General features: G+C 46.5%; 3 protein-coding genes and 2 long non-coding RNA genes across 13 annotated transcripts; 2 read left to right on the top strand and 3 right to left on the bottom strand.

The window, feature by feature from the left end:
• Positions 1-8,949: 8,949 nt before the first annotated feature.
• NEU3 (neuraminidase 3) lies at positions 8,950-21,829 on the bottom strand. 4 transcript variants are annotated; one of them, XM_084774008.1, is made up of 4 exons: positions 21,180-21,313; positions 14,842-15,053; positions 9,957-11,008; positions 8,950-9,824 (listed from the first exon to the last, which is right to left on the bottom strand). In XM_084774008.1, the coding sequence occupies exons 2-4, from the start codon at positions 15,046-15,048 to the stop codon at positions 9,704-9,706; spliced, it is 1,380 nt and encodes a 459-aa protein (XP_084630134.1). In that variant the 5' UTR covers positions 15,049-15,053; positions 21,180-21,313; the 3' UTR covers positions 8,950-9,703. The 4 variants fall into 4 exon arrangements, with proteins under 4 accessions (XP_084630134.1, XP_084630135.1, XP_084630133.1 ...); XM_084774009.1 differs by having other exon boundaries at positions 21,090-21,210; XM_084774007.1 differs by lacking the exon at positions 21,180-21,313 and adding an exon at positions 18,935-18,957.
• LOC311593019 lies at positions 19,025-31,091 on the top strand. The gene is made up of 2 exons (XR_014777564.1): positions 19,025-20,265; positions 27,902-31,091. It is a non-coding gene; the product is annotated as an uncharacterized lncRNA (long non-coding RNA).
• On the bottom strand, positions 30,637-47,106 carry SPCS2 (signal peptidase complex subunit 2). Its single transcript, XM_084774031.1, has 5 exons — positions 46,948-47,106; positions 36,899-36,982; positions 36,230-36,390; positions 33,129-33,263; positions 30,637-31,508 (listed from the first exon to the last, which is right to left on the bottom strand). Exons 1-5 carry the CDS (start codon positions 47,059-47,061, stop codon positions 31,322-31,324), a joined length of 681 nt encoding a protein of 226 aa, XP_084630157.1. The 5' UTR covers positions 47,062-47,106; the 3' UTR covers positions 30,637-31,321.
• Positions 47,107-47,234: 128 nt separating this feature from the next.
• Positions 47,235-114,582, top strand: XRRA1 (X-ray radiation resistance associated 1). 3 transcript variants are annotated; one of them, XM_084773985.1, is made up of 19 exons: positions 47,235-47,414; positions 50,135-50,202; positions 55,907-56,004; positions 61,286-61,461; positions 65,881-65,952; positions 66,979-67,051; positions 70,177-70,274; positions 74,171-74,304; positions 90,081-90,233; positions 90,922-91,127; positions 96,076-96,116; positions 99,815-99,940; positions 107,643-107,736; positions 108,520-108,635; positions 111,037-111,375; positions 112,792-112,990; positions 113,510-113,625; positions 113,782-113,887; positions 114,121-114,582. In XM_084773985.1, the coding sequence occupies exons 3-19, from the start codon at positions 55,911-55,913 to the stop codon at positions 114,381-114,383; spliced, it is 2,406 nt and encodes an 801-aa protein (XP_084630111.1). In that variant the 5' UTR covers positions 47,235-47,414; positions 50,135-50,202; positions 55,907-55,910; the 3' UTR covers positions 114,384-114,582. The 3 variants fall into 3 exon arrangements, with proteins under 3 accessions (XP_084630111.1, XP_084630112.1, XP_084630113.1); XM_084773986.1 differs by having other exon boundaries at positions 47,235-47,410; XM_084773987.1 differs by having other exon boundaries at positions 90,105-90,233; positions 114,121-114,581.
• On the bottom strand, positions 69,430-99,824 carry LOC311593020. Of its 4 annotated transcripts, XR_014777565.1 has the most exons (5): positions 99,463-99,824; positions 98,629-98,734; positions 79,686-79,786; positions 69,656-69,708; positions 69,430-69,573 (listed from the first exon to the last, which is right to left on the bottom strand). It is a non-coding gene; the product is annotated as an uncharacterized lncRNA (long non-coding RNA). The 4 variants fall into 4 exon arrangements; XR_014777566.1 differs by lacking the exons at positions 69,430-69,573; positions 69,656-69,708 and adding an exon at positions 79,259-79,384; XR_014777568.1 differs by lacking the exons at positions 69,430-69,573; positions 69,656-69,708; positions 79,686-79,786 and adding exons at positions 94,564-95,786; positions 96,050-96,180.
• Positions 114,583-117,628: the final 3,046 nt, after the last annotated feature.

The following is a 117,628-nucleotide window of genomic DNA, read 5'->3' on the forward strand; positions in this document are numbered from 1 at the left end:
TACATCAGGTAAACAGACAGCTCCATGGTTGGGCACCGACCCCAGAACTGGGTGTGAAGGGTATAGATTTGCGGGGAGGGAGGAGAGAAAAGCAAGGCAGATACAGACAAAGTTGCTTGACAAACACAGCCAGAGGGAGAGGCCACCTAAATTTTCTTGGAGACCTGAAAGTATGCCTGGGACATGGGGCAGATAGAAAGTAAGGCAGGGGTTAGGCAGATCATGTCCCCACCACATTCGAATTTTAGAACAGTCTCTCTGACAATCTGGAAAGCTCATTTGACAGCAGAGGGAAGGCGGAAACTCCAATGACCGTGGATCAACAGATATTATTACTGGGGCTGAAGAGATGGCTTAGATGTTAGGAGTGTGAACTGTCCCTGCAGAGAGTGGAGTTCTGTTCCCAGCACCCAAGTCCCAAACTGCCTGCAACTCTACCTGCAATGGAACTGACATCCACTTCTGGCCTCTGTGGGCATCTGCATTCATGTGCAAATAAACACACACACACACACACACACACACACACACACACACACACACACACACACTTGAGAGTAATAAAAAAAAAGTCTTTTTAAAAAGAAATACTATTGTTATCATCAGCCCAATGGATGCTGTCACCAAATTTCACTGGAATGGGGATAATGCTAGACGTTAAGATCAGTTTCTAACCTGACAGTTCTTCAAGTAGATAATTCACCCCATTTTTTAAAAGAAGGGCAGGCCCGAGCGAGCAGGTTTCCCTGGTGTAGGTTCTGGATCTAAACAGAATCAGAGCATCTCCTTGGAACCTCAGTACTTCCTAGTGAGGTCAACACCATGATCTTCAGGATATATCTGGGGAAGCTGAGGCTTAAAGCAATGAAATCATCTGCCCAGGGTCTCAAAGGCATAATGTTCCACTTGGGGGACTACCCTCTGGCCACAGGCCCCCACCTCTGGACACGTCCTGCTCCTGGAGGGTCCCATCACCTCCACTCTGAAGATGACCTCCCTTTCTGTCCCGCTGTGCAGCGGCCATCACACTGAGTCTGTCAGCCCCTTCCTGGGATCTTTGTTGAGAGGAGGAAGGTCCCCTATGTTTCTGAGGCCTGCCCACCTGCTCTTTCCAGGGTGGCAGTCTCTCCACAGCTGGGTGAATTCCAGGCCACTCCCCCACCCACCCGTCTCCCTGATAATGAATCGTGAGCCTGCAGGCCCAGCTGCAATGCTTTCATCATCCAATTACCGGAGCCGCTGGCACGATAAATCTTGCTCTCAGAAACGCAGGCAGATCTGCAGCTATTTTCATGGCCATTACTGTGCATAGGACATTGGGACTTGGGTCATTTGCCTTTCTCATATGGAGTCCCTGTCCCCACACCCCCTCCATCGTCCCTGCCTTCTTGCATTTCTCATAAGCAGCTCCCACCCCCCAACCCCCTTCCTGTCATTAGTGTCCCTCCTCCCTCAAGCACCCGCGACACATCTCTGCCCTAGGCTGTGGCCCAAGATCAGAAGACTCTGTGTGACCTTGACCAAGTCACTTCACCTTTCTGGCCTTCAATTTCGTATAAAATATAAGTGGTGTCAGTGACTTTACAAGGGCCTGTGAAGATTAACTCACCCAGGCATGGCACGCTCCTCACTGGCAGCAACAAGGGTACTTGTCAGTGTTCTTTATCTTTTAAAAAACAGTTTATGTATTTGTCATAATGCATTTAGGAAAAAAATATCAAGCTGTATCACTGCTAAGAGACTGTGAAATCAGATGTCTACGCCGAGTATGATAAAGGAAAATATTAAAAATAAGCCACAGATTCAGCTAAGATGGAAGGAGTGTGTGAGGGAGAGAAGGGTGAGAAACCTGAAATGACAGCCACACAACGGTTGTGTTCATAAACATCTGTTCTCTTCTCCGCCATGGCCCAGTTCCTGTGGAGGGCAGCCCAGGCCTAGCCTGCTGACAGCACAGGCTGACCCACCACAGGGGATGGGGGCAGCCTTTGTTCACATGAGAAATGGTTCCTGGGCCTTTACCAGGCAGACCCCTGTTTGGTAGTGGAGTCAAGGGGCTCCAATGGCAGTGTCTCCCTCAGGGAGCCCCCACTACACTTTTCTTTGAAGTAAACCCTGTTAGGCAGAGACAGCTGTCATGACATTTACCCAGTAGGACTTCCCTTGAGGTCTTAGATTTGTGGATTTGCTGTGAGGGCCCAAAACCAAGGACAGGAGGTCCTAAGACCATATCTGCAAGGAGAGGTACAAAGGGGCAACTTTGAAAGTTCAGGCACTTTGAAAGAACAAGCACTGCTGTTCTGCCACCAAGGATAGACAGCATGCTTTAAATTTGGGGTTGCTTGAGGCCTGCAGGGAGTTAGAGAAAGAGTGCCACCTTGTGGCTAATATTGGAAGTGCCTTGGACGAAGCTACAAATGCTCCCGCTTTCAGATTTTTGATTTGCTGGTCCAAAATAGTCTTACCAATAACGTGTTCTAATTATTGGAAACAGATTAATATCTAGTATATTTTTGAAAGAGACCAATATCATAAGTTTTCTGCTCCAATCCCAGTCCAGATGACTATCAGCGTTTTGGGGATAGAACTGCCTACCACTTACCTGCAACTGCCCACCATTTTCACACATATGCAAATGCATCTAACAAGCCCCATGGGACTCATACTTAGCGTCAGGACATGACCCAGTCTCTGGCCTCTGCCGCTTTGGAGTTCATCCCAGAAAAAAACGCAGACACCGCTGTGTAGGACACCTCACACCATGGTCATGCTCTGTGACTGAGGTCCTGGGGGCAAGAAAGGATGCCTGTCCTGATCCAGGAGCAGAATAGGTACTCCAGTAGATCAGACATCTACTAAACTAGACTGTGGGAGGAAAGGACCTTAGCAGAGAAGTGGGGAAAGGGGCAGTTCAGACAAAAAGCATCTGCCTACATGTACAGAACAATTGAAAACAGTGGGTAGAAATTGGTCCATGGCCACCAAAATAAAGGCTTTATCCTGGGTCTGTGGGGCCTTGTGGGGTAAAGGTGCTTGCCACCCAGTGATGCAAGCCTGATGGCCTGAGTTTGACCCCTGGGAAGTTTGTAAGAATGGGAAGAGAGAACCAACTCCACATGGCTCTCCTCTGACTCTGTACATGTGCTGCGGTATGCACACCCCACACACACATATCACATGAACAATAATTAATGAATAAAAATGGAGGTGGGGAGGGAGAGGTGTCCCATTGGTGGAGAAGCCAGCTAGTGTATAGAATGGGCTGGGGAGGTAACTGGGCACTGCAGGGGCAGGAGAGTGTGAAGACTGATGGGTAGTCCTCACAGGACGCATGAAACCAACAGTCTTCACTTCTCCCTTCTTCCTTGGCCCAAAGTTAGGTCTCCTGAGCTGGTTACTATAGTTCCCTCACACACAAAAGAGAGAGCTCTCATGGCCTCATGCTTATGGACAGACCCAAGGGCCCTATCCCTACCAGAGGTGAGAGCCAGACACAGACAGGGACTTCAGAATAAGTTCGCCATGTCTCCACCCTGAATGCCTTACACAGAACATCTGAGGTCCTGTCACCAGCCACGAGGTTAATGCCATCATGCCCACTTCCCAAAGGAGAGGCAGAGCTAGGCTTCAACACATCTGAGGTCCTGTCACCAGCCACGAGGTTAATGCCATCATGCCCACTTCCCAAAGGAGAGGCAGAGCTAGGCTTCAACACACGGGCTGAGTTCTGAAAATCAAAGGAGCATGGAGACTGGGGAAGAGAGAAAAGGAAACACTTAAGAATCTTTCCTTCTTGAGATGAAGAGATGGCTTAGTTGGTAAAGTACTTGCCCTACAATCCAAAGAGCTGAAGACCAAGGTTCGAGTCCCCAGAATGCTACACACACACACACACACACACACACACACACACACACACACACAAACAAAAAAGCCTGGGCCGAACAGTGTGCACCTGTGATCCCCAGCCCAGCACTGGGGAGAGAGACATGGGAAGATCCCTGGGGCCCAGAGCCAAACTAGTTAATTATCAAACTCCAGGTTCAGTAAGAGATTCTTTCACTGAAAACAGCCAATAGCAGTGTCTGGCGCGCGCACACACACACACACACACACACACACACACACACACACACACACACCCCTATACTCTCCTCCCAGCTTCCTCTTGATTCCCAGCACCTAGAACTATTTGTCTATTCAGTAAGGCTCTGTACAGTTGTCAACCTTCTCCTAAGTGTCATTTAAGTGTTTCTCTCCCTCCCTTGAAGCCTGGTCATAGAAAATACATTTTAATGATCCATACCCTCAGACCACAGAGCTCACAGTCAAGTCCAGAGGCCTCTTTTGCATGTGTAGGCTTTGAGCCTTTTCTAACCTACTATATTTGGGGTTCTTTAATACTCATACCTCCCTTCCAACATACCCTAGATAGGAGAGAAAAGAAGCTAATGGGAACAGAAGTAGATCTTTTTAGACTCAGTCTCTTGGAGCTCTTCCACTCCTTGTGATCAGGATTTCAGCAGACCCATTAAGCAGCAAACCAGCAATTCAGCAAAGGTGACTGCAACTGCAGTAGCAGAAATCTGGAATAGACCTGTGCCCCCTCACTACAAGGTCCTAGGGTGCTGGGATGGGATGCTCCTTAGCCTCAGAAATATTGATGGATACACACCCACAATGCCCTTCTCTAGAGATATAGGGAAACTGCATCCATCCTCCAGAAGAGCATCTTCACAGGACGGGTAGAAGGATGCTCTCCATAAGGCACCGGGCTCTGGCATTCAGATCTTCTCCAGTTCCTATTGCCACCACCATAGTGGCCTTCGGAAGCCTCACTGTCCAATCACAAGCTCCAGGTTAAATGTGCTCACCCCTAATGTTCCTTAATACTAACAACATAGCAGATGCAAGACTCGAGTGCTAGCCAGACTTCTGGAAGCCCTTCTGTCTTAGCTAACTTTCTATTTCTACGATGAGACACCATGAACAAGGCAACTTTAGAAGAAAGTTTATTTGGGGCTTACCGTTTTGGAGGGTAAGTCCATCACCATCACGGCCAGTAACATGGCAGCAGGCAGGCAGGCATGGCACTGGAACAGTAGCTGAGAGCTTACATCTTGATCCATAATCATGAGGCAGACAGAGCTAATTGAGACTAGCATGGACTTTTGAAACCAGCCAGGAAAATGCCCCCAGTGTCACACCTTCTCCCACAAAGCCACGCCTCCTAATCCTTCCCAAACAGTCCCATCAACTGGGGACCAAGTGTTCAAACATAGGAATCTAAAGGGTCATTATCCTTCAAACCACCACAGCTTCAAGTAACGACAGAGCAGGGCATGAACCTGGAGTGATGACAGCTTGGGGTCCTGCCTGTGGCACCTCTCTGAACCCGGGGTTCACTTTACTTCGTGTTACCTTGGGGTTGCTTCAAAGTCAGGGAAAGTCAAGAAGAGCAGGGATGTTTCATCTTGCCTAAGACCCACCTCTGGATTCACAATTCTGTGGGTGCTATACTTCCCAAGTGATCAAAACCGCAGTGTCCATTCACTCACTCAACAAATATTTTATCACTTCCACACTATACAAGACGAACAAAAGGAAAACTAAAGAGATTTGATGCTCTTCCCTCAAAGTCCGTACTTGCCTATAAACCCAACTCCACAAGCCTTCATTTTCAACACAGAAGCTGTCAGACCAGGCACAGAGTGTAGCCAGAAGAGCAATTTCCCAAGGATTTGACCCCAAAGAATTTAAGCTTAAGGACCCCAAGAGAAGAGATTTACCCAAGACTTTCTAAATTCCACCCTCCAGAGGGAAGTGATAGGGGCTGAGAAATTGGAAACTGATTTTGAACAACTCTCCGAGTGATTCAAGATTGGAAAGCGCCCCTCAGACTCCATCTAGGGTAGATCTGTGACCTTATTACAGCAGCGTGGATTGAAAGTTCATACACAACAGCAATTTGTGGGTCACAGGTCTTGAGACTTGGAAGTTCTAGATCAAGGGACCAATACTTTGGGTGTCTGGTGAGGGCTTCATGAGGGTCTGGTGAGGCTTCTGTGTTTTCTGTGTTCTCACATGGCTGGATTCCCAATGCTATTTCCTCATCTGTAGGTTAGGACAATAATGCAGTGTGTGTGTGTGTGTGTGTGTGTGTGTGTGTGTGTGTGTGTGTTCAGAATAATGTGAGGAGACCCATCCAAATTGCATATGGAAAGCCTTTCCAAACATGAGTTTCATAGAGCGCACAACTTGCTGAGACGTTGTAAGGAGTCACGCTCAGTTAGCTGGCTAAGCCCGGCAGCGGCTAAAGCATCCCAAAGATGCACACACTGTGACATCAGCAGTGAACTTAAAGACATCGCCTCTTCACCAAAACACCTGGGAGTCCAGCCAGTTTGACAATAACTTCAGTCTTTTGAGAACATAGGAAGATACACAGTGGCCAGACTGGAGCTGAGGTCAGTGGTCACTGCACAGACCGGCTTCTCACTTCCAGCATCCTGGGTAGTGCGATCTCTCGCTCTCAAACCAGCCACAGTAATCCTAGCTCACTTCCTTCCCGCTGGTTAAACAACAATGTATGGAAATACAAGAGTATCAAAGTTTCTGAAAAGTTCTCTGAAAAGAATAAATCACCTCAAATTTATTTTTTGAAAAAAAAAATGTTGAGCTACTAATAGATATTGAGAATGATCATGTCAGTTTCCCTAGCAATAAAGATCACGAGGCACCGGAATGAAGACCTTTAAGCATCTTTATTATCTCTAAATGAGCAGTTTTCAACCTTCCTGATGCTGTGACCCTTTAATACAGTTCGTGTTGTGGTGACCCCCGGCCATAACATTATTTTCATTGCGACTTCATAACTAATTCTGCTACTGTTAGGACCTGTAATGTACATCTCTGTGTTTTCTGATGGTCTTAGGTGATCTCTGAGAAAGGGGTCATGGCCCACGGGTTGAGGACTGCTGTTCTAAGTGGTGACAGTGCTTATCGTACAGTGACTTGTCTGGTGCTGGCATCACAGGGCCAGGCAAGCCACACTCAGAACATGATTAGCTCAGCATCTTCCTGGGAGTCCTGGTGGAGTGGCAGTGATGGGAAATCCAATGGGGGACAAAAGGGAATTACCAGAGAAATGAAAAGCCTGCACATCTCAGCTTCGCTTTAGGCTTGGGACATCTCACAAACCAAGCCCAGCCCCGGGAATCAGGGCAGCAGACACAGCTCTCCTTTTGAGGACTGTCCGGTAGTGTTTGGATGTGGGAGGACCTGCAGAGGGCTGGATGCAGCCGAAGCAGGCCAAGAACCTCTGACTGATTCAGCCAGCCTATCTTTCCTGCTGCCTACCATCTCAGACCCTTTGTTGGGGACAGAGGACAAAGTTAGGGATCTGACGGCTCTTACTTTCAGGAGATTTGGGATGTGATATTTATAGATAAGTTACTGTGATTCTGGGTGAAAGGGACAAAAGGTTCCTCCACCCTGGCTAGCAGAGGTCTAGAGGATATACCAATATCACCTGGCTGCCTATGAGAGGTCCAATGGGAGGCTCAGAATGTGACTTCAGCTGCAGAGGGATGACATGGGCTCTGGAGGAGAGTGATGAGCCCTCCAGTTTTAGGGTTAGATGGGATCATCAATCCTTCAGTCTCAGGCTGAGCTCCGTGGGCTCTTAAGTTCACTCAGAAGCTTCATGACATCCTCTCGCCCTCAGGGGGTGGGGGTAGGGGTGGGCAGGGACTCATGAGCAAGAGACACAGGCCCAAATATAGCACCAGACAGCATGAACTCGAGGCAACTGTTACGGAACATGAGCAAAGCCAGCAGATTGAGTGGATAGGTGGCCCTTTCTCTGGAACTCCAGTGGTCCAGAGAAGTTGGACTACTTCCAAAGAAGCCACTGTGCCAGCCTGCTCCATCCTAAAGGGCTATGGGGTGGATTGGGATGCTCTGAGGGCAAAAGATCAAAGCCTATATGGGCTTCTCTTGACAACCAGGTTCCAGGCCTTCTTTCTGCTTTTTTTTTTTTCCTTTGCAGGTGTCGCTAACCTGCCCGTCTTTTCTGCTTTTCTCCTAACCTGAAGACAACGGCAGTGACTTCAGCAATTGTTACCAGACCATGGGATAGGTCCCAGGGCCCTGAAAGCTTTGGGTGACTGGCAGAGCTGCTGTGCCCTCAATTGTCTTTGTTGCTTAGTTGAAACATGAACACACTAAGAATGTGAAGTGGTTCGGCTTGCGTTGGGCCTCCTCCACCGGCTGAGCCACAGGCCAGTGGAGGTCCCCTCCCTCCTTCCAGTTTCAGGACAACCACAGCTCCCTGATTTCTTCCTCACAGTACTCCTGTCTAGACCATCCCTCAAGCCAGGACCTAACAACGGCCTCTCTTCCTTAGGTGCAGAGCTTGGCATCTGCTGCCCTTGCCCCTCGTAGTTGCCATCAGCTACCCCCCCCCCCCCGTAGCCTCGGACTTCCTGTGCCCCTTTTCTTGCCTTTTCTGAAATAAGCACAATGGGCCTTTTCCCAGTTAAGGAGTTTTACCACTAGTCACTAAGTAGATACAAACACAGCAGAAGTGGGGAGGAATAAGGGAGGGTAGTTAAGAGATGAGAGATGTGGGCATCCATGTTGGCCCGTACCTGCTTCCCTTCTTGGACACTGCCACATACACCCCAGTACTGTTTTTTTTTTTCATCCTTTATCCCTGGCCACAGAATTTAGCCACTGTGCCTCCCCTAATCTAGTATAGTATGAGAAAAGCTGTGCTCTGTCAGGAGTCCCTGCCTCTCAGGAGGGTGCCACCCTTTCCTCTCTCTCCCTCTCCCCAACTGCCCCTGCATTACCCACCCTGCTCCCCCCCCCCCAGGCCCTCGCTGCTCTTTATGCTCCACTTGGAGAGAGGTCTCCCCTGACCGTGGGCTTCACATTAAGAGTAAATACAAGTATTTACGCATTTATTATTTAATTCAACTGGAAGGTCGGCATGCCAGGGTGACTTGTAACTATCCTTGTAATCTCTGTTGTAAACAACAGAGAGCCAAAAAGAAATTTGCAGCAAGGGACAACATGGGAACTGTGTGTGGGCGTACTGCCTTGGTGTGTGTCTATGCACCACAGGGATGCAGTGGCTGCAGAGGCCAGGGGACGGCACTGGATCCTTCGGAACTGGAGTTATAGACGGTGTGGGCCGGCATTCAGGTGCTGGGACTGGAACCCAAGTCCTCTGGAATAGGACTTTAACCACTGAGCATCTCTCAGCTCCCTCAGGGTCATCTGTAATGGAGGTAATGGCATCAAGAGCAATAAGCACCATTATCGAGGGCAGCTGGCACGAGCTTCTCATTTTTTTCTGGATGAGGAAGGGAGTTGAACACAGTGGCAATGCTGGAGAAAGCAGCTGGCCTCACTCTAATTCTTCTAGGAGGGAGACCTTGCAGAGCTGCAGGCATCATTAGAAGGGTAAGTCGTTTATTTAAATTAAAAAACACAACAATGCAGATCTTTCTTTTGGCCAAAACACGTAGATGCCACCTCATCCAGTGAGCAGCAAGTCATTTGAAAAGATAAGTCTCTGGCTTTCGCGCAAGTTCAGAACCCAGGGTTTGTGGGACAGGAAGTGAGCACGTGGCCTCTGCTTTTAGTGGGAGGACTAGAGATCCCACAGCAATCTGAGACCTGATGCCCAAAGAGTTCAGGTGATACATCCAAAGTCCGGAGGCAAGCCAACAGCAGACCCGAAGCCACAGCACGGGCTCCAAACTGCCAGGCCAACAGCTTGTTGCATAAGACGTGGCCAACTTTCCGTAGGTTCACTGAAAGGAAAAGTGAATTTAAAAAAATGCAAGGAGCAGAATATTAGTCTCTAGATTTTTCTGAGGCTACCGGAGAACTCTGTTATCCTGGCGGTAGTTGCCATTCCCTTCTGCGGAAAGTTGGCTCCTCACCCGTCAGCCGTGATTTGGCTTTCGTTCCCACTAGGCCTGGTACCGTCTTCCCAGCTCAGGATTTCTTTGTCTGAAAACAGACAGAAGGCAATCTCTTCATATGCCTGCTCCTTCCCACACTCAAACAAACATGCCACCAACCTCTGCTCTTCCACAGCAGCCAGATCAGAGTAGCCACAGGGCCCAGAGAACAGGATCCAGGGGCGGGACCAGCAGGCCCCCTCCAAGGGGTTCCTGTTATAGTAGATGCCTAGGTTAATCCTATGCTTCCTGTTAGTTGGATGTGAGTATAAGAGCCATGCTCCTGGTGGTGTTCCACCTCCTTCTCCCAGCAGAGGCCATGTCTGAGTAGGGGGGGTATCTTTCCCACTTGGGTCTTGACATATGGATGGCATGTTCAAGGGCTGGAAGCTCACTACACTGCCTTGGCAGCCATGGGGAGGCTCACAGAGTTGTGTGTTCAGGGTTGGTTTCTGAAAGCAGTTACCATAATCATAGCTAAAAGCCTCTGCTCGGAATCTGCTTGGTGTCCGGGCACTGCAGTAGAGCACAAGGTTACCATCCCTCCCAGTTACCTCTGCCACTTGGCACTCCCCTGTATTATGGGGCCCAATGAGCTCGCCATGGTGCCATGTGCCTCCTAAGTCATCACTGTAGATCATCAAGGAATGGGACTTGACTAAACATGGAAAACAGAAAAACCGGTGTGAGAAATAGTAGGCGTAGGCGGGGATGATCAGCCTCCCTGACTTCAGCTGGATGCCATGACCTGGGCTCACAGAAAACGTGGCCCAGTGCTTCACCTCTGAGCCAATGACCTCTTCAGTCAAGTCTTTCACTTCACTCCATGAGCACCCGGCATCCTGACTGCAAACGAAGCAGAGACGAGCGGCATTCTTGCCCCATATAATCTGATAACGCTCAGTAACATGGTCCCACACACAGCTGAAAAACAGGTACACACGGCCAGTATTTTGCTCCCACACAGGACAGGGGTTCATGGTCCGATGCCCAGGTAATACAGCTTCCATCAGCGGCTGTAGGGGGCCCCACTAGTCAAGGGAAAAAGAAGGAGATATTGTGAATAAGTTACTAATAGGAAGACAAGAGGTTCATTAAAAGCACCAGTTCTTTTTGCAAACAATATATATATGACATTGAAATGGACAGAATCTTGAATGCCCAGATAATCACCAAATTTGCAGCTCTTTTTCTTCTTTTTCTTTTTTTCTTTTTTTGTTGTTGTTTTGTTTTGCTTTGCTTTTAGATACAGGGTTTCTCTGTGTAGCGCTAGATGTCCTGGACTTGCTGTGTAGACCAGGTTGGCCTCAAACTCACAGCGATTCGCCTGTCTCTGCCTCCTGAGTGCTAGGATCATAAGCGTGAGCCATGATGCCTGGCAAATTTGCAGCTCTTATAAGGTGGATTTAAATTGGAAAAAAGTGATAGTGCTAGATACTGTAAAAGCTATGCTCTCTTAAGAACATTCTTTGCTTCATCTGGACTTGCAGGTCACCTTCCAATACTCAACTCCAACACCACCTTCTCTGGGAAGCCTTCCTTAAAACTCACTCTTCCCTGAAACTTATAGCAGCTATGTGACACTATGTGTATTTTCGTTAACTGTCTGCACTTTTAGACTATGAGCTTTGTGGACAATACCCAAATTACAAATGTTTGTATCTTCAATACCTGGCACATGATAGCAGCCAATAGAAGTTTATAAAAGCAAACAAACAAACAAAAAGATGGGGGCCAGTGAGACAGCTCAGAGTGAAGACGCTTGCTGCCAAACCTGATGACCTGAGTCTCATCTCTGGGACCCAATGGTAGAAAGAGAGAGCCAATGACTTTCAAGTTATCCTTTGATCACCATTCACGCATTGTGGCACATGTACACAGAGAGACAGACAGATACAGAGGCAGGAAAGAGAGAGAGAGAAAGAAGAGAGAGACAGAGAGAGACACAGAGACAGAGACACAGACACAGAGACACAGAGAATAAATGCAAATGTAATACAAAAGATGATGATGATGAAAAGAAAACAATGGAGCAGGATGTGGTGGCGCACACCTTTAATCCCAGCACTTGGGAGGCAGAGGCAAGTGGATCTCTGTGAGTTCAAGGCCTGCCTGGTCTACAAAGCAAGCCCAGGACAGCCAGGGGCACACAGAGAAACCCTAACTCAAAAAACAAACAAGTAAACAACAAACAAAACAATGGATCAAACAGGGACGTTTCCAGCAAAGATAAAGTTCAAGACTGAAAAGCTTTTCTCTTCTTGTGCTATGGTGAGAAAGCAATATCTAACAGCACATTAAAGACTCAAGCAGAGTCAGAGAGGCCTGCCCACGCCTGCCTTTATCACTACTGTGAGATACTGGGCAAGCTTGACTCGTATTTCCTTATCGCTAAATGGAGAGTACCAGAGGAGCTATGAGAAGATTAATGAGACAGTGCCTAGCTACACACACTTCAAGGAAGGCTTGAGCTCCCTGAGCAGCACTCGGTAAACTTCTAGAACTCCAGTAGAAAGGGGCAAAGAGCAAAATCAGACATGTTACAGGAAGAGGAAAAAAGATAGTTCAACCTCACACATAAAAGCAAAACATAAACTGGGATTAAACAGATAGCATTTTCAGTTAATTTTTTACATTATAAAGCTTGATAAGTGTTGGTTTAAAAAAAAAAACATGGAGAAACAGGCTCTTTTATGTATGGGCTGGAGTATAATAGTTGAGTGCTTTCCCTGGATGCCTAATTCTGAAAAATCATCCCAGGACATACGTGCTCATTAAATAAAAGGCTGGAGGCATAGGTTTGGCTAGAGCACTTGCCTAGCATATGTAAATCCCTGGGTTGGATCCCTAGCATCACACACAGAAAGAAAAAGTATAAGGCATTTCACTGGCAAGCTAAGTAAACCTCTTTTCTTTGTGAAACAAAATTTTAAAAATGATATTTCATGGTAGCTTTGCTTATAAGAGTAAGCATCCCAGCACGGGGAATTCTGTTTAATGGGGGACATGACCCTTTGTTCATATATAATGATATAGGAAGGGTTCTATGTTAACCCTCATCACCCAGTGGTCTCGCCCCAAGGACCAGGCCTTAGGTGGCAGCCTCCTGTACTAGGCTTGTCTGTGCCACACAGGAGCCAAGCCCAGGCCAGACAAGCCATTTAGAGCCCTTAGGCCCATTCTAACTATCCATTCTAAGTGTCCTTAGAAGGACACTGACAGCTCAGACAGGATCCTCAGGTTGCAGTTTCCAAGGAACCAGATGCTACATCAAGGCTGCCACTAAAATAAGTAAAAGCTTTTTAGTCTAGAGAAAAGAAGCCTTAGGAGGCATGAGCCACTTCTAGGTACTTCAAGAGGTGGTTCTCTGCAAAGGGGGCTTTATGTTATGCAGGGACCCACTGATGAAGGAGGCGAGACAAGACCAATGCATAGTTAGAGAAGTAGAGACTATCTCATTTAAAAGATGCAACTTACTGTCAATGATTAAGGTCTTCATATGAAGTATTATTATGAAGACAGACCACTGTGGAAGATGACTAGTGTCGCGTTCTTCCTATGCAGTGTACGTTATCAATTATATCCTGTAAGTGCTAAAGCAAAGAAGTCAGGTACCCAAGTTCGCAAACCCAACATGGTGTATGTACCGACTGACTGTGCTGGCTACTTTTATGTCAACTTGACACAAGCTAGAGTTATCTGAAAGGAGGGGAGCTCAGTGGAGAAGACGCTGCCGTAAGGTTCAGGTGTAAGGCATTTTCTTAATTAATGATTGACAGGCGAGAGCCCAGCCTATTGTGGGCGGTGCCATGCTTGGGCTGATAGTGCCGGGTTCTAGGAGAAAGCAAGCTGAACAAGCCAGTCAGCAGCACTCCTCCATGGCCTCTGCATCAGCTCCTGCCTCCAGGTTTCTGCTCTGTTTGAGTTCCTGTCCTGACTTGGAAGAGTAAGCTAAAATGAACCCTGTCCTCCCCTAACTTGCTTTGGTCATGGTATTTCATCACAGCACTACTCAATAACCCTAACTAGGACTAAAGCTATGTTCCTAACCCCTAAGCTAGAAGCTGGTAATAGAATCTAGATTTCTATATTAAGACACGGTTTTTCTAATTTCAAAACTCTGTAATTAAGTAAATTAAAGAATGAAAGTAAATATAGCAATGAGAAAATAAAGTGGAAAATGTGTGACTACTGGACAAGGAGCTTACACAACAAGTTATGTACAAACAAACAAACAGGAAAACAAAATAAGCAAATAACACTCATGCTTAGTAGCTCACTGGCTGCACCAGAAAGAAGACCAAAATAAGCACAGATGATGCCTGTCCAAATGAAATAGCTAGTACCTGGGCTCCGTCAGGCCACAGGGCTGGATCTCTGTGCAGTCTGATCTGGCAAGCTACAGAGAAGCCCTATTAAGATACAGTAAAGAGCAGGGGCTTGAAAATCCTTAGCCGGAAACAGGAACTAGTGTCATCAAAGCAAAGACAGGGGCTCAGCAGAGTCACATTGTCAATGTGACATAGCAAAGCATCTGTTTTGGGTATGAAACTCAGATGGTGAGAGGTAGGAAAGCATGCAGATTAGGGGAAAGAATTGCTCAGCAAAGCTAAACTAGCAGTGCTTCCTTCTCTGGGTGGTTTTCCCAGGGCAAAAGGAACAAAAAAGCAGACAGACCACACAGGATGTGAATGGACCACATCCATGCCTAGGATACAATAGAGCCGTGACCAGTCAGTAAAAGCCTTCCCCTCCCTAGTTCCCCCACACAGAGTTTTGCTGGCAAAGGTGGGGGTGGGAGCGACCCAGATGTGTATTCGGCTGAGAGAAGAAGAGGCCCAGGCCTGTATCTGGGATGAGTCACCTGTACAGAGCGCCCCTTCATCACCCCTCGCCTGACCACCAGGTAGAGGGCATCCTCATCAAAGCGCGTGGACCGCTTCTCTGCAAAGGCCAGGAAGGTTCGGGCGGGAGGGATGTAGAGCAGGGCTGGGATCCGGTAGGTGATCCCTTTCACGTCTTCCTGCCGGAACAGAGTGGTGCTGAGGGGGCATGATGACACTTCTTCCATGACTTCTGCAAGGACAGCAAACAATTTATTGCGGGCCTTGTTAGTTCACTGCAGAGGGCACACATGAGATGTGGCTGGTACTTGAACGTCTACTTTTTCATAGAGAGAGAGAATCCTGGCCTCAACAGCACAAAGCAAATAATATGTACCCTCATTCAAAAACTCTGCTCTACAGACACATCAGTTCCTTGGCTTGGAGTGCCTAGGTTATTCGGATGCCTCTAAACTCACAGCCATTTGAGTAACATCCGTGACTAACAGTTCTCTAGGGAAGCTTTCTCCCTATCCCGAAGCCTGGGATGAAGGACAATCTGGGCAATTTCTTTCCTTTTCTTTTTTAAAAATTATCTTTATTAAATTGGCGTTCTGCTTGCACATATACATGTCTGTGTGAGGGTGCCAGAGTCCCTGGAACCGGAGTTACAGACAGTTGTGAGCTGCCATGTGGGTGCTGAGACTTGAACCCAGGTCCTTTGGAAGAGCAGCCAGTGTTCTTAACTGCTGAGCCATCTCTCCAGCCCCCAAAAGGCACACTTTCACATGAGGCCTCCTGTGTGCAGCTCAAAGGATAATCACACTTGCTTGGGGGTCTGCCTTAACTCCCAGCTCCCTGGAGATTACTTTCTTCCGAACTCAGGTACATGGATCTTTGTGATATTCTAGCTGCCATTTGATAGGCTACCCGGTCTTGTAATGACGCTGGCAGTGGAAGCCTCCAGAAATACCCTAGAAGCCCCACTTCTCAGAGGCCACAGAAGGGACTCAGGCCAAACAGACAAAATAAACTTTAAGATTTTATTTTCTTTCAATTTGTCATTCAAGATCCATATGATAAATAATTTATTTAATAACTAAATGAAACAGCAGCCTCTAAGAGCTAGGCCAATGAGTCCCTCTGTTTATTCAATAAACAATCTCTGAGTGCCTACAGGTGTGCTGAGGAGACACCTGCTCTCAAGGTTCAACCAAGAGAGTAAGTACACAGATTCTAAGTATGAAGCAAAGAGCACTGTCTTAGAGCTATGCATCAGAGCAAGTAGGAACATAGAAAAGGTGCAAGTGGGCCAATCAGGGTCCCAGAATAGGATTTTCAAGAGGGCAACAGCTGCGCCACGCTAGCCACCTCCTTTGCCTGGGATGCTCTTTTTCAGATAACCACACAACTCCCTAACCTCACCTCCTTCAGCTCTGCTCAAACATCATCCACCTCCCAGGGCCTCAGCTGTGGACAATTACCTGATGACGCCCTTGCCACTTCAGTTCCCTGTGGCCTACTCACTCCTAAAGATCTCATATATTATACATATTCAATGCATGCTACAAAATAAAAGCTACACAGCGTCAGGTCCTAATACGCCATGATGGCCAGCCGTCTGTGCTCAGCTCAGGCTGGACTCTGACCTGGTGAACACTCAGCATTCCTCAGAAACCTCATTAAGTGGGGTTTCTATTGGCCAGTAAAAGCCATTACTTCCTTATCTTTTCCGATGCCCCCTCTCCCCCCACCCCCCCCCCCCGCCCCCGGCTCTGGAGAGGTTGCCATCTGGGTAGTTTCTACACTATAGCCCTCACTTGTGCGTAGGGCTGTATCTTTTCACCTAGAACCAGACACAGTTTGTGACAGGTGCTGGACAAGCATGGGCTGACAGAACGGATGCCTGACCAAATGACCTGGAACATAAAGAGCAAAGCCTGGGCTAGCCAAGTGTGGGAAGGACTGTAAGCTTTGTCACAGGTGATGAAAGCAGTCATGGCGGGCTTTGTCCTTGGACACACCACGGATGCTCCCTGAGATTAACCTTGAGATAGACTGGATAGAGCCATCCTAGGCCTGGAATTCAGAAAGCGGACTGGGGGACTCCACCTGGATTATTGTGGGGTTTTTTGGGGGGGGTTGGTTTTTTGAGACAGGGTCTCTCTGTGTAGCCTTGGCTGTCCTGGACTCACTTTGTAGACCAGGCTGGCCTCGACCTCACAGTGATCCGCCTGCCTCTGCCTCCTGAGTGCTGGGATTAAAAGGGTGCACCACCACCGCCCGGCTGATTATTTTGTTTCTGACCCCCGATGGGAGGAAAAGACTGGCCCTTGCACATGAGAGGCAGACAGGCAGAAAGGACAAGAAGAGACAGCAGGTTCAAACCAAGGTCGAGCACATGTGGATCCTCTAGCGCATGTGGATCGAGAAAAGGATCACCAAACAGGCCGGACCAGCGCGCAGGCCAGAGGCACCTAAGGACCCATCCCGAGGAACAGATACTGGAAGGGTCACTCTTGTTTCCCTTTAACCTTTTTTCCCTCTTGTGTACGATAGCTGGGTTGTATAATAAAGTTTAATTGTTAAGAAACAGAGCCAACAGCCAAGTGATGGGATAAGAAGCAGAGTGGGTGGTGGTTATGTCTAGAGGTAACAGAAGACAGTGAGCTGTGAGGACTTTCAGTAGGATAGTGTGGCTACGGTGAGGTGGAAAGCATAACATATGGGCAAACACAGGGACTAAAAGGCCCAGCAGAGCTAGATCCTGACAGGTTTAGTCACCTTGTGGTACTGATCCTATACACAGGGAGCCCCTGCAGCGTTTCTGATATGAATGGAACATCAGGTTAGACCAGTCTCTCGGACCAGTCTTTCAGGGGAATTAGATATTTGGTAATGAATGTTACACTGAGTCTGTTTACAGACTCTGAGTCAAGCAAGAGAAACATGAACACATATGAACGATCCAATCAGGCATCAAATGAGGAAATGGTTGGTCACCGATGTAAAAAGAGTGGGATGTGGGGATCAGGAAGCAGGGAAGCAAGAGGAGTGGTGGGGAATCCACACAGAATCCTGGGAAGCAGACGCCAGAGACCAGACCCAAGGTCCCCGAAGACAATGGCCCTACAATTCTGAAGCTTTTCTCTGTTCTTAGTTTTCCTTGTTTTTTGTTGTTGTTGTTGTTTTGTTTTGTTTTGTTTTGTTTTTGGTTCATGGATTTTATTGTCTGTTGATAAAAATGTAAGAATGGAATATTAAAACATTTCAGTTTTGTTCTGTAATGTCAAGAATTTAAGAATTTAAAAAAGTGGATTGGTTAGCAAAGAACGAGGAGGAGGAGGAAGAGGAGAAAAGAGGAAGAAGAAGAAGAAGAAGAAGAAGAAGAAGAAGAAGAAGAAGAAGAAGAAGGAGAAGGAGAAGGAGAAGGAGAAGGAGAAGGAGAAGAATAAGAATGGCCCTAACTATAGGGAAAGAGTCCTGTGGAAGCCATCCTCTTTTTCTGTGCAAGAACTGCAACCCCCTTCCAAGTCTGCTCATCCCAGATCTCCCCAACCAGCAGCCAAGGATAAAGTTTAAGAAACTTGTCATAGAAATAATTGAGGTTTTGTTTTTTTTTTTTAATCTGAGAAAGAAAGCCACCTAACTCACTAGAATACCTTTCAGGATTTTTAACTAATTTTCTTTACACTGAGAATTTGATTTACCTATCTTGAATAGGGAGGTCCACTCACCCACAGCGACTAGGGGGTCCCTGGTGTTCCTGTTTGGATACCAGCTGTGGGGATCAGGAACCCAGGGAAGGGGGGTGAGTGGCGATGGAGCCCACGCAAGATCCCGGGAATCAGACCCTGGAGACCTGACTCAAGGTGCAGATCTAACTTTGTTATGCAGTGTATGAGCCTTTATAAGACTGGAGGGCCCATCAGACCACCCCGTGCTAGCCTCAAGCACCAACAGCAATCCATCAGATTGGTGTACTATGAGGAAATGGGGGTGGGGTGGAGCAAGGTCACCTCAGGAGACTTCTGTAAAGAAGGGCAAGCAGTCACCACCCTAGTAGATCGGCACTGTGTGCAGTAGGGTCAGGATCTTTCGAGGAGCCATCAGAGCTGCTGGCACCTCACTCACCATTCGACATGGACCTCCATAAGGCTCATCTCGACCGACACTCCTCACAGTGGGAGAAGGGGCCTCAGAGTCAGAAGAAAAGTTTCCTTCCCTTCACACCAGCCTTATCAAATGCTGAGTGGAACTGTCTTCTCAGCATGTTGTGAGAACACACCTGTGATCCACATCCAGACTTTCTTCCTTCCATGCACCTGCTGGCAATGCTTAAGAAAGGATTTGGCTTAGAATACTATAGGGTCTTGGGCATGCGTTTCACTTCTCTATTGACTTGGGGTCCTCATCTATAAAGTGAATTAAATTCCACATAAAATTAATGATAAGAGGGCTGGAGAGATGGCTCAGAGGATAAGAGCACTGGCTACTCTTCCAAAGGTCCTGAGTTCAATTCCCAGCAACCACATGGTGGCTCACAACCATCTGTAGTCCAGATCTGGTGCTTTCTTCTGGTGTGTAAGTGTTTATGCAGGTGGAATACTGTATACATAATAAATAAATCTTTTTAAAAAAATAATGATGATAGAACCAGAGAGACCAGAAGAATTAAAAATCATGTTTTGGGGTCACTGGGCAAAATTTAAGAAATAGACCTGCAGGCCTGGGGAGGGATGGCCTTGCTACATTCCTCTCAGTCCACCGGAGTTTGGTTGCTAAGAAACCGGAGCTAGGCCCCCAGCTCATTACTATCATTTAAAAACACAAGACTTCCTTCTGTATCTTAACCAATAAATGTTTGCCAAGCCGGGACTCCCCCTACTTTGGGGGTGGGAGGCGCTGGGAGGGAAAAGCAACCTATAAATTACCCTCGACCCAGAGCTCAAGGCTCTCCTCCTGAAACCACTGTGTTGGTGACAGTTGGGGGCCCCAGCTTGAGCTGAGAATAAAGATCCTCTTGCAATTGCATCCGTTTCGTCTCCTGGTGGTCTTTTGGTGGGGCGTCCCAAGGACCAGGCATTACAAACCTTAAGTAGCTTGGGCCTTAATGGCCTTGTTGGAGGTTGGCCTGGTGCTATGTATTCTGATGCTAACTACTGGCCCTCAAGATCCAGTTGTTGCCCAGATGTGCACATCCTGATGTACGCCTGTCCTTGTTGTGTAAACCTTGCTCTACCTGTTTAAAGTTGATTGGTTAATTAAAAAGGCCTACACCTGGGCAGGGCAGAAATGAGGTAGGGATAGCTAAGGCTTGAGGGCTTTGGGGACCGAAGGATCGTGGGAAGGAGGAACCAGGTACCAGAGGAGAAATACGGAGCAGAATCACCACGGCACAGGAGGGAACCACGTGGGCCAGGAAGAGGAACTCTGAAGTTTTGCATGGAAAAGAAGTGGCCCAGGTGAACAGTTTAAACAATTATTTTGGGGTTATGGATGGGAAATAGCCCAGATAGAAATGATTCAAGCAGATGGCCTGGGATGGGGGCTAAGAGATAGTGGAAGGTAGTTTAGTATCTGCCCAGTTCCAAGGAAAATGAGGCTATTCTAAAATACAACAGGTGTCTGTGTCCTTGTGATAGTGGGTTAGATAATACTGCTGTAATAATTATAGATATTTAATAATAAAAATTATTAGATATATTTACTACAACAGGCCTATTGCACAATATGAACACAATACATGGCGATCACCAAATCACTATTTTTCAATTATTAATCACTGCAGGTTTTGTTTTGTTTTGTTTTTTAACATTGTCTCACTTTGTAGCCCAGAATGGCCTTGAACTTGCTATCTTCAAACCTCAGCCTCTTCACGTTAGGATTCCAGGTATATGCCACCATGCCAAACAGGGCATATTACTCCTGAATACTGAAATTAGTATATAACAGTAGTCATGCACTATAGGAACTGTAATAATAGACTACATATGTGTGGCGGTCCCACAAGATTATAATAGTGCTGAAAGTTTCCAGTTGCCTAGAGACAGACACATTTTACTCACGTTAGGCTTCTGAAATCAGCCAGCCTTGTTTGAAGGGAAATTTAGGAAAGGACACACAAACCTACTCTCAAAAATTCCACCATGGGACCTTTTTGGCCGCCCACAACTCCTCTGTGGTAAGAAGGCTTTTCCTAGTTCCCTCTACGTTTCTACAGTTGGTTCTAAACTACAGCTTAAATTTGGCTTCCGAAGGACGAAGTCAAAATAGAAAGGCTCAGAACCTAGCTGATTCAGGCTGACTCAGATTTCCTTCCTGATGCAGTTCCCCCACGTCCCGGGCCATTTTCGGGGTGACGCCCATGCCTGCTCACCGGCTCCAGTGGCTCCCTGAGCTCTCCCGAGGAGTCTTCGTGAAAGGCCCGCAGCAAGGCTGGGGCGACCGAAACAGGGTGGCGGCGGCGGTGGCGGCGGCAGGGGGTGGGGCTGGGACGGAAACCGCGGGCACGAAGACAAACCCACACAAATCGGAGCAGGGGCTGGCAGGCAAGAGAAAAGAGGCCACGCAGGGGGAAGCTGGTGCCCCACGACTGAGGCGGGGCAGCAGCTGGGTGCCAATCTCCCTGGCCAAGCCACATCCCCAACCTCACCGTTCTGCTTCCCCCTGCTTTAACCTGTCGGTCTGGGGAAGGTGTCACCGCCTAAAACATCCCGCCCTGGGCAGGCTAAACTGTCGAGCAAAGGTTCCCGGCCTCAGAAGGGACTACACCAAATAGAGGTGGATCGGAGTGTGTTCACAAAAAGCAATGGAAGCTCCCCTTGCAAAAAGATTATCAGAGCCCAGTGGCGCAGGGCTGTGAACTCAGCCAGTCTGGTAGAGACTAAAGCTGGAGGGCTGCTACATTTCAGCTGTCTAGACTGTGAAGTAAGTTTAAGGCCACCCTGAGCAATTTATCAAGAAGCCCCTACCGCAGGATAAAAAATTATCAACAGAGCGGAGAAACAACTTCAGTGGTAGAACACTTGCCTAGCATGTACAACATCCCAGGCTCTCTCTCCAGTACTCTAGATAATGTATCGTCTACAGTTACATACATGGACCTGTCACGAGTACCGAGTCCATTCTCTTGTTTCACTGTCATGTGCAGGGACCACCCCATTCTTCCCTACTTCCCAAATCAAAAGACGGGCCCCTCTAGAGACAGCGCAGCAAATAAGAGTGTCAGCCAGTGCTGGGGACGCTAAAAAAAAAAAAAAAAAAAAAAAAAAAAAAGAATGCTTAAAAAAAAACCAAACAAACAAACAAATAAAACCCTCCAGTCAACAAGGCTACCAGAGAAGACTCAAGAAAAAAAAATAAGAAAAGAAAAGAAAGAAAAAGAAAAAACAACAACAACAAAACAAGCATGCAAAACGAAGGTGTGGGGTGCACTAGCACCAAAAAATCCACACAGTGGTTACTTATGAGCATATGAACCAGGACCCTTAGCATGGTGGCATTGCTGAGGGGAGAGACTTGAGTTGGGCTTACACTATTAAGACGTACTATAGCAACCTTTGCCTTATAATGTGAGTCTACCCACAGTAAGACAGAAAGCAACACAACAGGGCAGACTCAGCCGGACCTGAACTCCATCTCTGCCTGGGATGCTGCCAAGAGGCCGGGCCCTCCCACCAAGGAGCATAAAGTCTCTTCCTTATATTTCATTTCAGTCATTTTAGGATTTTTTTCCCTCCCTAATACCTGCCTCATCTTGCTCCACAAAAGAATTCAAGGATCTAGTTTCTTTGATGTGAACTTAATTCTTCTGGTTGTTTCTCATTGAAACAATCTAAAGTCATGTTGTTGTTTTTGTTGTTACCAAATAAAACATAAAGGAATTTGGCAAAAAGAAATAAAGAGAAAGATAGAATACTAAGTTGGAAGATGGAATTTTTTTTTAAGCTTAGATAGCATTTGAATCCATGAGCCTGAGAAAAGGCTATGAGCAGGGAACTGGGAGAGGTGCCGTCAATGGAAAGTTCTGCAGGACGGGCTTCTGTAAGAACACAAAGTTATAACATAATGAGGCTTCTCTTCTTCCCTTTTTAAATATGATGAGAGAGTAATGTAACGACACAGAGGTAAAATAAAACTGTTCTCTCCTAAAAGGAACCAGGAACCCATAGAAAAAATGGCTGATTTCAGAGCTAGGGGAAAAAGAGGTACAGCATAGGCCTAAAGTATCTGGTCTTACCTGAAAACAAAGCAGCCAGAGGAAAAGAATGGAGGGGGTGGGGGAGAAGAAGTGATTTAATAAGGATCCTACTACCAAACGTGGGGGAAATAACAGTCCGAGGTGGTGGTGCACACCTGCCCCAGCATTGTGGCAACAGAGGCAAAAAGACCAACACATGTTCTAAATCAGCTGGTTTAAATATTGATTTCCAGAGTAGGTTGGGATAAATATTGAGATCCTGTGTAAAAGAGGGAGGGGAAAACAGCTTACCAAGAACTAGATTAAATGTTTAAAATCATGAGAACACGGCGCCAGAGAGAGACACCCCAGTGGCCGAGGGGACCCAGGTTCAAGTCCCAGCACCCACATAGTGACTCATAAGCAACCTTAACTCCAGTTCCACAGGACCCAACAACCCTCTTCTAATTTCTGCGAGTACTAGGCATGCACATGGTGCACACACATACACGTTGGCAAAGTAGGTATGCACATAAAATAATAGAAAAAATCCTTAAAATGTTATGACGTCATATTGACACATGGAGAGGAAGTCTTTTGGCCATTTTAAGAGGTTGCTATAGAAAGAATAAAGTTAGAATGAAAATAGAAGGTAGAGGAAAGCCTTTGCTATACAAATCATATTCCAAGGTGACTGAACGTTCTCAATAATAACAATAATAATAATAATAATAATAATAATAATAATAATAATAATAATGGATTGATGTAATTTTCTTATTTTACAATAGTTTGGTGACTGCTAGAACCATAAGATGGTCAGTGTAAAACTTTTGTGTTAGAGCAGTGGCTCTCAACATATGGGTCACAACCTCTACGAAGGTCACATATCGGATATTTGCATTATGATTTGTGACAGTAACACCATTACAGTTATGAAGTAGCAATGCAATAATTTTATGGCTGGGAGTTACCACAGCATGGGTACTTATATTAAAGGACTGCAGCATTAGGAAGGTTGAGAACCATTATGCTAAATGGATCAAGTCAAAAACATTTGAGCCCAGTGTGTATAACATGACAAATAGAGGCGAGCAGGCTATTGTGTGTGCTTTCATCTAATGCTCTGCTGCTAAGCAGCTAATCTGTGAGTTGACGGTGTAGTCTGGTGTAGGGTGCTTGCCTAGCCCTGGCTCAGGAGGGGTAGAGAATGTGTTAAATGATACCGTGATATCATTAAGAGGCAACTGGCCAAATTGGCAAACAGCAAAGTGCAGGGGGAAGGAGCAGATAAAACATCAAGATGTTTTTCATTAACTAAAAGCAAAACAAAACAAAACCCCAAAAATGGTGAATCTCTGAACCTTCTTTGGATCCTAGATTGAATAAATCATTTCTAAAAAGACATCGAGGTGATTTTACCAGTGACCAGGCATTAAGTAACATCTGGATTTGTTTTTAGAGATAATAACAATGCTGTAGTTGTTTTCAATCTTCCCAGATGCAGCTTGGAAAATACAAGGTGAGTGGGGGAGTGGCTTGTGGTCTATAAAATACAAAAAGGTCACAAAGTGACTGGGACTTCTTTCACAGGAGTTCCTTACTGGCCAAAGCCGGAAGCCCTGTGGGCTAATTGGCAGTGTAAGACTAGAATTCATAGAATAAAATAAAACCAAGTCCACACTGATATGAACAGTAATCCAAACTAGGGAAAAGAGCTCTTCCTGAGGGTAGAATTCCAGTTAATAAACATTGGAGGAAGAAATAAAAAAATACCCTTTAAATGTTAGCAAAGGGGCTTCATTTATCATAATGAGATGCTCTAGAAAATAGAATTTTATTTCTAAAATATTAAAATTATTCTGAGCCATTTCCAATGTTTTTCTTTATCAGTTGAGAACCCTGCAAAAGGATGCATCAACTGTTTTTTTCTTGTGATAGATGCTGGGACACACTTGGTAGGTCTTCCTTCATGGAAGACCCATGACCATAGCTGCAGGAACTGTTGTCAGTCTTCAGGTACCACATTGGATGATTCAGGATTTTCCTCAGCTGAAGAAGGCTCTCTCGAAGTCAAGCTCTATTCCCAGGTTGACTCACATGAAACATTAAATAAGTGACTGATATGAGGGTATAAAGATCTGGCCATTCTGAGTCACCTCATAACCAGAGTAAGTCCCCATATAGGTGAGGTCACCTTCGCAGGCTTGCTTCATATGTAAAGCCAAGGGGGTTGGGTAAGCACTTTGCCAAACTCCATCCACATCTTGCTCCATGGCCAGTGCCTAGCCTGAGATAATAGACAGGCTGATTGAATTATCCATGAGCTGATTCCATCTTTTTCTATGTATTACCTAAACACTTCTTTATTGTGTAGACATGCAATTGTGTTACATAAGGGCATTTTTATGCACGCAAACACCAACCAAGAACATACTCCCTTCCACCCTCCTGAATTCTTTCTCACCACTCCCATCAATCCTTTGTTCCTCCACACGGTTTCACTTCTACCTTCGTGTCACAAATACACACAAGATTTTATTCACAAATGAGAGAAAACATTCTCTATCATGTGTCTAAGACTGCCTTAATGTGATTATACACAGTTGCATCACCTTTCTACAAATGACATAGTTTTATTCATCTGTTTAGCTGAAAAAAAAAATATGTCCATTGGGTGTATACACCACATTCTCTGATCCATCACTCTGTTGTTGGACATTTGGGTTGGTTCTGTAACTAAGCTATTATTAATACTCTATGACTGTAGTGTGTTCATTAGGACTCCCTTGGGTAAATATCTAGAGGTCCTATAGATCTTTTAGTTTGAGGAATCGCCACAATGAGCTCCATAAAGGCTGGACTAGTTTCTCATTAGCAGTATATAATGGTTACTTTTGTCACAATTCTCAACATCTTTTAAAATATTTTTTGTTCTTCTTCTAAAGAATTAATGTATATGTGTGTATCTGTATGCCATGTGTGACCATGCCTACAGTCACCAGAAGAAGGCATCAGATCTGCTGGAGCTAGAGTTACAGGCAGTGGTAGGTTGCTCCATATGGCTGCTGAAAAACAAACTTGGGTCCTCCAGAGTGGTCTTAACCACTGAGCCTCTCTTTCTTTTCTTTTTTTTATTTTTATTTTTATTTTTTGAGACAGAGTTTTTCTGTGTAGCTTTGGCTGTCCTGTGCTCACTTTGTAGACCAGGCTGGCCTCAAACGCACATTGATCCACCTGCTTCTGCCTCTCCGCCATCTGTTTTTGTTGTTGTTTTGTTTTTTTCTATTGTTGTTGTTTTTTTGTTTCTATGTCTATTGGCTATTTTGTATTTCATCTTCTGTCAACTATTCACAATTCCTTCGATTGATTGCTTGACTTCTTGTACTAGTTAGCTTTGTCAATATTACACAGCCTAGAGTCATCTAAAGAAAGCCTCCCTTGAAGAACTGCCTAGGTCAAGTTAGCGTGTGGGCTTGTCTGCAGAAGACTGTTGGGACTGTTAGCTGATGTAAGATGGCCCCTGGCCACTGTGAGCAGGACTGCTCTCACACTAGACAGGTGATCCTGAGCTATAAAAGAAAGCTAGCAGCTGTGAGCCAGCCAGCAGCATTCCTCCATGAGTTCTGCCTCAAGTCCCTACCCAGACTGTCCTGTGATGCACCTATGTAACTTATAAAACAACTTTTCTCCCTTACGTCACCACCTTTGGTCAGGGTGGTTTTTTCAAAGTAAGGAAACTAGAACATTCTCTCTCCCGCCTCTAGACATTAATCCTGTTAGAAATACACCTAGCAAAGATTCTGTTCCACCCTTTGCGCTGTCTCTTCACCTAACACTTTTCCTTATTGTACTGCTTTTAAAGTTTGACGACTTCTCTTTCGTCAGTAATTGCCACTACTTCCCAACTGGGTTCTATTCAGATGCTGTATCTTGACTGGTTTTTCTACTTTCCCCTCTAAGTTTCAGAGTTTTAGATCTTACATCAAGGTCTTTGGTCCATCTGGAGTTGGTTTTGTACAGGGCTAGAGATACTCGTTTCAACCTTTTACATGTGGACATCCACTATTCTCAGCACCATTTGTTGAACATGCACTTTCCTCCAACATGTATTTTTGGCATTTTATTATTAAATAAGGTGGTTGCACGAGTTAACATGTATGCTTTTGTTCCAGTAATGTGCTGTGGCTCTATAGTCTAACTTGAAATTAGCTTTTTTCCCCTTTTCTTTTTTTCTCAGCACCGTTTTCACTATCCAAAGTGTTCTATGATTCTGCATGGATTTTAGGATGTTTTTTCCTGTGAAAGTGGCATTAAATTTTGATTGGGGTTGCACTGAATCTTTAGATTTCTTGTTAATAAAACCATTTAACAATTTTGTTATGATCTGCAAACGTAGCTCTTCAACTTCTTTATTTAGTGTTTTGAAGTTTTCATTGTAAAAGTTTTTCACTTCTTTGGTTAGGTTTATTCCAAGGGTTTTCAGGGTATGTGTGGGCAGGGTCAGGAAGACAGTTGTGAATGGGATTGTTTTCCTGTTTTCTTTTGCGGCATGTTTATGGTAGACAATGCTTTTAAAATTTTTATATGGCAATTTTGTATGCTACCACTTTGCGGAAAGTGTGTATTAGAGCTGTTTCCTGTTAGTCTTTTGGTTCTTCTAGATATGAAATCTTTTCTTCTTTTCCTATTTGTATCTTTTGTTTCTTTATTGTGTTGCTCTACTAAGATTTCAAGCAGTAGACTTTCTAAGTGTAGAAAAAGAAAGAGACCATATTTGCTCTTGCTGATTTTTAGCAGAAATGCAGTGTTTCCCATTTAGTATTACTAGTGAGTATGTTTGTCATATATAACCATTATTATGCTCAGATATGTTCCTTTCTATTATTATGCTCAGATATGTTCCTTTCTACCCTCAGTCTCTTTGGGGTTTTTATCATGAAAGAATGCTGGATTTTGTCAAAAGCTTCTTGTTCACCTACTAAGATGCTGCTGTGATTTCTGTTCTTGGGTCCTGACACTAGTCTGCATGTTAAAACATTCCTACATATCTGGATTGAAGCCAACCTGAAATGGTAAGTGAACGTCTTGTCTTCTTGAATTTGGTTTGCAAGTATTTTAATAAATTTTGCACATATGTCCATACTGAGGGGAGGGGAGGGATTTTGGTGCATGGGGTGTAAATCATAGACATTCAATAAAAAAGTTTTCACATCTTCCATTCCCTGATGTTCTAAGTCTTTGAAATATATAGCAAAGTATTACAAACATTAAATATATACTAGCAACATAAATTTGCAATTAATTTTCCTTCCTTAGTGCTTCTTTCTGCTTGAGAAGACTTAATTCCACTGAGGCAGGTGTGAAGAGCTCAAAAATAGCTGTGTTGGGCCTCAAGAGTTTCCACAAAGAAAGGGTGCTGCAGTTCTACAGAGGGTGCTACAGCCCAGCAGCATCCAAAATGGGCTGCAGCAAGCAAGCATTCCAAGCGTCAGCAGCCAGCTCTCAGGAGGTGCCCTGCAGCCTCACAAAGTGCCAGTGTGGGTGCCGAAGCCTGAGCCTGCAGGGCGCTTCTGGTCTGTGTGGCCATCTACGACAAACGCCAGGTGCTGGCAGTGCGTGAACTGACTGGACTGCTTAACTGTTTCTTCAACACATGGCTACAGTTCAAGGTTTTAAGTGGGTTTACTGGAACCCACTTTTTATAAAGGTTATGGTAAACACTCTCTTTGTAATTAGGGATGTTTCATACCTATGATTATGTTGACCATAATCTCAAGGGTACACTTTCTAAGCCTACGTAACCTAGGGAAGGAATGGGGTTTGCTTAAGCTCACACATTAAAATGAAGCTATGAGCAACTGAGTCACTTGACTCTAATAACTGGAGGACCTATTTTTTCTCTTCTTCTTAAGTGCATTCCTATTGAAAACTAGAGAGAAAAACACCTATCAATCTACTGTCTGTTTGATAAGGAAAGTTAAATTAAAACCACTAAAGGATATTGTAGTTATTAAAAATTAGTTTGTCTTATATATGCTTAACAAGGGGAGTAACTATAAATTTTTATGCTGAAAAAACAAAATTCAAAGCCACAATGACATGTGCATACAGTACCAGCTGCTGCAATGCTGAGGCAGAAGAAATCACCCTGTCTTGAAACAAAGAAAAAGAAAGAATATATATATGAACATCATTTAAATATTTATTTAAGAAAAAAATGGGAACATATATAAATCTGTGTTTGGAGGGCTGAGGATGTAGCTCAGTGCTAGAATACTTGCCCACCACGTACAATGCTGAGTTTGAACTTCAGCATAAAAAAACACCAAGGAGATAAATAGCTGCTACTCTTCCAGCATTGGAAACCCCCTAACAGTAGTAACTGTGCCTGTGCGAGTGTCATTATCCGATTAAACACTTTCAAAAGCTTTAAGTGGCTCACTGAATCTGAATGTTGACCTTGTGTGTGTGCCTATGTGCCCAGAGGTCAGAAGATGACCTAGAGTGTCACTCTATCTACCCGAGGAAGCCAAGGGTGGACAGCACAAGCTTCCCTCTGTCTCTGTCCACCCTGACCTTTGAGACTGGGGCTCTTACTGCACTTGCAGCTTGCTATTTCAACCACACTGGCTGGCCTGCAAGGCCCTCGCCTCTGCCTTGTCTCTGTTCCTCCAACATGAAGGTCATATGGGCTTCACCACTCCTGGCTTTTATATGGGTGCTGGGGACCCAAGCTCGTATGCTTCTGCTGACACAGCAAGCATTACCCCCCCCTCAGTCCCCTCCCCAGGCCTGGTGTTTAAGCTGACCAGCCAGCGTGCCACACAGATCCTCCTGTATCCACTTTGCCAGCGCTGGGATTATAACTGGACCACTTGGCTTCTTTTTCATGACTTCTGGAGGCCAAGCTCAGGATCCTATGCTTGCACAGGAGGCACGCTGTTAAATGAGCCACCTTGTCAGCCGTTTTTGTTACTTTTAGAAGAAGTGGTGGGGGCAGCTCAATGAACTCTGACTTACCGCAGGCTTACAGGAAAGAGTAGTATAGAATCCAAAGCTTCAATCTCTGGCCAGTGTGATCTCACACTCTCCACTGGGCAATGCTAGACAGGGCAACATTCCTAATGCAGCCTGGATGCGTTCTTATAAAGTGAATGGTTTGGGGTACTAGGCTTAGAATTACACTCCTGAAAGTCACAGGACTTAGTCAAGTGTCCAGCTCTCTGACCAGCTTGGGAAAATGCTGAAAAAATAGTGTTGGTTTTTTCCCCACTGGAGCCAGATCCCGTTCTAGAACCATCTGTGTGGTGCACACCTTTGCGTCTTAGCTTCCTTGTGTGTAAAGTAAGGACATCAGTGCTTGCCTCTTAGGACTGCTGTGAGCATCGTGAGCCTGTGCACGTGAAATGCCCAGAGCACAAGCGCTCTGTGTGGCTGCTATCACTAGAGTTAAGACTCTCCGGCTCCAGGTTCTCCAGGGCCTCTGGACAGTGAGTAAAGCACTTGCTACATGTTTCCTTCTTTCAAGACTAGTACTCCACGTTTTTACATCTTCTCTCATTTATTGGAAAAAAAAAACTTTAGAAAATGGCAGTTAGTAAAGGACACAAACAAATCAACAGAAACATACTAGTGGAAAACATAGAGAATATAAAACTAAAAATGCCACTGGCTTCTTTAATTGGATAAGAGCACAAAATCTAACAGGCAGATCTACTTTAAACAAATTAAAAGCTATTTTTCTTAAAAAATAATTCTCCCCAAGTCAAATATATATATACACACCCACAAAAATGGTGTGTAAGGAAAGCCATCACACAGAAAGAGCTGTATCCTGGGTTTAAGGAAACAGTTGCCGAAGCAGGGATTACCACAAAGTCAGCAACAAGTTACTAACACCCACTGCCCAGCCGGGCCTGGCTCTACAGCCCAAGATGGCCTCAAACTCAAGCCCCTTCCTCAGCCTTCCAAGTGCTGGATTACAGGTGAACACTGCCATATCCAGGAGGTTAGTAGTTCTTACGAACTGAGCATTCAAACGTTGCATGGCACAAAGCTATACTGTATAAAGTACTATTAAGTATAAAGGAAAATGAATGCTTAGCTTTTACAAAAAATGCTTCTTAAGGAAACAACACAAACCACTCAGCAGAGCAAGGAGGCTACAGCAAGCTGCCAGATACAACTGCATATCTGTGCTAGGAAATTCTACTTATCAGAGTGGACGAAACGGGCATTCTTAACATGTCATACTTGACCAAATTTAAGCTTTCTGTTTCTTCCCCTACCCACCAGTAACTTGCATGACCCAGCAGAAAGAGAGCGTTTAGAATTGGTTATTTTATTTTTCTTTCTGTGGCGAGACTGTCATGGAGCCTGGATATTTCAGGTTCATATGCATCCATGACCAGTGTCCCGCTGTGGTCAAAGAACTTAGCAATAGACTTGGTGAACTCGGCTTCTCGCTGCTGCTTTGTCCTCCCACTGATGAAGGTCAACTTCAGGGTGTATTTGTCATCAAACCTACGCATCAGGACAAAAAGAACAAATCAAAACCCAACCGGACTGGAAAACTGCAGGGCTCTCAGGGTGGGGGACGACAGTAATGGAATACGCAATAGTAGAAGAGGGTACTGGGGGGAAGGACCAGTGAGAGCATACAGACGAACACACCCAATGAACGCACCACTTGTATGCTAACTTTAAAAACCAATTAAAAACCAAACAGGGACTCAAGCAGTAACAAGCCCTCAGCTTGTTCAGTTTTTGAAAAGTGAGGAGGATAAGCTTGGCATTGTTGATACACGGGACTATGCCCAACGCTCATCCAGACAGACCGACAGGCAGGCCTTCCCACGTCTTGAAGATACTAATTCTGATGTCTCCTTAGATATGCTGATATACCTTCCTTGGCTTAATTACTGAACCCTAATGAAGATGAGAACAAGCTATCCAAGAGTATTCCATGTGGAGGGACCAGAAAGTACAGAGGCCCTGAGGCAAAAACATGCCTAGGGTATCTGAAGAAAAGCAGGAGATGCGTGAGTGTTTGCACATGCATGTGGAGCACACACAATACATACGGACTGCTAATGTCCTGGGAACTTAGCCTTTTTCCCAAACAAGAGATTTTAACAGAAGACTAAGTGGGTGTGACTTATGTTTGCAGGTTACTTGTTTTTCTTGCTCTCCTGGCAGTGACTACAAGCAGGGAGAGAAGCTTCGGGGTCCACCAGAAGTGAGGAGTTGGTAACAATGGAGCTGGCAAGTAGGCAGGCTAGACACATCTGGGCAGAACTCTGGAGTCCAAATGATCTGGACTTGTTAGGAAAGAAACTGCTACTTACCCAGAGATGAAAACTAAGGGACGAGCAGGCAGGATAATGGGAAAGGAGTTGAGTTTTGGACATGTTAACTCTGAGGTGCCCTTTAGGATCCAGTATCAGATAGAGAGCAGGATATAGCTACAGTTCAGAGAAAAGGTCTAGGATAAAAATGTAGATTTAGAGACCTGTATATATGCAACATTTAAGATCTTGAAAAGAGACAAAGATTTCTTAAGTGTAAAGTGGGTCTAGGAGCATGGACCAGTTTTGGATACCTTGAACACTTGAGTGTACTCTTGAAGGTCAGAGAGACTGTGGTTTGAGTTGTACAAAGCACCACTCCAGAGATGCTTGACCACATTCACAAGGAAGTCTGAAGACACAGATCCTAAAAGATAACTAACCTCACAGCTTTGATCTTTTTTTAAAAAAGACCTATTTAACGTGTATGTGTTCGTCTGCATGAGTTTTTATGTACAATGTGCACGCAGAAGACAAAACAACCCCCCACCCCACCCCCACAAAAAACAAAAAACAAAAACAAACAAACAAAAAACCCCAAACCACCAGAAGAGGATGTTGGATTTCCTTGTCCTGGCCACAAGAAAAAGACAGTCTTTCCTCAGTCTTCCAGCAAAGCATTCCTTCTGTGATAAAGACACCTGACAACTGCAGCAGGAGGAAAAGCTTACAGCTCAGGCGTCCTACTAGCATGCTGCTCTGCACAGGGCAGCAGAGAATGTGAGTCATGACAGCGCCCCAGAGCAGACCCAACGCCAGGCGTGAAGGATCCCCAATAACTCAGGATGGGCATTACCTTTTGAGGCTGGAGGACAGTTGCCAAATGTCATCAGGATCCATTCCTGTAGGATCTTTTCTGTGCGCCACAAGAAAGATGCTCTTCTCTTTATATGAGGTATAAATGGTGAGAATCCCCATCATTACAAAATAGGTTCAAATAATGTTAAGGGGAAAACATACAAATATGCAAACACAACAAAAGTGCAGTAACAACAAATGAGACACAAGAGCCACAAACATTTTCCTGACACTCCTAAATAAGTTTTATCTTACCGCCAAAGCACTGAGCATTTAGTTACCTGCTCTTTGCCCCTGTACTTATGCACCTATAGGAAGCAAGACTCTCTCTGGTTAGTTCTCTATAACTCAAAAAGGAGTCAAAAGATACAGAACACACAGGCTTTCTCATCTTCTACATTAAAGGACACAGACCTAACAGGGTTCAGTTACTCAAGACTTTTGTTATAACTTGTGCTTATCTCTCTATTTAAAGAGAGAGAGAGAGAGAGAGAGAGAGATAGATAGATAGATCAGAGTCTGGAGAGATGGCTTAGCAATTCAGAGCACTGGCAGTTCTTGCAGGGAACCTAGATTTGAGTCCCACCACTCATAGGGCAGCCAACTACATTCTACAGCACAGTTCTAGGAGATCTGACACTCTTTTCTGGTTTTATTGGGTACCAGGCTTGCATGTAGTACACAGACATACATGCAGATAAAACACATACATGTAAAATTAAAATTAATTAATTAATTAAAATCTATCACAGTGGATTTGACTATATTCAACGAATGTCAAAGCGACTTCAGATCAGTCTACTGTGAGAGCAATTATGTCTGATATACATGCAGACACATTATTATACTGGTTTGACAGTGTTAACTCTACATTCAACCACTAACGTGATGAGGCGTGTCATTTAAATGTTATGAACTAGAGAAGCAGGACGTATAGGGCAAAGGGTTATGGACTCCAGAGTTAGCATATTCCTGGATTTGTACTTCAGCATTTAATAAATTAATTTATTCCCCGAGTACCCTCATTCCTACAAAAATAATACTGAACTTTAGAATTGTCATGAAGCTAGGCACAATGGCACACACCTATATTTTCACCACTTGGCAAGCTGAGTCAGGACTACTGTAAGTTTAAGGCTAGTATACTGAGACCCTGTCTCAAACAAACAAGAACGGAATTGTCAGGGGGTTTCTATAAATAACCATGTGGCACACAGGGTTATTTACAGCAGTAGTCACTAACACTATATATAAAACATGAGCTTAGGTTCGTGCTTTGCTTTAAACAAATATAACTGAAACACCATCAAAGTAGTTCTTTTGGAAATTATGTGTAATAAGGTTGCTGCCACTGCCTTGAGAATGATCTCTAGAGCTTACGGCATATTCTCTTAGGCTGCTTTAGCAGTGAAACTTTCAAGCCAGGGCACTTAATACGATTACTGAAGAGTGAGAGATTACCTGTTGCCAAGGCCAGGAACCATCTACTTGTATGCTACTATTTTTATCAGGTGCTTTATTACAATGGCTTGCTAACCACCTCTGAAAGTGGATTTACTTTATTTTTAAAATTATGCATGTTATGTGTGTGTCCATGTACAGCATGTGCACATAAAGTCAGAAGAGTGTGCCAGGCCCCTGGAGCTGAAATCACAGATGATTGTGACATGGGTTCTAGGACGGGAGGCAGAAGCAGGCGGATCGCTGTGAGTTCAAGGCCAGCCTAGTCTACAAGGTGAGTCCAGGACAGCCAGGACTACACAGAGAAACTTTGTCTCAAAAAACCAAATAAATAAATAAATGAAACAAAATTTAACTTACAATAGTTGTAACTATGAATTAAAAATGCATGCACTCCACCATACTTTCAAACACTGCAGATTAGCCTAGCCTACCTTGAATATGCTCAGAACATTTACATCAGCCAGTAACTAGGCAAACTCATCTCATACAAAGTCTACTGTATAACAGCATGATGAATACCTGGTGTAACTTATTGAATACTATGTTGAAAATAAATACAATGGTTGTACAGATATTTTTTCATGCCATTATAAAGTAGAGAAATCGTAAGTTGAATTCTTTAAATGTAGGGACTGTCTATATTATATACCAAATATACTATAAAATCTCCCATCTAGTTTTTTCTTTTTCATTTGTGTATGGTATAGGCATGTGCATTTGTGTGTGTGCACGCCAGAGGTTGGTACTAGGTGTCTTTCTATATCACTCTCTACCTAATTTTTTGAGACAAGGCCTCTCACTAAACTGGAGCTCACTGCTTCAGAACGACCAATCCGTCTCCATGCTCTCAGCACTGGGATCATAAGCCTGTGCTGCTAGGTCGATTTTTATGTGGGTGCTGGGGATCCAGTCTTTGTGCTTATGCAGCAAATATTTTAACAACCGAGCCACCTCCCCAGTCCTCTTTCTGTTATTTTATTTTATTTTAAATGTTTAGGTAACACAGGCTCTGCCAGGTAGCCCTAGCTGCCCTGAAACTCATGATCACCCTGACTTAGGCTTCCGGGAACTGGGATCACATGTGTGTGCTACACACCCCGTGTCTCAGTTATTTTTACAATTCTCAACAGGTATTACTTCCATCTTTTCCTCTAGCCCAAGATCACAGACACCCTGGATTTCAAACCCATGTTGTATAGCTCCAGAAGGGATCCCCAATTCCAATGAAACACGGGGCTCAGGATCTCCCCAGCGAGCTCTTCAGCTTTAAGAAAAATATGAAACAAAATTGGAATTCTAAAATCCAAAGCTTTTCTACTAAAAGTAAGGAATAAATGGATTAAAGCAACCCAATCTAATAGAAAAAAATCCAATAGGTTAAAAAAGCTGGGCCTCACTATCACCGTTTATTTGTTTAGTGTTCCTACTAGCTAATAACTAAATACACTGCAGACAAAGGAACCTTATTAAATACAGAGTATCAATGATGTGACAGGAATTTACAGGCACAACTTTCACGTTAGTTCTAACATTAGCAAGCCCTAAAATCAAAGCTTTTATGGAAAGCAAGGTGACTTAACAGAAGATACTTTGAATTCTTACTAAAAAGCAAACCATAGCATAAAAAAAGGATATGATATGACGCACAAAGCCAAAACCGGCTTGGACTCTGGAAAGGGGTGCATGTAATCCCAGATCAAAGCCACTATGGCAAAGAAGCAGGAGATGGTACAGATGGTGAGGCGACCGTCAATTAGACCAAAGTTCTCCACATACTTGTACTTTTCCAGGAGCACCTAGTGAGGAGCAGGACAGAAGGTGACAGTGACTCTTCCTTCCGATGGCTTGCCTCTACTGACTCCACTAAAGTCATGCTATGAACTGTGGGAATGAACAGTCCTTTTCACCTAGCATACTACTTACCACGCAAACCCTCTTTAAAGAATCCCAAAGGAAAAACTTAACAAATCTTTAGTTTTGAAATTCTCAACTTCTCATAGGACGCAGCTAACATTTTCTTTTCTCTTTGCAAATGAACTAATCACAGATGAATGCTCTCCCTTTCCAAGTTTCTGTGCTCTAAGCTAATTAATCTCAAAACGATGTTACCAACTTTCTCATTAGCTCAATGCTCATGCTCTAACATACTTCCCCCTACTTATTCTGTGTTAATAGTAGAAGCCTATTTTGGCTCATTTTTTAACTTGAAAGCTATGGCCATTCCAAGTAAGAGAAGAGACCCATGAGGAGACTTTACAGGCTGAAAAACACACTCGCGTAAGTCCTCGCAAGAAGTATGTATACCTTTTTGGCGGAATCATCCAAAGAGTTTTTCACAGCTGATCCATCCCACTTATCAATTTTTACAGGCTTATCATCAATCTTCCACTACAAAACAAACAGAAAAGCTGTGCATCAAAAAACATGGCAACTTACAAAATAGAATGAGCTACTTTCTTCAGATCCCTAAGTACACAAAGACTCTGTCTTCTGATATTACAGAGACTGCGCACTGCAATCAGTGGATTTTCCCATGGGTGGTGCAAGTCTTCAAGCAGAAAATGCAAATCCTGTAAGCCCAGAACCAGAATATGCGCATGCACTATGTGAACTCATGTATCCCACACCGTTACCCACAGATGAATGTAGAAAAAAACTCGCCTTTGTTTATCCTAACATTCTGTAAGCATAAAAATCAGAAAATACAGATACAGGAATTCATAGACACTAACAAAGAGGAAAGGTCTTCCTTAGAACACCACTGTCTGTGAACAACTTGAATACTTTATTAGCATACTGTATCTCTAAGATAGCAAAATAAGTATCATCTGTTGAAAATATCAAATGTTAAATTATAAACCAAGCGTTCTCGTTTGTTTTCTGTTGCTATGATAAAATACCATGACCAACAGCAACCTGGGAGGAAACCAGGGATGAGATGCAGCTCAGAGGCAGTGCTTGCCTGGCCCACATGAAGCCCTGCGTTGGATCACTAGCAGCCAATTAAATTCAAATTCATTTGGCTTGAGAATGGATTCTTTTACTGAAAGACAAAAAAATATTTCTCTATTATCAGCCTTTTTTTAAAAAGCTGTGATTCTATACACATTAATATACAAATAAAACCTGAAGTCTGTAAAGAGGAAAAATATAGCAGAATGTTATGTATGTATAAAAATTGTATGTATTATGTGTGCGCGTGTGTGCGTGCGTGCGTGCGTGCGTTTTACAGGTAGCTGGGAGTCACTTGGTATGGTGCTGGAACAGAACATGGATCCTCTGCAAGAACAGCAAACACTCTTAACCACTGAGCTATCTATCGCTCGAGCCCCCAAATTAGTTATATTCAAAGCCATTATGAATTAAATGTTCTCCCAACCTGCCAGCCTATTAATCAAACATGACATCTAATTTTAAAACTTACATATTAAACTAAGAAATTAAGTTTTGTCTAAACAGCTAGCTCATATGCATTCAGCCAAGTATATTCCATTTTTAAAATCCCAAAGATTGGTAAAGCTAAGCCTACAATGAGATTTGGACTATCAGTGAAATAATGAAGTCATTTTGAAAATTTTGTCATTCCAAAAGGGGGCGGGGAAACAAATCTTCATAGATATCCCCTTCAGAGAAATATCGTTCAGTGTAGCACAATCAGAAATGAAACTTGGCTCTCTAACCTCCTCTTAATTTTCAGGGATAAAATGCAGAATCATATTTAATCAACTGCAGCTCTTCTAACTCTACTGTCCGGTACCCAGAATCCTCAGCTGAGAAAACAGGAACTTTTCCAGTGAATTGGGTGGGGGGGGGGGGAAGTCCTGAGAATGGTTATAATCTGGTTTCTGAAGAGAGGGTGCATAATTCCACTTTGCATGCATGAAAAACCTTAGCCCTCTGTACTATGGCAAAGAAATGTCTGGACAAGTGGGGACTGACACTAGGTGTCTATTTTGGGGGCTATAGTTGCCATCATTCTCAAAAGCTGCTCATCTAAAGTGTATGCAAATCACATCCCCTCTGCAGATATGCTGGTACCTTTCGTCCCTCCTCTGGTCTTCTGGTCTTCTGGTCTCCCTAGGCACAGGTGCTGTGGTTAGTCTGGAGTGCTATGTATTCAGATGCTGAATTCTGCCCCCCCCCATCTGATCATGTTCATTGTTCAATGTTGTGTAAACTTTGCTCCCCAACTATCTCTGATTGGTTAATAAAGAAGCTGAGAGCCAATGACTGGGCAGAGAGGAAAGGGGGGCGGGGCTTCCATTCCCAAGTGTGAGGGTCTTGGTAGGGATCACGAGGGAGAGGAGAGTGACTGACCTGACAGAGCATAAGCAGCCCAGGCACGAGCAATACGGCAAATAATTCGCGATGTGTGGCTGGGAAGATGCCAGACTAGCACAGAGGAGTAAAAAGATCATAGCTGCCTAGTTATAGAGCTTAAAGCTTGTTCAATAATAAACCTAATAGGTCTCATTTATTTGACAGTTAGAATGAGTGACTAGAAAAGACCTCCAAACATCTTTTCAACAAGGGGCAATATAGGAAGAAAAATATAATAAAGCAGGGGCTGAGGAGATTAGTGAGCTCTGAAATCAGTAAGAGATCCTGTCTCAGGTATAAGGTGGAGCCAGGCATACTAGTGCACGCCTTTAATCACAGTGCTCAGGAGGCAGAGGTAGATGGCTCTCTAGGAGTTTAAGGAAGGCAGTCTGGTTTGTATAGTTCCAGGCCAGGCAAGGCTACACAAAAGACTTTGTCTCAAAAACAAACAAACAAACAAACAAAAAGGTGGAAATCAACTGAGGAGGATATCCAACATCAGTTTCTGGCCTCCATGCATACAAGTGCGCGCGCGCACACACACACACACACAGTGGGGTGGGGAGGGCAGCGTGGGTAAAGACAAGTTTGTTTCACATGGTATATAATGGGCAGCACGTGGAAAGCAAGTCCTAAGGACTGCCACCCTTAGGAAGGCATATTTTCCAGGTTGGTCTTTGCCTGCTATCTGGCAATCTAACTGTTACACAGTTGACTGATCACATTAATATAAAACATCTCCTACATGTAGCATTATATACTGAGTCTCATGGTTTATCTAACACATCAGTTTCCTACACTGATATACAGAAAGTCTTGGGAATTCTCCTGACACATACACATCTACTTTTCCTGCTGTTCCGCCAGCTTTTCAAAACAGTCATGGTAGTGACTTGGTGTTATCTAACAGCCTAACTGGACTGGATCATGACTGTGAGTTTGTATTACAACCATACAAGCTACTCATATTTACTAGTCACTGTAGTTACTAGAAGTCACTTTTCTATCAACAGAAGAGCAGGACATGTTTGTCCCTGGCCACATTTTGGAGGTCAGAAACGACTGACCTCCAGTTCACAGAAAGAGGGTCCTTCATGACCTTCATGGAACACTGGAGACTCATTTCCTTCTGAGTCTCCACTGCAGAACATTCTAAAAGACATCTCACTGCAGTCGTGCGATCTCTCTTCCAAAGTGCTTAGGACGTTTTTAAACATGTCTCCATTTTAAAGAGTAAGTAAAGAATACAGGCAGTCATTTCAGAACTAACTGCTTTGGGGATTACAGCCTCTGTTCCCCGTGCATCTTCCAGGACTAAGGGCTGGGGATGGGTCAACAAAGGAAAACATTTTTGGTCATCAGGGTATGCTAAGCAAACCGACAGCCTTGAGTATAACATGGTAGCAGAACACTTTCTACACTTTCGTTACAGTGGAACAGACGCTGTGCAGTGGCATGAAGGCTGCAGTGGACTCTTCAGAGCGTTCCTTAGCCTAACTCAAAGGATCCCTCAATTCACCCTGGGGAGACGGACACTAGGAGTGAGAGGGGTGTATTAATAGAAGGACCCCACTCTGATTTAGGAAAAAAAAAACAATAAGAGCTTTCTCTCTTCTTTTGTCTATTCCAGTTCAGGAAGCAGAGATAAGCTGCAAGGCAGGACAGTGAGCAGTAGGAACAAGGCTGAGGAACCCTAACCCAGAAGGACTGCTTACAGGCTAAACTTGACTCTGAGCAGGACATAGATAAGATTTAACTAGGTGAATATCAACCAACTTTATGTGCTTTAAGAGTTTGTTAGTTTTGTTTTGAAAATCGTCTCACAGACAAATCTGCAGATGATCTCAAAGGGAACACTAGAGACATGTGTAACTATACGATACTACAAATAATATATAAATTAGATGGGGCCATTCTAAAGTACAGAACCTGAATGTTCAACAAACATCAGCAAGGAGATGAAAAGTGAACATTTATGATGTGGAACTGGATGGACTTAGTAACAAACTAGTTAAAAGTAACATGAGAGATGCCTGCCCATCACAATTAGGGCTTAGATGACTTGTCTGAACCACCACGTCATTTCCCAAGAGAAGGAACACAGAGGAAAAAGATAAATCCTCTTTGCATATACTGGGTTTGAGATGTTTAAGCTCTACAGTTGTATTTTACCTCTGACCTCAGAATTTTCTAGCCTATAAGGAGTTAAGAGTCACCTTCCACACACACACACACACGCACACGCGCACACACACACATACACATACATCCATGTAGCAAGAGCAGGAATAACAAGTGCAAAAACAAAGGGGAAAATGTTAATTTGGGAATAAAATGATGTGTACCTTCAAAATGTGGTTGCTTACTTAAGATGCAATTTGAAAACCCCTGGTATCACCCAGACAAGATTACAGTTCTTAGCAGCACATGGAACCTTCTATTTCAATCTGTTCTTTAAGAGCCAAGGAATACTGTAACGGAAATCACTGGTATACATGTGCTTATTAGTGGCCGCATGTATGAGTTAGTTGGGGGTTAGAAACTACCACGTATCAATTAAATTATGAACATGCACACTAGTGGCAATTCCAGAGAAACCGATGAAAAAAATTGCCCCTCAATGTCTTCTCTGGTCCCAAACTAAACAAGCAGCCTGACCCCATGACTCAGGAAGCCTACACTACTGCAGTGCTGTGGGGACAGCTTCAGCTCATGGAATCTATGGCTTACCTAGCCCACAAATGATGCCAATACATCTGAGATCTAAGGCTGAAAGAAAATGGCTCGCAGTGAAACTCCCATGAGTAAAGGGATGAGGAGGCGAGGCTGTAGCTCAGCTGGTAGAGGGCTTGCCTAGCATGCCCTAGGTTTAATCCCTAGCACCTCATGTACTGTGCAGGCCTGTAATCTCAGCCCTTGGGAGGTGCAGGCTAGATATTAGAAGTTCAAGGTCCTCCTCAGTTACAAAATGAGCTAGAGGCCAACCTAGAGCACATAAGGCCCTGCCTAAAAACAATGCAGTCAGGTACTCGTCTTTAGGAAGGCACAGGCACACAAGTCACCTTGAGTTCAAGGCCACACTGGTCACACAGTGAGTTCTAGAATTCCAGGCCAACCAGCACTACACAGTGAGACGGTCTCAAAACAAACAAACAAGCCCTTATTCTATGGACATGGCAGATTCCACATTTAAAAACTACATGCGACCAGTCTGGAAATCGCACTACATTGTAAGTTCCTCTCTAGATTCTTTGCGGGAATGCAAGTGGCTTCCCCAATGTGCAAAACAGCTGAACAAAGCACCAAGGTGTCAGAACACAGTCAACTGTGAGATTTCTGAGAGCTTACAAGAAAACAAACCTACGTCTTGTGACCTGAGCTCCTTTAGAACACGGACTTGCTCTTGGATGTGTTTTGTGCTCCTCTCAGGTGTAGTGGGTAGGGCGGAATTTACCTCAGCTCTTGTTATTCATCCGCCTCTACAGAAAACCACGCTTATTCCACGCATGGCTTGTCCCTGTGATTACACTCTTCACTCAGATGACTCTTCTTAAACCTCACAGTATCATAACTGTCTGATGCTCTGAATAAAGCTGGCTAGTGCATGAGACCTAGGTCCGCCTCGTTTTTAGGTCCCCTCACCCAGGCTCACACTGCCAACTCTAGCGAGCGGTAAACCCAACAAAGCCTGTAATCCCAGCACTCTGAAGACTGAGGCCAGACAAGCACCAGTTCCAGGACAGCCTGGGCAACAGAGACCACATTAACACACACACACACACACGCACACGCACACGCACACACACACACACACACACACACACACACACACGCGTCAATTAAAATACCATACCACATGACCTAGCAATTCTACTCCCAGGTATATGGGACTGAAAATGTCCACCCTGTGGACAACCGTGTTGATAGCAGGTATCACACAGCTAAAAGGTGCATGATTCAAACAGTAACAGATAGATGGAAAAGTAAAATGTCATGTTTTGCTATCTGTCGGAGGAAGGGGTTTAGTGGGTGAAGCACTGGGCGCACAGTGTGAAGACCTGAGTTTGGAGTCCCAGAAGCCACATGGTACCGGGACACTGGACTTAGTTGTGAATATCTGTAACGTCCATACTCCTGTGGTGAGGAGGGAGGCGGAAACAGGATGATCTCTAAGGGAGCAGAGGGTGAGGACTGACACCTCAGTCTGCCCCCTATGTCCACACACATGCCATGGGGCACACATCCACCCCCACACATACAGAACATTTAAAATGGTTTATCAGTGCTGATGAATAAATTTAGGTCACATAAAATGAAGTTTGATACAGGCTATAAACATGTGAACTAGTGAGGCAGTGGTGCCACAAGCCTTTAATCCCATACTTGGGAGGCAGAGGCGGGAGGATCTCTGGGTTTGAGGCCAGCCTGGTCTATAGAGCGAGTTCCAGGACAGCCAAGGCTACACAGAGACACCCTGGCTCAGAGAGAAAAACAAAGCCAAACAAAAATCACGCGTGCGGTTTGAAATATGTTAATCATGATAGGTCACGTATGTATAATTTCACTTACATAAAATATTCACAACAGCCAAATCCAGAAACAGACTAGACTACACTAGGGATGCAGCTTAGTGGTACAGTCTTACTGGTTTGCATGTACCAGAGTCTCAGTTTTAGCCTCCTCACTGACAAAAAGCTTTCTGGGGTATTCTGGAGCTAGGAAGAAGGACTAGGAGAGGTGTGCCAATGGCTATGGGGCTTTGCGAAGACTTATAAACACTTGCTGAAATTGTGTACCAATGACCTTCTGATTAAACTAAAGACCATTGGACTGTAAAATTTTTGTATTAGGGAGGCAGAGGTAGGTGGATCAGTGTGAGTTCGAGGCTAGCCTGGTCTACAAAGCGAGTGAAAACAAAACAAAACAAAATTATGTATTAAACCTCCATTTTAAAAAAATTAACTATTAAAATGTACAGGTAAGAAAGAGTGTATAAGAGTATGAATAGCCAGGCCTCAATACTATAAAATCTTATTCTGATCTGGGTGGTATAGATACTTGTTGTTTTTAACTAAAACCCAAGGGAATCTGATATGTACAGTTTTTACATCATATACTAATTTCTAAGGTAGTCAAAACCCAGAGAGGAGGAAAGATGGGCGGTGCACGCACACAGTGACTTGCTCCACATTCCAGGTGCAGAAACTGAATTACATAGAGCTTTGATAACTGGTCCAAGAATACATAGCTGGCAAAAGGAGAGCCAGAAATCAAAGCAAGGTTGGCACCAGAGCTATATTCTCAACCAAGACACAAAAGCTGTGTTCTAAGGTCAGGCTGAGACTCCAACCATGAGACAGAATCCAGGTTATGAGGTTTAAATGATTTGGATAACAATTAAAAAATAAAACATACCAACTTCTAATAGTCTAAACAAATTAAGACCCAGCTATTCTTCATAGCTGTCACACAGAACAAAAGATTTGGGGCAAAAACGACTTAGTGCAGTGAACTAAGTCACTTCAAGATGGAAGATTAGATGTGCGAACTTTTTTGCAAAAGTCAGGAAGTGGGTGCTGCTTGGTTCTTAACGTCAGTTTCAGAAAACTGACTGCATTTCTTCACAGCAAGTGAAATACAGGTGCAGAAATCAAAGCCCTCCTTGAGATCCCAAAAGGAGGAAAGAAAAGGAAGAGAAATTAAATTTAAGAGAGTCTATGAAAGGCAGCATCCTCATCTGAGCACACCTTATGTGCTCCCTCAGGACAAGCCCTCTCTGCTCACTGAGCCCAGCTCCACTCAGCAAGCTCTCTCTGTTCACTGAGCCCAGCTTCTCTCAGGACAAGCCCCCATGCTCTCCACCTCAGCAGTTAGGGTTTTTTCCAGACACTGCAAAACAGCATCCACTACAGCTTGTCCTAAGACTAACTTGGCTAACTTCAGAGATGCAAGCACTCACTCTGCAATGACTAGTGGAGAGAAACCCTCACAAGAAACTGGAAAAGTACAAAACATATGGCAACTCCCAGGGGCACTAGGTGTGAGAGGAATCCAGAGAGTGAACAATTCAATGAAACCAGAAATGATGTTTTCCAGGAAAAAGAACTTAAAATGCTCTTGACTATTTTCGCTCTTCTGTTTCTCATTTCTTGGTCAAATCTTCCAAGTAGGGGTGGGGGAGGTACGGTGGACTGAGACTGTAATCTCATTAGGCAGGTTGAGGTACAAAGACTTGTTTTCAAGACCAACCTGGGTTACACAGCAGGGCCCTGCTTCAACAAAACAAGATGAACAGCCTTCCCAATGTTCCTGTGAGAACATTGCACATCTTTCCGAAATCCCAGTTGGGGATATCACCACCGTGCCATTCTGTTTTTATATAGGCCTTTAAAACATTGACAGTATTTTATAATTTAATCCTTATAATAAGCCTATAATGAGAACGAGTAAACACCTACAGTGTTTACTGTGGTAACAAAATTTAAGTTCAGTAATGAATAATCACCCAAGGCTTTTCATAAGCTACACTAGGACTCAAAACTTATCCTTCTTTCTAAGAAATCCAAATTACTAGTATTCGACCTTATTGTGTCAAATGAGCTAGGTGAATAATTTCCTCAAGTCACTTTATACTGTCTCAAAAGCCTTTACCTCCCACTCTTACACAAGTAACCCTCCTCCGGTCTAACTCCACCTTTCACTAAGTTTACTCAGGGACCCTTCAGGTAAGCCTACCTCAAGCACCATCATATTCTGTATCTTTCCTCAAGGAAGACTTACTTGAGGACTAAAGAGATGGCTCAGCTGATGAAGATACTTACTGGCAAGCCTCACAAGCCGCGTTTGATCCCTGGGTTCCACACAAAGCCAGTTCCAGGCAGGCTTAGCTACACAGCAAGACCCTGTCTCAAATTTGAATCTAATGATCCTTCTTAAAAAGACAAGGAGAACTGGGGATATGGCTCAGTGCTGCAGTGCTTGCTCGCCACGGAGGAAGCTACGCAAATCCTGGATTTGAACCCTTCAGCATGGTCAGGTATTCGTTTCTTAAGCCCTAGACATCTGTTTGGCACAGAAGAGTCAGTAAGTTTTTTGATTAAAATCTTTCAAGAAAAATGGTTTACTATATTAAAGCACCATGCTTCACAATCATCAATGGCATCGGCCAGGAATGACGACACTGGAAGAAGGCAGTAAGACATACCAGGCATTGATGAGCGGACCTGGAGAGATCCGGTATATTTAGGTCACATTGCTAGAAGCAGAATACTAAGCCTGTTTTTCACGCAGCTGTTTCTTCCAAGATGCTGTTCAACGGGCAAGAAGGCCAATCCAGAAGCAGTTTCCTCCCCAGCTCCCATCCTTTAAGCCCTTATGGCCAAGGATGTGGTTTTTGTTTTTTTAAATAATTGAGGAGGCAGGGTGGAAAGCAGCTAGCAGGTACATACAGCAAGGGACAAGCAGGGAGGAAGAGAGAGAAAGGCAAAGAAATGCAAGAGGGAAAAAGAATCTTAAGGCTTCCTGTCATCCCAGCAAGGGAAGTTAACAAACGAATAGTTCGTTTATTTGACGTGTCATGGGGCGGGGGAGGTGAAAACCCCCTAAACTCTTTGGACTCTGTGGTAACACGCGAGGGTGACGGTGGAAGAGTTGGAGGGAATATAGACTTTTGAATAGAGTCCTTTCATTTCTTTGGGAGTTCAGTTTTCCGCGTTGGTGAAATAGACATGTTCAAGACTGGCTTCCTAGCACAATAGAAACGCGATCATTACGGTGAAACAATGCCGTAATTACGAAAAGCTGCTGTGGCGGCCAGCATTAGGACCAGTAACAGTGAGAAAAGAGGTGACCTAAAGAGAAGGGTTGGGTTTCAATGTGTTGAGAAGGCAGATTACAAACGTGCGTTAGTGGGCTGCACAGGAGCGCTCCTCAAGAAGCCGCAGGAAATAAGGGGGGCGGGGATGGGAAGGTGGTCTCACCAGCTCCTGGGCATCCCCAGGGCTCTAGACTGTCCCCAGGACTGAGATCCTCACCTTATCCAACAAACCACTGCGGCTGCTGCCTGTCCCAGAGCTGGGGCCGCCGCTAGCCCCAGAACTGCATCCGCCACCACCGCCTCTCCCGCCTTGCGACGCCGCCGCCGCCATCTTGTCTCCCTGCTTCTCTCCCTCCCACTACTACTTGTCCGAAGCCGATTGGCTGAAGCTGGTCACATGATGCTCTTTGTAGAACTCACCAGGATCCGTAGTTCGGTGTGCCTACGTAGCTGAAAGTGACCGCGGGGCTTGACGGGACTTGTAGTTAGAATCTGCGGTCGCCGGTTGCTGCCTACGTTGCTAGCTGCAGCGTCGCGGTTACTAAGGAGTGGGTAGGGAAGGCTGTGGCAAGCGCCATCGTGGAGCGACTCCGAGATTTCCGTGAGGCTCGCAGGCGTGCATCCCGCCTGACAGGGTCAACGCCTCCGCGGACTGTTCGGAGGCGGAAACGACGCCGCAGGCAGGTGTGGCTGGAAACTTAAGTTTGCTTGAGTTAAGAGTCTTTCCAGCCCCAGGTGTAGCCTCCTAAGAAGCGGGAAGAGCCAGCTCTCCTTCACCCCCTTTCTATGCCTGCTGTTAGAACATTTAGCTCCATTACTCTATCATCTTAGCTGTTAGTAAGGTTTGGTGTGGAACTGTCATTCATTGAGTGCCTGCTGTCTGCTAGGCAGTGCCCTACATGGACTTACATCCATCCATCCTATGTCAGTCTCAGAAAAATGCTGTTTAGACAAGGAAAGGAACTTACCAGAGAACGTGGGGGTCAGAACACACTTGAAGCCAAGTTTTTAGTTTTTTTGGGTTTTTGTTTTGTTTTGTTTTTTTTGTTTTTTAAACTTAAAAGTATGTCTCCAGTTTGGCACTCTGATTTTGTACAAATACTGATTGAGAAAAAAACATTGAGCACCAATAACACTTGACACTACTAAGGCATATAAGGCAAATAAATCTGGTTGCTAATCTAGAGGCCAGAAATTATCACATAGTAATAGCACTTTATGCCATTTTACATTGCAGTATTTAGGGGTTTTTGGTTTTGTTTGTTTGTTTGGTGGTTTCTCTGTGTAGCCTTGGCTGTCCTGAAACTTGCTCTGTGACCAGGGTGGCCTCAAACTCAGAGATCTGCCGGCCTCTGTCTCCCAAGTGCTGGGATTAAAGGCGTGGGCGACTGTGCCTGGTGCATTATTTAGTTTTTATACCTACATATTTTCCTTAAGTAGACAGATGATTGGCCAAATACTGAATTGGTTAGACATTATTTAGTTTTGTTTTGCTTTGTTTTTCTGAGACAAGGTCTCACTGTAAGGTCTGGCTGTCCCAAAACTTACTATGTAGACAGATTGGCTTCAAACCCACAGAGATCTGCCTGCCTCTACCTTCGGAATGCTGGAACTGTAGGCATGCACTCCCATGCCCAGCCTCCATATTGCCTAGCATGTAGTCAGTCAGCCCTGTTTTAGCCGCTCAGAATATACCTCTGATTAAAACAGACAAACGTGTCATAGCAGAACTAATGTTCCTATGAAAATAATGATCACTAAAGAATACCACATCCGGTTTTGTCCTCTGTTGAGCAGTTCCTGGCCACTCCCGCTGAATGCCTTATAACTTACGGATGTTGCCCTTCCTCCTCCTTGTCATTTCTATTTCTCATTTCTCAGCACACAGCTCTGCCGTTACCCACTCTGTGGAACCACCCGTCCATCCTTGCTTTTTTCCTTCCTTGCAGACAAAACAAAGTAACTTCGGCAGCACTTTCTTTATGTCTGTTTAGTTGAAGTGGCATTTATTAGGAGTCTTCCTTCTGTAGGCCAGGCCCCATTTGAGAAGCTGGAGATGAAGAGGTTACGAGAACCTAGGCTTGCCTTTGGAGAGCCTCAACCTGAGGTTGGTGTGGTGGAGAACAGTCAGGAAAGCAGGCCATTCTAATGCACTGTAATAGAGTGCCCCCATTACGAAACAGGCCCAAGCTGGGTGGTGGTGGCAGGAGGCAGAGGCAGGCGGATCGCTGTGAGTTCGAGGCCAGCTTGGTCTACAAAGCCAGTCCAGGACAGCCAAGGCTACACAGAAAGAGACTGTCTCAAACAAACAAACAAACAAACAAAAAACAAAACAAACAAACAAACAAACAAACAAAGGCTCGAGGGCTAGAGAGATGGCTCAGCAGTTAAGAGTACTTGGTATTTTTGCAGAGGATTCCAGTTCAGTTCCCAGCACCCACATGAAGGCTCACAACCATCTATAGTTTCAGGAAGTTCCAAGGGATCCAGTGCCCTGTTTTGTCTCCTGTGGGCCTTGGGTACATATGCATACAAGTAGGCAAAACACTTCTGTGCATAAAATAAAGAATAAATAATTTCTGAAGGAAATGAAGTGGGCCTGAGATAGTAGCCCAGAGGGTCAACCTGGGAATAGGAGGCCCAGGAAAATTAACTGCATCAGTCAAGATAAAGACAAGGGAGGGGAATATGCAAATGTATGCAAATAAGGAGCCACAGGGCCTATGTGGAAGTGGGGTGTGGGAGTGATGCAGGCATACTGGTGTAGGAAAGAGACAGGCAAAAGATACACGTTTGTTGGAGCTCGGAGGTACTAAAGTCAGCGTGACATTAGCTTTCAAGTTTGAGATTGAGTCCAGAGACAGCTGAAGTTAACCCTCAAAACTGGACCTTGGACTTTTTTCTATCCTAAAGATAAGTTCATGCTTCTATTTAGGGTTACATTCTAGAAAAATGTAACCTAGGAGCTATGTCCCCTTCAGGGCCCTTTAGTAGTAAGTCCGTGTCTACCCACCTGTCATACCAACAGTCCCTTCCTTCCCATCTGTGCTTGTGGCCTACTGAAACAATACAGCTGCGCTCTCCTGCGCACGATGTGGCTCTTATAAATCTAATGTCCATGTTTTGTTTCTTGTCTTTTGTGTGTGCGCATCTGTGATGCTCAGGATGAAAGCCAGGGCCCTGAGTATCTTACCTACACTCCTAGCCCCCTTTGTCTTCATAGTTAGCCTCGTCTTTTACTTGGAATTGTTTTCATTCTGCTGTCCCCACCCCCAGCCCTGATCCTTCATGCAAGACACGGTTTGCAGCATAAGGCTCTGTATAGCCAAAATGTAGCATAAAAGTACTAGGGTTCAAGACTTCTTAATGACAGGCTAAGAAGAATCACAACATCTCTTTTACAGGTAAAGAGACAGGTAAAGAAACAAAAGCAAAAGGAAGGCAAAGCGTCATTCCCGAGGTCAAAGATCAGGTGAGTACTACATAGACATGAAACGGGGCCCCAGTGTCCTGGTGCAATGAAGTCCCAGCATTTTCCAGACAGTGATTTACTCATGTGATCCCTGTGGTCTGGCTGGCTGTCACCAGGCTGTCACCTGGCTAGCTGACAGACTGGTTGATCACCAGAGAGCGGTCCTGGAAAACAACTGGTCACCTGTTCTTTTTTTAGGGAACTCTAGGCTCTGTCCTGGGTGTCAGGGTGTTCTAGTTTGGCTCTCGATTGCTCTGATAGAACACTGACAAAAAAGCAACTTAGGGAGAAAGGGGTTTATTTGTCTTACATGCTCTGATGACACTTTACCAAGGAGGGAAACCAGGGTAGGACTGAAGCAGAGACCATGGAAGAAGCTGCTTACTAGCTTGCTTCCTCATACAACCCAGGATACCGTCCCACTGCAACCTGGGTCATCTGACCTCCATCATTAATCAATAAAATATGCCACAGGCCTGGCCATACATAGGCCAGTCTGCTATCGGCATTTTCTCAGTTTCTAGTCATACTTCCTAGATGACACTAACCCTAGTTTGTGTCTGTTGACGAAAACAAACGAAACTAACCAGGAAGTGGGCTTATATCATGATGTATAAGCCCATATAAGTCCATACCTATATATCATGGGCAAGGCGCCCTGTAACAGTGGGAAGTTGGTGAGGAGAGCAAAAATAATAATAAAGTAAGAAGTGTGGTTCTAGAGGTACGGGGTATCAGAGGACCACAGGAGGAAAGCCTCCAGCCCTTTACAGGGAGCTCAGGGATCGGAATGCACGTAGTCCCCACACTAGGCTAGCTTTCAAGTCTGCACTCAACAGATGCTTATGAGGCCTGTCATGTGGTAGAGGTTGTGTTAGGATAAAGTAGCAATTAACTACATAGCACCATCCTTTCCCATGAGGGGAATTAGAGAGCTCAGATTTATACACACACCCTTGGGTCCCAGGAGTGCCACTGTAGCCTTCTTTGGCTCATCCATGTCTAGGTCCCATGGGTGGAAGAGAGGCAATAATTGGGCATGTTTCAACCCTGAAGGCTCATGGTGGTCCCGTGGGGGTAAGGGGGGCGCTTTGCATAGTTCGTAGTAATTTTATGAGGTTGAAAGCGCTCAAGTCATGAAGGAGAAAATTAAGAAGTGGCTTAATAAAGTCCAGCAAGAGCACACGTGTTTCTCACTGGGAAGTTCGGCAAAGGCCTTGTGAGCAGGGCGGCGTAGGAAGATGGCTTCCGTCTGCACACGTCATCCATTGCTTCATTTTCATCACAGTTCTCTCCGAGGCACAGAATTTCTAGATTCATTTTCTGTGTGGGAAAACAGACTCAAAGAGGTAAAATGGCTCGCCCAAGGCCATCCGTCCAGCTTTGTAGTAGAAACTAGATCCTAACTTAAGCTCCCCAGCCCATAATTTCCCCCACCCTTCTGCCCCGCCTCTCATACATGTGACTCCGGGGACCCCTTTTCACAGGACACCTCGATCCCAGCTCTCCTCACTGCCCCTGTCTTTTATGTATTCTCCCCACACTCCCAATACCTCAGTCTCACAGGCTTCGTGTACCTCCCTTCCCTCAGCCAGGGGGCTTGGAAGACTCTCACATTACCTGAAGCTGCCCCCAAGTAGAGTTTTTGATGACCGAAGTCTATTAAAAGAAAAACCTCCAGGAGGTCACAGCTTAAGAAACTCCGATCTTTGAGAGGCGGTCGAGGAGCTGGATTTTAATGGATGAGATCAGCCAGGTGACAGGGTCAGAAAGGCTATCTTATGCTGGAGCAGCACCAAGGAAGAGGCACAATGCCAGAACCTCTGATGCCCATACAGGCTTGTACGGCTGAGAGGACAGGACTGGCTAGGCTGGAAAGGGGAGGGCACAGATGCCAAGGACCTCAGAGAGCAGCTTTCAAAGAGCAGGCCGATGGGCCTTGGGCTCAGTGGCAGAGCACCTGCGTGCCATCTCCACCACAGCAAAAGCAAAATGCAGACAAACAAGAGCAATTAGGGCTTGTGGCTTTCCCGTGAGAACCCAGTCAGAGGGAGTGGTGGGAGTTGAGGTTCCACACAGCGCAGGGTTGAGGGAAAGCAGTGGAGAAGGGTAGACTGCTAGACCAATGAGTTGGACTTTTGCCACAACAAATGACCAATAGAAGCATGGGAGAAGAAGAAGGGCCCGGGATCCAGGACAGGATCCAGGCTACACTGGATAGCTCCCTGCTGTGCATTTCTAGAACAACAACACATGTTCGTTGTTGGATTTGCAAAGCTAAGTAACAGTAGTTTTCTGGTTCTATGGTGGGTTTTTGTTTGTTTGTTTTTGTTGTTGTTGTTTTGGTTTGGTTTGGTTTTTCGAGACAGGGTTTCTCTGTGTAGCCTTGGTTGTCCTGGTCTCTTTTTGTATAACATGCTGGCCTTGAACTCATGGAGATCTGCCTGTCCCTACCTCCCAAGTGCTGAGATTAAAGGTGTGCCAAGCCACCATGCTTGGCTTTGTGTTGGGTTGTGTTCATTTGTTATTTATTTTTTAAAAATATTTATTTATTTATTATGTATACAAATCTCCTTATAGATGGTTGTGAGCCAACATGTGGTTGCTGGGAATTGAACTCATGACCTTTGGAAGAGCAGTCAGTGCTCTTAACCTCTGAGCCATCTCTCCAGCCCTCAGTTGTTTTTTTAATAGAATCTCTTACCTTATTACCACCTGTGAAAGTCAAGGAATTTTCATCACAGAAAACCAACAGTAGCCTCTGAGTTGACTGTCTTCCCAGATATGTTTGGTTTGGCCGGCACATTGTTACAAAAATGACCGATGAGTTGCTCATGCTTAATAATCAGACTTCTCTTGAAGAGGGGCGGTGGGATCTGCACCATTGACTCAGATTTCTGCTGGGCAGCAATCGGGGAGAGCCGACTAGGAGCTGCTGCTGCAGTCACATGCACACTCACATACACATCCCCCCCTTCCCTCCTGTCTCTCCGGCATCCAGCTTTACTCCCTCCCACAGCCTGCCCAGCTCCTGTAGAGACCTGTATTTGCCATGCTTAGCTACTTATGTAGGTCTCTGCAAGGTCTGGCACCACACTCTGATAAAGACGAATAGATACAGATGAGAAATACAAGTGTGTGTGTGTGTGTGTGTGTGTGTGTGTGTGTGTGGTGCTGGGGTTGAGCTTAAGCTCTTGCACATGCCAGGCAAGTGCGCTACTGCGTCAAGCTCTTCTTCATCTTTCCTGAACTCTGCAGCCCTTTTAACTTCCTGTTTTCTGAGTGACAGGTGATAAATTTAACTCTGATTAGGGGTGGCAACTCCTCTGGGGAATTATTCTAAAGACAGTAGCAAGTTGGTAGTAATAAATTTAAAATGCCCAAGTCAGACCCTGAAGGAAGAACCATACTCACTTCCCAATTTCTGCCTGTATACATGCGTGCATACATTTCTGTATGCATATATACATGTACATACATTTCTGTCTATATTCATACGTGTGCACCCGTTTCTGTCTGTATACATGCATGTGCACCTGTTTCTGTCTGTATACATGCATGTGCATACATGTACAACTGACAGAAAGTGAAAGATTATTTTCTTTATGTTCTTTTTCTTCCTTACGTGGTAGACAAATGGGCCAGTCACGATATGTAAAATGTCTTCCTAATTGCAGCTGTCCCTGAGGGAACCTTCCTTCCCTGTCTCCACACCCCTCCCCTCAGTGGAGGAATCCCTCCCCTGGGCTCAGTGTACCCTTGCTCCCAGATAAGGTAAGGCTGCCCCTCTTTCTAGTTCTCCCCTCTTCCAACCTGCTCATCCCTCTTGGTGACAGGTGTCGCTGAGCCTTTCTCATCCTGTCAGTAGTGCTCATCATACAAAACGATCACTGCGTGCTTGCCAAGTGCTGCTTACTTTCCTAAACCCATCCATAGGCATTTTCTCATTAGATCATCAAACCAGGTCCATGGAAGAGGTCCCCATTTCACAGAGGGAGACCCAGAGGCAGGATGGTGAAATGCTATATAATTTAGGTATCCAAGGCCACACAAGTAAGCATTCTCACCAGCCTCTGAACCACGCGGACTCCATGCTCTGTAGTGGCCGCCTTCCCTCCGAGGCTGGGGCTAGATAGAGTAAGGGCATCTCCGGACACTCACTCCCTGTACCCCACAGCCCAGGTCCCCACCTCTTCTCTCCACTCTGCCTTACTGCTTGCCTCTCCTGTCATCTCGCAGCCGAAGCCTTTGGAAGCCTTGTGTTTGCCTTTTGCACCCTCTCCCTCTCTCTACTCTTCCGTCCATCAGTATTTAGTTCTCCGCTTCCCTGGAAGCTGACTGCTAGCTCCTCGAGGCCTGCGTTAGGTCTTCACCTTACCTGATTTCCCAGTTCTTCCTCTCGGATACTTCCCTGAGCTCTATGGTGCCTTGCTTTACTTGACAGCTCTCCAGGTCAGGCATCCTCCACAGCCCTGTTTACTTCTCTACAATTACTTCCTAGTCTTGTTTCAGTTTCTGGGTTTTGTTTTTTGGGGTTTTGTTTGTTTGTTTGGCTTCTCTTCTCCTCCCCTGTGTCCCCCCCACCCACCCACCCCCCACTTCCTTTTCCCCTCTGACTGGGATCTCACAGGAAAGCCACAGGCCCTAATTGCTCTTGTTTGTTTGCATTTTGCTTTTGCTGTGGTGGAGATGAAACACAGGTGCTCTGCCACTGAGCCCAAGGCCGGCAGGCCTGCTCTTGAAAGCTGCTCTCTGAGGTCCTTGGCATCTGTGCCCTCCCCTTTCCAGCCTAGTCAGCCCTGTCCACTCAGCCCTACAAGCTTGTAGGGTAATGAGTGGTTCTGGTGTTTACTCCCTCTGTGTTAAAGGGGCCCTCCTAACTTGCACTGGTTTGGTAGGTACCCCCTACTTGCAGTCCCCAGTGCCAGTCTCATGCACTGGGACCAATTCCTCAGCCCTCCCTTTCTCAAGCACAGCTCTGGTCACCGCTTGTGTGAAGGTCAGAAGCTGACTTTGTCTCCCCAGTCACCTACAGTTTGAGACCACAGCTCCCCCACCCCCACCCCTACCCCTCATTGCAAATACCCTTCAGGGGCAGGCACTGTCTTTCCTGTTGAGCCTTACGATCAAGAGTTCTTCCTGAGATGGACCGTTTCTTCTCGGGTGCCGCAATGCCCTCGGTCCTGTAGCGCTTTCTGTTTGGACCGTTTGCTCTTCTCTCTTGTCAGTAAATTCAGTTTAGCCCTCAAACCAGATTCATCCAGTCCACACTTTTCCTAAAATGTGAGCCCTACCCCCCTTACTCTGAACTCTGTTAAAACGACAACTGCCCTTCTCATTTGACCAACGCACTCCTCTGTGAAGGTATGGTCATTGCCCCCACTTTCCAGATGAGGACTCTGGGACCCAGGGAGTAGAGGAGCTTGCTTATTAAACAACATAGCAGGACAGAACCAGGACTCAAACCAGGTGGTCTGAGTCTAATCTAGGATTCTGCTGAATCAGGACTGGTTTGAACTGGAAAGCCCAGTTTCTGCCTCCCTGTTCTGTTCACAGCAGTTTCTGAAGCAGAGCCTCGTGGTCCTCCGACGTAGGATGCACAGGACACAGGGGTCTTGGTGGGCTCACGTACGACACTGGGGGGGGAGGGCTCCCCTGAACCTTTTCACTCTTCTGACTCTCCCCCTGCCCCTTTGTCCCTCAGGGAGATGGTGTCTTCAGGAATGTACAAAATGGACACTGGCAATCCTTGCCTCAGCAACTGCTTTCCAGCCAAAAGTCTCCTTCGGATGCCGGAAGAAGGTGAGCTGACTTCTCCAGCTGCTGCCCTGTCTCCACCCTTGGCTCTCCCTGCCTTGCAGAGTTTTCCTCATTTCCTCCTATGCTGCTCAGTCCCGTCCCCCACCCCCTTTTTGCAGGAGCCTCATTGGGCCTTCTGCAGTGTGCTTCTATCCACTGTGACTTCTGTCAATGGCCTCCCACTGCTGACACCTACAGAGATGCTCCATGTCCTTCACAGTCTAACCGGCCCTGAATCTGTGCCACGGCCCCTTTCCTTTATTTATGTGTCTTTCCCGGGATGCTCTTTTCCAAAGCTTTCAATTTGTTCTGAGTGTGCCAGCCTTCACTCCAGCTAACCACAGTCTCCCAACTCATGAAGCCCTACCCTCCTCCCACTTTTTACAACAGACCATCTTATGACCCCTTAGTCTGTGATGCATCTTTCTTCTCATTTCTCTTATTGGGTGACTAATCAAACTCCGTTCAGCTCCTAAATGAAAATGCTAATACTTCTCTGGTAGTTTTTCAAATAGCCATCTAGTTACAGACTCCCCTGGAACAGGGACTTCTGGAAGGAGCACAGCCTTATAAATGGAACACTGTCGAGAAGTTAGGTAGCTCTGATGCTTGAGATGGGTAGGTCAAGAGAGACGTACACCTTCTTTAACCCCTGGTTTTGTGACTTGTTGCCTGCTGTGCTGTAGATATTCCTTTTTCATCAGTGGGGGCACTGACTAGTCAATGCTTAAAGCATGAGTAAGGGAAACCATATATGTGTTTATACAAACATATATAGTATATTTTCCCATAAATATAGACCTGATAAGGTTTAATTTATAAACCAGGAATAGTATGAGGTTAACATACAGAGTTAAAACTGTTCTAGTCAGTTAATAGTAAATAGAATAATTATATCGATGTGCTGTAATGAATAAGTTATTTAAAATTATTCTTTATTGCTGGAATTCCACTTAATATTTTTAGGCCATAGTTGAGTTCCAGCAACCTAAAACACAAAAAACCTTAAATAAAGGGGGCCACAGAGCCAGATATGGTGGCACGCACCTTTAATCCCAGCACTCAAAGAAGCACAGGCAGGTGAATCTCTGTGAGTTCAAGGCCAACCTGCTCTACAAAGTGAGTCCAGGACAGTGAAGGCTACACAGAGAAACCCTGTCTTGGAAAACCAGCAGAAGTGGCAAGACTCAGCCAGAGTGCCATGAGAAGTTCTCTGAAGTGATTCTCTTTGCAAAGTGAAGTGTCGAAAAACAAAGACCAACAAAGTGATGTGAACCGTTGCAAAGCATAGCGATGCAAAAGCATTGTCTCACTGCCTGTGGCTTCTATTTACACCTTCTCAGAGTCCACACAAGGAGGTTTTTCAGCTGGCAAACAAAACAAAACAAAACAAAAAACCATGCCCCTCATACAAGACAGCTTCCAGCAAAACATTGCATGCTTTCTTACGCAATGCTTTCAGCTAACAAAGATCACAAGTCTGTTTTCAGTCATGGAAAAAACATTCCCACATCCCACACTTGGGACCAAAACAAAAAAACACATTCACATGACACAACTGAGTCTTCAAAGAAACCAGAAACTTCCACTTCAACTATCAATATGGATTTATGCTTTCTCTCCCTCCCTCCCTCCTGCCTTCCCTCATTATCTCCTCCCACCCAACAGACAGAGTTAGAGACAGACAGACAGACAGACAGACAGACAGACAGACAGAGGAAGGAGGAAGAGGGGCATTGTCTGCATGTGTTGGTTGGCATACTCACCGAGAGCAAGGAGTGTCGGAGTAGTGAAGAATATGCTTGTTTCCTGGGTCTTGGTTTCTAAATACTATTCTGCAATGAGAGGAGTAAGAGCTTCCCAGAAAAATAGGTGTTCACGGGTCTGAGGCAAGGAAAGGAGAATTCAGCTTGGGGCCTTAAACGTCTGTGGTACAAGAACATAAAGAAGGGCTCGGAAAAACCCTGATGTCAGGTTGAAAGGACACAGAAGCCAGATGACAGAGCCAAATCTGGGACAGTCTAAACAGGGAAATAAGTAATGGTAGGATTGGGTTGTAAACCATGCAAGAAATATTCATGAGCCCATAATGATATAAATAACCATTTAAGTAGGAGAGAAGAAACATCTTTTCCTTGTGGTAAAAATTTCATTAACGAATAGAGAAGACATGAGGGAAATACAAAATCACTATTAAAGCATCACCGTGATGTTTTTTTTGCAGATAAAACCCACATTTGTATAATATGTCAGTCAGGGTTCGTTAAAGAAGTAAGGCTAGTAGAAGGTAGGTAGGTGGATGGATGGATGGATGGATGGACGGACAGACAGACAGGCAAACAGACAAATTGAGCAGGTGAAAAGATAGACTAGGAATTGGCTTATGTGGCTATAGAGGCTTTAGGTAACTGCTGAGGAAAAGCTGATTCTGGAGTGTGTGTGTGTGTGTTTGCTTGTTTCCTGATGGTGAGGATGAAGCCCAGTGCTTTGCACAAACTGCGGAAGTGTGTTCTATCACTGAGCTACATCCTAGCCCATTGCCCTCCCCCCCCCCTTTTGAAACTGAATCTCTCTAGGCATTCCTGGCCATCCTAGAACTCACTATGTAGACGAGTTAGCCTTAAACTCACAAAGATCTGCCTGCCTCTGACCTGGAATGCTAGAATTAAAGGTACCACTGCCACCATTGTAGTCTTGAAGGAGGACTTCTTTTTCCTCTGGGAAATCTCAGGGCTTGTTCCTTAAGTTTTTCAGCTCAGAGTCAGGTAAGGCCACCTGTGTTATCCTGTGCCTCTCTTACTAACATCACCTCATCACAAAATACTGTCACAGAGGCACACAGTGTTTAAACAATTATGGATTATAGCACAGGGAAGCTGACACACAGCTATTTGGGATCAAACAGGAAGCAGGTAGAATCAAGAGAAATGAGACATTTGAACAACGTTCTAGGTATAGTTATTAATAACAAAGATAAAAATAGGAACTTCTCAGTAGTGAAATCAAGTAGACCCTGTTCTGAATGAGTAACCAAAATCAGCACCGTAAGGCTGGGGAGCTGGGGTCCTGGGGGGCTGGGGTCCTGGGGGGCTGGGGTCCTGGGAGCTGGGGTCCTGGGAGCTGGGGGCCTGCGGAGGTGGTTCAGTAGGGAGGGGCACTTGCAGCAAGTGTGAGGACCCATTCCCAGCAGCCATGTAAAAGCTGGGCATGGGCATATATGCCTGTCACCCCAGAATTAGGGGCAAAGACAGGAAGATTTCTGGGGTTTGCTGGCTGGCCAGCATAGCTGAAATTGTGAGCTTTCAATTCACAAGACACACTGTGTCAAGGGGACATGGTGGAGGGTAACAGAGACACATGTCTCTCTGGCTTCTACATGCACAGCCGAACACACATGTGAACATGCTCTCACATACCATGTAGCATATCACACACACACACACACACATAGAATAAACACTGTAGCATCAGTGTGTTGTATGCCAGTACCCTCCTACAACCCTAGCACTCAGGAGGCTGGGGCAGAAGGATTGTGGGTTTGAGGCCAGCCAGGGATGCATGCGAGAACCTGTCTCAAAACAAGTGACCACCACCAGAAATAACACATAGTGAGTTCCTGGAAATGGAGCATAGAGCAAGGCACTGTTTCTGTTGCCAAGTTCAAAGCCTCATTCTGATCATCGGAAATCATCAGATAAGTCCACACTCGGAGATATCTTATCTTGAATATCTTAACATTTGGTATTTACCCGACATGGACGCTTCACAAGCGTCAAGCCCGCTGAAGGGTAAAGAGGAACAGAGGACTATCCCTCCAGCTGGATCCATGCCAGTGGCATGTGATGTGAGATCCTGGCCTGGATCCTGGGATGGGGGCTTGGGAGGGGGAAGATATTAATCAGGAATCTGGCAGATCTCAAAGAAGCCTGACAGTAGCTGATGTTGCATCAATGCTAATGGCTCAGTTACAGTAATTGTGTGGCTGTTACATAAGACCAGAACAGAAAGGAAGCCGGGTGAAGCCCATGTGGCTATTTGTACCAGTTTTTCAACTTTTCTTTAAGTATAAAATTATCTTAAAATGAAAAATCATAAAGAAAAAACAAACAAGCAAACCCTCCCTCGATCGTTCCTCCTTTCTGCTAAAAGCCTATATCGTTACCAGGCTGTTTGGCTTCAGCACTTTTTATGGTCTGCCTCTCCTGACCCCTTCATCTCACACTGACCTCCTGGCACATCTGGGCCTTTCCTCTTGACCACTTAGATTTTTCACACCAGCTCATACTGTTGTCTTCAGGAGTCAGGGGTATGAAGAGTGAGTCAAGGAGTCTATGTCACGGGTAAGGCAGCCTCTGGTGGTGAGGTACCAGACTGCCTGGTCCACATCAGAAGTAGAAAAGTGCCTCACATGAGACTGGAACAGGCTGGACTGGCAGCAGTGGTCCAGTGTGGGGCCAAGCCCTGGCAGCAGGGCTAGGAGCTGCTGCAGGCCAGAGCCCGTGGCCCCAGCCTGGACCCTACAGCTGCGCTGTGCTGTGTCACCCAGGTCTTTCACACTTGTGGGGTTTGTATGTTTGTTGTTGTTGCTGCTGCTGCTGTTGCTGCTCTCCCCTCTCCTAGACTTTCACAGTGTCAATCCTTATCTAGTGAATTCCTTCAGCTGTAACTAGATCTACTTCATGCTGGTCGCTTCCCTGGCTTCCACAGCACCTCAGATACCACTGAACTCTGGGGGTCAGGGCTCCTGTTGTATTCATTCCCATAACCCCAGCCCTTGGTACAAAACAGATGTCCACAGACGTCTAGACAGATGATTATGTGGCTTCACGAGGCCATTCGTTTAGCAGCTGTCGTGGTGGTGAGCTCTGTGCAAGCCGTCAGGACATGAAGATGAGTTAGTCAGACAAGGCCCCTGCTGCTGGACAGTTGCTATTCCAGAGGGGAAAGTGAGCAACACATGAGTAAATAAATAATAAAGCTACAGATTGCAATTAATGCCATGAGTAGATTAATTGCGAATGTGAAAAAGAGCAGATTATAGGATGTCTTCGTGATTTAAAATGACTTACTATGAACTTCATAGTCTTTTTTTTTTTTTTTTCTAGACAGGGTTCCTCTATGTAGCCCTGGCTATCCTGGACTCACTTTGTTCAAGCTGGCCATGAGTTGACAGAGCTCTGCCTGCCTCTGCCTCTGAATGAATGAGTGCTGGGATAAAGATGTGCACCATCATGCCTGGTTAATCTTTTTCCTCCCTCTCTCACTGTTCCATTCTTCCCCACAGGCCAAGGACACTGGTTAGTGACTCGGAAAGGCAGCATGAAGAAGGGTGTGGCTAAGGGATCCAAAGAAGGTCAGGAAAACCTGAAGAAGGTTTCCTTTGATACTGGGCTGAAGAAAGTATCTCGGCGGGATAGCCATGCAGACATCCTTGGACACGTCTTGGACCGGGCTTTTCTGGTGAGAGTAAACGCATTCCCGAGTGGCTGGCAGCATTATCTAAGGCGGGGAGGGGAGGAATGAGGAACCCCCTCCCCCATTTTTTTGCTCTAGTCTCACTCGGGGCAAGGACTTGTCTTGCCCAGGACCCACTAGTCCTATCTCACTCCAAACAATGAGAGTGATGATGGCAAACTGAGCGTGGCTGGTGATGAAAGAACCCTGGAAACTTCCTTTAACATGTGAAGCCTTTACACACACCTTGTGAGCTAGACCCAGTGTTTCCATTGTTATTATATTGTTGCTACTAGTCGATTAGGGGTAAAAGAGGCCCCATATACAGCTAGTAAAACACCAGACCATAATTAGATCCCCATCTACTGACTCTAAAACCTATACCTTTATATATTGTGTACAATGGCCAGACATGGTGGCACACACCTTTAATCTCTGTACTTGGGAGGCAGAGGCAGGTGGGTCTCTGTGAGTTCTCATATGGAGACCCTGGCTCCAAAAGAAAAAGATACTTTATGAAGTGAATGATTTTATGTGAGTCAGAAAGCCTAGTGTTTCAGGAATCAAGGGTAAATAGGGGGTCCCGTGCCAGTGCCAAGGTGGAGTGAGAGATTCCTGTGTGCCATGCTGTGCTCTACCCTGGAGCGACTTCTCCAGGATCCAGTGGGTCCAGGGAGGTCCCACTCTCTTGAAGCCGTAAGCCTTCATGCTTTGGTTTTAGTATCTGCCTGGAAGCAGGAGGCCTCCCGGCCTGAGGCAGCCTCTCTGAGGAGAGCGGGGTGCTGGCCTGGAGAGCAGCCAGGTAGTTTCACATCTGCTCCGTGCAATGCTTCAGTAGCTTTGCAAAGCAAGATGGATTTGCAGATTAATATTAATAGGCAGGGTGGGTTCGCACTGCTCCCAGAGTAGAATGCTGGCAGCCCCACTTGTTCCCACATTCTGCTCGTGAGCCCCAAGAGATGCATATCAGAGGCTGCAAGAGAACAAGCTTGGCTCCACCTCACCTCACTGAGCAGCACAAGCTTTCCTCAGAGCCTGTGGGCTTGGTTTCACTGTGATGACCACTCTTCCCTGAGAGGACAGAGGACTGAAAGCGCAGCACTGAGGTGGGGCGGACTGTCTCACTGCAGTGTTCTTTCCCCCTCCTCATTTCTAAATGCAATTGGCCCTGTATATCCACCATTCCTTGTCCACAGATTCAAACAGCTACAAACCGAAACGTCTGGAAAAAAAAAAAAAGCAAAAGCTAGGTGTGGTTGAATGTATCTTTAATCCCATCACTCAGGGAGGAAGAGGCAGGCAGATCACTGTGAGTTCGAGGCCAGCCTGGTCTACAAAGTGAGTCCAGGACAGCCAAGGCTACATACAAAGAAACCCTGTCTCAAAAAAAAAAAAAAAAAAGCAACCCTTTTCTCTGTACTACACATGTGCATACTTTTATATTACCATTCCTTAAACTATATGGTATAACAACTATTTACATATTATTTGTACATTTTATTAGGTATTATCAATAACGCAGAAATGGTTTGAAGCATATAGGAGGATATACATAGGTTTAAATGAATACTACACCATTTTAAATGATGGATTTGAGGGCTGATGGCTCAGTGGTTGAGAACATTAGCTGCTCTTCCATAATACCCAGGTTTAGTTCTCAGCCTTCACAGGGAAGTTTAAGGTTTCTGCAACTCCAGTTCCTAGGGATCTGAAGCTCTCTTCTAACTTCCACAGGTGTCAGACACACAAGTGGTGATCAGACATAAAGGAAAACACGCGGGCATATGAAGCACAGTTAATTTTTTGGATTACAAATGAGGCACTTGAATGTCCCTGTTTTCGCATCCTAGTGTTTCCAGAAGTTGTAGGGGACGGCTGTCCGTGTGAGCTTCCACATTTAATTGTCATGGTTTGCTGCCTGCATTGCTGCTTTGGATAGGAGAGACAATGAGACCGCTTTTCAGAGTAGGGCATCTCTATGCTGCCTGTCAGTTCGCCGGCACCTCAGACTGTACCACTGAACACAACCCATGGACCGCACATCTCCAAACACATCATTTGGGGTTATATTACCTCTGTGTTAGCACAAGCTAACTAGTCACCAAGACCGTAACCTGGGGCTGTATGTTATACCTGCCTCTTGCCCTCTGTCCACACTCCTGCCTTGACCAAGTCCTGGTAGTTCTGTTCAACAATCATCAAGTCTACCTTCCTCTTCCTTCCATCTCCCGCTACAATTTTTTGTTTTGTTTTGTTTTTCAAGATAGTGTTTCTCTGTGTATCCCTGGCTGTTCCGGAACTTACTCTGTAGACCAGGCTGGCCTCAAAACTCACAGAGATCCACCTGCCTCTGTCTCCCAAGGGCTGGGATTAAAGTAAAGGCGTGTGTCACCACCTGGCTCCTGCCACAAGTCTTTACTGGGCCACCATCGTCTCTTATTGAACTAACTATGTAACTCTCAAACTAGCTCAAACCAATTAGAACGTGTTTCTTTTGGGTCACGGAGATGGCTGAGTGGGTAAAAGCTTTTGTTGTACAAAGCCAGACAACCTGAGTTCCTGCTCCAGGAAGGGGGGTAGAAGGAAAGAACCAACTCCCAAAAGTTGTCCTCTAACTTTCATATGTATGATATGGTACATGCACACATGTACACATTCCCACATGCTCCTGATAATAATAATAATAATAATAATAATAATAATAATAATAATAATAATAGTAACAAAAACAACAATCTGGAATGCTTCTATTTCACACATATGCCCAAGACATTGCTTAGGATCCATTACATAACGGTCAGCCTCCTCCTGTCTTTCTGTGCTGTCATTCTCAGCATGCTGACTTTTCCTCTTGGGCTGACCCCCTTCATCATTCAAAAATGGCTTCAGAAATTCTGATCATCACACTCACACACAGAGGACAACATCCAGAGGTAGAGAAAGAGTTGCCACTGTACCATGCCTGTCTTTAGAAGAAAGGGCATCCAAACTGGGTGTGGTGGCGCACGCCTTTAATCCCAGCATTTGGAGAGGCAGAGGCAGGAAGATCTCTGTGAGTTTGAGGCCAGCCTGATCTACAAAGAGTCCAGGACAGCCAGGGATACACAGAGAAAGCCTGTCTTGGGAAAAGAAAGAAAGAAAGAAAGAAAGAAAGAAAGAAAGAAAGAAAGAAAGAAAGAACGAAAGAAAGAAATAGAAGGCATTCTTAAACTGGTCACCGACTTCTACTCTCAGCAGCCAGCATCTCCTTGGCCTGACCTGCACATCCAGTTGTTGGTTGGAGGAATGAGGCCTTGACAGTTGGCTGGGACAGGTTAAGACTTGTTCTTGGGGCTGCAATGAGGACATGTCCACTTTAAGGAAGGTAAATGACCTTAGTGTTCTCTCACAGGGGCGATGTAGATGAGTGTTTATTGGAAAGGTTGTCAACAACATCTGGCTCGTTGGTCTTTTCTGTGTTCTTATCCTTTCTAAGTAGGTCAGACATACTGATGTTTATGAGACTGCTGTCAGCCCCTACTTAACCCGAGCTCTTGCTCAGAGCCAGTGTGGATCCGCATGGTCTCACAACTCCCTCTCTAAAATCACCTTGCCTTCTGCCCAGGAGGCCTTCACGCTCCCTGCCCACTTTATAGCATCATCTGCTCAGCCCTTAGCTATCGGTTGGAAAAGCCACTTCAAGCAAATGTTTCCTCTCTTTAAGGCTAGGGTCGGGGTCCCCCTGTTTCCATATCCCAGGGGTTCCTGAACTTCTCCCATAAAATAATCATTACAATTCTAAGTACTTGCCATTTGGCTTCTCACTAAGTGGGCGCTCTGTGAAGGAGTCGGGGGGGGGGGCACCTGCTGCTTCCCCACTGTCTCCTGAGTCTGATTAGAATCTCTTCCTAATGGGCACCATATAGGATGGACCGTAATGGGTAGGACTGCACAGCATTAAGCGAGGAGCTATTCTGAAGCTGATATCTGATCCTAACCCTTTTCACTCTGTACAGTGGCATAAGGCAGACAAAAGTACATAGTTTGATGATTACAAAGTGAATCCATATCATAGACCCATCACGTTCTAGCCATAGGGCCTCAGGCAAGGCGGCCTCAGGCAAGGTGCCTTCTGTCTTTTAACCTCATTAAAAGGGGGAAGTAAACCCTTCACCTAAGTAATACTGGAAAAGAGAGCTTTAACACACCTAATAAGTAATAAGAGCTACTACTTACACCAAAGTGGGGGTTCAGCTAGGGTTAAACAGAAGTTTGTTAATATAGTTGGTATGGTTCACAGCCCAAAGTTGTACTCAGTTAACACTTGGTGAGTGGATGAATGAATGCACAAGAAAACACATGGCAAGTTCAGGAGAGTGCCCAGTGAGAAAGCACTCCGCAGAACAGCCGGACTCACTATGTTTTGTTGGGGCCTTGGGGTTCCAGCTGAAGCACCACTGTGTGGCGAAGCCAGCCGACCTCTGCACTATCAACGTGAGCGGCATGAAGTTCTCCAAGGTGAGGCCAGCAGCCAAGCCGTGACGGGGCACCCGGATGCTCTGGTTTGTGTAAAGCACTCCCATAGTCCCTGGGAACTAGAAATTGGTTATGTAGAAAAAGGGGAGGAGTGAAGGGCAGACAAGGACTCACCAGGCAGAAACAATATCCATACACAAATTTGCTATAAATTTGGTATTCGTATGAATTAGAAAACTTACCTTAGGAATCTGATCTTGAGACTAGGGCACAGAACATGGTGTGAACGGGTCAGGGAGTTTGGCCATGGTAAAGTGTAATTCCTTGTGTGGAGTTCCCGTCACAGCATTTACCATATGGCAGGGGTAGAGAAGCTCTTACGAGGAGGAGGAGGAGGAGGAGGAAGAGGAGGAGGAGGAAGAGGAGTGTCCAAGAATGTGCGCAACACCATTGTTTGTAATGATGGAAATCGTGAAACAGACTGTGTACCCACTAGAAAGAAATAACATGTCATACACTCAAGCAAGGAATTCAAGTGGATAGATAAGTTGGACCTGTGTGTGTATCAACACAGATTAACCTCCAAAGAGCTGCATGCAGCTCATGTAAGTCTCAAAGACATACTCTTGAGTAAAAAAGGCACACTTTACCGTAATATAAATGTACAGTTTTTAAAAACGTGCAAATAACCCCATATAATTGATGGATATAAACGTATGTGTATATGTAATATACATAAAAATCAAGAGCAAGGTGTGGGATCCCCAAGAGGTATGGGATCGAGGGGACCCATGGAGGGCCTGGTGACGGAGGTCATAAGTCTTCTGATGGTTTCTTTGAAGGGTAGACAGTTTAGAATTGGATCATGCTTGGCCGTTTCTTCGAAGTATCACTCATGGTGCTTTTCGATAAGTTTGAAGTATTTCAGGTAGAAGAAAGTAAACAGGAAAGTCCTCATAGCCCTTGCACGAAGAATGCCTCAGCATCCTCTTGGCAGCTGCTCTGGTGTTTCGTGGGGCTCCTGGCTGGGGAACTAACCCGGTGTTTCTCTGGAATGTTTTCCAACAGGCCAAGGAAAAGGACTTCAAACATTTTACATCTGTGATTTATATCAATGCCTCTGAAAACCTGCTACCTTTAGGTGAGCTTTCTCTTCTTAGAAGCTGTCCTCCTGGCCCACAGATCACTCGTGTTAGGATCTGTCTGTCCGTCCACCTGTGGTGGGCCTCTCATCTCTTGTAGAGTGGCTGGAGGGAACGCAGATCTCCACTCTGGCCCTGTGCTGTCACTCACTGTGTTTCTCTGTGAGCTGGCACGCCTTTCCATAAACACTGAGAATCCTCTCCCCCAACCATGTAGACTAGCTTGCAAACTCCAGGGAGAGAAAAGGCCTCTTAGTAATTCAGCAAATCTGCAGCGACCCCTGCTGGTGCCTGGGCGGTATGGCCTTTAGAAAGAAGCATGCCCATATGATTTGGCAGGAAAGATGGGCTTAGAGTCAAAAGCAGGGTACATGTAAGCAATGGCACAGGGAAATCAGGGCATACTAGTTAAGCATTCATGGGGAGTATTAACCCAGGCCATAAAGTCAGGAAAACCTAAGAAAAAGCACCTAAGATAGGACCAAAAAATAAATAAGCCAGTCCCACACAATGGCCCAATGGGTTAAAGCACCTGCTGCCAAACTTGGTGACCTAATAGAAGAAGGGAACCATCTCCTAAAAAATTTGTCCTCTGACACTTGTGAGTGTACAAACACACACACACACACACACACACACACACACACACACACACACACACACAGGAAAAAATTGACAGGAAAAAATGAGTAAAGGTATTTTGGCTTGAGGGGCTGCTGTGGGAAGGTACTGCCTGGTCAGGACGATTTCTCCCAAGGGATGCGTGAGGAGGAGGACGGGGGCTAGATGCTCAGTCAGGAAGGGTGGATCCTAAAAGAGAAAAATGGAGATCAAGAGACCTCGGTTTTCCATGCTCAGTTCAGTTCTCCCTGGGAGGGGGGATGAGCCTGAGACAGGCGGAGCGAGGAGGATTGAGAAAGTGATTTGGGAAAGTGGCGGGAACCACAGGGCTTGGCAGCCTGCGGGGAGATAAGGAAAGGGATGAATCAAGGGACTACTCAGAGACAGTTCTGGAAGTGGCTTGTCTCAGTGAGTTTGAGGGGAGCTACGAGAGAAGCATCTACTGAGATCCCGGCCTTAGAAGGAAGTATAGTCCGATAGGAGGTGCCATGGCATAAACAGGTCAAAGGGCATGTGGCAAGATGTTCAGACCCATTGATAACGAAAACAATACCAGGATACTATTTTATGTCCATCAAATATCAGAAGCATGGAAAAGCCTAATAATAGCCTGCACTGGGGTGGAAGTGGATACTCCTGGTGGAAGTAAATCATAAGAAATTGCTGTGACACCTTGGAGGTAATTTGGTAGTATCTCTTAAAATTTAAAACACGGCTGGAGAAAAAAGAACATGGCTGGAGAGCTAGCTTAGCTGTTAAGAGCATTTGCTGCTCTTGCAAAAGACCCAGGTTCTGTTTCTAGCACCTATGGGGACAGCACCAACCACTTGTAACTCCATTTCAAAGGGTCTGATGCCCTCTTCCAGCCTCCATTGGCTTCTGCACACACTCAGTGCACATGAAGTCATGCAGGCACACGTACGTTAGATAGGTAGATAAAAATAAGTAAATCTATCTTTTAAAAAATTGAAATAGCTACAGCCTTTAGTAGTTCATTTCTAAGAATATAGTTTACAGTTACACAAGGGGACTCCCACTAGACAGTCTCTTACTAAACTTTACTGAACGTTGACTCACAGGCTTTTGAAGGCTGCACAGCACACAAACTGGCTTAGAAGGTTCTAAATGATTCTAAACTATGCACCAGTTGCACAGCTTCAGGCGTCCCTGTGGCTGCCCACTAGCCAAGTGTCACTGGGTACAGGCCAGAAACTATCATTGAGTGAATGCAGGAATTGCCCTTGCTTAGAAATCTCATCGACCACGGTGACATCCCATAGGTGTGTAGGTTGCAGCATCCCCAGAAGGACACGTCCGATTACAGAGTCACCCCTTAGCAAGAAGCACCCCCTCTGGGTGTTTATGACTTATCCTTTCTCCTGGTCCAGACAGAATTTACCCATCTGCAATCATTTTTACCACAAGCAACAGTTACCATAGCATGTTTCAGGTTACCAGGGAAACAGGACTAGAGAGTGGAGCCCTCTGTCCAGTTATCACCCGAGAGAAAGTCTTTGATTACCTCTTACCCACATAGACTAAATGCTACCGATAGAAAAGGGTTCAACTAGGCCATGTCTATACTGGAAGGTAACTAAGATATTGGACAATTCTGTTTTAACATGGAATAATCTTCAAGTCATACTGTTAAAAGAGAAAAGCCACAATGTAGATGTATTCCATGCTTGGGAAAAACTGTATTTCCAAACATAAAATATGAGGTATATACATGGAACTTTAGCAGTTGACACTAAGTGTTGGGATTGAAGGACACTTTTTCCTGTGATGTTTGACCATTTTGGGATGGGCATGTTGGCCTCTCTATTGAGAAATGACAGATTGTCTAGGAGTGTCAGTGGTACAGAGTCGGCCTGGCAGGCACAGGCCCTGGGGCTGATCCCTGGATTGGGAAGAAAAAAAAAAAAACATAGATCATTTTTGAATGGGCTTTGCATGTGAGCAGACTTAGTTTCCCCACTTACCAGCAATCTTACTTCTAACGAGTCGTTTAGCTGCCTGTGCCTCATTTCCTCAGCTGCAGAACGAAAAATCACAATTCCTGTTAGTGTGTGTGGTTAAGAGATTTAGAATTTTCTAAAAGATTATTTTATTTGTAATTGTGTTGTATGTGCATATGTGGTGTGTGTGTGTGTGTGTGTGAGAGAGAGAGAGAGAGAGAGAGAGAGAGAGAGAGAGAGTACATGATGCAAGTACCCATAGAAGCCAGGAGAAGTAATTGGTGAACTCCCAGAGCTGGAGTAACAGGCAATTGGAAACTACCCAGTGTGGATGCTGGGAACTAAACTCTGGTCCTCTGTAAGAGCTGTAAACTCTCTTAACCCCCAAGCCATCTCTCCAGCCCTAAGGTTGGAGATTTGAGGTCTGAGGTATAAAGCATCTTCCACAGCACCTGGCCTTCCCCTGCGCAAGCTCAGTGAGTGGTCAGCGTCTTTCTCTTTAAATCTTTACAAGCTCAAGACTCTCTCTTTCTGTTCCCATGTAGATATCTTTCACTCATTTCCAGCCCTAAAGGAACTGGAGCTTGCATTCAATGGCATCAAGACGGTCTATGTGAAATATGGAGATTTCAGGACATTGGAAGTAAGTTGGAGGTAGGGAGTCTTTGATCCTACCTGTTCCCCTGTAAGGCATGAGTGTAGGGGTCTTTACAGATTGTGACTCTGGGGAAAGGTTCTCTGGGCTTTCACTGCTAGGCTCTTGCTTCATGGCTGGCCTCTGGAGAGGGTGGTGATACTGATAATGGTAGTGATGATGATGATGATGATGATGATGATGATGCTGTTGGTGATGATGGTGATGATGACGGTGCTGGTGGTGATGATGGTGATGATGATGGTAGTGATAACAGTGGTGGTGGCAGTAGTGTTAGTGCTACTGGTGGCAGACAGGTAACCATGACCAAGCTATCTGATCCTGGAATGTAAGTGTCAAGGGCCATTTCATCTTTAGGGGAATCTATAGAAAAGCAAGTTTCAGTGGCGGATCCTCGGAGGAGGAGTTTTACAGGAAATGTATCTCCTTAGATATTTGGAGGGCTGTGGAAGTTAAGGGCCAAGTGCAATGAACTAGAGACATTCTGGAACAGATACCAAAGACACACGCTGACCTCAGTAAGCTAGGTTAGTCCCAGTGGGCTGAGGTAGTGCAGGCTGTAATTAGTCCATAGAGGCAGAGGTGAGGATGGACAAAATAGGGCCCCTGTGAGCTCAACAGGCGTTCTAGGTGCATGTACATCCCAATTTGTCCTCAGAGCCTTGGGATAGAAAATATGGAGACTTTGGTTTGCGTATCCTCATACTTTATTATCTCTCTCGAGTTTGATAAAGACTCGAGGGAGTGAAGTTTCTGTCCCCACCTAAGAGTCATAGTGCCACCGGGCCAGCCTCACTCTCTGCCTGAGTGGTGCACCCTTCCCTGGGTGCTGGCCTTAGCACAAAGCATTTCCCTTGACAACCTTAGCAGCGTGCCTATGTGTCGTTAGCTTTCGGTGGCTTAAATCTGCAAACATCAAAGGCCTTGCTTCACGTGTGCCTCACTTGTCTTAGAGAGAGAGAGTGACCTTTTCAAAGAGTTGACAGCCTTTGTCTGGCAGAGTTTGGAAACACTTTAACATATTGAGATGGGTGTCTTCCCAAGATGGTGGGTATGTCCTCACATTCCAAAAGCATCCCGTGCAGAATGCAAGGCTGACTACCCTCCGTGGTTTCGAGACACATCGAAGATGACAGCAGTTTGCTCTGACTTGGGACAAGAGTTGGTCCTCTGACTTATTCAGTAGGCAAACTCTCACAGCCCAATAAAATCCAAAGGAAATGACTGGTGCAGCTTGGCGCTAGGTTAAAGCATCGCTCTGTGTTATATTTTGGTGCCAGCAGTGGGAGGTCGAACCTAGACACTGGAGATGCAAGGAGCCATTTCCCTGGCCTCGCGGCCCAGGTGCCTCCTCTGGACTCCCGTTTTCTTTGACTTTTTCAGAGAACAGTCACTGAGCTCCCCAGAGTTGCATAATTCTGCCACGAGCCTTGTCCCACCTCCTTTCAAATTCCTCCTGTCCCAAACATGCCACAAGTACCAGCGGCCCTCCAGAGGGATGTGATCACGTGCTTTGGCTCTCCGAGTGACTAGCTTGGGAGCTAACACCCCACCCCCCCACCCCGACTGACCTTGTGCATCTCCCCACTCTGTAACTTGACTGCATCTGATGAAGATTGTTTATCCTACAGACCCAGCCTTATCCAAAGGAATTTGTCAACAACAACAACAACAAACAAAAAACAAACAAACAAACAAAAACCCACGAGATTCATTTTAGGATGCAGATTATAAATGAGAAAAGGAAAGCTCTGTTCTCTTCTCTGTGTGATTTGCAAGGCCTCCCTAGGAAAAAAGACAAACGTGTCAGATCCCCTGACTTCGCATCTCATAATAACGAGTACCTGGATGTGTAATAAAACTCAGTGTGACTCAGCGGATGCAGCAGCCAGGCTAGGCATCTTCTGCCCTTGTTTGTCAGAGAGCCTGACCCAAGGAGAGCAGCCCCAGAGTGGAGTTCCTCCATAGCTGGTTTGGGAAAACTTAACTTTGCTGTGTTTTGATTCTCTGTTTACGAATCTGAAAACTGGGATTCTACAACTGTTTATTTTTTTGAGCTACCCTTCATGGAAGGCAAACTTGGATCCAATATTAAATAGCCAAAGCAGCTGGAATTGTGGTTCACAGATTTTTTTTTTCCTGTAGGAGACAAGAAATTGAGTATGTTAAATTTTGGGTCCATATGCTCATAATGAATTGTGACTGTCCAAGGCTCTGTGGGAGGAAAAAACTGTAGATAGTATGGAGGCAAAAAGCATGATGTTGAAATGTGAATTTCCCATAATTGCCAAATGGAGCACACGATTATTTATTCTTTTTTTTTTTTTTAATTTAATGAGACAGGGTTTCTCTGTGTGGCCCTGGCTGTCCTGGGACTTGCTTTGTACACCAGACTGGCCTTGACTCATGGGGAGTCACCTGCCTCTGCCTTCCAAGTGCTAGGACTAAGGACACACACCACCTATCCTGGCCTTGCATTTTAATTTTTTAAGTGTAAGGGTCATTCTTATCTCATGAGCCACAAATGAGCATCAGGCTGGACCAGGCTTGCTGGCTCCTGAACGTGAATACCGGTGACACCGTGTTCCAGCAGCTGCTGTGTGAGGAATGGGTTGGAGGGGACATGAGACCTGAGGCAGGTAAAACCCATAGGTCATGGCAGTCCACACACAAGTATGAGGGACAAGGACTTCCTTTTTTCCAGGCTCTGCTCCTCTTCTTGGTCCAGCCAAGTGAAGTGGCCCTGTTCTGTGCACCTCAAGCCCTGTCTTTCCAGCTGGTGTTTGGGACCTTTCCCATCCTCGCCAGTCTCATCAATAGCATCCTGTGCCACAGACTTCACTGATACCCAAGCCCTTTGCAGATCTCGGAACAAGGAGGTGGCTCCCTCCTGCTTCCTGTCTCCTGCTTCTCTCACACCAGTTCTCGTTGCCTTTAACTGTATGGTCTGAGGATGCTCAGACGCTGCCTGTGTGACGCCTGTCCTGCAGTTCGGCAGCCCTGACTGTTGCTGCCTTTGTGGCTTCTGGCCTGTATCTAGACATCTGATCTGGCAGAATCACTTCCCTTTTCTCTTTAAATGTACTCTCCCCTTCGACAGTTTCATGTGTGTACAGAATGAACTTTAATCCTTTCCACCCTGAGTGCCCTGTCTCACCCCCCTTCCTCTCCTGCTGAACCCTTCTTGCCAAGTCCCCCTTTACCTATGTGGTGTGTGTGTGTGTATATATGTGTGTGTGTATGTGTGTGTATGTATGTGTGTATGTGTGTGTGTATGTGTGTATGTATGTGTGTATGTGTGTGTATGTGTGTGTGTATGTGTGTGTATGTATGTGTGTATGTGTGTGTGTATGTGTGTATGTGTGTATGTATGTGTGTATGTGTATGTGTGTGTGTGTGTGTGTGTGTGTGTGTGTGTTACCCTTGGGGTTGCCTACATGAACACAGATGGGAGGTCATTTACCAGAACTGGACAACCTATCACCACTGAAGGAAGTTGACACCCTCCCTGGCCACTATTAGCTCCCAGTAGTCCTTCAGAGGTGGGTGGGGTCCCATGAGCCTTTTCTTCTTCTGTGTTGATGGGCCCAGTCTTATGCAGGTAGCCACAACTGCAGTGAGGTCATGAGTGCACCATCTATGTCATACCCAGAGGACAGTTTTACGGCATTCCTTTCCAACCTTTGTTTCTTAAAATCTTTCCACCTCTCTTCTGAGATATTCCCTGCGCCTTGAAGGAGACAGGGATAGGGGTGTCCCATTTAGGCCCAGCATTCCATGGCCACTTATTCTCTGCACTTGGATCAGCTGTGCATCTCTATATTAACCATTGTCACATGTTGCTTCTGTTACCCCATCTTTTTTTTTTCTCTTTTGCATGGTAGTTCTTGGACCTTTCCTTCAACAGCCTGACTGAGGAGGCCATCTGTGATCTGGGGATTCTGCCGCATCTCCGTGTGCTGCTCCTCACAGGCAATGGGCTCACCTCTCTGCCGCCTCACATGGCTGTCATAGAACAGTAAGTGTATACAAGTTAAGTTATGGTGTGAATATTTAATATCCCCCCCCAGATGGCTCATATCTTAAAGGATAGGTCCCCAGCTGGTGGCTACACGAAGCCATTTCCTGGGAAAGGTCCTTAGGGTATCTTGCACTTCTCCCATTCTTGTCTCTCTCTGATTCCTGCCTTCCCTGAAGTTGGTAACATCAACCACAGGTGCCCATCAGCAGGCCCAGGACTTCGAGGTTCAAGGACTACAAACTGACACCCGGAGCCAAAATAAATGACTCTTCCCTCTAAGTTGCTTTTCATGGGTAGTCATCACAGCTGTGGACAAACTGACTAACGCAGGGGAATGAGTAGTAAAATGAGTCCCCATGTTCCTGCCACCCAGCAGTGGTGAGGTCATGACCAATCCATTACAGCTACCCCCCTGTCATAACTCACTATCGGTTATTCTTGAGAAAAATGTACCCAGCTATAAATGAACCTACTCACAAATGAACCAGAAGATTCACATACCATCTATAAATACTCAATACGTGCCTCTAGAGATAAGGGCTTTATTTAAAACCTGTAACCAACAAACCTTTATTCCATTTCCAGCATCACCAATGATAAGTAGAAAGAATTGGTTACATAAATCTCAAAACACTGCTGGAGCAAATGGAGAAGGGAGGTGTGGGAGAGCAAAAGGAGGGAGGGCTGGTACTCAGCTATTGGAGCCTAACCCGGGTGGACTGCAGCAGGAGTCCGCATCTGCCACCGAACTTTTAGAGAACCATTGCACTAATTCTAACCCAACTGCCTAGGCCTTTGTCAGCACAGTTGCCAGTGTCATTGCCCCACACTGCTGCTGTTAGAAGCCAGGAGGGAGACCTGCCTCCCACCCTGCTGTGCTCGCAGGGTCTTTCCAGTCCCTCCCATTAGTAACACCTTGTTGGAAGCCAGTTTAAAAAGTTGGTTTAGCAAGTATAGTTAAGTGGCTGTCTCCAATCCTTTGCCATATAGAGTGGAACCCAGAGGAAAAGAGTGAAGGCTGACAGCCCTAACGTCTCTCCTCCCCATATTTGATTTCCACACTAAGTAACAACCACCCAGGCTTTGTGTGACTTACACTGAAGACACACCCTCCTCCCGAATGAGCTGAGATGTAGTTCTGTTAGCTACTGTGCCTGTCTCTGAGTGACTTCATCTCCAAAGAAATTTAAGAGCCAGGCACAGTGGCAACTGCCTGGAATCCCATCACTTGGAAGACAGAGGCAGGGAAGGGTTAAGAGTTTAATGCTAGTGAGAGAGAGAAGAGAGAGAGAGAGAGAAAGGAAGGAAGGAAGGAAAAGGAAAGAAGACATGGATGGGTTTTGTTTTTGTTTTTTAGGATTTGGTAGTGGTGGTGGTATTTTTGGTTGTTTGGTGATTTGTTTTGTTTTTGCAAGACAAGGTCTCTCTGTGTAGCCTTGGCTGTCCTGGACTCTCTTTGTAGACCAGGTTGGCCTTGAACTCACAGAGATCCATCTGCCTCTGCCTCCCAAGTGCTGGAATTAAAGGCATGCGCCACCACCTGGAGACATGAATGTTTTATAACCTGAAAACTCAGTTACAAAGTCAGTGATCTCCTAGCAATTTATATGTGTAGTATATGTGCACACACTCATATGTGCATATAAAACAAGAGAGAAAATGTAATGAAAATATTCCTAATTGTTAAAGTCATCTTTTCTTACTTGGTCAGGAGGCCATAGGGGATATTTATAAAATTTCCCATCACTCATTTAAAAGTACTGTTACTGTCAGCCAGCAACCCCAGCTAGTTGGGGTTCTTCAATCCTCATTCCTGAATAGTGTGCCCACTAAATATCTTGCTTTTATGGGGTACTATGATTTTTTTCTAGTAACATTTGCTAAATGTCATAGACACTCCAAGAGGATTACATGAATTCCAAAGATATTCTTTTGGGTCTTCGAGGAATAACAACAATACATTTACTTTTGATAATTAACTCCTACCATCAAAAGTGAGCTCCATCTTTGCTTGCCTCTTGGCTCAAAAAACGGAGAGAATCAAGTGGTCACAATATCAGCTTCTAGTTCAGTGAGCCTATTCTTGTGACCCCCAGGGAGCACCTCTCTTGAGAAGACAGACCCCCAGAGTGGGGCCAGCAAAGATGGCTCAGTGTTTAAAGAACTTGCCTCACAAGCCTGAGGGGCTGAGTTCAACCCCTGGGTGCCATGTAAAGGTGGAGGGAGAGAACCAGCTTCACAAAGTGGTCCCCTTACCCCCCCCACACACACACTGCAGAAACGAGAAGCAGAAATACTACTGTTATCCCACTATCAGATGTCTCTGTGAGAGCATCCTTCCACTCCGTCCACGAAGCTAGGTCTGTAGTGAGAACGCTAATGGGAAAGCCAGCATTGTATTGATTGCTGACTTATGTGATGTCCCCACTACAAATCAGGGTCCCAATTTCCCCAGCTCTACACGCCTGGTATAGTAATTGAGTCATAAAGGCTATTTCCCCAGGGGACTCTGGGCATAAGGCAAGACAGGAAGCACCCCCAAGTCTGTCTCCTCACTCAGTGTAACAAGTGCGTTGGCAAAATCTGTCCCAGGAGACCAGTGGGGGCACTCTGGACCTTGCTAGAGTCATATCTTCCAGAGGAAGAAGGCTTAGTCATCTAACTGCTGATAATTTCTCTTTATCAGCTCTTTTCCTGGTAGCTGGACCCATCCTGCCATCCCTGGTCTCAGGGTAATAGTCACATGTTTGGAGTATAACTATGAAAGCTTGCAGTCCCCAGAGGGGCCTACTCTCCAAGTATTGGGAATCTGTCCTGTGAGCACTGATATACAGAGAGGTGGTCAGTCATCCACTGTCATCCAGATACCTCCCTGGCCACACACTGTTTGAAGCCCCTCTGTCTTTAGCTGGACAAACTTCAGGCCTGATAGTGTTTCTTCTTCCTCCTCATTTGTCTTTTTACCTTCTGGGGAGCCAAAGCCTAGGACATTTAAAAGCAATTGTGTATGTGGGAGAAATTAGCAGCTCCCCATAACTATCCAGAGAAAGGCACAAGGTCTGAAAGGACCTGAGAAGACCTTACATTTACACCTCAGAATGATCCTTGTCATGAAGACAGCATGTAAAATTATAAAAATAAGATTATAAAAATAAACCCCATCAAACCCCTGCGAGAAAGGAGTGTAACCTCCAAAGCTATCACTAGCAGGTCTCAATGTTCAGTTTTCCATTAATACCCCCACACTGTGGAACATGTGGGCTCTTACAAAGGAAAACTAAACATACAGAAATCTCTCTCAGAAAAATCTGAAGGAAGATCCTCTAGAGGGGAAAAAAAAACCCAAGTGGTAAAGATGCCAAAAGAACTAACAGAAGACAAGGGGAAAGGCAAGAAAATGTTATACGAGCCAAATATAAATAGGGACAAGAGAACCTGAAAAGAAAGCAAAAAGTCTGTAACTGAAAGTTGTTGAAGTGAGAATTTCCAAGGCAGAAATAAAAAAGAAAAAGAGTTGGTGGCCTTAGAGGTAGACAATTAAAGTTTCCCAAGTCGAGAAATAAAAGGACTGACTCCTATAGAGCCAGGGAGACCTGAAGACACCGCCAAACCCGTCAGTCTGTGTACTGTGGAGGCTCTGAGAGGAAGAGGGGCAAGCTGGGGATGGGGAAGGAGAGGAAGAGACAGGGAAGAAGAGGAGGGGCAGGAAGGAAGGAGGCCGGGAAGGAGGGAGGGAGAGATTATTTGAAGAAATAGTGACCCTAAACATCTCAAGTTTATTTGACTATAAACATCCACGAAGCTCGGTGGACATCACACACACATGCAAACACACCACAACCATTGTCAAAGATAAAGAGGAATTTGAAACTGGTACAAGGGAAACGACTCCTCACGTGTGAGGGAGTCCCAGTAAGATTATCAGCAGCTTCTCATCAACTTAGCGGCCAGAAGGCAGATGTCTGACATATTCAGAATGCTAAAGAAAAAAAAAACCTGCCAACCAAGCATCCTGTGTCCAGCACACTTGTCCTTAGGGGCTGGGGACACAGCTGAGTGCACACTATTCCGGAGGACCCCATTTCCAGTCCTAGCATGCACGCCCAGAAGCTTACAACAGCCTGTGACTCCAGCTCCAGTGAATTCAATACTTTCTAGCCCCTGAGGGTACCTGCATTCACACACACACACACACACACACACACACACACACACACACACACACACACTAAACAAATAAATAATAAAAACAAACTGTGTTTCTGTGGTAAGGAAGAAAATAAGACATTTCAAAAAAGCTAACTGACCTCATTACCTCTAGCCCTGCCCTATAGAAAGTGATAATGCAGGGCAAGGCTTGTAAGCAGAAACTGTATTTAGGTCGATACACAGTCAGCACAGTATTATTGTAATAATATTGCAGCTCCCGCTATAGAGCACTGAGGGCACAGAAGGCGAATCCGCATCTCAAGCTGCGTAGAATCACTTTCACAGAAACAAACACTTCTTTTTGAAGGAAGCGGGTATACTGCAGTGTCTGTCACGCCCAGAAAAAGTGCCCTTTGGGGGCACAGCAGTGACTTTTGTTGTTGGCAGATGACGCACAGCTGTGCTTTGATGAGGGGACATGCATAGTCTTCCTCCCTCTGTGAGGCCAGTTGGCTGCTTGATACTCACGGAATTAGGTCACCTTGTCCATCTGGCCGCTGAGATCTCTGCCATGTCTACATCCACAGAGGACAGGAATAGCCTTTATACCCTCCACCTATCTGAAAGTTCATTAGGAGATCACCTCAAACTGCTAGCAGTTTTCCATTCTTTTTTTTTTTTTTTTTTTTTAACAAGATTTTGTTATTCATCCACTGGCCATGAGAGATCTGACTGGCCAAGCAAGCAAATGTGTAGTCAGGTGCATTGCTGTAAGCTTTATTGCTGTGTAGAGCCATACCATGCCGGCCCATTTTCCATTGGTGTTGGCACATCACACAAAATAATTTGCAAGTACGGTGGAGGCGTTTCCCCAGGCTGGCTGGTCCTGAGGCTTTAGTTGTGGGCTGATGGAGAGACAGTGACACTGCTAGAATAAACACCAAGGGAATCTAAGCCGTCTGTTCCACGGTTTCTGGAAACTGACCTTAAATAATGCTTCCCCAGACACAGAAAGACAAACACTGCAAGTTCTCGCTCATACACGGAATCTGGAACAGTTGGTGCTAGCTGGGAATTTAGCTGAACCCCCAGCACTGCATAAACTAGGTGTGGTGGCACATACCTGCAATCCTAGCATAGGATAAACGAGGACACATGAGATCCTACCTCAGAAAGGAGGACAGGAAATGGCTCCCTGGGTAAAAGTCAGGGTGTGTTTGTGTACCCACCTGTAACTCCCACAGTAGGGCAGGGATAGAGTCAGACGGATTCCAGGGGCTCACGGGCCAGCCTGCCCCCAAACAGTGACCTCCAGATCCAGTGAGAGACCCTGTGTCAAAATAAAAAAGTGGGGAGTGATAGAGGAAAACCCTGACATTGACCTCTGGTGATCGTGCACAACACACACACACACACACAGGGATGCACGCATTTGCACAGACATGTGTGTTATACGCATACACCATAACCCCCCATACACACAGAGAATTGTTGAAGGTTTATCTCATAGAAGCTGAGAGTAGAATAAAATAAAGGCTGGGGAAAGTTAGGGGAGAAGAACAAGGAGGCAGATCAGCAAGCATTAAGCTATGGGAATATAGGAGAACTGAGCTTTTATAGTCGACTGCCCACTAGGATAAGTTACATTACACAGATAACAAGTGTGTACTCTGCATTTAAGAGAAGAAAAATATTTAGAAACAATATTTGGAATATCTTATCATGAAGTGGTATGTGTTTGAGAAATTTGATGTGCTTGTGCTAGTTCGAACACAGCTACATTTTTATTTTTGCCAAACTACAACTTTATTTTTTATTTGTGACAAAAAATAGAGTTTTTAAAATTGGTTCACTTTTACATCCTGATTGTAGCCCAATCACTCATCACCTCCTGGTTCTACCCTCCTTCTCTCATCGCCTCTCCGGTTCTCCCCTAGTCCTCAGAAAGAGGGAGCCCTCCTCCCCTAACATCTGACCTAAGCCTATCAGGTCTCATCTGGACCGCCTGTGTCCCCTTCCTCTGTGGCCTGGCAAGGGCACTCTGCCAAGGGAAAGTGATCAACATGCGGGGTCAGAGTCCATGTCAGAGGAAGACCGGGCTGCCTATCTACTACATCTGAGCAGAGGGTCTAGGCCCTCACAATGTGCGGTCCTTGGTTGGTGTGTCAGTCTCTGCAGCACTCCCCTGCTCCACCCAGATTTGTTGGCTCCATTGGTCTCCTTGTGGATCTTCTGTCCCCTTCAGGTCCTTCTATCCCCCAACTCTTCCATAAGATTCCTTGTGCGCCACCCCAAAGTTTGGCTGTGGGTCTCAGCAACTGCTTCGGTCCCCTGCTGGGTGGAGCCTTTCAGAGGACCTCTATGGTAGGCTCCGGTCCTGTTCCTTCTCTTCAGCTGCTTCCGGTGTCTGTGCTATTTGTCCTTATGAATAAGAATTAACCATTCTCCCTAGGGTCCTCCTTGTTATTTAGCTTCTTTAGGTCTGTTTATTGTAGTGTGGTTATCCTGTATTATACAGCTAATATCCACTTATAAGTGAGTATATACTATGCCTGCCTTTCTGGGTGTGGGTGGCCTCACTCAGGATGAAAACACGATATAATTTATACATTATCAAAACATCGCACAGCACTCCATGATACATACATTTTAAATGTATGGTGACTCATGCCTGTAATCCCAGCACTCTGGAAGTCAGAGGCAAGCAGGTCTCTGTAAGTTCAAGGCCAGCCTGGTCTACAGTTCCAGGACAACCAAGGCTGTTACAGAGAGAACGTCTGTCTCAGATGAGATCGAGCATGTTCAGGATGGTGTGACCATAGACGAGAAAGTCTCTCTCAAAAAACAAAGCAAAACAAAAAACCAAAACCAAAACCAAAAGAAAGAAAAGGAGTCCATCATTTTAAAACCCACATTTCTGTCACTCGATGAAGCCGTTCTGTGGAACAACTGGCTCATGATAAGTGACTTGTGTCACATGGCCATTCTGTGCCCCACGTGTGTGTCTGTGCCAACACACAGTAGTGAGCTTAAACTGAGTCTTGAAAGGGAAACAGCAATCAAGAGCGTGATTCTGTTCTTAATGACTTCCACTGTTTCTACTAACAGCTGACTCTATCTGTAGCATAACCTCGTCACTTATCATCCACGCCAGAAGAAAAGAGCAATTAGTATTTGAGAAAAGGGGAGGTATGGGCTCCCCCTGAAAAGCAGGACCACAGCAGCCCTGTCGGTGTGGCACATAAGCAGCTCGCTCTACAGTCTCACTGGCTGCAGAACCTCGTCCTGAAAACCGGTGGTCTCGGGAAGTAATTATTAGTCAATGGTTTGAATGGCACAAATGCTTTACTTGTAATTTCTGAAACCCAAAGAGACCAATGTAGCTTTGTTCTTTTATTTATTTATTTATTTATTTATTTATTTATTTATTTATTTATATTTTTTTAGCAACAGGTGGTACAGCTCAACATGTTCCAGGTATCCGAATGTCAAGACAGTTAAGTAAGGTGGCAGTCTCCAGAAAGCTTGTGTGGTTTACTCCTCGCCTGTGACATATTTGTACCTTTCTAAGCTGTGGCTGTGTGTGTGTGTGTAGTGTATGTGTGTGTGCATGGTGTATGTGTGGTGTGTATGTGTGTGTGCGTGTGTGTGGGGTGTGTGTGTGTGTGTGTATGTGTGTGTGTGTGTGTGAGAGAGAGAGAGAGAGAGAGAGAGAGAGAGAGAAGGGGGGGGGGAGAGACTTTTCACCAAGTCCAGTTAGTTTTCTGTGGGACAGAATGAAAAACCTTATGGATCAGTTATGATAGGGCTTGAAGTTAATGTGGCCCTAATGAGGACACAGGTATATGCTGTCCCTATCAGATTAAGACAAATCTGGAAGTCCTTGTTAACTGATAAAGAGAAGGAACCCTTTTCAGGTCCTCAGATAGACTCCAAGTGTCACAACTTCTGTTGATTGGCCACAGAAAGAGTTCATATCCCCAACAGCAGCTGGAATTGGGGTCACCAGAGTGTTACGATTGAATGATCCACAGTCATTCTCCCAGACCTGACATTGCAGGAGACATTTGCACAAGAACAAGGGACGCTTTGTAGGAATGTCATGTGCTTCAGTGGCCTCCGCGTGCCTACCCTTCCACGCTGGCAGTGCTCCCTGCAGTGACAAGGGTATTTTCAGTCTACTGTTAATGAAAAGTCCCTGGAGCGTCAGCGTGGTATTTTCCACAGGAACAGCCCACCAGCCTGTTCTTGAGTAAAGAGTGTGGGTGTTCTGTCCAGCGGTTAGTGTGTCTAATTCCGACTGTGGGGGGGAAACTGCAAGCCTAGTCTTCCTCAGACCTCCCTGGTCCCCACACCCGAATGGCAGCACCCTGTGCCTTTCATACCCTCACTCACAGCAGCCTGCAGGTGTTGTCTGATGGTTTGTGTAAGTCTCCTTTAACAGCGTGTGGTGCTGTTTGCTGCGGTGTGGGGAACGTACCGTGTGGGTGTTGTTCAGCATGGTAGCTACAGTCACAGCGAGTGGCCAAAATTAGCTAGTATGAGGCAAGAACTTGCTTTTCTATTTAATTTAAGCCCAATTGTGTCTAATCTAAATGCAAATACAGAACCGAATGGGATGTTCCAGCTCTCCCTTTAAACACCTTAAGTCACTTTTTTTTCCTTGTCAGATTGAGAGTCTCTGGTTATCTACATGAATAATTCTAAACTTCCTAATCTAACTATAGTAACTGAAATTATTTCTATACACACAGCCTCTTAGGGTTTAGTCCTTCAATGCCCTAGCCTATACCCCCGGGCATTTTATTGGGCTTCCATTCTGTAGAATAGAGTGACAGCGAAAAAGTAAAATTATGTTCTGACAGTGCATCTTAACTTATAATCTGGCGCTCTCAGTAGATAGGAAAGGTAGTTCTGTGCTACGAGGTTAGTAAACTTGCACACCACTTTAGTTTTACATATCCCCAAACCAAGGAGAGTTTATAGGTCGAATGCAGATATTGCTACTAAAGCAATGTTGTGGTTCCAAAGTTGAGAACCAAAGGCAAGCTTCAAATAAGAACACAAAGTCGCGCTCCATCTTCCAATGTGCCTCAGCTAGCACAATCACCAGTAATTAGCATTAGTCTGGTTTGCAAGGGTTTCACTGTCCCCACATTTGGATTTCTTGAGAACGTGTTAGCTGGTTGGAAGACTGCAGCTACATATTAAAGCGAAATAAAGAGCTAGGTGCATAGACTTCAGGAACCCACACTCAGAGGAAGAGCGAGATCGGGGGAATCTGGGTAAAGTGTTATGTCAAAGACCTGACAAACAAGCAATGACTCATGGAAATCCCTATGTAGTTAAAGTGCAAGTGGGGAGGGGTGGGGGGCTGGAGAGATGCCTCAGCAGCTAAGAGCATTTCCTAGTCTTTGAAAGGACTTTGGGTCCCAGCACCCATGTTTGGCAGCTCATAGACACCTATAACCCCAGCTCCAGGGGACCCCATGTTCCCTTCTGGACTCCCAGGACACCAGCGGCTGTATGAGTGTTTCCGCACACAGACACGCCGCATCACATAATTAGGACAAAAAATTTAAAAATAGTATTTTTTTTAAAGTGCAGATATACTTCAGGCTTGGCTAGGGTGACTCTATTGAGAAGTGTGGCCTTGTGGGAGGAAGTGTGTCACTGGGAGTGGGCCTTGGGATCTCAAATGCTCAAGCCAGGCCCAGTGTCGTTCTCTTCCTGCTGTTTGTGGGTCCAGATGTAGAACTCTCAGCTGCTTCTCCAGCACCAGTTTGGGACCCTCTACTGACTGGCACTGTCAGCAGACTGTCTTAGCTTCTCAGCTTGCCTGTCACTCCTGTAGTGGACAGAAGCCCCAGGGAAGGCAGTGGTTGGGGCACCTCCTAAAACCCAGCCCCATAACTCCTCACAGCTTATTTTCAGGCACCTTTAAAGTAATTGTTTCAAAAATGTATATATTTCCTGGATTCTCTCTTTTATGCCAAAGGAAGCTGACCCACGTTACTTGTTGGCAAAACCAAAGTTCCATTTCTTTGGCCAGATGCCCAGGAACACTCACTGTGCCTATTTTCTGATTCCGATGACACAGATTAGAGGTACAGCTCTGAGAACTCTCCATCCCAGGGCACCCAGAGACAGCTTTCCTGGTTGTGGGATGGGAGGCGGCTTTGTCTGGTTCACGCCCTCCTGAGGGTGGACATCCCTTGAGCATCTTTGATTCTCACTGGATGCCCTACAGTCAGCGTGCTCTGGGCTTTGACTCTCCGGACTGTTAAGCTACAATTCAACTCCAGCAGGATCAGCAAATGCCCCTGAGGCTGCCCATCTTCCTAGGCCCAGTTTCCTCTCTGGGATTTAGATTCTGTATACTGTTTCCTTGTGGCCTTCATATCTCTTGCTAGCTTTAAAATGATGCATTTTTTTCCCTTTTTGCTCATTATTCATCACTCTAGGTGTTTTCAGTGGGAAATCTTGCTGTGTTGGTCAGCGTTGTGTCTCCATGACAAAGTACCCGAAAGAAACAATATATGAAAAAGGAAGGTTTATTTTGACTCACACTTTCAGAGGCTTTAATCCATGCTCACTGCCTCTCCCTTGTTTACGGCTGTGGCCAGGCGCACTGTCTTGATGGAGGGTGCCTTCGAGCACATGCAGTGCTTAGGGAGCACAGAGGGACTGGGGGACAAGTATGCACTATTTTTAGTAGTGACCTACTGTTTGCAGTAAGGTTTTATATTCTGGACTTCCTGGGACTGCCCCATGATGTCATCAGCTGGTACTGCCCACTGCATAAGAACTGCAAAGTTAAGTGGGCTCCTGTCTGCACCAGGAGGTCAGCTGAAATCACTGTGCTTTGAGAGCTGTGGGGCTTGTTGCACAAATGAAATTACCTTCTGCTGTATATGACCGGAGGATCTGGGCCCAGAGGTGCTCGGTCCCTTAAGGCAAGGCAAGCACAGCAGGTATGCTTCCCGGGCGAGAGCTCTGGGCTCCCTGAGCTCAGCCCCGGCTCCTGCTAATAAGAAGCGTGCAAACATACATTCCTAGGGCAGAGTCCAACCACTAATTTATGTGTGTGTGTGTGTGTGTGTGTGTGTGTGTGTGTGTGTGTGTGTGTGTACTCAGCTTCCAAAAAGACATTTACTTATCCTATGTCAAAAGACAGTAAGCCATTTTCACAGGCAAGGGACAATGAAAATGACATGTCTGGCATGAAGAGCTGGAAACTTGAGGTTCTTTACCCCTGGCAAACTGCCACTTCAGAGAGGTCATCTGGTGAGACAGTAGGGAGAGACCTGCAGGAGAACAGCGGCTGCAGTTGGCTTCTCCTACTTGGGTCCATGACCCCCTCCCCAACTTCATTTATAACTGTTGGCTTCTTTAGATTGATTTATTATGGGAGTGCACATATCCTAGCATGTATGTGTGTGGGGGGGGGGTGTCAGAGAACAACTGCAGAAGCTGGTTCTCTCCTTTTCTACTTTGCGGGTTCCAGGAATCAAATCCAGGTTGTCAGGCTTGGTAGCAGAAGCCTCTACCTGCTGGGCCATACTCACTGGCCCCTGTCTCTCTTTTAAGGCATCTGTTTCATAGACAAACACAAAACAAAAGACACTTTTCCTGTTCTTTCACTAGGGCAGACTTTAAGAAGTCAAGGAACAGCCACTGTCACAGAAACAAGCAGAAGCATTGCCCCATGGCGCTGCTTAGGAGGGAATGTCTGAAGGCTTGACTCCTGGTGTGTCACGTCTCACTGGAGTAGAATAAGGAGTTACACCTGTAATCCCAGCACTTGGGGGAGACAGAGGCAGGTGCATGGCTGTGAGTTCAAGGCCAGCCTGGTCTACAAAGGGAATCCAGGACAGCCACAGCTACACAGAGAAACCCTATCTCCAAAAAAAAAAAAAAAAAAAAAGTTGCTGGTGTGTGCCTTCCCTGTGTGGGGCTTTCATTGACCTGCCTGTGGTTTAAATAAGACTGGAGACATCTATACAGTTGAAAGCTTTAGGCCTTTGGCTGGGGCAGACTCTCTCAGCTAGCTTTTAACTTAACCTGACTTCCTGGCCTGTGTCGCTGTCACATGGCTCTCACCTCCTTGCTCCTCTCTCCAGCTTCCCTTCTTTCTTCCATATCTCCAGTTCTCCCCCTGCATCTCTCCTGCCTGGAAGTTCTGCCCCCCCCCCTACTTCCTGCCCCAGATATTGGCCATCAGCTCTTTAGTATAACCAAGCAGCAGTAAGGCGATGGATGTCCCACCCGTCTCCTTGGTTGCTTTAAGGCATTACCTGTCCTTAATCTTTTGGGCAGGTATGGAAAGACAAACATTTACACGTAGGAAACCCTATGTTGGCCCATAGAAATTACAATACCAAAATCCTGCCTGCAGGCAGCTTTCTGTCAGCACAGTAATCAACAACTGAAAATACAGAGACACGCCTTCTCAATGAGAAGAAGGTCACCCCAACACTTCCCGGTTATTCTGCCAAGTCGAGATTCAAAACTCATTGACCAAAAGTTGTCTTTAGGAAAAGGAAAGTTCCCTGTTACTAAAGACCCCTGCCCCCTTTGCTGCTGCCAGTGCCCTTTTTGAAACCATTATCTGCCCTGCCCCCTTGCTCATTAAGAATATGTTAATCATCCGTAGAAGTCTGTCAGTTTTATCGTAAGCCCAAAAGGAGAAAACCCAGGAATCTCACAGCTGTGTCTTGTCTGTCTTATAGACAAAGTCTGTGTTAAGATTGTAGCTTCAAGGCCTGGAGAACATGCCAGAATTCTCTCTGAGCCTATACCCACTTCTCTCCGCAACTCTGCCCATGTGTTCTCATAGCTGGGCCGAGTGTGTCTCTCGGAGCCCCACTGTAGAATACATGGCTGCCCAGAGCTACAGAGCCAGGGTTGATTTCTGCCCCCTACTTTTCCCCTTTTCACAGAGGTTAAAAGCACAGCAGAATTCCTCCTCTGGTTCTTTCTGAGCTCACTTAATCACTGCCTTTCCCGAGTACCCCTGCCCCACGCCTGCTTCAGCGGTAGCACTTGCCTTACTGTGGGCAACGTTTCACGCCTCCTCCTCCTCGAGACTAGAAATGCCTTGAGAGGATGGGAGTGTCCCTTTTCTCCCAGTGGCTGGCAACATAAACACATCCCTGAGGGAGTGGATGGCTTTACTGCTCCCCAGATCCACCTGTGAAACTTTTCTGTCTTAAGGTACTGGTGCCTGTTCTGGTATCTTCGTTCTTCACTGGACCTAAGAATTGTGTACACCCCATTTTGACCTTATTCTCCCCCTCTTCCAACTCCTACAAGGTCCACCCCAACTTTGTACTTGCTTCTGAACTCATCTACCTTTGCCAAGCTCTACCTAGACCAGGCAACAGTGGCCCCTTCCATCTCCTCACTCTAATCCACGTGGGACTTAAAGGTGTGACCAGAAGAGGAGGCCAATGGTGGGAAGGGTGAGACTTTGAGCGAGTTGTTGAACTCCCTGTTTGGAAAGCAGATAGACAGTACCTCTCCCACTGACATCCTCAAAGAGCTCGAGAAGCCCTCATCACAGTGCAGGCATGAAGTAGGCCTCAGGACATATTGCTCACTTCACCTCTTGCCTGTGCCCTTACAGCGCATGCACGACGTGTACATTTGTGTGTCATGGGCGTTTCTGTGTCACGTGGATGGAATGTGCAGGGAGGGTGAAACTGTGATCTGATCCCAGGTGTCTTTACACCAGCCTAGGCCTCATCCACCTGGAAACATGAGGTCCTGTTAACAGACACACCTAAAATGCCACCAGTTACACACCACACTTACATACCACTCTCAGGTGGTTTTGGAATTCCTCAAGGAAACCCTGATGGCACTGCCGTGGTCCAAGCCAAGAGCATATTGTTGCCATGGTTACCAGTCTCAGGGTGGGTGACAAAAGGTACCCAGGGGCCTGCCTTTGACCAGAACTGTGCAGTGTACCATCTGTTGCATTATCTCTACAGTTTGGTCTTACTTGACTCACCCTGGTGGTGACCATCAGCGTAGCCAGTGACCCTCCTGTTGAAGATAAAATAATCAAAATGCAACCAAGTTTAGGATCAACTCTATCCACATATGCCTTTTGTACTTTTTGCTCTACCAGAATTAACTCCTTTTCTGCTTCAGCTGTCTGACACTTTGGACTGTTCTAATACCACTGAAACCAAACTTTTCCAATCTTGAGGAGCAAGTCTATGCTGCATAGCCCAGTTACTTAACATTTGTTTAACAAAAGCCAAATGCATTCCATACCTGATGACAAATTCCTTAAAATGTTTTAAATCCAACATATCCATTGGACACTATGCCATTTCATCACACTCCTCAGCACCATTATGAGCAGGCACATGTCTTATAGTAACTGGGAAAGCTGATGGTGTCTGTGTGGCTCTGGAGGGTCCCTCTATCAGGACATTTTTCTCCAAAGACCTTTCTGTTTGTCTGCTTTCCTGATCCTCTAGTTTCTGTTTTTCTTCATCCCCTATTACCAAAGGTGCTTTTTGCTTTCCCAGCCCTTGACCTTCTTTCCACACTTTCTCCAGCTGTTCAGTCAAGTCTGCAATTCTTTCCAAAAGGATAGAATTTACTGACACTTCCTGTTTTCCTATCTCACCAGCCTTTCTTCCAATCCTTCTAAGAATGAAATACAATAAAAAGACAAAACCCAGAAAATTCCTTCTAAATATAAAGCAGGAAAGAGTTTTGCAACAGCAGCTGTGACTTTGCTGATCCCCTGAAACAGCATTTCTATATCCCCAAAATTTGAATCTTACCTCATACCATTAGAAATCACAGAACCCACCGGGCCCCACTTGTTGGCTCCGATTCTTTAAAGATTCTACTTTATTAGGGATTTATTAAAGGCTTGTGCCTCCCTTACAACCTGACTACCCTAAATAGGAGGGAGAGGAGATTAAGGGGAACAAGAATGAAATCTTCTGGGTGTCAGTTCTGTGGGGCGAGTCCCCTGACGTAATTCTCAGGAGTCCAGCAGATCATCTATCTGACAGAAGAAGCTGCACCCTCCGTGGACTGAACTTGGAGGTATCCACCGAGACCACCACTGCAAAATCCTGAAACTCATGGGCAGGAACCTCTTATCTCTCCCTCAGGTTCCCCAATCTTCTTCTCCTCTCTCTCCCCTGCTTCCTCCTCCCACTCCATGGTCCTTTTTGCAATACAATACCCCAGCCAGAATTGCCAGGGCCCCTGTCTTTTTTCTTGGGCTGATCCTTCCTCCCTCTCAGTCTATACTAAGATGTTTATCGGTTTGTAGAGACAGAGTCTCAGTGGGGTCAAATCCCAAGACTGTTTTCACCTTGGGCCCAGACTAAGGCAAGATTACAATCTCTTCACACCCTACTATCCCACCCCAGCCGGGTCTCAGTGACATTTTCTCCACGCTGTGGCCTGTATGGACAAACAGGCTTGGGGAAGGGGGTCAGTGGGCGGGGACTATACCTGCTGCTCCTCTCTCTATGGACCTCTTGTGGGCACTAGGGACGCTGCAGAGCTGGGTAACCCTCCCGGTCAGTCCTCCAGCTGTCCCTTCTTCCTGGGACTAGTGACTCCCATCCTCTCCCATTTCTCAGTGTGCAAGATCTCTATGCCCACAGGGAGGCATCCATGACACAACTGACAAGCAAGAAGTACATCCTGAGGTTCCCGGCCCTGGAGACCCTGATGCTGGATGACAACAAACTGTCTAATCCCAACTGCTTTGCCAGCCTGGCTGGCCTCCGGAGGTATGCTCACAGCCGTCCTCTGCACCACCCTCTGCCCCCGGCAGGGCTCACACCCTGAATGCTACATTCCGGCTACACAGCATGGACTAATGTCCCAGTTCCCCTGTATCTCTGCTGTGTGGCTTTGGACAAGTCAACTCTCACAATGAGCTTAGCTTGGCAGAAAAATGCAGTGTCACTAAGGTGACTTCTGCTCATGTGTAGGTTTACCATTGCCCAGGATAGGATGCTGATCCTGGAAAGAAGAAACCCCCACCAGTACACACGCACAGGGGGCAGAGAGAGAGAGAGAGAGAGAGAGAGAGAGAGAGAGAGAGAGAGAGAGAGAGAGAGAGAGAGAGAGAGAGAGAAGAGAATCTTAGCTGCCAAGTTCTGCATATTTGACAAAGATCCCTAGAATATTTCCTCTGAATTGCTCATATTCACCAGACACTACTCTGTGGCCCTGTTTACACATTCTCAGTCTTTCCTCACCAACGCTTTAAAGGTTTATAAGCGTTGTCCCAACTATGAGATAGGGCCACTGAGCCCCAGAGGAGGTAAGTCATCCCTTCCCACCACCAACACAAGGTTACCCAGCAGGTGTCCGTGTCCAAGCCTGAATCCATGTGTGTTCTCCAGCTTGCTCAGTAATACCCGAGAGGTAATGTCGCTGTTGTGATTCTAAATTCACTTTCCTTAATTGAAGATTGAAGAAGTTGAGCCTGGACCAAAACAAGATTTTCCGGATCCCGTACCTACAACAGGTTCAGCTCCAGGCTGGCTCAGGGGACTGGGTTACAGAGGGGCCAAATTCCCAGAAAGATCTGCAGCCCCAGACATGGGTATTTGAGGCCTCGGATGAGCAACCAAATTATACTGTTCTGCCCATGAAAAAGGACGTTGACCGCACAGGTGAGCCATGTCCTTTGTCCCCGATGCTTGCTTCACTGGGGAGTAAGATTCTTGGGGTTGATCATAAAAGTCTGATTTTGGGGTGCTCCTGCACTCTAAATGAACTGCTTAGTAACTTCCAAACCAGTTCTATCAGGTAAGATGCTTTCAAACTCCAAGTAAAAGTGGATTTTTAAAAAATCTCATATATTAAGAAATTCAGGAGTCAGGAAAGACTGTAATGTGCGCATGTTCTCAGGGGCTTTTCTGTCCTCCCTGGGCACTGGCGATCCTGTCTGTCCTCTTAGACTGGTTCCCACTAGGTTCTCAGAATGGCTCCACAGTTCCAAGAGTCACATCTACACAGTACCCGCCAGAGGCAGAAAGGAAACACACATTACCATATCGTACACCCAAGCTGGCAGTAGGGAGCAGAGCTCTGGGTTGGACATCTTCTGTTGTGGTCCCCCTGGGCTGGTTTTGTTGCTATGTGCCTGCCAACTGTTTACAGTTCAAACTGGGGGAAATAGCTTAGGGCAGGTGAAGTACATACATCCCGTGCAGAGCCTGAAATTTTATATCGCATTACAACCCAGAACATTCCCAGTGTCCCAGTGGGACCCTCCCAGTAAGAAGTTACCCTCGCCCAATCTGAAGCTCATGTACAAGACCATACAGCGTGGACCTTGTACCCAGCTGTGTTCACCGAGTGTCATGTCAGCTGGGTTCATCAGTGTCACTGCGTGTTATCTTTATCCCTGCTCTGGTTTACTCCACGCACACCACAATTTATTTCCTGTTTTGAGACACAGTCTGGTTGTATCTAGTTTGGGACTATGAACTGCTGCGGGCATCCTCTTGCCATTAGGTGGGCACGTGCCCTCAGCTCCTCGGGACTGTGCCCAGAAGAGGGCTTGCTTGTTACACATCTCCAAATATCTTGAGCATTGTAGACGCTGCAGACACTTCCCGGCGTGGCCGTGCCAGTGCACTCCCACTCTGATGTGTGTGACCCCGGTTACTCCATGACCTCCCAGTGCTTGAGTTGTCGCACTGTGATTTCAATTTCCACCTCTCAAATGGCGAGTGATGTGGAGTGTCTTTTTTTTTTTAAAGATTTATTTATTAATACATATATAGTTCTCTATCTACAGGACAGAAGAGGGCATCAGATCACATTATAGATGGTTGTGAGCCACCATGTGGTTGCTGGGAATTGAATTCAGGACCTCTGGAAGAGCAGGCGGTGCTCTTAACCTCTGAGCCATCTCTCCAGCCCCGTGGAGTGTCTTTTTATGTTTGTGGGTCACTTTGATGTTCCTTTGGGAAATACTCAAGTCTATTTTTTAAATTAGAATGTGTATCTTTTTCTTGATTTTTAAGGTTCTTTATAACCTTGGACACAAATCCTTTATAAATATGTTACCAAAAAAATCTAATGTGTGGTTTTTCTTCTTTCTCTTCTTCTTCCTCCTTCCCTTCAGCCCTCTTCTGCTGCTGCTGGGGATCAAGCCTGGGGCCCCACAAATGCTAAACTAGCACTCTACCAACTGAGCTGTTCCCAGGCTTTTTTGTTATTGTTTGTTTTTTGAGACAGGGTTTCTCTGTGTAGCCTTGGCTTTGTAGACCAGGCTGGCCTCGAACTCACTTTTAAAGTTCTTTTAATTAAATCTGACTCATCAGTATTTTCCTTTGCTGTTTTTAGAATTTGGAGTTTATCTCAAGACTATGGAGCTATTTCTTTTAAAAGCTTGATTGTTAAAATTTTGGTCAGTGATCTTCCAAGATTTTCATATATGGTGGGAGGCAGAGGCAGAGTTCACTTTGTTTACATTCATATACTTTTTGATCCAGCACCATTAATTGAAAGACCTGCTTTGCCCACCAAATAGGGGAGGCCCTGTTGGGTAAATGATGTGACTGTCTGAACTACTGTAGATTTCAGAAGTGATTCTTCCTGAGAACTCAGGATGGCTCACTTCCTCATTGTTAGCTACATGGCACCACCCTAGGGGTGAATGCACTTCCTGGATGCAGGCCCCTGACTGCAGCTCATTTCTGTAGCAGGTTATCTGGCCAGCTCTGAGCTTGGTCCTGCCCTTGGCCTGCCCCTTCAATCGTTCTCTATAAAGACTTTTCTAAACATTCTTTTCTCATTTATTTATTTTAAAGTTACACAAGGGCGTTTTCATGCAAACTATTTTTTTAACATATTTCCCCACACCCTGCTACCCTCTCTGACTAGAATGACACTAGAAATGAAAAAGCCACTGTAGCTCCATAGCTAAGTTTGTTGCTTGCTAGTGAAGGTCTTCAGGATAGTTGCAGTGCCCAGAAATTTGTGACATCACCAAAGGCCTCTGCATTACCCACTTAAATTTGAGAATTGTCAGTTTCCAACAGAATCCCACTGGGATCTGGTTAGAAGTACACTGACTATATAGATCAAGGTGGAAATAATCAATGCCTTTGTGATACGTTTCCAGAATAGTAAAAGAACACCCTATCAGTTTTCAGGTCTTTAACTTTAACTATAATTTTATGTGTATGGGTGTTCTGTGTACACGTATGTGTACCACATGTGTGCAGTGCCTGAAGAGGCCAGAAGAGGGCATAGGGTCCCCTGGGACTGGAGCTACAAGCTGCCACTTGTGCTGAAAATTGAAACCAGGTCCTCTGGAAGAGTAGCCTGTGTCCTTAACCACTGAGCCATCTCTCCAGCCTGGTTTTCAAGTTTCTCTCAGGAGTGCTCTGTTGTTTCCAAGCCTGAGGCCATGCACATCTGTCATTAGATGCCTGTGTCTTTGATCTCTTTTTATAAGTGGTGCTGCATTTTCTGCTTCAGTCCCATTCACTTGTTGCTAGTACACAGACATAGTGAACTCATATCCAGCAATGTTTTGAAGTTCATTTTTTTGCTTTTGGTCACTTGCAGGCTCTTTTGAATTAATCTGTGTTTGTGGTGGCAACACTTATATATGATGTCCATTTTATCTCCTCTTTTCCTGTTGTCATGACTCTTAGAACCTTTTTTGTTGCCTTATTGTTTGGCCAAAACAGTATTGTTGAGTAGAAATGATGGGAAATTTTCTTTGCAACCTTAGGATAAAAGTGTTCAGTATTTCAGAAGCATATTAGCTGTATGTATTTTTATAGATGCCTCAAATTTAAAGAAATATGAATGTATTCCTAGTTTGCTGGGGGTTTTTCTTCTGCAAATCAGTATTGGATTTTATTGGATTCTTTTTTAAAATAACCAATTGGGTTAATAATTACATGAATTAATTTTTGGTGGTGGGAAGGTGAAAAAAGATTTTTTTGAGACAGGGTCTTACCGTGTAGCTCTGGCTAGCTTGGAACTCACGGAGATTTGCCTGCCTCTGACTCTCTCTCTTTCTCTCTCTCTCTCTCTCTCTCTCTCTCTCTCTCTCTCTCTTCTCTCTTTCTAGTACTGAAATTAAAGACACACATCACCAACCCCCGCAATAGATTGATGGGGCAGGGGACCACATTTTTTATTTTCAGGAGTGGTGAAGTGAGAGAAATGGACTTCTGAATGTTCAGTCTTGCATTCCCAGGACAAGACCCTCCTACCCCGCCCCTCCCCCAGCCCATGGCCATGATGGTCCAGGTTTTGAATTCACTGACATTCTATGGAGTGCTTCTGCATCCATGTCCAGGAAGTGCCTGGTGTAATGTCTTCCTCTGTTATGGTGTTCCTGTGAGGACTGACAATCAAGGCTGTGCTTGCCTCATAAAATGAGTTCAGGAGTGTTTGGTGTTCACAAACTTCCTAGCGAAGTTTGGTGCTGTTTCATTGCTTAAGTGTTGGAAGACAATATTTTGAAGCCGCTAGAGCCTGCACTTTCTTTGTATGAAGAGGTTGGAATCCAGAAAAATTAGAATCTTGGGGCAGGGGCCTCTTAGACTCTGCAGTAAGACCTAATCAGTCATGAGGCAGAGCTGCTGCTGAGCTGTAGGTGTCTGCAGGCTCAGCTGGCCCTGCAGAGCTGAGACAAATCTTTGAAGAGAGGACCCACCAAGCAGGGCGGAATCAGCCTGCTTTGTGACTGTGGCAATTATGCCAACGGAATTCACATGGTAACAAAGTAAGACTTCCATGTTGCCATTCACAGGAATCACAGCAGCCGTGGAAGAACGCACACAAGAGCAAGGGAGCCCCTGCCCCCTGCTGTCAAAGTCCTCCACCTCCTTGTCAGAGTCTAATCTGGCCCATTCTGTTTGCTGCATGAACCTTTCCCAGGCCCTGCCAGACTGCCAGCTAGGAGGACTGTTCTGTGCAAGTGCTGTCCCACCTACCCCTGCTATCTATTCTCACGTGACCTTTCTCACCATATCACGAATGTGAGGGAGGGGCCCAGGCACCAGGTAACATTGCCTGTACAGGGTGTGTGCAGTCCCACAGATGCTCTGGCAACTGATTGGCTCATCTCAGTTCAACCAGGATGAACTCATTCTGCAGCCTCGTCCCTATCCCAGCTTGTTTCCTGTCGTACTGACTTGTTTCCAGGCGTTCAGCATGCTTTCAACTCCTCAGATGAGAGGTCTTCTCTGGACATCTCTCTCTTATGAGACACACATGATTAGCTTTCCACTCCATGCAGGCTCCCCAATAGCCCTGGTCACAAAGTTACTATGAAGGTCCATGTGACTGAAACACTGTGTGTGAGCAGAAGGGCAGCATGAGGTCAGGGTCCATTCAGGCCCACCCCCCACCAGATGGGATATAATAGGAGAAGGTAGGGACCAACAGTGCGGGGGATGGGGGGTGGGGGGCAGCAGCCTGGCTAAGGAACTGGGTTTTATCCTAATCCGATCCTTTTCAGGGTTAACACTGGAACCTGTCTGGGAGGCACCGGGAGTACACAGTGGGGAAGAGATTCAGACCGGACCCCTCTGGGGTCAGTAAGTATCTCACCAACCTTCCGGTCTCTCTTTGTTGTTTCAGAGGTTGTGTTCTCATCTTACCCTGGATTTTCAACCTCACAGGTAGGAGGAACTGCTGCGTCACATTTGTGCTTTTTGTTGTCCTACTGGCGATGGAGCCCAAGGCCTTGCACAAACAGGGCAAGTGCCATAGCCCTGAGCTTTATCCCCAGCCTCATCTGGATTACTCAAAATACTAGATACAGTGTAAATTCCTGTGAATAGTCACACTGTGCTAGTTAAAGGATATTGACAAGAGCATTAAATGGCAACAAACAAAACAAAATAAGTTAAATAGAGCTACAAGTGACATTTTTTTTTAAGGTCATATAGGCGAACAAGTTTTTTTTGCTAAGCACCAACTGTGAGTCAGCCCTATGCTGACCAATGGGGATGTGGTGGGGAAACTGAATCGGCCCAGACTTCATCGGCCCACAGACCGGCTCCTTTGCCTTCAGACACTGTTCAGCTTAGTGTAGTGACAGCAGCTACCTCAGATGATGAAACTGGGGCTGCCACCAGGATGGAACTCACAGAGGCCTCTCACAAAGGCCTCAAAAAGTGGAACAGTTCCTTCTGGGTACACTACTGCCCAGATCTGAGCCTTGCTGCCAAAGGTGTACCATTTGATTTTGTCATTGTAGAAGACTGGTTTTTGTCTCAGGGCAGAGCTCACTAACCAAGCTCGTGGAAACTGATATGTGTAAACTAAATATTGATGCACCCAGTTTGCAACAAGATGTACATGTCTACACCTAGCCAACCCATATCCTTGAGACATAGCACAGTAAGCCACCTCCTCCCAGATAGAACTGCGTGAGAGAAACTGTACTGGTTAACTACTGCTGTGTAACAAAACCAACAGCCACTGATTTCAGTTCTGCTAGTTAGGTCCCAAAATTCTTTGAGCTAGCAAGGTGGTTCTGCTGGGTTTGCTGCCATGGCAGGCCAGCTGGGAGCCGAGCTTCAAATGATATGGCATGTCCTGGTCTTTTCATCCTGGTATTCTTAACAACAGGACAGTATCAGTCTTTAGAAAGCAAGAAAGTAGGAGTGTGTGAAATTCAAATGTTACCTTGGCCACATTCTACTGTTGAAGGAAATCAGAAGGGCAGGATGACATTACCGTACAGTGCTGACTTTAACCAACCCGGAGTTTAAGGTCAAGTTTAGGGATATAGTTCCTAAGAAAACTGTCCTCACTTTGGGTGCCAGTCATGAAGGAGGAAGAAGACAATAAACTAGCCACACTGTGACCACTACCTATATTTTGTTGCCTGCCTTCCCCCCCACACACACCAGGTTCAATAATTTAGTAAAACTTGGAGACCTTGAGAAAAGTCCTGCTCAAACAGCTGCAGTTGTAATATGAAGGACAAAAAATGAGGCCAGAAAATGAGAAGGGTCATAGGTGAGATCTGGAAGGTCCCACCTGCAAAGCTTTTGTACCCTTTCCCCATGGAACCTGGCACCCCACCCTCCTGACCTGTCCATGTACTCACCTACCAGGAAGCTTGCCTGAGCATTGGTGCACAACTTTCATTAGAGAGTCTTCTTAGATGCGTGTTTGAGCTCAGAGCCGCTACCTTCCAACTAGCCCCATCCCCATCCCATTAGCATAATGGAAATGTGGTTCAAGGAACCCTGGCTAACAGGCAGCCCCTCACTAAGGGAAGACCCAAGACTTTAAAAGCTCAGCGCCAAGAGTGTGGGGCAGAAACCAAATAAATTCTTTGCCATAGCCAGTCTAGTTTTAGGAATGTAGAAATGGCAGCTGTTCCTTCAAGTTTGTCAATTTCAAGGGTCACACTGCAAATGGACACTCATACTGAGTTGAGGAGCCTGTAGCTGATAATGTATGTAACTTGGAAATCAAGGATAGCAGATTGTCAGTGCTCACAGCTGAGCATCTGAGAACCTAGAAGGTGAACTGGGTGGTAGAGATATTCAGGGCTCTCTCTCTCTCTGTAAGTTAGATGCATGTCCCTCTAACAGAGGGCCAGTTAGGCCCTCAGCTCAGCAGCCTCTGGGCTGGGTCTCTGGATTTCCTGGTCTGTGTTCTGCTCTGACTTGCCCCCCCCCCTTTTTTTTTTTTTGCATACTCAGTCTTGCTCCACTTCTGACCCTGGAGGGTTCTACCAGGCCAGACTCTCGCTACCGACTTCCTCAAAAGTTCAGTCAGAAAGTGGTGGTCAAAGAAGAAAATAGTTATGCAGTATGACCACAGTGAGAAGAAATAGAGGGACTGGTAGCAGACTCTTATACTTGGGGTGCTGAGAAGAGCCCAGGGCTGTGTAGAGGAAGGACTAAAGACTGTGTGGCAGGGCCTTAAGTACACATGGTTAACTAGTCTTGGTCCATCTGGCTCATTGTTTCAGGTCTGGTTCTAAAGGCTCTCTGGGCTCTCAGGACAGTGTTGCCTGATGGGGAAGTTCTGTTCAGTCCTGAGAGGCTTGCTCCCACTCAGGCGGCAGCCTCCAGTGCTATTATGAAATAATTGCTCCTACCTCTGTTCCCATGGTGTGGGCAATCTGCCTGCAGATCTTTTCTAGAATTGTGAAAATGTCTTAATTACCTTTATCTTTGTGTCTTCTGCCTTGAAGGACGATGGGAGATGTCGGGTAAGTTTAGGTATAATTATCCTTCTGTGGCCAGTTTTTAGATGATACACAGGCATATGTCTGGAGTTGAGCAAGAATATGACCAAAAGTTCAAAGTTATAGAGGAGATAGCTATAGGCCCCCTCAGGAGTCAGAAGCAGCCCTTTAATCCCTGTCACAGGGAGTTGAAAAGTGGGAGAGACTGCTGTCTGCTATAATTCTACACTGCTCTGTCAGAATGCAGCAGGTGACCTAGACCAGGGGAGTCTCATAAGTTTCCAAGAAGTATCACTCCCATGTGTTTTACCTCACACTGACCTGTTTCCTTTGTGCGGCTTCATTTGTGTGGAGGACACAAAGCATTTGGCTCAAAGTAGTCACTCCGCACATGTTCATCTATTGAACAAGAGACAGTAGAATGGTTGGATCAAGACCATTCTACTGTTAGTTAGTGGCACTGGGGGTATTTGGTTCATCTTAGTCCAGTATCTATCCTCATCATGTCACCTGGGTCCTTGCAAGCCATGGAACATAAGCAAGCTGCATTTGGCATGGTTACTCCATCACTTCCCTTCTCATGTCTGATATCCACACTGGCCCCGAGTCACCCCAGGCTATTGGGGAGCCCGGGAACCCCAGGTGATCCAGACTGCCATCATCAGGCCAGGCCTACCTCAGGACTTAGCTTGTTATTCCACCCTGAATGAGGAGGGCCTGGGGGCTAGGAGTTCCCCGACTCAGCCCGCTCGTGCCCCCGCCTGCCCTCCCGTTTGATTGGTCGCCCTCATCAGTGTAAGCGCCTCCTCTACCTTCTGGGGAAATGCCAGCTGATGCACAGAAGGGGCAGCCAGGGCCACGGTGCCGCACGCCACGGCCGGAGGAAGGGCAGGAGCCTCTGTGTCTGCAGCACTCCTACAGTGTTCCCTGGCCCCAGAGAACTTGAAATTGGAATTTTGGATGTGGAGAATTAGCTCATGTGACCTCAGAGAACACGGAGTCAGAATTCTGGCCTTTGTGACCCTAGGTGTCTCTTTGGCCAGACTCTCTACAGAGATCTTTCACCACGCCCAATAGAAAGGACACTGGCTGCTGCCAACCTCAACTTCTTTTTAATTGTGACACTTTGACTCTGACTTTTTTTTTTTCCTTTCTCCTTCTAAGTCAGCCAAGGTATGTTCACTCCCTCCCATATTTGAGATTCTTCCTGTGAAGTCACTGAAAGCAAGGAACCAGACGCTGGCCCCACCTTTCCCAGAGCTGAGATACCTTAGCCTGGCCTACAACAAGGTAACTGCTTTGCTGTGTCCATAGGGTATAGACGGGAGGAGGAATGTGAGCGATGCCTGCCTGGCCATTTCTCCCCACCCCCCTTGCTTACAAGTGTGTGGCCCTGGTTCTCAAGGTGGGCAAGTACTAGCCTCTGTGCTAGGCACTGGGTGTACGGGTGTGAAAAAAAAAAAACCTTGAGACGGGCTGCAGAGTGTTGGCTTAGCATGTGTGAGACCCCCGGCTCAGTGCATGAAGCAGGTGTGGCGGCGTGTCCCTATGATCCCCACCACTTGGGAGGAAGTGGCAGGAGGAACAAGGCCAGATGAGATGAGTGTGGGCTGGAAGCACCGGGTGCGGGAAACGACGTGGTCTTTCAGAGCTTGTCAGCTGTGGAGAAGACCAACACTGGACAGGCAGCCACAGTGTAAGCACGCCTGATGCTAGGCGGGAAGTGTAGGCAGCACTGTGAAGCTGCCTGCTCAGACTAATGTTTGGCCAAGGCAGAGTGCTGCCTAAGCTTAGATCTGAATCATTGGGTTTAGTCAGATGAAAGGGGGCATTGGGAGATAGAACAGACTGAGGAGTCCATGTGTCTGGCTTCAGCTGTTTCCCCCTATCTAGTATTCATGTCTTGTTTGGGTTTCCATAGACTCTCAGTTATTTATTTTTTGGTTCTGGGACTCAAGCTGTTCGGTAGCTAAGCATGTGCTCACCTACTGAGCCGCACCACGAGCCCCTGTTTCTCATTCAACCAAAGTATTTTTAATTTTTCCTGTGGTTTTGTGCCTTTGACCTGTGGGTCCCTTAGGGGTCAGTTGGTTGGTTACAAATCTATAGTTTTCTAGGCATCTTAGATTTGTGGCTCTCTTAATTAGTTCTCTTGGCCAGGTAAACACGAATTGTGAGATTTCTTTCTTTTTAAGCCTGCTTAAACTCATCTTGAAGTGCCTTCTAAAATCGACTTATATGTTCTGTGAGTTCTTAAAGCAACATGCATCTGCAGGGTGGAGGCTGCGTTGATGAATGGCAGTCAAGACCCTGGCAGAGTCGCTACTGTTCTGTGTACTCTCTCACTTGTTTATCAGTTACTGGCAGCAGTACATTCAAATCTCTATCGCGGATCTGGGGAGATGCCTCAGGAAGTTGCTTGGCACACAAGCATGAGAACCTGAGTTCAAATCCCCAGCGCCCACATAAAAGCCAGCTGTGGCAGGATACGCCCATAACCTGGGTGCTAGAGAGGAGCAGCTAAAGGTGGGTGCTAGGGCCTTGCCGGCTAGCCGGGCCACTTGTCCCAGGAGACAACTATGGAGAGACCCTATCTCAAAAAGTAAGCCGGGGATGATAAAGGAAGACACAGAAACCAATGTTTGACCTCCACACGCGCATGCGCAGGCGCGTGCACCCACATATGTGCATACCACACAGTGAAAAATGAAAATCGTGGCAGTGGTTTTGTTCTTTTCTATCTTCAGTTCTGTCCCTGTGAAGTCTGTTAGCAGGGACAGCCTCGTTTACCACACACTGACATAAGACGGTCCCTTATTTATTGTGAATCACCTCCCTTTGCCTCTGATAACAGTCCTTGCATTGGTGCCTCCTCTGTCTGATTTTAACATGGCTCCGTCACCTTCAGATGCTGTGCTTTGCCGTGGCCTGTTTCTGTGTCTCTCTTTCCTTGCACTTACAGCCTATGTCATCTCTGCTAAAGTGCGCCTCCCTTTCACACCACGGAGACTTGATCCTTGCTAGGCTGTGAGCGTGTTTGTCTGCTGTTCCCACCTGGCCTCCCCCAGGCCCCTGTACCTCTGGTTGATCTCCATCAACATTCCTGCCTCCCAGTAAACTGCTGCTGTTTGTTCCCTGGCACTTGCCAGCCCAACATAGGGACCTGAGGTGAGCTCCAACCCTAGTCTTGGGCAGCACCGTGGCCCTGCATCTCCAAGACCACATTCTCTTGGTCCTAGTGCTGCGTAGGAGACACCTACTGTGCAGGACCCAGGTGCTTCCCTACCCCATATAAGGAGTAGCAAGTGTTGCCTTTCCCAGGTGCCATGCCTCCCTAGGCAGTTGGCTGCTCCTTGTAGGCAACAGAGGGTCACTGCCTCTCCTGTGAGGGCAGCTGTTCTCCTCCAGGCACAATTATGCCACGTTGTGCCATGCCACAATGAAGGTTTCTGTGGTCCGCCCTCATACCCTCACACCATAACCACACTCCCCAGGAGCTTGAATGCCTTGCTCTGGGCCACAGTTGGACTTTAACAATTTACAATCTTTAGCTGGTTCGTCCTTAAAACATGTGTAGCCCTGGCCCGGAGCCCAGGTGAGCCAGTGTCCCACCCACTCTCCCTGGAGATGCCTCTCTTTCCTGAGCACTCCCAGAATGCTCTGAGGGCAGAGTTCTCTGCCAGCTTCAGAACAGCCAGGACTGTGGACGACTTGTTCCGTGCTGGGGTTGGGGTGGGACCCCTTCCATCTTCTGTGTCCTCACCGTGAGGGCCAGTCTTCTGTGTGACAGCTAACTCCTCACACTGGTTCTCTTGCTGTATGTCACCTGGTGTAGACCACCAGGATACGTTTTGTTTGAGTGCTGGGCTTTGTGTTACATCCATGTGGTCCCTTAGCCTCCAGAATAACCCGATGCATGGTGGACACTCAGTAAGTCTCCGTGGATGTTGTTTGTATCACATCAAGGACACATTTAGAAATATTGTGTCAACTGCAAACCAGTTGCTTTTGCTCCAATATTAACCAATATTTATTTAGCTAATAGGTTTGGCAGTTATATTTTCTTTAATCTGGCGAGGTTGGGTGGAAATTGATTTGACTAACCCAGTGAGGTTTGGCAGAAATCAGAGGTTACCTGACTGTGTCCCTGAGGTCACCTGACTCACCCTGTAGGGAGCAAGCTATCCTGGGACCAGATTCTGCCAATCAGCCACACACACAGTTTCTTGCCCAGTGGCTAGCTTGCCACTCTTGAAGCAAGCTCCATATGGAGGTTCTTCAATACCCGTCACCTTCTTTGAAGTAGAATGAGGGTGCTACCAGGAGCTGACTTGCCTCACAGTCAAACAATCCCTTTATTAAGAAAATGCCCTATTCTGTGGATCTCTGAGGGTTTTGAAGACCATCCATCGATTTATAGTCTGTCTGAATAGGTAAATGGTGCTTGTTTCTAGCTACTTACGATCTGTTCAGCCTAGGAAACATATTTCTGAAATTATCTAAACTAGCATCTGACATGACCATAAGTTTGATTGACTGACTACTAACCTGCATTATTTACCCGGAACAGTTTGTAATAGGAGTTTTCAAGGACTAGAACTTCACATTGCATTCTTAAATGAGTTGCATAGGTACAAACCTTATACAAGAGTTGAAACGCACAAATACACACACATATTATCTGTATCAAAAATAACTTTACATTTGTATCAATAATATATACCAATGTAAAAATCACTTTGTAGACCAGTGTTGGGATTAAAGGCGTGCACCACCATGCCCATTTTTTTTCTAAACTCTGAAAAATGAAACCCATATGCTATTTATGATGTTGTTCTAAGTTGACATTATTGAACAGAATCTGTGTTTTTAAATTCAGCATTTAGACCCATATCTAGTAATTGATCCTTGACAATATAAATCTATCTAGTTTTATTATGTTGGTTTATATCTGAAGCTTTTTTCCTGTAGCATCTCTGTGGGCTGCCATTTTATAGTTTCTTTAAGCCTTTGTGGACTACTCTCATCTGGAACTACCTTTCTTGCTGTTGCTGTAGCTTCCAGATTGGATTCCTCTGCAGATTCTCTATTCTGATTTAAAGGCTCCTCTAATCTCTGTTCTATGGCTTCCATTCGAGCATTTAATTTTTTTTGTCTTTTTCTTTCGATCTCTCTTAAGGAAGATGTATAAAATTGGAATCATTATTGAACATGTACTTATTTCTCTGCTGACAGTCTAGACAAAATTATGAGGTTCAAGTTCCCTCTTCCATAGTGTTTTTCATTTTAATATATAAATATATTTAACTTCTCTTAAATTTCTCCTTTTTATGGAGACTTTGGTTTATCATTTAAACTTAATGTTTCTTTTTATGACTGTCTGTTCAGTTTGTTTATTTATTTATTTTTACCTTTAAAACCATGTTTATCAGGCTAGAGAGATGGCTCAGAGGTTAAGAGCACTGCCTGCTCTTCCAAAGGTTCTGAGTTCAATTCCCAGCAACCACATGGTGGCTCACAACCATCTATAATGTGATCTGATGCCCTCTTCTGGCCTGCAGGTATACATGAAGACAGAGCACTGTATACATAATAAATAAATAAATAAACATTAAAAATTATTTATCTATTTTCTTTTTCTCTCTTTCCTTTGGAGACTTTTTCTTTCCCTCTCCTTTGAAGAATTTAATGTCTGTGTGCACTTATTTAACTCTCTTTTATTGCTTTTTATCTTAGTATCTTTTTCTGTATTTAATTTCCTCTAAATTCTTTCCTATCTTTATGTGGCTTATTTTTCATATTACTTCTCTTTTTAAGGACTTCACTTGATCATTTTCAGACTATTTGTTTGCTTGTTTTATTGTCTATACCCATTTTCCCTTTTTTATTAGCACCTAAGCATATTTTCAAGAATGTTCTACTTTGTCAGAAATTTTACTGGTCTTAGATTCCTTCTGTGTGTTCTCTGTCTCCCTCTGCTGTTCAGCTCAGACCTCGCACTGCTGGGGGCCCCGCCCCTGTCTTTCAGCTCACAGGTGCAAGTGTTCCTATGGTCTCCACCTGTCTGTAGCTGGCGCAGGCCTCACGTTCTGGGGCATTAGCCAGGAGCTGCGTCTACCCGGATGTCCTACCCTCCCCGTGAGAGACACCTCTAAGCTGCTGCTGATTGCACCCCAGAAAGCGCTTTAGTGAGCCTCAGTGAGCTGCTGCGTTTCCGCCAGCCTCACGCCAAGAAGTTGGCCTTCCACAACAGCAGAGCAGCGCTCTGGCAAGCTTCTAGGATCTGCTGTCACTTGTCCCGAGGCCCACGTGTGTGGCCTTGGGCTGCCACTTCTGACCTCTGGTTTCATAAAGCCTCTCTGAGCCACCGCAGTTCTTAGAGCAGCTCGGTTCAGGAGGATGCTCAGCATTCCAAGCACCGCAGAACAGGACTGGGCCACAGTTTTAAGCTCTGTCCTAGCTACTTGAAGTTGCTGGGCCCATGATGAGATCTGCATTTGCTTGCTCATCGGCAGCACACCACGCAATGAGACGCTGTGGTGTAGCTCTGAAACTGCCAGCTCAGTTAGCTCAGACTGATTGTTCGACTGCACAGCGGGACCTCTTAAGGAGCCATGCCTGTGAAGTGCAGTCAGCTTTGTTGCTCAAAAAGGGCTCCAAAGTAGCCACTTAAGAGCTTTCTTGTTAGCTGGGCGGTGGTGGCACACACCTTTAATCCCAGCACTTGGGAGGCAGAGGCAAGTGGATTGCTGTGAGTTCAAGGCCAGCCTGGTCTACAAAGTGAGTCCAGGACAGGCAAGGCTACACAGAGAAACCCTGTCTCAAAAAACTAAAAACAAAAAACAAACAAACAAAAACAAAAACAAAAACAAAAAACAAAACAAAACCCAAAGAACAAAAACCAAACTTTCTTGTTTGGCGATCTGAGCTTTCTCAGGCCCTATGCTTGGATTTCTAAGTTTGGATTGCATGCTCTGCTTGCGTGTCATTTATAGAATTATGGTATACTGGCTGCTTTTGCTTAGCCGGGTCAGTCCTCCATGGGCTGCTCTTTACGGATAGATCCTTCCTCTCCCTCTTCTCCCTCCTTCTCCCTCTACACATCCAGTGGGGGAAGTTTCAGGTCCCTACCTGAGACTCTCCCATTGGATCGGAAGTCCAGTCTTTCTATCTCCTCTGCCCAGCCATTGGCTTGCAGCTTCTTTATTCACCAATCAGAGAAAACTGGGGAGTCATGGCTATACACTGATACAAGAGATTCTTCATAGAAATGACAAAGCCCGGAGGCAGCTGCCTTTAAGCCCAGCTCTCCCCAGGCAGAGGTAGGTGGATCGCTGTGAGTTCAAGGCCAGCCTGGTCTACAAAGTGAGTCCAGGACAGCCAGGGCTACACAGAGAAACCCTGTCTCAAAAAAACAAAAAAGAACAAAAGAAACAGCAAAGCCCATGCCTGGACTGGAACCAGATCTCAGGGCACAGAAATTAGCACCTGAATGCACAGCGCACCAGACCAACCCCAACAGCAAATGGCTGACTTTGCCACCCCTGGCCTTGGTGCAGCCTCTGGACTGAGTGGCATTTCCAGTGTCAGGAGCATTCAACAAGGATAGCATTTCATGACGTGTTAAAATTATATGAAATAAATATCAGAATCCATGAATAAAGTTTTACTGGAAGCAAAGCACTGTGGCTATGTGTGTATGCATGCCCATGGCTGCTTTAAGGTTGTAAGAGCAGGGCTGAGTCAGAGACAGAGACTCTTTGTGTCCCAACACTTACCACCTGGCTCTTGACAAGAAGGCTTAGTGGCCTGTGCTCTACACGAGGGTCACATTCTGGGCTGGCTGAGGTCATTTGGTCCAGTGCAGTCCAGTGAGGCTCCAGTAGTCAAACTGAATCATCTGTCTGTCCCCTTCCACTCTTGTGCTTTCTTGTCCCTGAATCCAGCCCCACTGTGGGTTCCTCTGGTACCAGTGGCCCTGACTTCACTCTGCTGCTACTCTACTCAACAGTGCTTGTGTAATTTTTGTCCTGCAGCATCTGGCTTGACAGTTGGCAGGCTAAATGCACCTGGGCTCCTGGCCCCAGCCAGCCATGACATGTCCATTGTCACCGCGGTTCAGCTTTATTCCACTGACAAGTGGTTCCCTGACCTCCGGCCCTCGTCACTCGGTATACTAGCACCTAGGATGGAGAGGCGTGTCCCGGGGTGCCACTGACAGAATGCTGGGGCATGCAGGCACGGCCTAAGGAAGACCAGTCACATAAAAGTTAGTGCTGTGCCAGCAGCCCTCAAGGCTCTTGGAGACAAATTCTGATTATTTGGCCGCCAGTATCCTTGATACTTTCATATCCAGTGTGGATAAGGGATTTTTTTACTCTTAAAAGATGCAGCAGCAGGGGGCTGGCGAGATGGCTTTGGCTGTTAAGAGCTCTGGCTGCTCTACCCGAGGACCCCACGCTCAACTCCCAGAACACCCTGCCTAGGGGCGGGACTTTCCCTCTCCCAGAGACCTTTCAGTATATAAACCAGACATTTTGGTTCCACTGCACCCTGGCCCTTTTTCCCACCTCCCTGCCCTCCCTCCTCTCACCCCCTCCCCCACTAGCAAGAGCACTGTCCCTTCCCCTCCCGCTTCCAATAAACCTGCATTTATACATTATAGCCTCGTCACCATTAGCTCATTCCGATTATTTAATCAATAATCTGGTGCAACCAACTGTAATGTACCTCCATCTAGGGAGATCCAACACCCTCCTCTGGCCTCTGAGGTCACTGCACACATGTGGTTATTTTAAATAGCTGAAGCAGTGGCGGCAGAACCTTTGGATAGGAAAGCAAAGTGTTGTGGGCCCGAGCAGGTGATAGTGCATGGCTACGGCATTGCCTGCTGCCCGTCACCCCAGGTCTGTTGTGCGGCCCATTCTTGCCAGCCAGCATCTCCCACCTGGATGAGGAGCATCCACTAACATGTCTCCTGCACTTGTTCCAGATCGCAAAGGAGGATGCTGTCCTGCCAGCAGCTCTCTTCCCCTCTCTCTGTGAGCTTGTTTTTCACAACAACCCTCTGGTAGCTCACACCCGAGGTATGGTGGCCACAGATCTGTCTTCCCGCCCCCCCCCCACCACCACCAGTGCTCAGCGTTAGCCCTAGAACTCTCATTTGCACCTCACAGATACCAGGCCAGACTTGACGGTGGGGAGTGGGCAGGCAGGTGGAGTGGGAAGAGGAGGGAGGCTCAGTTACCATGGAGAATGGAGAACACAGCTGACAGTGCCTGCTTTGCACCCACTTAACCCCCAGGGCAAGCTGTGGCAAACTGGCATTAACCTCAAGAGCTTTGGTTGGAAAACAAAGCTCACTGCAGTTAGGATCTGCCCAAGGTCGTGGGGGTGGGAGTGGCGGTGGGGGTAGGGGGGTGAGGAGGGGTGGGTAGGGGTGGGTAGGGGTGGGGGCGTTGGGCAGGGTCTTGACTACTCTACCCTGATCGTGGAGCAGGCTGGATGGTTTTGTTTCCATTTCTCGCCTGGGGTTGGCCCAGCCGCAGGGCTACCCCTGCCAGCAGTCTGAATGGAGTGAGTTCTGTCATGGTGCCAGCCATCTTCTGGCTGAGACCTAACAGCTGGAGATGCATGAGAGCCCTGGTCCTGCCATGACACCAGTGGGCGCTAACCCCTGCTGCCCTTTGTCACCTTAGCCTGTCTGTGTGTCACTTTACTTCCTTACAGAATAGGAATAGTATGACACCTACTTCCTAGGGTTGAAAAGAGAGGCACAGTTACGTTAACACACACAAAGCAATCCAACCACACAGTGAGGCCCAGGAGACACTAGCTAAGCGGCATCTTATTTTCCTTTGTCACTCCAGGGATCCCACCACTGCTGAAGAGCTTCCTCCAGGAACGCCTGGGCATCCGCTTAGTTCGAAGGAAACTAGTAAAAGGCAAACACCACATATTGATGCCTCGGAAGGAATCACGCAAGGTAAACTTTCCAACGGGACCCTGGTCCTGGGGAAGAACCTAGTTTAACACCCTGCTCCCCAGCCAAACTGGGAACCTCTCTGTTGTCTCCAGCGCCTTCTTCCCCTGTTAAACACAGCTAGAAGCAGGGGCAACAAGCTAAAGAACCCCAATAAGAGGAGGGAAGATAGAGAGCCTTGGAGGTCACTAGGTCAGCGACTCCCTGATTTCACAGAATAACTGAGGCCCAGAGGAGAAATGGGGGAGAAATCAGCCTTGTCTATAGCTGTCTGAACTTGGCAAGAGTTTTGATCTTTGAGCTGCTGCCGTTTCAGCTCTGGAGCCTCATAGAGCTGCTGGAAGGGAGCCCAAGCTCTTAGCCACACAAGTTCCTGGAGCAAGTTACAGCTCTGTGTCGCCAGGACTAAGATGCACAGCTCTACCACAGGCAGCCTGGTTCCCCTCATTCCAGCGGGTGTAAGAGTCCCGGGAGCACTGAGGTCATAATTATTATCCTCTTGATCTGAAGGAATTTAAAAAAAAAATCGGTGAGAAGCTCCTGTCTCCTAGCTCAGACATTACTGGTCCCCAAAGATAGATGCCTCTGCCACTTGCCATCTGCTCAGTGGCTGTTTCTGTCCAAGCTCTCAAGCCCTCAGAGGAGCACAGCAAGGGTTTAAAGCCAGAGATAGACATCCCTAGGGCTTCTCTTGCTTGCTCTGACAATCTTCCAATCTACCGCACCTCTACCTGTCTGCTATCTGGGGAGGAGCACTAGTGAGCGTGGTGCTCATTACAGGCCTGTCTCTTAGAGTGCTCCATGGAGCACTCATGCCTCTGCCCTCACTCACCTCCCAGGAAACCAGGCTCAGAAAGGTGCGTCAGCTCACCAGAGACAAGTCGGTGTTGGGTTCAGCGTGTCCTTCTCCCTCCTTCTCTTCAGGGCCCTGAGTAACCGGGGCATTGATATCAATAAACCAAGTGCCAGCTCACAGGTAAACAATGCAGCGGTGCACACATCTAGGCATACACCTACCGCTTGACCCCTGATCACGGCTTAGGCCTGAAGCCAGGTGAGGACAGCAGTCTTTCTCTAGCGGGCTGAGATCAGCTACACACATAAACAGTCCTGGAACTTTTCCTCCTCAATTCCCTAGACAAGGGCTACAGGTCCTGCCCTTGTACGCAGGCATGGGCAGGAGGAGAAAATGGGGTGTACACTTCATGGGCTTTTCCCTGTGAGAACAAAACAGGCAGATAGACCAGCCTAGTCCTGAGGGCAGAGGGTCAGGCCATCAGTGAGGCGTGGATGGGGACTGCCGATTGACCCTGAGAGGAGGCGCTAGGAAAGTAGGACAGGACAGAAAAAGTGTTTCTCCAGCAGCCTTCCATCCCCCACCTACAGACAGGCAGGGAGCTTGCCTCCCCTCCCCATGCTGGCGAGGCTCCTAGCATGCAGAAGCCCCTCTCCCCGAGTGTGCCTTCCCCTGTGACATGGGTTCTGAGGAAGCCCAAGGTCCTTCAGGCTTCCATTCAAAACACAGACTCTACACATATCAAAAAGAAAAACATTTTCTTGAAGTGGAATTTATTTTAGACTTTTATTTAGAACCACTCTTTAGTGGTTCTTCCTACTCTTGAGGTGTTGGATCTGGGTACAGGCAGGGCTGGAGGTCTGCTATGTTGACAGGAGGAAGCAACTTCCATGGATCCAACTGGGTCTCAGCTCGCATGCTCCTAAGCATAGTGCCCAGGGCCTTTCTACTCCACTAATCAAGTCAGTCTGTAAAACTAGAAGAAGGCATAGCACATGAGCGCACACTCACACACACACACACACACACACACACACACACACACACACACACACGCACACACACACACACACACACACACGCTGCCCACCTCACCAGGGAGACAGCACAGGAGAAACAGTGACAGGCCCTGCCAGTTAAGGAAAGTCTTTCCACAGCTCCTGAGAAACTTGGCTTAGGAAAAGCAGGGGCACTGCCACCTGCTTCAGGACTCCCTGAGGAAAGCAACAGGCATTCTGGTAAACCCTGAAGAGAAGCTGCCAAGAGGAGAGTGAGGTCAGGATGCAGCTGAGGCCTAGGGCCCAGGCCTCCAGGCAGAAGGCGCAGACTGTGCCACTGACATTGGACAAAGCCTCTGTACTTCTCTGTGCCTGGGAAACAGGCTGGTTGTACACTGTGTGATAGCGTCCATGTGGAGGTCTGAAGATAACCTGTGGGGGCCAGTTCTCTTCTTCCACAGTGTGAAAGGCAGGGATTATTCCCAGGTTGTCAGGTGACAACAGGAGCCCTTCCCCCCTGAGCCTCCTTGGTGGTGTGGAGTGAGGCTCTGTCCTCTGTGCAGGGCGTGTGTGACTGCCTTCTTGTCAACCCAGCCTTTCTCTCATACAGGTGAAAACCTATGTCCCCAAGGTGCCAAGGCATTGTCTGGTCCCCCATCACCTAAATGTGACTGCAGGCGAGGCTCCCTCAAGTCTTGTGCTGGAGCCAGAGCGAGGAACCGAGCAGCTACCCCCCACCGAAAACACCTCTCATGAGGAACTGTTGGCCACTGAGGGCTCAGGAGGCCCTTCCCCAACTCACAGGACCTTTGTGCCAATGCCTCCTGTCTGCTCCGACTCCACCATGCACAGTGAGACGGTGCCCCACCCAAGCCGTACAGCCAACCTCTTGAGCCCAGAGCACCCATCTGATGATGCCAAGAGTACGGAGTCCATCTTCCTGACCCAGGTGACTTGTTTCCCAGCTCTCTCCATCCCACCCCTGCCCACCCCCCTTCCCGCACCCCCACCCACAGTACCCATGGGTTCCTGCAGCCCCTGAGCTACCTGCACCTGCTGTGGACTGCCCAGGGCAGGCAGGTGAATTCTGAAGCCTGTGCCTCAGGCACACTCTGACTAGAGGCTCCTCATGACACTAGTGGTCCTGTGGTATAGGCACACTCTGACTAGAGGCTCCTCGTGACACAGGTGGTCCTGTGGCACAGACAGGACCTTAGATTTCACTGGGATCTGGGGATAGCCAGTTGGCAGAGGCTTGTCCCTCTCTGCTAAAGGTTACCTCGCCTTTTATGCTGCCCTGGGTCCTGAGAAGAAAGATGGCTCAGACGCGAGTACCTTTGAGGTGCTTGTGTCTAGGGGGAAAGCTGGGAGGAGGAGAGCTTGACATCTGTGCTGGGACCAGGGATCAGAGGACCACAGGACCAGAGGGCAAGAGCCTGAGGAAGGATGCCTGGGAGGAGGGTCCCATGAGCTACACTTCTCAGGCTAAGGAGGGTGAACAAGGTGGAGAGATGGGCAGAGGGAACAGGGAACGTGGGGCATGGGGAGAAATTCAAATGGAAGGTTTAGAACCGTGAATACCCAACACCAGTCGTCAGCAGTGGGCCGAGAAGAAATAGAGATTAAATACCCCTAATCTAATCGACTCAAATCCCAAGTGCTTGGAAACCTGAAATGTTTTATGTGCCAGCACGTCCACCAGAGGAAATTTTGACTCATACATAAAATTATTTAAGATGTATAAAATTATCTTGGGTCTATGTGTATAAAATACACGTGAAACATAAGCAAATTTTACATGTAGGCTTGGGTCCAGTGCCAAAGTATCTTGTCATGTAACTGTTCTAAAAAGCAAACATTTCTACCCCCAGGCATTTCACATAAAGGATTGTTCAAACTCCATAAGGCAGGAAGAGTTTGCAGGATCCCCCTGGAATGTCCCTGCATGAAATAGGTCTTCCTATATCATGTGAAAAACCATTTGGGTAGGCCGAGATGTTCCTGGCATACCTCAAAGTGAGAATAAAGAACACGAAGCCAACCAGTCAGCTTTGCACCGCACTCACCTTTCTCAAACATTACTCCTTGAGCCTGCCATGCTGTTCCTCGACTACTGCAGCTGCCACCTTTTGTGATGGCTAGCAGTCCACCCCTCTGACTGCTTCATCTGGGGACAGCTATTCTGTGTCCCCAGGACTTGGTCCAGACTAGGGAATCACTTCCTGTAGCTCGGCCACATCACCTCCCATTAGCACCCATTACCCAGTGTCCTGCCCGCCGCCTCCATGCCACAGTTCCATCTGGTGTGCAGAGCCCATTTGGGACGCAGCAGGGAACGAGTGAGTGTGTTTTCTTCCCGGCCCAGGTGAATGAGCTGCCATCCTCCACCACCCACAGGGAAAACTTAGAGGCACAGAAGAGTGAGCAAAGGAGACCTCTAACGGCACCCCGAGAGGCAAAGAGGACTAAGAAGAAGCAGTCCGTGGCCTCCGTGGGCCACAAGTACGATGGCTACGAGGAGCTACTCACAGCCAAGCCTGATCCGGCCTTTGTGGAGCCAAAGGGTATGGTGCCCCCAGGCCCTGCTCTCTGTCAGGGCCTCCTTAGGGCATGGCAGCCTCGCTGTCCATTGCTGAATTGTCACTGCTTTGGGGTCATGGCTTTTTCAGACTGCTGGATTAGCCCAGTCACCCTGGCTCGCAGAAAAGGGCTAAAGACCAAACAAAGCCAGGCTCCCGAGCTCTGGCCAGCCCCTGTAAAGGCCTCGGACACCATCCCAAACCGGCCCCACCTGGTTTGCGGTAGAAGAGACAGCACCCTCTTAGCTCCGGTTCTATTTCCTCTGATGTGCCTCAGTCCCTGTGCTAACAGAAGAGCCTGCGGGGAGAGGGTCTCCTGGGTGTCTGCCCCTGCCACGTGACCTCTGAGCCCCCCACATTAGACTCTGACCCCACCAGGACATTTTACTCAATGAATGGTGGAGCTCTAGGCCGGGGAGCAGATGAGGGAGCCCTGGGAACGGCTCTGCAGCCCTTCTCCCAGTGCTGAGCAGGGGCAGGGATGACGTGTCTTGTGGCCTCCAGGCATCCAGAAGAACGCACAGGCCCTCCATCGTATGCTGAAGCAGCCGCTCACCTGCCGCTCCTCCAAGCCTAGGCTGGACACTTTCCAGAAACCCTATGCCCCCAAGGAGAAGAAGGTAAGCACCCCAGCCACTGACTGTGCTCCTGGGGCTCTGGGGACCCCCTAAGGTACAATCCTAGGAGTTACCCTGGGACCCTGAGTCTTGTTGCCCAGCGCCCCCTACTGCGCCCTGCCAGTCACTTACGACCTCCTCCCCCTCCCTTTGTGCCAGGTTGGGAGGATACCGATTCCAACCCCACGGAAGACCCGAGCGCAGCTACTGGATGACATCCTCATTCGCCTGCGGGACCCTAGGAATGTTACTGAGGCTCCATTGGGTATGATGCCACTGTCCCAACGAGCCGGTGTCTAGCAGGGAGGGCCGGTTCGAAGCGAGAAGGGAGCATGAAAAGCAGGGAGGGCTGTGGAGGTTTCCCGCCCCCTCCCTCCTCCCCTTCGGCATAACTCGCCACTGTCGGGCTGGACTGCTTCCACACACTAAAGATACTTTGTGCAGCTCTGAGCCAGGGGAACCGAGCTGGCCTGATGCTGGCCCTTCTCGCCCCCGCAGGCGCTGTGCTGCAGCGGCGCGCACAGCAGCGCCTGGTGAACCAGAAGCAGTACCGGGAGGCCAAGCGGCTGCTCAAGGAGTTCCGCGCACGCTACCGGCAGCTGGTGCGCAATTCCTTGCGCACGGTGTTCACCAGCAGCGCGCCGCCGGCCAGGCCGCCCACCCGCCGTGCGCTGAGCGCTGGCCAACCAAAGTTGGGCCGTTTCCTCGAGTTCATGGACGAGTTCTGCCAGGAGGCCACGGCCAGCGACTCGAAAGAGTAGAGCTGTGCACCGATCTCCCCAAGGGCTCTGCGCCCCGGACCGTGCCTAGCCCTGAACAGAGGGGGCCTGGGCTCCATTTCGCTGCTCCGTGGTCAGCATGGAGAGCTCAGCAGGACCTTGCCTCTGAGCCCAGGCAGACCGCACAAGGTGGCTGGCCCCGCAGCAATAAAGAGTGGTGCATAGAGCAATTCAAGGGGTGCCGAGTAGCGTTCTTTGAGGCCAGGCCAGGGCCACAGTGTTGGTGTCACTAAAGAAAAAAAAATCTCTGATGACCCTGCATCCCTAAGGGGGCTTATAGGAAACCCACCCGAGTCACTCATGGCAGCTTCAACAAGTGCTGACACAGAGCAGCATAGAAAGCTCAGAAGTTAAGTGGCCTGTGGCCAGCAAGAGGCAGAGTGGCAAAGCAGAGGGCCAGAGGCTAGGGAGACAGGTTTCCTTTGAGGAAGCTTTTTCCATTGTGAGGGTAAAAGGCAGAATGGTCCCTTTTGAGATGATGGCTGGTAAAAGGAAGGGTTTAGTTTCTCAGTATCTATAATCCAGGACACAGGCTTTGGAGACAAACACCCTGGGTTCACAGTAGAGAACCGTTCCAGCCAAGGCTGACTGGGGCTGTTGTAGTCTTGGTGTGTGCCTAGTAGGCAGCACTGCCCCAGGAGGGTCTGGAGAAGTCCACCAGGGCTACGTTGGGTAGAACCTGAGATGGCTACTTCAGATCGGGGCAACAGACCTGCAGTCCCTGGGGCCCAGGAAGCACAAGGCTTCTTAGTCCTTGGCAAGGCATAATCCCCAACCCAAATTCCAACTATTTGAACTCAACTTCACAGACTCATGCAAATAATCCAGTTAAGTGCTTACACTAAGCTGTGATCATACCCAGACATCCATGTGATGTACCGTCACTACATAGGTCATATCAGGTGACAAGGGTACAGTTAGCCCATTCATGGACACCTGAACAGATACAGTAATGCAGTGACCCACAGCAACAACCACATTTAGAGCATTTGTTGACAACTTGCTGGATTGGACTTTGGTGTTCCAAAGCACCTGTCTTCCCTTTATTGGTAGGAGAATCCACCCTGACAGTTACAGTCAACCCACTAGGTTCCACTTCTGGAGAACCTTCTAGACTGTTCCCTTCAGCCAGATGTGTCCATGCCACATATGCTCAAGAATGGACCTACCTCCACCAAACAAAACCTCAACCCTGATCCAACCTAGCTTCTTGTGGTCTCCCCAGTAAGGAGATGCTAACAATGGCCTGTGTAGCCTGTCTGCCTAAGTCCCTCAGTTCCAGCTCTGTTCTGTATGCCCTCATGGCAGCCCAAAGAGAGCACACTCATCTGGGCCAAGCACCACCACCTCTCAGTTGAACAAGCTGGTTGCCTTTCCTTGCTAAGTTTCCGATTATTCTGAATTCCTTACTTTGGCTTCCCACCCCAGAAGCTGCTTTCATGGAGAGCAGTGTTCAAGCATGAGACTCTTTGTATATTATATATACTCTAGTAAGACTTGGTAAGACAACATGGCAGCTCATGTTTTTCATCTCCCCCCGCCCCCCAGACAGGGTCTCATGTGGCCTCAAACTATCTTGGACTCCTGATCCTCCTGCCTCCGCACACTTAATGCTGGGCTCACTCTTAATTTTTGGCTTCAGTCTGTGTCCTTCAACCTTCCTGAACTGAGCGGTCTCTAGTCACCCTGGATGCTGGTGAGCAATCTGGAAGTTAGTGAGGGGCTCTGAGAGAACAGGCAGATGGAGAAGCAGATTGTGCTCACATCCTGAATTAGCTCAGCTCCACAGCACAGTGCATAAAGTGGGAAGACAGCCTGGTTCCTGGCCCAAACAGCTCCAGCCCAGACAGCAACTGGATCCAGGGTGCCAAGGCCAATGGTAGAGGTTTTCACTGCAGGGTCAGCTGCGGCCACAGTGGCAGAAGCAGCAACAAACAGCGTTGGAGTCAGAGGGCCCTGCACCTAGGCTCTGAATGGCCAGAGCTGGAGTTCCACCACCTAGCACACCCAGTTAGAAGGGAATTAAGAGTATGTAGAACATCTTGCTACTATAGGGACCAAGTGTGGAGTCTGTTTTCAAGTCTCCAGCTGGCAGCGTGCTCACTTGAAGCACACTCCCTGAGGGGTCTTGGGCTGGGTGACTGACTTCAAAGCTCCCATCCCCTGGCTTACCATGCCTGGCGTCAGCTCTTACAATGGCCTTCCAGGCAGGCTCACTTTCTGAGGCTAAAAGGGACAGGTTAACGTGTAATCTTTTAATGTAAAACTCATGTCAAAGGCATTTTTGACTTACTGATCAATGGTTCCAAAAAAGATATTTAAAAAAAATCAGATTTCTAAGTATGGCTGTAAGGCGCAAGGTCAGTGGTATTCTACAAGCCATTCTTTACTCCAGCTTGTTGGTGTCGTCAGAGGAGGAGGAATGGTCATAGATAGGAAACTGCAGCATCCATGAGGGTGCATCAAAAGGCACACTCTTCCCTGTGGAGACTGCACCCAGTTACCTCCCAGGCCTGCCCCCCCTGCCCCCCCTCCCCCCCCCCCCCCCCCCCGTATAAGTTCAGTCCACAGCGGAGCCGCAGCTGTCTGGAGACTAATCAGAAATAGACTGTTTGCTTTCATGTGTCTGCTTTACTGCATTTTCAACTTGGGCCTTGCCTGGAACAGGCACACACACATTGAAGAATGCACTTTGGTACTGTGTTCATCACACTTGATCCCACATCATTTGTGGTAAAAGCCCTGACAGTCCTTGTCCCAAGTCCTCTGTCAAAAGGCTCTTTATGCATCAAGGGGGCACAGACAGCAGTGGCAGTCCACCAGGATCCAGGGCCCCTTCTCCAATTCTAATGTAAACAGTTGAATAAGTCACAACTACCAGACCACAAGGAGCTGTAGCTGGTAGCCTAAAGCCAACAGCCATTTTCTATTTCTAGGTGGGAAGGTTCTGCTCTTGGCTCTGAGGACAACTATATTCGTACATACAGGAGTAAACAGTCTACCAGGTGAAAAAAAATCATTAGCTGGCATTTCAGCTAGTTATTTCAATCTTGCACAGTGTTTGTTTTCTTGCTTTGCTGGAGGCTTAGGGATGCTCATGTCTGATGCAAACTGGGATCTGCCAGGCTGCACTTGGTGGCTTGGCGTGGAGAGCCATGTGCCAGCCAGGGAGAACCTGACTGCTGCTGCAGGCATCTGGAGCCAGGTGGAAGCTGCTCCTGGCCCAG

This window comes from Acomys minous (assembly GCF_964271855.1).
Source record: "Acomys minous genome assembly, chromosome: 2".
Taxonomy (NCBI): domain Eukaryota; kingdom Metazoa; phylum Chordata; class Mammalia; order Rodentia; family Muridae; genus Acomys; species Acomys minous.

What these genes read in the sequence shown, in the direction of transcription:
- XRRA1 (XM_084773985.1), top strand. Translation starts at nt 55,911, where the DNA reads ATGGTGTCTTCAGGAATGTACAAAATGGACACTGGCAATCCTTGCCTC. An exon ending in GCGGCATGAAGTTCTCCAAG is followed by an intron (nt 65,953 to 66,978) that starts GTGAGGCCAGCA and finishes GTTTTCCAACAG; the next exon opens with GCCAAGGAAAAGGACTTCAA. An exon ending in TGAAAACCTGCTACCTTTAG is followed by an intron (nt 67,052 to 70,176) that starts GTGAGCTTTCTC and finishes GTTCCCATGTAG; the next exon opens with ATATCTTTCACTCATTTCCA.
- SPCS2 (XM_084774031.1), bottom strand. Translation starts at nt 47,061, where the DNA reads ATGGCGGCGGCGGCGTCGCAAGGCGGGAGAGGCGGTGGTGGCGGATGC. An exon ending in GCAGTGGTTTGTTGGATAAG is followed by an intron (nt 36,983 to 46,947) that starts GTGAGGATCTCA and finishes TTTGTTTTGTAG; the next exon opens with TGGAAGATTGATGATAAGCC. An exon ending in CTGTCCTCCAGCCTCAAAAG is followed by an intron (nt 31,509 to 33,128) that starts GTAATGCCCATC and finishes CCTGATGCGTAG; the next exon opens with GTTTGATGACAAATACACCC.
- NEU3 (XM_084774006.1), bottom strand. Translation starts at nt 21,443, where the DNA reads ATGTGGCTTGGCCAGGGAGATTGGCACCCAGCTGCTGCCCCGCCTCAG. An exon ending in TCAGGGAGCCACTGGAGCCG is followed by an intron (nt 11,009 to 21,179) that starts GTGAGCAGGCAT and finishes TCCCTTGACTAG; the next exon opens with TGGGGCCCCCTACAGCCGCT. An exon ending in AGCCAAATCACGGCTGACGG is followed by an intron (nt 9,825 to 9,956) that starts GTGAGGAGCCAA and finishes TTTTCCTTTCAG; the next exon opens with TGAACCTACGGAAAGTTGGC.